The sequence below is a fragment of the Trachinotus anak genome, unplaced genomic scaffold (genome assembly GCF_046630095.1).
Source record: "Trachinotus anak isolate AG129_WGS33_773 ecotype Australia unplaced genomic scaffold, CSIRO_AGI_Tana_v1 ptg000021l, whole genome shotgun sequence".
NCBI lineage: Eukaryota > Metazoa > Chordata > Actinopteri > Carangiformes > Carangidae > Trachinotus > Trachinotus anak.
Genome location: NW_027273872.1, coordinates 1755314 through 1872459, shown reverse-complemented (window position 1 = coordinate 1872459; position 117146 = coordinate 1755314). Strand labels below are relative to the sequence as shown.

Sequence of the window (117146 nt, the reverse complement as noted above, 5' to 3'; positions counted from 1 at the left end):
AATAAAATATTCCTGAACATGTCTGACATTTTCAAATCCGTGCTCAGTGAGTTTGTTGTATCTGAACTGAATTAACAGATGTGACAGTGTATAAACTTTAAAGGTTCTGTCCCACTGTGTCCAAATGTGTTTTTAAAACTCAGATTTTATTTCCCTGAGCTCAGTGACACATGTTTGACATGAGAAATAAGCAGAAAAGAAAAAGAAAAAGAGGTTGAGTGTAAATTGCAGGAGACGGCGGTGACTGATGTGTCGCAGGCCGCTGTTTGTCACAGGGGGGGTTGTTGGAGTTTCCTTGTAACCGGAATTAGCTGTGAAGTGCGACCTTGAGGTGTGAACACGGAATACTAAAGGTCCGGCTTGCTTCCAGTAAAGTCTCTCATACTTTGCACCTCGTTTGCAAGTGAATATCTGAAATAAAACGGGATTCAGTGTGAAGCGTGGTGGGAAACAGCTGAGCTCCACAGCAGGTTTTTAAACATGGTGGATCTTCTGGATTCAGTTGGAAAAGACAAAACTATAGAGCTATACTCTCTTTCTGACGAGAAAGTGAATTTAACAGAACATATCTGCGCGTAATTACGCACGGATATGTTCTGTGCGTAATTACGCGCAGGCCTTTTTTTGGCCTAATGCATTCGTGCACGTGTTGCAGCTGATAGGCCGCCGCGGTAATTTATTCACGGAGAGGGGAGCTCGTGTTGGGGATAGGCCGACTGTCAGGTGATGACGCGCAGCCCGGGACAGGCGCGGGGGGACAGCTGGGCCGGCAGCACCGGTCACTCGCATTTGGATGCAAATCTCCAAGAGTTGAGGAGTCGGCTGACGTCAGACAGGCCTTAGTATACCTTTAGCATCTTGTCAACAGAGCCACATCATGTGAGACTGGAGACAGACTGGAACTACGGCGCATTTCACACTTGGGGAACCTCTCTGGACTATAAAAAGCAGGATTGTTTTTTTTTTAAAAACAGTTTCAGGGCAACAATGTCGCCTTAAAACAGGCCACATCATCCCCTCTGCTGATTTTACTATATCTGATTGTTTTCTTGTCCAAATCATGTATGTGGGATACCTACTGGATAAAGAAAGCGGCATGTATCACCAAGGGCCAGTGAGAAGATCAAGCATCAACCTGCCTCCACAGAACTTTGTTTCTACACCACAGTACCCCGACTTTACCGGATACCATCATGTGCCAAACATGGATACCCACGCGCAGTCCGCGGGGAGTTGGGGACCTTCATACGGCGCCCCACGAGAGGACTGGGGCGCATATAGTCTGGGACCCCCTAACACAATCCCTACACCCATGAATAACTCCTCTCCAGGACAGGTTCCTTACTGCTCCTCTGAGTACAGTCATATGCATCCTCCAGGATCCGCGGTGCTACAGCCGCCGCCGGAGAACGTTACTGTTGCACAACTCTCTCCTGACAGAGAAAGGCGCAATTCTTACCAGTGGATGAGTAAAACTGCGCAATCATCTTCTACAGGTGAGTTCATCCTCCTGAACACTGGGCAGAAATGATCTCATCGGATGGGCTGAAGCACTCGCCTCGGTGTTGCATGAAAAACCTCTCGGGTTTTGCGCGTCTCCGCAGGCCTGCTGCCAGCTTCTCTCCGAGTCCCCCCGAGTTTTACGCGTTTTAATTATTTTCTGGCATTTCCACGTCTCTTAAAATAAATTGCATGATCGAATTTGTTTAATTAAATACAAGAGCTGAGGATCAACAGACCAAACGTCATACGGATGAAATGTAGAAAATGGAAAGTACAGGAGAATGTGTTAGAAACGCTCTGGTGCTGTGACACTTTACCGGGCTGCAGATAAAACAAGGTTAAAATGAGAATGATAGTATTAATATACTATAATTGATCCAGTATATTTAAAACACACAATAATGATAATAATAATAACGAACTGGATCAGAGTAGCAGCAGAGAGAAGTCAAATGTGTGAATCTTTTCCATGTCTCATATTTGGATGGTTGTGCGCTGGAGGCCAGCAGCGCAGTCTGCTGTGCTCTCTCCTGCTGAAGGGAAGAAAGAGGTGTGAGGACCCGGCGCCAGGCCCAGTTGTGATGTTAATGTCATTATTCCTAGAGATGTGAGGTCGACTTCCCTGTCACATTGTTTGGTGTTTTGGGTGTTATCCGTCATATCCAGGCGGTGGCCTCTGCTTTCAACACCTCCTCACTTTGATATGCACCAACCTCTCTTCCTCTCCCAGAGTTATATTGCCGGAAAGAGTGGGCTTTTTCACAGCTAATGTCACAAACGTGGAGTTTTACATACTGTGGGTCTAACAGCGGCGAATCGAACATTATTTAATCATCTGTCCAATAATAAAACCGCCCTTCAGCCTAACACCGGCATTCAGTCATGAAAGCGAATTCAGCCTATAGGTGATATGAGGAATATGAGTGTCCGCCACTATTTCTTTTTATTTTGATCAGATTTTTCTCTGTCGAACATTTCTGTTCTAACATGAATCTCTCACAGGCCTGTAAAGTTGTAAAACGGGTCCAGCAGAGTTGGAGAACCCGCGTGCTGTCAGGAAGTGTTCCTACACGGACCGGAGCGCAGACACTTATCTCCTGTCTTTGTTTTTGACTTGTCAGTGGAGGATCTGAATTGTGGCTGTTTGAAATTCAGTGTTCTACAGTTTCCATCAAAGAAAGATCAAAAAGCTCAATTTGCGTATGTGCAGATGAAGCAGAGAGACGTGGATTTCAGCCGCAGCTGATGGAGACAGGCCGGCGGACGATCCTGAACACGAGCAGCATCTTCACGCTGTCTTCTGCTTTTCTCTCACCTTCACAGGTAAAACGAGAACGAAGGAGAAATACAGGGTAGTTTACACAGACCACCAGAGACTGGAGCTGGAGAAGGAGTTTCATTTCAACAGATACATCACCATCAGGAGGAAATCTGAACTGGCTGTCAACCTCGGTCTGTCGGAAAGACAGGTACGTCTGAGGAAAGACCTCTGCCATGATTTGGACATGTCAGACACGGAAGTATAACTCATAAAATTAGAGCTGAACAAAACTGCATCATCCAAATGTTGCGTTCGGTTCTGTCGGAGATCTTCACATTCATGAGACAGATCCAGCTTAAAGATAGAGCCAAACCCCTGAGAGTTATTATTTTTATCAATAAATTACTCTGTTTGATAATTAAATCCCCAAGAAGAAAATATTATACTGTTAATAATTTCCCTGATCGTTCAATTATATTTTCCTATTTTGTAAACACAGACTTTTATTTTTTATTTTCTATTATTTTGAAATCACCTCAAAAACAAAAACCAAACACAAAAACAAAATTATGCCAGATCTATATTTATTATTGTTCTATAATTCACGAGCTGCTACTAGACATTTCACTTTATTTGAATTATTAATTTTCTATTTCATTTGTATTTAATTTACAAAGGATCGCTTAGTTATTCATTTCAGTCTCTGCTGATCAGTGTGGTTTTATTTTAGTCCGGAACAGCGGATAAAACTCAGTAGCTCACACCAAAATAACAGAGATGTGTCTATTGTTGTTATTTCTTAATGATTTCCTATTTGAGCCTGACTCTATTCAGATGTAGTCTGTTATATGCATGGAGGTTAAACAAGCTAAAATGTTGTTTTATTTCTGAGGTCCAGTCCTGATGTATTTTAGCCTATTTCATTTGACCTTGTTTTAAAGGAGGTGGCGCACTCCTGATTTCTCTGGCTGAATTTTCTTTGTGGCCTTTCAGGTGAAGATCTGGTTTCAGAACCGCAGAGCCAAGGAGAGGAAACTGATCAAGAAGAAGTTGGGTCAGTCTGACGGCAGCGGGGGGTCAGTGCACAGCGACCCGGGTTCAGTCAGCCCTCTGCCGGTGCCCGGGTCCCTCAGTCCCACAGACATCCACGGCTCCCTGTACCCCCCCCAGGGAATGAACACCTTGCCATCTATCAGGAATATACAGCAAGTGACTGTGACCCAGTGAAACAGTGGCCCTCGGGACCACGGAACCTAACGGAGCACTCCCACAGGCTGACGGGACACTTGATGCAGCCCGAGCATCTGAACTCGTCCTGAGGCACAAAGCTCAGGACACACGTTTGATCCGGAGCCACGAAATGCTGGAGGCTCTTCAAATATTGCTTTTTATAGAATAGTTCTAATAACGTGGGGATTAAAAAAAAAACAAAAAATCGACGTGTTTCAAACTTAAAAGCTTTAAATTGTTTGTGAGTTAATAAGATATAAATATCATTTTGAAGTGTATGTGTTTGTGAATAAAATAAGAACTCAGGGACCTTTCAAAGGAGGTTTCAGCTGGATTGTATGGAGCTCATGTCACACTGTACAAAGTGCTCTGACCTGACTAATCGATCGTTTTTCAGCACAACTGTACCCGCTGTGGTGAAGCAGGGGGCGGCTGGTGCTGCGGCGGTGCAGCGGCCGTGGGGGGGGGGGGGGGGGGGGGGCAACTTTCATCCTGTAAATAAAATGCTTTTTTTGCAGAATATGCCTGTCATTTTTCCTCCTCTGTGATTTTTGGGTTCTCATGCAGGTTTGGGTTTGAAATGCTGCTGTGGCACAGGAGGTGCAGCTCCTCCAGACCTCCACCTCCCGCCTCTGTGTCAAACACCAACACATTCACTCAGCTGCATGTTCCTGATAATACAGGCCCTGAAAAATCTAAACACACCGAGCACACAGGTCTGTCGGCAGGGAGGATGAATAAAGACCGTTTCCAAAGATCATATAACAGGCCTGCTGATCAACTTCATTTAATCAGTTCTTTTAATAATAAGGAATAATTCAAAGGGAACTCTTTAATTAAATTGTTCGGAATCACATAGGTGAAAATAAGGAAAACAAACCGTTTATGCAGGTTTGTTAAAAACGAACAAAGAGCCAGAAAACTCAAACACATGGCCGGTGTGTCCCGTCCTGTTGGACGCAGCCAACAAACAGCCAGTGTGCAGTAGTTTGTATGGACGCTAAACACTGGGCGCATTAACATGTTCCACAGTGTCTGCAGACCTCTTGACTGCAGCAGGAGTCCTGACCTGCTGATCCCAGCCGCTGAGCTGGATCTGTCATCTGAAACGCTGTGTAAAAGGCGACTCCGTCTCTGTCCTGCTGGATCCAGCGGGTTGTAAACACACACACGCCCGCTCCGCGCTCCCGCGCCGTGCGCGGCCCCGTGGGAAACGTCATGAGCGTCTTACTACCCAACATGGCGGACTTTGATACCATTTATGAGTTAGAAGACGAAGAGGATGAGCACGTAGTGAGCGAAGAACACTTGCCCAGATACTGTCCGGAGCCCGTGGTCATGCGAGGGGCCGGGCACATTACCGTGTAAGCAGAGCCGTGTTTGTCCGACTGTCGCGGTGTTATCCTTAGCCTGTGTAGCTGGTGCTAGCCTGCGAGCTAACACAACAGCCGACGGTTAGCCGTGCGCTGTGACTCGGGGACAAACGGTTTGCCTCGGAAAGGGCCATCGCTACGATATAGACTAACAGTCCCATATCCCCATGGCAACCACAAACGTCGTAGTCTAGCAACCGATAAGCATTGGCGGGAGAGTTTATGTGTGATTGTACCGTAAGATACGAGTCTGTGGCTGTGTCGCTGTCACCGAACAGACCAGTGTCAGGCTGCCAGACATAATCAATCCGTGGTCACCAAGTACATTTACCCATGTGACGTACTCAAGTACACGTTTAAGGTACTTGTACTTCAGTTGTGTGCTGCCTTATACTTCTGTTCCTTATTATATTCGGGAAACGTCCTCCTCTCACATCTGTCTGACAGCTGTGTAGAGCTGAGGGGATTAGTCAGTCAGTCCATTGGCTGGAAATAATCACCAACTATTTTGATAATCGATCAATTGTTTCAGTCAATTTTCAAGCAGAAATATATAATTATATATTATACATGTAATTTCCCACAGCCCATAGAGATGTGTTCAGATTGCTCGTTTTATTATATAAAGATATCGAGTTTATAATCACATCTGACAAACCAAGGCACCAAACTCAGTGATCGGTGATCACAATAGCTGCCGATTGGTTTGTCCGTGGACTAATCGATTAAACGATTGGAGCATAAAGCTTAAAGCATGGCAGCCCTCCAATCTGACCTAATGTTTTAGTCTCTTCACCATGTCATTGACCTGACTAGATGCTGAGTCACAGCTTTCTTTGGATGCTAATAAGAAAAGGATATCAATTTAAAACACAATCACATTTGTTTCTGGTCACATGGGTATTATTATTATTATTATTATTATTATTGAACTTTGCCTGTCAAGTCATATGAACATGAACAACTTCCTAGTAAAGATAAATACAAGAAAACATATTATCATCAAGGGACATATTGTAAAGCTGCTTCACAAGCAACTAATGGCTAATTCATCGTTGCTAATGTGTCCAATGAGAACTGCAGAAAAAAACAAACTACACGCCTGTCTGTTTGTATCTGATTTCCAATTCTTTTTTTTTATTCTACATGGACATGACAACTTTTCAACTGCAGATGGTTCCTGTAGCTAATATGAAGGAGTAAACACACTAGTATATATACAAACTGTGCAAAACGTCCAGGCTCTAAAAGTGGTGAGGATGCTTTCGTGAATAATACCATGACCATTGCTTTGTGATGGATAAGAATCTAAACATTTAAAGTGCCTAAAACATTTGCACAGTACTGCAGATAAACTGAGGATGCAGCACATGTCAACTGTTTCTACTGTAATTGAATAGTTGATAATATTAATGCGAGGATAATATGGCCACTGATTTAATTTACTGGGTGTGATCACACAATATCCATGTGAATGTCACATGAAGTCTGCAGTGGCCAGTGGTCATCAGCGAAAACTGGCCACTGCAGTTAAATAAACACCAGTTGCTTATTGGAAGTTTAAGCTTATTGTCCTAGTTATAATTTGTTAGAATTTTTTTGTTTTGGATGTTTAACTCAAAGTGATTTTTGTTGATGATAATTAATTATTGTACTGGTTTGGTTGGTGTTGTGATGCGACTCCTGCATCTTTACTCTCTTTACATGAAGAACTACAATAGAAATAAGTCTTTACTGTGCCATTGTTTTGTAGTCGAGTGAGATTTAATGTCCCCCTTCTCATAATGTTAACTAAACTTAAAAAGAACTGTGCTGAATAATGAAATTGTGAATGAGCATGTTATATCTCATCATGTAATCAAACTATATATTCCTGCTCCGGCTGTAGATTGGTTTTGTTCTCATTATATTTATAGTAATGGCAGATTTTGTGCTTATATACGTTTTTATTCACATATCACATTTGATCTTTTTTTTGTTTTGTTTTGGTTGTTTTTCTTCTCAGGTTTGGACTCAGCAACAGATTTGACACAGAATTTCCCTCTGTTCTCACGGGAAAGGTACAGTTGCTTTTAAGTTTTCTTGCATTTCAGTCTTGCAGGCTGCTCTCTGTTCAACTCCAAGTGGGAAGAATTAAGCAATTAAAGCCACAGTGATTCTATTGTTCTTTTGGGTCTTTAACAGCTCCAACTTCCCCAAACCACCCTATTCAAACCTCTCCGGGTTGTTTTGATGTGATGGCGATGCATTTCAAGTAACGCACCACAGTGCATAGAAAAGAGCCTGAATGTGCTGCTGTCCAGCTCTGTAAATGAGTAAGCTGTCTATGGGGCTCAGTTGACGGGGACCCCAGTGTTTTGGAGGGTCCAACTCCAGGTGATAAAATAATGAAATGAAGACTCTGCCGTAGACAAGAAAGGAAAGCTTCCTGGGTCAGACGCAGAAACACAAAAAGGCTGCAGGGGTAAGAGCAGGCCGAGGGAAGTGTGGGGCAATAAAAAGTACCTTCAGTATTGTGACCCAGGGTGACGTGATGGATGAGGTCACAATTATGATGATTGAAGGGTGCAGATCAGGCCCTGCTGGGCTTTATTCTGAGGTCTTTGGCTGTTTGCAAAGAGACCTTTGCATCCTGTCATAAAAGATTACGACCCCTGTTTTATGGCGTACAGACTCAGCCAGGAATGAGCATCCATTCAAGTTGTTTGGCCGGCGCTGCCACAGGCACTGAGCTTATCTCTCCTTTGAGTCTGTCCTTGCCTTGAACAGTCTAGAGCTTGGTTAGCAAGTCAGAGCCATAGTATTTAGAGATGTCATCTCATCTCTGCACAACATCTGCAAATATCTACCTGTTGGTTCTCTAAAGCTCTTTGATCTTTGTGCACAGGTTTCTTTTGAGCAGTTAGAAATCTTTCATGTCAGCACCACCAAGAATTGTCTTACACCCTGTTGGTCTAAGCTATTTACTTAATACTATATATTTTCTGATAAAAAAAGACCCTCTAGGAATTGTTTATTGTGGTGCACAGATGAATCATTTCTCTTTTTTTTCTAGGTAGCACCAGAGGAATTCAAAACCAGCATCAGCAGGGTGAACGCTTGTTTGAAGAAGAACCTGCCTGTGAATGTGAAGTGGCTTCTCTGCGGCTGCCTGTGTTGTTGCTGTACAGTGGGCTGCAGTCTATGGCCTGTTATCTGCCTCAACAAGAGAGTAAGTCCCGGAACGCCTGTGACATAAGTTGGACATTGTAACTCTCCCTTACCTCAGCACTGATTACTCAGGGGCTGTTTTAGTAATTCAGCCAGTTTGGTCTAAGCGTAGAGGGTAATAACAACTCATGTTCAATTAGTGGCTCTGTGTAGAAATGACACATTGCACTGCACAGCTCCTCTCCTGCCCAGCTCAAGGGTGTGTCATTTAAAGGTGGTGTTACCACTCAGAATTACTGACAACAAAGTGGAAATTACTAGCTGGTAAATTGGGAGTTCAGTCCATAAATCCTAACACTGTGGCTGTTTACTGTTATGTGTTAAAGTGTAAAATTGAGTAATAAGTTTTCTTCTGCTTCCATTTATGTTCATGCATTTGTTTTCTGTTCCAACAGACAAGAAGGTCTATTCAGAAGTTGTTAGAGTGGGAAAATAACCGATTATACCACAAGGTAAGGAAGACAACAAATTGCACATTAGCACCTGTGTGAAAGTGCTTAATTGTCTGTGTCAGTGTAAGTTGAGTATTATCATGATGGATAATGACCATTAATCTGCTTTGAAAACTCTTAAGCTGCAGCACAAGTCCCTCAGAGCTGTTTGGCTCACATTTGGTACACGGGGTCTGAGAGGACTCTGAGGTCAGCACTAAAATGCCGTGTTAATTTTGTTTTGTCTCGCAGCAACAAATTACAGGTAGTAGCTGTGCAAAGGCATAAAGGAAGCTCTTCAGGGTGTCTGGCCACCGTTTGACCCCAGTGAGACCAGACAGTCATACTCCCAAATTCCCCTGACACTGAAGGGGAGATTTCAGACAGATTTTCCTTTGTGTGTGTCTGTGTGTGTGCGTGTGTGTGTGTGTCTGTGTGTGTGTGTGTGTGTGTGTGTGTGTGTGTGTGTGTGTGAGATGTTCATTCATTGTGTCTATGTCTTTTCTTCTCTCACCAGCTGGGTCTGCACTGGAAACTCAGTAAAAGAAAATGTGAAAGCAGTAATATGATGGAATATGTGAGTAACCTGTCACAACAGTTATAAATTACTGTTATTATTGCATAACTTCAGTGAAGAGCTGCAACTGGTGATTATTGTCATTACTGATTAATCTGCACATTATTGTTTTGTCTATAAAAAAAAATAATATGCACAAAGTGTCAAAGTGATGTTATTATATTCAATTTTCTATCATCAAATTCAACCAAATCAAATTCATTATATTTGCACAATTAAGTTATTAGGTCCAATAATGAATGAATGAATGAATGAATGAGTGGATCTCCAGAGGAAATGTCGCTGTAAATCAACACCTGCTTGTTTCCTGCTTGAATTCCTGTCGCTGCCTGATAAACAGAATGAAAGTTTATTAATTTTGTGTTCAGCTCTAGTTAACACAGCTCTGTTTAAACATCTGGCAGCGGCCCTGAAGATAATTAGTTTTGTCTTTTTGTCTCTCTGTAGGTGATTCTTATAGAATTCTTACCCAAATATCCTATACTGCGACCGGACTGAGGAGGCTGTTAACAGACTGGACGTGTGGCCCTTGAATCTTATCCTTAGTGCCTTGTATATACAGTATGTTGAAACAAGGGTCTGCACCGGCGTCTATCGTGGCGACCTGTACATCTCCCAGTACCTTGTACATTAGAATTTGCAACACTGTCACTTTGCTTTAGAGCAGATTTTGCACATTTTCCCGACAGAACTAGACATGTCCCCTCTGTTGCACTCTGATGTGTTTTTGTTACATGTGACAAACAAGTGAAACTCTCAAAAAGTGCATTTACTCCAAAGAACCATCAGCCTGTATCCCATCTATTATATCAGTAATCCCTTGCAAAGAATGTGATGCCTCCTCCCTCCTTAACTGTCCTTGCCTTATGTATGACTTTTTAAATAACTCTACATGTAACAGGAGGAGGAAGGCATTTGGGTAATTCAACAAGTCTGTAGATTCAGATGCTGTTTGTTGGGTTTCCTCTCTTTGGATCCAGTTCTTTGCAAGTAGATGGGATGGTTGAAATTGCCTAACGTACAGTGTACGTCATCACCCTGTGTTTCTTCTTTACATGTAACCCTCTGTACATGGGAACTAGCTAGTAAAAGAACTTGACCTGTAAATACCATGTTAGTATAAGCTGTACAGTGGTATACCATTGTTTACATAACGTTACTTAGCTCTTTAGTTTTTTTGCCAATATATTGCTGTACCATAGTTTTGATTAATGAAAGATGTCTATGTACCTTTCTAGTTTAAATGGACCTGTTTACCTTGTAAGCCATATAGTTATGAACATGATGCCAGAGTTAGATCTGATTATTGCACTTGGGCGCAAAAGAAAGTCAGGATTTCAGATTATAACACATCCTGAGTATTCATCGGAGAACAGCTGCTGTGCTTGTTGCCGTGTGGGTTTTGCCAATGAAGATGACATTCAATGACACGTCATCTGTTAAAGCTGGAGATGGTCGCGGCTCCGGCTTTAATCTCGGACGTGCGGTTGGAAGATAATGCTTTGAATTCTGCACTTCCATTCATTTTTATTTTTTTTTCAATTTGTCCCAACAATGCATTGATTTTTCTAGTTTTGTACTCGTCTGTGTGCTGTGTTTGGTCCTCCTAATGTGTCAGGGAGCACATGCATCAACAGTACATGGTGTATTGAGCAGATGGTTCCTTTGTTTCAGTCATTCTGTCCAGTGTTAATATTATTTTCCTGAATCTTAGAGAATTGCTGTATTGCGTTGTATTAGAGTGCCTCTGCAGTAGTTGGTGAAACAGAGAAGTGCAGGTTGAAATTTGTTCTCTTGTACAAAGGAGATTTTCAATCCTCCTCCCAGTATTGTCCCTGTTACAATTCTTGTAAATGTTTGTCATGATGACTTGATCCCTATGGAGAGAGAAAATAAATTGTCAATTTTGATTTTTCTTTGCAGCTGCCTCCTTTTTCATTTGAAATGTTTCTGTTATTTACTGTCACTCAATGAGTGATGTGTCATCTTAGTTAAAACACATCATTATGACCCTCTGCTAATGCACTTTGCCCACAGCCTGCTGCTCTACTGCCAGAAATGTGACTATTTGTCATGTTTAACAAGGTGTTGAATCGTTAAATTTAACAAGACAGCCTGCAATTAGTCGACACATTTGTAAAACTCCTGTGACCAAAACCTGCTGTTTTCTAACGTTGTGGATCAGTGGTCAGAGAGTAGAAAATACGGGATCATGTTTCTACTGTATCAACCCCCGAACACTGAGGTGGTGAGCTGCACCGGGGCTGGTTTTATGGTCCTTTGTGTTTTTTGTTTTCACATCCACAGTCTGTCCCTGTTTTTACTGCCGTAATCTTCACTCCACCACTGTTCCAACAGTTTCAACTCAAGTTACTGCCGCTCTAGTTTTAGTTTATTTATTAAAAGTAGTGTAGTTTAAAAAAGTAGTGTAGTGTAGTGTAAAACTGTTTAATCACAAGGTTTCATCAAGTCATTTATTCTTTTAACATTTCTACTCTGAGAGTTGACTTGAAATGTTTGGTTAATTGACCTTTGACATCCCAAAGCATTAACTGTAATTTCACTTTTGAAAAGTGTGAGTTGTGACATGCAGATTGATTTAAATTAACTTACATAAAACATATAAAGTGCATTTATCAGCTTCACTTTGTGGATGGTTGCTAATCACAGTGGTGGAAAGCTCGTTTACCCTGTATTGTAAGAACTGAACTTAAGTAACAATTTAAGAACAATTCTTGTGCTTTATTCTTCCTCTCCACTAACTTCCACAGGGGAAAATGGCCCTTTTTACTCCAGTACAATTATCTAACAACTATAGTGAGTAGTCACTTTGGTTTTTAGCAGCACAGGTGTTTTCCCTCATGTGGCTGATTAGACCTGCTCAGGTTGGAGCTGTGTGACGCTCTGCTGGGATTCACAACCAAAGTCACCGACAACAAAGTTGTAACTTGTCCTTTGTGGCTTCAAAGCTGAACACCATTCTGCACAATGTGGACTTGTACTTTTTTTGCAGGTGAAACTTTTACTCAAGTAGAATTTTGAATGCAGGACTTTAACTTACACCAGAGTATTTGTGTATTGTAGTGTTACTGCTTTTGCTTAAGTAAACCAGTGACCCTCGTGCTGCATATCACTGACACCATGGTGAGTGTCTGTGTGTGACTTTCATATGTACTTTTTGTGTTTATAGCGAGTTGTACTGGTCTTACTGTCTGCTGTGTTTGCATACACAAACACGTGAGTGAGTGAGAGAGAGAGAGAGAGAGAGAGAGAGAGAGAGAGAGAGACCAGGAGAGGCTGTAAATTAGTGAGAAAGTCAAGAACTCCTGTGCATGTGTGTTGAAACATGCAGATATTCACAAACTTGAACTGTACACACACACACACAGACACACACACTGCAGTATAATCATTAGTCAGTCTGAACCATCAAAGTCTTATTTAATGCTTTACAGTTTCTTTGTACCCAGTTGGGCCAAAGATATTTTAGGAACATATGTTTGATCACCTTTAATTTTGCATGAAGACTCCTGAACAAACATCATACAGGAAAAAATATTTTGAAAGTGTTCAAAGTCTAAAATTAGTCAGTTTGCGTCCACCAGGGGTCACTGCACAGTTTATTGGACATTTCTGACTCTGGTAAAGAAGCATTAGCTCATATTGTAGTTAAAAGTTTAATGTTATGTTCTGAGGGAATTTGGCACAACTATAAATTCCCTCTGATCCATTTGATGATTGTGAAATAAGAACCACTAGCAGCAGTAACATTTATATTAGATTAAACTTTTAAGTTGTAATGATTTCATTTCTCCACCACGTCAGCTGTACAAGACGAAATAATTGAGATTCACTTTAGTAAAACCCCTGAAGTGCTGTACTGAGGAACTTCCTCCCCCAGTTTTTTTTATTCCTGTGGTGTTCGCAGAGCTGCTTTACCGTTCATGTCACTGTGGACAGCGACACCCCCCACGCCGCAGTTAAGAGACTGGATAAACAACATGATTAATTATGATTTTATTGAACATAATGAAACCGTGGACAGGCCAAGGCAAACATAACTAATATTTCACAGCCACTCCGACTCAAAAACTAATTCTGTGACAATATTTAATAAGTCTTGCATCAGTTAAGATACAAAGAAGGCCACTGGGAATATGCTGACACAAGAAGAATGAGGTAAAACAATTTTATCTGGACTAGGCCATTCACCTCTGAACTCATACAGACAGAATACAATGAGGAAATAATGAAAAGAAATAATAACATTTTGGTACAGTGGCAATTTAAGGCAAGTGTACATTCAGGTTTGTCCTTCAATGTCTACAAGGCACCTGCTTATCAGAGTCATTCAACATGAGGCATTGAATCATTTGAAATAAATACAGATCACTGGTACATTACTCAATAAATCAAAGGTTGAATGAGAAGTTGTCTTGTTTATCGATTAACAGCCAAACATTTGTCACAGATTTATTTGCTTCAATAGACCCACTCACAGTAGATTAATGCGTCCACCGAGCTCACAGGAGGCTAACATGGATCCAATCTGTTTCCTACCAATCAAGTTCTGATTAAATGGACCTCAGATTTTTCAGCCTCTTTTAGCCCCTTAAAATACGTCTCTTTTGGTGACACAGTGTGGCCGTAGATGTTGAATTCATTCTTTCAATTAATTCAATTTACTTCAGTTTCTATCATGGCTTCATCGGTCGTTGCACGTTTTGAAAGTGTGATGTAATTAAAGTTGATAAAATTGCACTAGTGATACAACAGGTGCAAGAGAAGGTGATTTTTTTTCTGTCTTTGGCTTTGGTCTGTACAATCGGCAGCCGTCTTTGTTACATGTAGTCATCTACAATTCATCATTACAACTGTCTACATCTCATCTTTGGAGGCTGTTAATGTGAATCACTTGAATCAAGTCATGACTAAATGATAACATCATCCAGCAACAGATACAGCTTCAGAGGAGCATCAAAAAGACAATCCTTCCAGTTTGTCCTTTGCATATAATTCATTGACTGTTGTCAGTTTAGCCCTGATGAAACTGCCCTGTGAGTCCAACACACACTGAGACAAACAGGGTGGCTCTTACACACACACACACACGTTCTGTTACATAGCTGCTCAAAGATCAACAAGAACCTAACCAAACAATAAGTTACATATGGAAGCGACAGTGAGTGGCCCAGTCAAGAATGCAGCTGAACAGGGCGAAGCGTGTGTGTGCATGTGTGTGTGCATGTGTGTGTGCATGTGTGTTCTCTACACCAGGCTGCCAGGCCAGGACACCACAGTCAGGGTGACTTTATTCTTCTGCAGCTTGAGCATGGGGATGAGAGACGAGTTGTTCATCCCCACCGTTGTGGCTCCGTTCACCGCCACGATCTCGTCACCGCACCTGGAGGGAAGCACAGGTGATCAACGTGGAAGCGTGAGCAGGAAGAGCGATGACAGGATGCGGGAGCTGATTACATCACAGTGGGGTCGACTTACTTGAGGCGTCCATCAAAGTGAGCGGGGGTACCAGGCACGATGGTTTTGATGAAGAAGGGCTGCTGGCCGTGGCTCTCCTCGTAGCCCCCGACGATGCTGAAGCCCCAGCTCTCGTTGTTGGTCTTGTGCAGGACAATGTCCCGGCACCAGTGCATGTGACTGAAACAACGAAGGCAGAGTCAGAGCAGAGTTAAAGCGGGCAAACAGAATTCTGGTCGTTGGTGGTACTGAAAGCTGCTCTACCTCGGCAATCCCAACCAGCGAGTCCACAGCGGCGTCCAGTAGAGGATGTCATCTCGTGAATCATCCACAGCGTCCAGCTCGTCCTTGTTGGCAGCCTCAGTCTCCTCCTCTGAGTCCTCGGAGAGGGTCTGGATGACACGGAGAACCACCTGGGACTGAGCTGTCTGAGCCTTCAGAGCAGAAACCGCCTCATTGTAGGTCAGCTGGGTCAGATCCACGCCGTTGATGCTCAGCAGAACGTCACCTGAGGAAACACACGTGTGATGAAGAAATCTTTGTGTCCAACATTAGACGTGTATCATATTTTATCAGGGGTGGATACAACTCACTGTCAATTCAACCACATTGATAAAATTGGCTAAAACTAAGGTTTTCGCAACATTGTCCCTGTTGAAGTGTCCTTGAGCAACACACAGTGTCCCTGAACAGAAGGAAGTGGAGACACAATCACCCTTTTCCTGTTCAGCCAACTGTCACGTTGTAATAGATTTAAGAACAGAACTGAAATCGTTTCCCATCAACATTTTCTTGCAGTGCAGTGGTGTCATGAACTGACCAGAGCTGCAATGATCAGTCGAATTATCCAGTTGTTGATTGATAGAAAATTCATCAGTAACTATCTTGGTAATTGAAAAATAATTATTTTATAAGCAAAAAATTTGCAGGTTCCAGCTTTAAAATGAGAGAATTTCAGCATTTCCTTTGTCATATGACAGTAAACTGAATATCTTTGCATTGTGGACTATTGGTCAGACAAAAAAGAAATTGGATGACATGATTTAATCAAGATGACAAATTAACTGGTAATGAAAATAATCTTTAGTTGTAGCCAAAACAAATAATGTCTATAACATCATCATCATCTTCAAATAAAAGTCCTTATTAGAAGAGAAAAGTCACAGATCACCAGATGCTGCTTGTACCTCTCTTGATGGTGCCGTCTCGGTGCAGACAGCCGACAGGCTGCACACTGGTGATGTAAACAGGCAGGCGGCTGCGACAGTCCCTCCCTCCGGCGATGGTGATGCCGAGGGAAAGTCGAGGCTCCTTCTTCAGGCTCACAGTCTTCTCCTGGCTGGAAAACCCACCTGGAGGATCCTGTATCAACAATCAGATAAATGAATATGAAGTAATGACAAACCTGATCAACATCACTGTGTGGATTTAAAATGACGGTGGTCTTGTTCAGGACGCCACGTTTAACAGATTCTCTACAAGAGTGATTGTTTTATCTCGTCCTGTCTGACAGAACCTGCATGAAGTCTGTGCTGTCAAATGAAATCTCTCTCCAGGATCCTTTGACTCCACTGATTCTTCTTACAAAACACTCGTAGAAACAAATGTGAAACATGTGAGAAGGAGCTGCGAGGTGAGGGTGGAGGTAACGTGTGAGGATCCACACCAAGCTCTCGTAGTGGAGAAGATGTGTGGAAAATGACAGTTTCAACCAGCCTCCTTGTTTCTCTCTGGAGTCTGTAAACCATCAGAGGGGAAGCTTGGGGGAGGTGGGGGCTCTTCCTCCCCCCAGCAGGGAACCCATCCCCCCCTCAGCAAGACGAAAAGGCTCGACTCTGCAGGCGAAAGCTAACTGTTACCAGCTTTGATCCTCTGCCACCCAAAGAAACAGCCAAAAAACAACAGGACAGTGGCGGTGTAGCGGCAGAGTGAGCAGCACCCCGGGCCTTTTGATCAGGACAGAGAACGGCTTTCATCTCTGCTCACCGACGCAGGTGTCTGCTCTCAAAGCGTCTCACCCCCAGCTGGGGGAGGGTTGCTATTCTTTTTACTGACAGTGTATGGTACAACCAAGTGTGACTGACAAATGAGCGACCATCACAGCTACACCGTGTGAACAGAAGCATGTAAAGTTTGTACGATACTACAACCAGCATTGTGCTTAGTGGAGTAAAAACAAGTTCAGTTCCAGCAGACAACAGCTGGAAAGGGCAAGAATAAAGGTGGATTTAAAATGTTTAATATAAAGAGGAGGCCAGGAACTGTTGTGTATTACCTTCATGTAGGTGGACTGGCGTCTGAAGTACTGCGGCTCCGGGGCCCTCCTGGCTGCTCTGCCGTGTTGTCCCTCTCTGCTGCTTCCTCCTTCCTCCTGACACTCTGCAGGTCTCATCACCACAAAGTTCACACGCACCTCACTGGCCTTAATGCACACAGTAGAAAAGCAGTGAATTCCACATTAGACACAAATCCAACATCATTTTTCACACCGTAGTTATTGAGTTTTTAGACTGATTTTCTACCTTACTGGCAGCACCTTGGCTCATAATCTTTTCTGGGTGGAGTTCAACTTGCAGAGACTCAGAATTTGCTTGACACACATAATCCATCACATTTAATGCACTAAGACGACTTTATTTTTACTCTGCTAGAACTGGGGTCTATGGCAATATTTGCCCATCTATCACTTTTCCTTTAGAGCAAGAAATCTGGACAAGATCCATCAACAAAGCTGTGACATTTTGTATGAATATCCAAGCCGCTGTCAGACCTAAAGATCTCATGATTGGCATATTACCATGTAACTACCTGTAAGACTCTGTGGTGTTTGCGTTCATTAATCACTCAAGACCTGAACTAAAAACAAAGGCAGCCTAAAGGGAGGAAATCAATCTTTAAACTTATGGCATGTTTTACAGAATAGTCACTGATGCAGAGTTAATAATAAAATATATTTAATATACCTGTATGATCTGGGCGGCGCTCTCAGGCGTACCATGCCTCAGGTCATGTCCATTAATGGCCAACACTTTGTCATTGTTCCTCAGTTTTCCGTCTTTTGCTGCCAAACCCCCAGACAGCAGGTCCAGGATGAAAACTCCACTCTCTTCCGACTTCCGGATGAGTTTGATGCCGAGCGGTTCGCTGCGCTGGCTCTTCATCAGCGTCACCTGCAGGACTGTGCCAGGGTTGTGATTGGAGGTAGCGTTGCCGTGGGGACTGTGAGATGTGATGGAAGAGGAATGGTGATGGTCAGACCGTGGATCCCTTGTTTTGAAACCTTTCTCCTGCATAACGGTGAGTCTGAGGAGGGAGGGCTGCTGCAGCACAGCGACGGCCCGGGTGTGGGGGACTGAAGCCAAGCTGACATCATTCACCTGGACACACAACACCACAGAGACACAACAACGACAACGACAACAATACAGTCAGTGATGGAGCAGCCTGACATAAACATTACAGCACATTCTGTGTGTGGAAAGTTCTGACGAGTTTTTTTGTTGAGCAGAAAAGAGAAATTGACTAATTATGTTATTAAAGAATTCTGTTTACATTTGTGATGCCTGACTTTAACATTATAACTTTCTTTGTCTTGTTGTTGTGTTTCAATAATCAGAACCATAACAAATACTCATCAGCTTGTGTCCTCTGTTTAAATGAAGAGTCTGTCAAAGTGATGTTTGCCTCATCAATCTGTGACAGTCACAAAAATCAATGCACCGAGTGAAGGGGAAGAAAAAGGTAAAGTTTCAAGATCTTAACGATCTTCACTCGTCTTCACCATCTCTCTTTACAGCTTCACACAAAGCCACAACAAAAACCAGGTAATGTTCCACATGCTGAAGGCAGGATTTTGTTTTCATTTTCATGTTTGGGAGTTTAGAGGAAACTACCCCACACTCAAAATGATCTCACATATAATATTTACAAGGGTAATAAAATGTCTATAACATTGATGTTACACCAGTGGGACCAGATCTGAAATGATTAGTCAATGAAAAGAAAATTAATCTGTAACTATTTTTGATCATTGATTAATTTAAGTCATTTTTCAAGCAAACATTTCATGACTCCAGGTTCTCTAACGTGAGAATTTGCTGCTTTTCTATGTCTGACTGACAAAACAGTTTCACAGTAACTGAGGTTAAATAATAATTTTAAAACTGAATTAAATTTTTAGTCCCCTTCATGTTTGAACATTGAGCCTCTCAAACAGAAAGGCGGGAAGTCAATCAGTGACAGCAACCAGGTGAAGCTGTTTACACTGACATGACGCGTTTGTTCCCGGCAGCACAAACCACGCCTCGTTACCATGGAGCCAAAACTTGTTTATCTTGAATATCTACTTTCCCTTCCCAGCTGAAAACCACCGTGTTTACAACACCATGAGAACGTACTGACGAGGTGCAGAAATATGCTGATTTGAACTGTGTCACGCTACGGCACCAGGACACGTTTGAGTTCCCCTGCCCCTGCTTATTATCTCTGCACCACACACCTCTAAGATGTGGTCCCCGGGGGCCAGTCTGCCATCACGAGCTGCGAGCGAGTCCCGGACAATCTCCTGGATGACTATGTTCCCCAGAGGTGTGTCTTTCCCCCCCACGATGCGAAAGCCCAGCTCCTCCTCCGGCTCTCTGAACAGCTCCACCACGTTGGCCTCGGCCACCAGACTAGAACGCAGAGGTGTGTTGTCTGGAGGGAAGAGAAACAGGGAACCAAGTGGAAAAAATGTGGTTGCATTTCCATTTCCTCAAATTCTCATCATTTCACAGCTGAGTATCACTTGATAAACACATGAGAATAAAACCTGAATATCAGCATGTAAGCTGACATTTCTGTTCCACTACAGCTTGAGTCTTATTTTCTTAATTTTTGTCATTATTCTGATCAGCAGTTGTTCCTCTGTACTCTCTAAACTGATGAGGTGAAATCTGGGAATGTGGCACCATCGCTGAAAAAACGTCTGACAGTGGCAAGAAACACAAGTAGCTGTTTAAACTCAGTAGCTACAAGTCTCACTTCACATTTTCTCAGTTCAACAAAATACAAAAGCTGCCAGGAACACACAACCAGAATATTATTATAGAGAAATTAAAAGTTTTAAAAATATTCCTTCACTATTTATACAAAACAGTGTGAAACATACAGTTTGATTTCAGTGAAAATCAGTGAAAATATTAATAATACTGTTTTAAATCTTTTTTAAAAAAAGTTTTATGGTCTAGAGACATAAATGAAAGGCCCACATCAGCACTTTCACCTGGTTTTCTCTGCTTCTCCCTACATGACATATGAATAAAGTTATGTTATCATTAATGTAACATGTCCAGTTTAGTCCCTGATGAAAATACTCCAGACGCCCCCAGGTTAGATAAACTTGTGTGGAAGAGGAAAACACAGGAAAAGGGGAAAAGTTTTGCCCAAATTGTCCTTTGTAAACATCCTGATTCAGACGTGTCCTCCCATACTGTCTGCTCTGCACAACATTTTTCCTGTGCAGTCAGAGATTATTACTGACATTTCAGCTGCCCTAATGTTTGCTTTCAACAACCAAATACAGTGGTTTGGATCATTTGACTACAACTTGTCTGATTATCTGACTGCTTATCTGGCCACATCAGTGATGTTATGTTCCCAGATCTCACCAGTTACTGAGAATAGAGTTGTAATTAAGTGGAATTATCCTTTAAACCGCAGAACAACATTTGGTATTTATTATGAAATAATATATCCATCATAGTTAAGGCAAATAATGAGCTGAAAACCTCATAGAAAACAATAAAGGAAGTTAAACTCTTCACTCCTCTCATCTAACTCCCAGCAAAACAGCAAGAAACTTTACTGAACAACAGTCTGGAGTATATCTTCACAAGTGGAGACTTGCATGAAATTACACAATGGTTTGTTAACCAATAAGCTCCTTTTGAGCTTTAGGTGGCGTTTGTTTTCACAGCACACAGAGCGGTAACATCGACAGGAAACAGTGAAGCAGACTGGACCTCAGCTTGTTATCATTGCAGCGAGAGAGCGAGCGTTTCAGCGGTCTGCTACACTACAGAGAGCGGCTCAGCATCTCGGCGTGCGCAGCAAGTATTTACATGCTGCAGCTAACTCCTCATCAGCGCTGCCTGTCTTTTTAGTCCCAGCAGCGTCACAGAGGAATGAACTCAGCTAGAGATAATACACAACCTGGCTGAGTCAACATGATGTCATTTTGGAAAAACCTAAAAAAATCAACAATCAATACAGACTTTAATTTGACTAACACAGATATGATAATGACAACAATGCAAACTTCTCTGGGGGCTCTGGTTATGAGTTGCCTGGAAACTATGTTTCAGTGGACTTTGGTCCATGGATCTGGCTTCAAAGGTTTTTCTTTGTGATGAGACTGGTTGAGGTTAAAAAAAAAAACCTTGGAGCTGGTACATGTTCCTACAGCCAGGCTGATGATTCACCTGTGACAGACTCAGAATCAAAACCTCGAGGCTAAAAACATCAGCAAGCTCCTGTGTGTGTGTCCACCCGCCCCCACTGACGGGGACGGGCAGAAGGATTTAGGTTTTCTCCAGTCATCCCGGTGAGGAAACTATTTCCGTTACATCTGAGAGCTTCTATAAACACTGTCCACTGTCACTGTCACAGAGTATGACGGCCTCCGACTGAAAATCATTTCCTAAGCAGCGTCACTCTAAACAAGGGGAAGTGGTGGCTGTTGTATTTGTGGCTGTTATAAAAGAAACAAATGACTTCATACCGTCCTCACTTTCCTCATAGGCAGGATTAATCAGCCCAGGCTCAGGCTGATCCCGGCTGGGATTTCGAGACTGCGTTGCTGAATGTTTAGCATCTCCAGACGACTCCCCGTCACCCTTACGTCCCTTTAGCTCATTCCATGAGGGCCTCTTCCTCTTCTCCGCTTCCTCCCTCAGTCTTCTAAAAGCAGGACATCTGTGGAAAGACAGGAACATGTCGGAAAATAGTGAGAAGAAGGACATGGATGATGACTGATGTTTTCTTTCCTTTTAGAAACAACACGTGGAAATCAGTCTCTATAATGTAAAAAGGGATTATCTTCAATGTTTCTGGGGTGTCAGGGATGGAAAAAGGGAGAAAGAAAATGAATGTTAATTTTTTTTTTAAGGGCAGACAAGAAAAGAGAAAGAGTGTGTTTTTGCACAGGATTTCAAAGAGGAGCACAATGCAGATGAATAGACAATTTCACTGCATTGCAGGGAGTCTGGGTGAGACAGGTTGAGTCTGATTAAGTCAGTCACAGTGCTGCTCGCTCCTCATGCCTGAACTTTGCCTCCTCGCTGTTTGCACAAAGAGGCTGCAGCACGACAATCTGCCACCCACAGCAGACTGCGTCATGGCTGGGATGATAAGCGCCACGCCGGCCCTGTGAAAAACAAGAGGACTGACCTGCAGCTCATCTCGGGCTCCATGATTACAGGTCTGCGTGCTCACAGAGCGGCTGTGGCACCGGGAATAACAAACGCTGATGATGGTTATTTTACATTCCTGAGAGGGAGTCAGAATCTTTTGTTATGACTTGATAAACTTCAGATATAACGTTCAAGTGGAGACATGTAATGGATACCAGATATTTGATATAATTCACAACATACTGTAATAAATCCACTTTATTAAGAAATAAATCAAATAAATTTTTTGCAGTGTGATCTTGTTAGCTTAGCACAAAGGCTGGAAACAGGGAAACAGTTAACAGGGCAGCGCTGCTAAAGCTAATTAGCTTAGTTACATCCTCTTTATTTAATTCATACAAAAAAAAGAAGTGTAAAAAACAAACAAACCACAGTTTCACATTGACGACAAGACTCATTTTCACACTTCAGTTTTGTACGGATTCAACGAACTTTAGAGGCACTGGAGGGAGGAACTGTTATCTCAGTCTGTATGCTAAGCTAAGCTAAGCTAAGCTACCTGGCTGCTAGCTGTAGATCTATAATAAACAGACAGACGGACGTGAGAGTGCTATCAATCCTCCCATCTAACACGACAAGACAGAGAATATGCTGATTTCGCAAAATTTCCAACTATTGTTTTAATGAGGGTTAAAGAGAGCGACAGAGACAAACATCAGTATGACATCATCAGTAACGTAATTCACCTGTGAAAGTAATATGTCATTGTCAGGTTTTGTTTACACAGCATTATCTACCATAGCTACTCATTATTATCCTGCACCCGCTGCTCTGTTGAAGTTCCCACCACCAGCTACTCACTGTAAAACACAACTTGAAGATGTTTTCACAGCTTCTCCCTGATAAGATCTATAAGTCCTGATCTTCCCCTGAACTTGTGCCTCTAATTCCTTGACTCCTTGCTGAAATCCTCCCTGTGCCTGTTGTCATACTGATGAAATCCAGGACTCTAACCACATGGATGTATTGTTATTGTTATTGTCTCCCGGTCTCTTACATCATCCATGCATTGTCTATTCATTCTGGGTGAAACAGTATGTTGTTAGTGAAAACCTCTGCGTTTTGCTGGGTGTGGTTTTACCACTTGTGTCCAATCATTTAGTCCAAGTAAAGGTCAAACAACATCCACTGACACCGCTGTCGCGACCTGTTAACCCCTCCCTCCAGAGTCTTACCTGTTGTGCAGGTGAGGGTGCAGTTCACAGCGCTGCATCTGCTGCTGGCACTCGTCGTTGTGAGGGCACATCACAGTCAGCTTGTCTAGCAGGTTCCTGACCAGCAGGCTGGAGGGACGGCACTGATGCAGCTGCAGCCGCTGGCGGTCCACGGGGCAGAAGTCCTGCTCTTTCAAGAAGTTGCTCAGACAATGAAAGCAGTAAGTGTGTCCACAGGGGGTGTCCATAGGTCTGAGCAAGGGCTGCAGACAGATGTGGCAGACCAGCTCATCGTCCACCTCGTCCTGGTACTCGTACAGGTGGCTGTCCTGGCCCTCGTGCTGCTGGCCACACTCCTTACATACCCGCGCCCACGAGAGACCTGCAGCGCTGCTGCCGCTGCTGCTGCTGCCGCTGCTGCTGCTGCCGCTGCTGCTGCTGCCGCTGCTGCTGCTGCCGCTGCTGCTGCTGCCGCTGCTGCTGCTGCCGCTGCTGGAAACTTTGGTTTCTGTTGTAGCCATCGGCTCAGTCCAAACCTCAGATCTTTGTCCTCTTATCTCCTCAGAAACTGTGTCTGGAACAGTTGGTGAGTCTATGTCTGCATGTCCAAAGCCGAATCCATTCAAAAAGTGAAAGTAAAGAGATAAACAATGATCCGGAGTCAACAATAGTGTCTCCACTTCTTCATTTTGCTTCTCTGTTGAGGAAGAAAAACACAGTAAGGTTTACTGCAGAAGTTGAATTTTTCCTACTCATACTGGCCGGCTCCACAGGAAATGACAAATCCACAGAGCAGCGGCAATATGGCAGCAAGACGCAGCTGCTTCCTCTCAGCGAGTTTCCTGAGGGACAAAAGGAATTCTCATCTCAGCTAAAAGTCACCGTGCTCACACAGAAAGGGCTAAACTCTGTGAAATGAGGCAGGAGAACCGGACTAAAGTCAAACCCCTGCTAATGGGCAGGAACAAAGGCATGGCTCTACACCAGAGTAAGAGTTTTGAATGAACTGGGCAGAAATGCAGCCCCCATCGCTAATGACCCCTTACACCCAATCAGCAGTGGTCTCCATCCCTTTGTGCCGCACTTAATCTCCTTTAATTCCCTCTCATAAGGAGAGTACTGATTAGCAACACATTCTTTGGTGAAACTTCTGGCTACTGACTCCACATGTGAACAAATAAAGTGACGTCTCATGAATCACGCCAAATACACCGAGTGAGATCTCATGAAATCCACCTTGTAAGACAGATTTCATCCACTGTTAGTGGGGTTGCAGGGCTGTCAAGGCGATGCAGAGGGTGAACCGTCGTTCATTGTCCAAAAGGGTTAAAAGAAACCAGATGCTATAAAAGGCTTTTTTACAACATGTGTGAGCAGCTCTGATCTAAAGCACAAAGCACCACAAAAATACCACCCTGAGATCTATCACTTTGTCCTAAATATAAAAAAGGGGTATGGAAAACTCCTGTACACATGAACAATACAAAATAAGCCACCACAACGAACTCAATACCTTCAGTTTCCTTCCCTCTGTGACCCCAGTCCAGATTTCAGGCTGCTTTATCTTCAGTGTGATTACCTTGGAGCGACTCAGCCGAGATGATATCTTTGTTGTCAAGCGCCCAGTAGCCACCACACGCAAACACAAGACTCCAGCCAAGCAGCTGCCTGAAGCCCGAATGAAACCAGAGCCCTCCCTCTCCAGCAGCACACCGTCAGAGTAATGTGTGTGTGTGAGCGTGTGTGTGTGTGGGGACACATATTTGTGTGCATGAGTGTGGATGTGTATGAGCTCCGACTGCACCGGTGTGAGGAATGCAGAGGGGAACTGGTGTAACTAAGCAGAGTGAGAGGAAAGGCCTCTGTCTATGGCAGTGAAGATGTGTATATATGTGTGTGTGTGTGTGTGTGTGTGTGTGTGTGTGTGTGTGTGTGTGTGTGTGTGTACGCTTGGGGGCGGGGACTCAGACTGCTGATGTTGCACTACCACAGGTGAAGTACCCTCAGCACCTGGATGACTGATTGCAAACACACAAGCCTGATTACAAATATGTGTGCACACAAGTCTTTCCACATACATGCAGGGCGGCTGAGGTCCCACAGTCCTCTCTCGCTCTCTCGCTCTCTCTCTCTCTCTCTCTCTGTCTCTCTGTCTTTACTTTGTGCAACTGATACCTCCTCCTGTAATGGATAGGGGTCACGGATCCTGTAGCACAGAGAGAGAAGCACAGTAGAAACCAGGCTGTGCTCCATTTATTTAGAACCCACATGACCTGCTGCACAGCTGAGAAACAGGAGATAAACACGTGCATTAAATGCACTGTGCTGCTTTCCTGCTGCAGCTGCTTCTCCTGACGACAAAACATTCACACTTTCACCCCCATCACATTCCTTCTCTATTGCTCTGTTGTTTAAGGTGCACTGTTTGCTTTCTGGAATTCACAGCTGACCCCAGAGAGTCTCCAGCGGTGGCTGCACCTGAAGCTGTTAACGTCCACCATAACCACACTAACACAGCTGTACGTCACTTTGTTTCTCAAGGATACGGCACAAAATCAATGGAGGTGCTCGTCTTTCTTGGAATCCTCCATGTGTAGTGTAAAAAGGGTAAGAGCAGAAACGATTAGTCGATTAACTGATTCGTCACTGAATCAATTAGCCCACTCACCACTGACAGCTTTTTAAATCACTGTGAACTGAATATGTTTGGGTTTTTGACTGAAAACAGGCATTTTGATTTTAAGAGACCTAATACAGATATGAAACAATATTAAGATTAAGAGAAAATGAATCTGCTAATGTTTTAGTGATTGATTAAGAGATTAAACATCTCTTAGTTGCAGCCGGACACAAGTTGAGATCTTCAGAGTTTAACAGTTGCTTGATCATTTTTCTGGGTTTTGGTCTATTAGTCAGACAAAAATGGCGATTTCAGAACATCACCCTGTGACTTTTCACTATTGTCTGAGATTTTATTATTATTATCTATTAATAAAGAAATTGACTGGCAGGTAGTTTGATAATGAAAATAATTGTTTGCTGCAGCCAGAACAGACAACCTAATGATATAACCTTTTTTATTATCTTGTGACCACATAACAAGCACAGATATAAATCAATCCTGATCCTACACTAGAGCAAGAAAGTTATTTCCCTTCTACTCTTAAAAAAGGTTAAAGTCCATGGTTATGAAACTAGCACAATGAGACAGTTTTATAATAGATGGGGTGAAATTTAGAGCTGTTCAAATCAACCAGGCCCCGATGAGGGAAGGCCTCGTCCAAACGAAATGCCTCGTAGTCATGTGACAGACTATGCTTTTGAGAGAAATGTCTGTGGCCCTACAGTGTCCTCCAGTCTCCTCGGGGATTACCCACGGTGGCGTTCCATCAAAGCTGAGCCGAGTGACTCGCTCTGATGGTTGATATGAGTGAGTCACATGTGCGGCCGCTCCCTCAGTGAACACAGGTGAGGCCGCGTTAGACAAATAATCTCCCCACTGCATGAGACCGGAGGTGTGTCATGTCTACCCTCTTCCTCACAGCGATGTCTGGCATCACTAATACAGATCACACATAAACACTGCACATGAAATGGAAAATGAATTAAATTACTAGCCACAGGTGAGTAACTATACTTATCGGTGTCTGAGTGTGAGTTAATCAGGTGAGAAGCCCTGACACGTCCAAGATTACGCTTTTATCAAGTTACTTATCCCTCGAGCTGCAGGACATTTTCTTCTTACGTGTAATATAATATTTCATTTGTAACTAAAGTAAAACGCCATCTAATTATCTGTTTTGAACATTACGTAACAATCAATAGCTGTTGCTATAGCAACATCATGCAAAGTCCACTGCTTTAAATATAATGACCAATATTTGCATTGCACTTATATATGCAGGGGAAAAAACAACAAAAAAACATCTTGGTGACATTAAAACCATCATTCACCAAAGAGTTTAACACATCAACACAACCAGACCAGCTTCATTCTCAGCCTCACAACAGGATCACATGTTGTGGTACCAGTGTCCCCAGAATAAATCACACATGGAGGTTAAACCTATGATCACAGGGCTCCTGTGCCTCGCACTGTACAAAACCACCCATGGCTTTAATCTAGGATATCACCATTGTGTTCAGCATAAAGGGTAGAAGGCAACAAATCAACAAAAATACAATACAAAAGTACAAAAGTACAGATACAAATACTGAAAAAATATAGATTTTTCCCAAAAGAATAAAATAAAGATCAAATATGGTTGTTTCGGATCCAGATTTCATTCAACTTTCTCTGTGTTCATTTATTTCCCAAGAATCCAACAATAAAAATGTTTCCTCTGTTGTCTGGGAAAGTGAAACAACTACTGCAACATAAATACAACAATATCAATAATACTGTTATTTGACCGAAGTATTACTCAAGGTTCAGTGAGATTTCAGTATTTGTGCCACTTTTGCATCTTGACCATTGGTGAAAGAAAAACTCCAATCCTTTGCTTAAGTAAACATAAAAGTACTACTTACACAGAACAAGGAGTACTTTCTCTGAGTGTTGTGTACTTAAGTATCATAATATTAACATCTTGAAGCGTTTACATGTAAGCAGCATTTTAATGTTGTAGCTGGTTAAAACGGTAATGATCCTTCTGCAGGTTCACCTATGCAAACCTTGTTACGACTTTTACTTCCTCTAGATAGTCAAGTTTGATCGTCTCCTCGGTTAAGGTGAAGATAATCAGCCAGACTGAAATAAAATTAATCACCCAGCGTTCTGATAATGGACTCATCTTTAATGGATGGATGCATCATATTTCATATACTTCAAACATCATACATTTTCTATGTAAAATCTTTATCAGAAAAATTACCAGTAACTGCAACAGTCAAATAACTAGAGTAAAAAGTATAATATTTAAAAGTATAATTTAGCCTCTCAGTGGCGAAGTACAAGTATAAAGAAGTATTAAATAGAACTAATGTAGTGGAAATGTAACTTAGTACATTTACTCAACAACAGAAGTTAAATTTTGAGGTGCTTGTACTTTAAGTATTTTTAAATGTAATTTTATACTTCTACTCCATTTCATAAAGAAATGTTAAAATTATCTGACAGCTATTATTAGATTATGTGATCTGGTTTTATAATATGCATTGTTATAATTTAACTACCCAACAGCTTATCAAGTTGTTGAAGTTATCTCTGAAGTTAACACTGAAATACTGCTCACATGTGCACATCAATGAATCATTAACAGTATTTTTGATTGTTATTGTTTCTTTTTGTTGCATAATTTGTTCTTTCAGTCCTTTTTGCTGCCAGTACTTCAGTAATGTATTGAATACAGGACTTTTACTTGTAATGTAATATTTTCTATCACAGCTTCCTCTTCAGTAAGGTCACTACCTCTTCCACTGCTGTGTTGTCACCGGGACCATAAATAACTCACTGCCCGCTCCCCCCACCCACCCCCCCACCACGCCAACCCATCGCTGTTGGTTTTGTCCTAATCACTTCACCGATGTGACAGATCCCTGTGACAGAGGAGCTCATAAAAGTTGGCTCCGTGGCCTCAGACCTGCGGCTGGTGGCGCAGGTGAAGCCGGAGCAGACATGGCTTCACCTTCAGCGCGTACAGAACCTGCGGGGGGGGGCTACATGCTGCACACCTCCAGCTCGGAAACTCACCTTTCTCCCCCACCACACAAACATCTCACCATTAAACATGAGCTCTGACACAAGCTGAGAGTCCTGCCATGTTTGCTTCCATGAATCCGCACAATTTGCTGAAGTCGAGACCGACACTCTTACCTGCGTGAAGGCTGTTCTCCGGAAGCGGCTAACCTTCAGCTGAAACAAAGAGATCACTGAGAAAGTCTGTGAGAGACGATCTGAAAACTGCACCTACCCCGCCGAGGGCTCCTCACGTTTCTACCCCGTCGGTGTTACCGAAGAACCGCAGCCCGGTGATCCAGGTGGAGCTCAGCCCACAGGCGGAGACTGGGCGGCGGTCCCAGTTTCGAGCAGACGTGCCTGAGAGCCAGAGGACGTCCAGCAGCTCAGGAAGAATGCACTCAGGTGTCCCCCCCGCACAGCCTGCACAACAGAGCTGCGACCCAACCTCAGCTGAGACCGTTCTGCTCTCAGAGTCACCGAGTGAATTATACCTGAGATGTTTTCTGTTTAGTCCATATTCAGCTTCTACTGCGGTGAGGGTAATATTCAGGTCATTTACTTCACCTGTTACATAAGTACTGTGCTTGAGTGCAGTTCTGCAGTATTTCTACTTTACTTGAGTGAATATTTCCATTTTCATGGCCAGATTCATCTCCTACAGGGCCCAGGGGCAAAAATGTGTTGCTCCCTGTAAATGGCAGTTTTATCATTTCCCTCAGACAAACAGAAACCAACCAGAACTCCAGAGCAATAATAATGAACTGATTAATCAATAGTAGACTAACAGGAAATTAACTGGCAAGTAATAATTCATTTTAGTGTTTTAGTCATTTTTCAAATCAAATTTCCAATAATTCACAGGTACCAGCTTCTCAGATTTGAATATTTGCGAGTTTCACAGTTTTCCAGAACAGTGAACTCAACATCTTATCTGTGTGTTTGGCAGCTGGTCAGACAACAAAAGAAGTTTGAATAAATTAACTTTGCTTTTAGGAAATTTGCACTATTTTCTGACATTTTACAAACTAAACAATCCATCAATTATTACAGAAAATAACTGATAATTAAATTTATTGTTGACAGTAGCCGTATCGTACTTTAAGAAAAAGTTAAAGCAGTTTGATAAAACACAACTTTACACCAAATGAGCTCAACATAAGCTAAAACAGTGTCTGAAAACTATATTTCAGTCCCTCTACAATACAGATCTACACAATATCACAGTTGATATTTGACTTATGTGCTAAAAAACAAATTTACGATGAATCAAATTATGGAGACTGAAATGATATAGAGTAAACCTCAGTTGGTAATGCAGCCTTGTCCATTTTCTGCTTCTTTATTCCATTAAATTTCAGAGGCAAACTTTTACTGCACAACTTTTATTTGATAACTTTAGCTGCTAGCAGCAAATTCAGAATAATAAAATGAAATGTTGCTAATCAACCAATAAATTATGATGTATGATTATTGATTTTTGACATGTAACGTATAGATCAGCATGGATGGATCTGAAATCTGAAGAGAAGTAAACACAAACATGGAAGACGATATTCTACATTCACAACATACACATCTGTGGCTGTGTTGTCTGTTGTGTTGTCTTTGTGTAATTGAACTCTGTTCTTCACTGTCAGCACTAAAGGCTCTTGTTATGCATGAATTTGTTTTTTAGTGCTTCAAGCAACAATTATTTTCATTATCAATTTATCACTTATTTATTTTTGCAATTAATGATGAAGCTTAAAAAACTAATTTCTAAAAAAATATTAGGAAGGTGTAAAAACTGGTTATCACAATTTCCCAGAGCCAAATTATGTTATAAAATAACTTGTTTTGCCCAAAACCTGAACAAATTCATTTCACAATGAGTTTAAAATGCAGCAAATGCTCATATTTGAGATGCTGGAACCAGCGAGTGCACTTATTTTTTAGTTGATGGGTTTTTCACTCTGTAATTTCGCCCATAGCACCTACAGACTCCAGATGTGATTATTTACACAGATACAGGGTCTGCCTTTACTAAAATGTTTGTCCCATCAGAACATCTGTTATGTGGATGCTGGGTAGAACAATCCCTCTAGTTTTGGGGCAGCGCCAGTTAAAAGGGCTGTGACACATGAACACACGGCGTAAAGCACCATACCCCCTGCAGAAGGGAAGGGAAGTCTGTGCCATAAAACCTCTCTGTGAAAGCCTGTTTCCCCCAGGATTTATATCTGTGGTAGGAAACATCAATTCAAAGTGACATTTGCTGATACAAGCTCACAGAGTGAGACACTCCATGGTGACAATACAAACATCAATTGGTCTGTATTTCATAAGACAGCCAGGAAGTGAAGCTACTTATCATCTTAGCATTACATAAATTATGGGGTTAATTGAGAAGAGTCAGAATTTTTATGAAAAAGTGGCTTCACCCACATTTATGCTTTTTCTTAATCTTAAAGAAAAGGACATTGGACATAGTCATTTGCTATCATAAACCAAACTTTATAAAAATAAAAACAAATAAGTAAAAATTTATTTTTACAACAAGATAAGAAAAGATTTAAAGATTTAAAGCAAGACAAGTCAATTTATTTCTATAGACCAAAATCACAAATATCTAAGGACATATGTACAACATACAACAGATGTAATTAGAAAAAAAAAATTTGATATGTTTTATCTATTTTATATGAATAAATTTAACCACAGACATAAGGAGTCTGGAGAACTGTACTCCAAACAAATCACATGATGTGCTTGTATTTCATGGCGACACGTTTGGCTGTCGGAGTTATGCCAGAAACACTGTTTACAGCCAGTTGCCAGGATGAGGGTATGTGAGCCATGTAGTAAGGAGCAGCTGGGGGGAGGTGTGAGGGTTTTCAGCAGAGATGAGAAAGAGTGAAGAGTGACACCAAGTGTTCAGGTGACGTATTAAAACTTCTTTTGGAGAAACATGTCGGACTCATAAATAGAGCTATCTACAGTTTAATGGTTGTTTTTTGTTGATTACATACAACACAGTTATGAATATGTTGATTAATATTATTACTAGCATTAGGTATATAAAGCATAATAAGTTATTAATCTATGCAAATTTCAGATCTTTTATATTTGGTGCTTGTAACTGCCTTTGGCATGTTTTAATTTGTCATTACTCATATTTATGAGTTTGTTTTTTTTTGTTTTTTTGTTTTTTTTGGCCGATTGTATTTCACAGCATTGAATTTGGTCAGGGTCTGATGGGAAACTTGGAAGTGGAGTGAAAAGACAGAGACAAGATAAACACTGACCTAACAATACAATACATCCTGAAGCTCTGCCTCACTCGCTCTCTCTCTCTCTCTTTCTCACACACACACACACACACGCACTGTGTTTGAGTTGCGGTACCTACAAACAAGAAAGAGGCTGTTTGTCTTTCCTGGGATCAGTAAACATCCTCAACACAAACAAGTTCCTCTGGAGTGAGAGAGAAGAAACTCACACCGTCAGGGCAGCTGCACTCTCACTACACCACGGCCTTTGAAGTCCTTCAGAGAGAGCTGATAATGAAGGCCTCTTACATCTTAATTCTTTTAATTGGAGCGTGGATGTAACAGGTTGCTGATACTTTGTTGTCATTGTCTTGGCTTGATGTGAACTAAAGACAGATTTAAAAGAGATTAATTCTTCTTTTCCAGACGTGAGGTGAAAGTTTGTCTAAATTTGCCTAAAATAAGACGAACACTCGCACTAAAAATACAAACCTGTCATAAATGGAGCTGTGTGGCTTTGTTGTGGTGTCATCTGAGCATCTAAAAATAACCTCATTAAAGGACGAGGCTGGCAGGGAAAGACTATCAGTCCATCTCTTAAAGTTTTCTGTGGCTCTCAGCTCCAAGTCCATTTGTTTCTACTGAACAATGTGAATCTTGGACGGATCACAAATATGTTCCTTCCTACAGCTAAACCATTCCCCAACACAACTATCTGTTATATTTTTTCAGCCGCATTTATTTAAAGAGGTGTAGAAATAGTTCATTTGTTTGGGACTATTTTCATCTGTGGATTAATACACAATTGGTGCTGTAGTGAGTATTTACAGGAGCAAAATAATGTGGGTGGGATCCCTTCAAAATAAACTAGGGAACATTTTGTTTTTGTTTTGAAAAAAGACAAAGGCCTTAACTGTCAGTGCATATGTATCTGTTCTTTTGTTTTTAACTGTTGCTACGGCACAGTTTAACTTTGAAGCAGCTTGCAAACCCCCCCTCTGGCCACCCCAGGCAGAAAAATCCCTCCTCCATCTTTGCCCCGGGTGAGACAGCGAGGCATTTGGTTCAGGCCACAGCTTGCACTACAGCCCCAGGTCCTGTCTGGCGGCCACATGACGGCTTTTAATCAGTGACTTATGAGTCAAAACCCACCAGACCACAGTGTGACATTCAAGCTTCTCTGCAGTGGACTCAAAGTCACTTGTGGATTTTGAGTTTGTTGCCTGATTTTGGCTTCATTTGTCAAAGATACATTACATCATACATCATTTTTGTGTCTTTTGATGATATTATTACTCAGGATTTGGATTGTCACAGAAATGGAACCATTATTCGTGTTTTCTGAATAAAAATAACAGCTCAGCTTGTTAAAAATGCTACTATAGTGTGAAATCTTGAGGGCAGCAGGCTTTTATGCTTATGTGTGAGAGTCAGAAGAGTCTTTCCAGTCTTCCCTGTGTAAATATGCTTTAGCTCCAGATGCTCTTCAAGGGCTCGCTTGTTTGTACCTGCCGTGTCGTTCTGCTCGTCCGCCCAGCATGACACCCTGTAGCCCAGGATCAGCCCTTTGCAGATCAAAAGACCTTGGTGATTCTTATCAGATAATATTCTTGTCCGCCTTCCCTCCCCTTTGAGTCCAGCCTCCTCACACTGTTGACCTGAACCATGCACACTGTTCCTTACGGCCCTTTGGCCTTTCCTCTTCTTATCACGGCGATGGCCAGGCCATGATAAGGCAGGTCCGGCCTCGGGACAGAAGAAGGGTGCTGTCCACTCTTCTGAAACCTCCACAGTTGCATAACTCGGACACTTCAGGGCAGTAAAGAGGTTATCTCAGCTCTGTGCATGTGGTAGTGTGTTTTACACACTCGCAAAAGGCACAAGTGACGTATCTCTCACCATGCAAATTATATTGATCATAAATGTGCTCTGACTTGTGCGCTGCAGATCAATCCAAGGGCTCAGCCTGCAGCAGAACCATGGCAGTCTCACTTTATTATTTTATTCTATTTATTGTTAGGTATGTTAGTGTAGATATTGTTTTGGTTTCATGCTGCTTTGATTCAGGATCACACTCGATCATTCTCTTACCTCGAAAAAGGTTCTTCAACACAACTACATCTTCAGTACTGACGAGACGAGAGTGCGTCTGTCTCTGTGTTACATACTTTTATGAGAATGCCGGCCAGGCAGTCAGACAGGGAGGACTGGTGTCCAAAGTCACGACCCTGCCCTGACCTGGATGAAGGAAATAGTCACGCTGCTCGAGACAAAGCAGGGCAAAGGAGAGTCTGAGGGGCTGGCTGGTCAGCCTCTAACAATGGGTCCGTGCTCTAAGACCGTGGGCCACACAAAGGCCAGAGAAACCCCCTCCTTCCCACTCCCACATTGCAATAGAGCTGGCATTTCACACTGGCCTGTGAACAGCCATTCAATCAAACTACTGTTTAACCCGACCCCTGACCTACACAGAAATCAAGATGAGTCTGGCGGGATGTATTTAGGTAACTGACCTCTCTGACCTTACTCCGAGCCATCAGTTACTACACAACCTTGTCTCCCTGCTATCTTCAGCTCAGTTAATGTTCTACTCATTTTAATCTCTAAATCTGATATGTATCCTATTTTGTAACTACTACTCCAAATACCTGCAAATATTCCTTAAAAGCATGTAATCAACCCCCACCCCCCCACCCCCCCACCCCAATAAATAATGTCTCTAGTGATGGGTGTAAGGAGCAATAGCTCCCTGGGGAACAAGAGACACCACCAGACCCTTCGTCTGGGTCAACTACCCTCCAGCCAGGGCTGAGAGAAGCTACCACATGACCCTCTTCCTTCTCAATGGACTGCTCCTCCCCTCTACCTGTACATGGCTCGGATCAAGGTGTGGGGGCTGCATATCAAACAGACCGGGGCCTTTGATGTGGATGGAAACACAAACACTGATTTGAGCAGAGTCGTAACAGCTTATTTGTTCCCTTTAGTCATTCATTGAGCTGCTTGTTGAATGTGTATGTCTTCAAAGGGCTGCTGCATGCACCGGTGGTACAGTAGCCGAGGAGGCCCTGAGCACCGTGGCCTGGTGGGTTGTGGGAAGGCCATCTGGCTTCCTGTTCCTTAGATTTGATATTGATTTATTGGCTGTACAGGGGAAGATAAGGGGACACCAGCTGCCAGAAGTTCTCCTCTGCATCCTCACAGACAATGGGCCTCCTGGTCATCTACATCCTCACTAAATTGGTAATGCATCACCCCTTGTTAAGTTTTTACAAGGAAAATTATTATAACCCATATAATATTTTCACACAAATTCCAAATTAAACAGATTTGTGTGTTTTTCTTAGTAATCCTCACATCTGGTTTTAAAAAGCGACAACAGATGCAGGACTTAATCCCACATCACCCAATAATTCATGGATCAGTACTTTTACAATTATCACACAAATGAATTCCTTAAGGCTACACATTTATTGCTGCTTACTTTACACTGTAAATGTATTTTAACACATTTACTGGTCTGCAGGGCTGAGATAACATTAGCTTCAGTGTCTGTTATGAAGACCGTTCCCAGTAATGAGGTGCAAAACTGCATTTATTATTCCTAACAAACCCTGACAGCCTTTCACAGTTTAACACATCATCGAAACCATTAATCCAAAATTAGGCTTCTATGCATAACAAGTCTCCCATTCCTGTGAAGTGAGCCGGGGAGTGCAGCAGTTTGGCCTCAGCCTTGTTGGGAGAGGTGTCAAAATGGTGTCACAGTGAATTGTAGGCCTACATATGCCTGATTTTTCTCACCAATACACGTCCGACCCTTGAAAAAAACAAAAAAAAAGACACTCACTTACAGACAGAGTCTGGTGTCACCCACCCAGGGCTGTTCCCCTTCCCCCATCCCGTCCCTTTCTTCCCTTTCCCCCCTCCCCTGCCAACACAAGCCTGTGATGTGACTGTCTCAAGATAATGAGGTGAGAATTTTATTGCAGCAGTGTGTACGCCTGGCACCAGCCTGCGAGGCAGCAGCTCAGGCCTCTCTGGTATCGGGCGCCCTCTGTTGACCACAGCGAGCTCGGACACACAGGCTGCCCTCCCCGGTCCTGCAGCAGTGCACTTCAAAGTGGGAGATCAAGGGCTGACTTGCGCATGACATCCAGAGAATGACAATGCCTCAGCCAGCCTACACCTACTGCTACGTGCCAGGCCCTGAGACACAAAGGCACGCAGGCTGCTCCCGCACTACTTCATGGAGGAAGCGCTCACTCAGGAGGGGGGGGGGTATACATACAGGAAGAGGGCAGTGCTCTATCTGTATTCTATAGCAGCAGTGTGAGGGGCAGAGGAAGGACAACAAGGAGACAGAGTGGCAACAGATTCTCGGTGGTGTCCTGCTTGATTGCTGAAGCATTAATTGATAAGATGCAGCATGAGTCCATGTCACACCACTTATCTTGAAAGAAACTCATCCCATTATCTTGTGTATTACAAACTACACACATATGACAGTGAGATCAAAGAGTTTTCAAAGTGGATCTTTTATCATTCAGGGGAGAAAAAATAATTATTCCTACTGAGACATTCTTCTGTTAAATTACTGTAGCTCCTCTTTACAGCCTCATCAGCTTGGCTGCCAAAATTGTCTTCATTGGTCTATAACACCCCTGACCCTGAAACTAGGAGCTTTATAGCTTGAATAGCGAATATAAAGTACAACTTCAGTGTCCACACGTCTCACAGAGCAGCAATTAGCTCTGCACTTCACCATCACTGCAGTTACCTCCACTGCATCAAAATTAGACCTCGACTTTTCAGAGGTGAAAGCCAGAATCCCATTCACACACAGACACACACACACAGACACACACAGACACACACACACACACACACACACACACACACACACACACACACACACACACACACAGACACACCCTTTTCCACCCCCGGTAGGCAGCCAGAGGGGGAGTGAGGGGAACTTCTTGTGATCAGGCTGTCATTTCCTCTGCTTGGCTCTGTTATTCCACAAAGCCTTTGTGAAGGAGCCAAGTGGTCCAGCCGCAGACAGAAGGTGGCTCGTCGCATGGATCTGAGGTTGTCAGCCCGGCAGGGGAGGGAGGCACTCCTGGCGGGTCAAGACAAGGAGAAAACAAACATGGTGCATGAAACAAGACAGCGACAGCAGATCCCTGCTGATAGATACAGTAATACAGTAAATAAGACCTGATTCATCCTCTCAGGAGGATGAAGGAAAATAATTTAGCTGACTGGCACAGGAATGTGTCACAATTTCACTGCACAAGGACTCTGCATAGAAAATAGATGAAAAATAACTAAAATAACTGTCAGTCAGCCTTGAATAAGACTCGTAGAACACATGCACACTGAAGTGACTATGATACACATGAAACATTGTTGTGTAACATGAATATGTTTTCATTTTATCCAGGAGTCTCGTGAAAACAAACTTCACTTTTAAGAGACCGTACAGTTTAAATAAAAGTCAGCTTTTAAAAACTGAACAGACAAAAACATTAAACCTTTAATTGTGCATGAAATTAAGAACTAAGTAGGTGCAGCCTCCAGATCGTCCACTTTTATATTTTTGTTTAAACAATAGCAATCTTACGTTTATCTGAGTGGAACTTATTAATACTTACTTTTTATTTCACCACTGTGCCATCAAATAAAGACAAAAGTGGGACTATGGCGCCACCTATGGAAACCATGACACCCCACTCATCAGCTCAGTTTAATTCAGCTTCAACCACTTCACTGTTTATTATTGACTGAAGAAAACACACGTGACTGACTGCACTGACCACAAGTTTCACTTTCTTCATTTCCTCCTGCAGTTGTGACCAGATTGTGTTTTTATGATGTTGCTGGTCTCACTCCTCCTTGACCACCAGATTTCCTGAAGATACGCTGGAATAGAAAGTACAATATTTCCTTTAAACACGAAGTATAGTCCCACAAAGTAGAAACCATGAAGTACAAGTGCTACAAATTTTACTTAATATTGAAAGAATACATAAAAAAATAAATAACCAAAACACAATACTATATTTAAAGACAAAAATGAATGCAATCCTTTCTTTTTAGGATTTGATTTGTGCAAGGAAACTCTATATTCTTTAACATTGTCTATTTAAAAGTTGTATGTCTGTAAGCACAAGGAAAAGTTAATAACCACTAACCAATTGAGGTAATGGTGCTTTTCTTGCCTATTTTATGCCACATATACTTTTATTCCAACACATTTCAAATGAAATGTGGTATTTGGTCACATATGTTTTATTGATAAGTAAAAACAAAAAAAGTGTTAATGCAACCTTTCTTTTTGTTTCATCAATTAAAATAATAGCAATTGCATTGAGCACCTACTAAACCAGTACTTAGTAACTCCCCCTTTGACAGAAATCACAGTTTGCAGATGCTTTTTGTAGCAGCTAAGAGTCTTTGCCTCTTGATGTATCTCAGCGACTTCCTGCAGATCACTTCATATTCTGAGCTGTGCCAACACTGCAGCACGTTTAACATCAGAGTTTCAGTGATATTCAGGTCTGGAGACTGTGAGGGTCATTTCAGAAGTTTCAGATTGTGTTTCTTCAAGTAGTTCATGGTGGATTTGAAGTCTGTCTCTTATCATTGTCTTGTTGGTTTTCAGTGTCTCTCTCCTGACTGACTGCAGGACATTTACATCCAGGATTTGCTGAGTTTTGGTGGAATCCATTCAGTCCCTCTGTCTGTGCAGAGTTTCCTGTGCCACTGGCTGCAACACAACCTGAAATAACCTTTGCAGGGGTCAAAGACGGGGATGGAGAACTGAATTAGTCAGGTGCCTATTTACATGTGCTGCAATTACTGTTTATTTCCTTCATGTTTTTTAAGTCGATTAAATAAAAAGTAACAGTGCATTAACATTTGAAGACAGGCTCTACTATGATATGTGCTTTCAATGTAGGATTTTACTTGTAAGGAAGAATTCTTGGATAGAGATACAAGTTTCCACATTTCCACTCCCACCACTGTTTATAAATATGAAGACACATCTGGGCAGAGGACAGCCCCCAGGACTGGGCGTGCTGGTTGACTGGAAGGCTTCTCAAAGAGCGCCCCCTGGTGTTAGCGGGACGTCCCTCCAGCTCTGCCCCATGTGACTGGGCTGTCCCATCACAGCGCCGGTCGGGTGGGGGAAGGAGACCTCCTCCGGCTCTATAATTAGATGTCTAACCTGTGTAAACAAACAAACCCTCTCCTGTCCCTCGGAGAAGACTGAAGTGATCGCGGGAAGCGGAGGGTTCGGGTGGAGGCCGAGCAGCGATGGCCTCGGTGAAGAAGGACAACAGGCTGACCGGGTCTCAGAGCTTCGTGTGCGTCGGTTTCTCCGGGTTTTTCAGTAAAACCGCCACGTCGCCTCTGGAGGTGGTGAAGATTAAAAGTCAGGTGGGCACCTTCCACTGTAAGAGGGGCTTCTGCCAAAGTTTCCTCCTCATCTACCAGAATGAGGGACTTCGGGGATTTTGGAAAGGAAATCTGGCCTCATGTCTGCGGCTGTTCCCCTACACCGCAGTTCACCTCACAACCTACAAGAAGTGAGTCGAGCTGAATCTGAGTTCGGGGGAAATGTTTGGTCTCTTGTTGTGTCTGCTTCACATCAGGTCATGTGCTTCTTCTTATTCATGTTAAATTAGCTTGTTAGCTAGCTTGGTCAGCTGACGTTGACTTAGCAAGTTTGTGTGGAGGGAAGGAGCCAATAACACACGTCACACGAAGAAGAACCAAAAAAAACATCTGCACGATAACTTTTCTTAGTTTGACACGATAAAATGACAGAAATACGTTTGTTTGAATCGTTTGTTTGTTCTCATCCGTGATGCTAAATGCGTACTTCCTGTTTCACCGTACGAGGCGCATCTCATAATTTCAGCCAATCACAGGGCTGGATTTGCTCAGTCGACTTTTTAAAGTGAAAGTGTCTCAACCTGCCCTGAGTTCTGTCTCACAGGCAGCCTGCGTTTGTTCCACTGACAACACTTTCAGGTTTATGCTACAGCTGAAACGATTAATTAATCAATTAATTAATTAATTAATCAATAGATAATAACGTTATTTAAAAAAAATGTCAACTGGCTAATTATCTAATTATCTTATTTTGATAATAAACTAACCATTCATGTTTTTAGATAAAAAATACCAGAAATGTCCCAGTTCCAGCTCCTTAAATGTGAATATTTTCTGGGTTTCTTTGTCTGCTATGATAAAAATATTGAATAACTTTTGCTTCTTATCTGTTGCTTGGAAAAAAATAGCTGACCATAACAACTTTTTTAAAATTATTTTTTGATATTAAATCATACAAAAAAATCACCAATTAAGTAGCCTATCAAAAATAAGACATAAGAAATTTAGCATTAGTTATAGGTCGTACACGTGTTGACCTAAGATTAGTTATGGTTGATTAATGATCATGCATATGGTGACATTTCCTGGGTAAACGAACCTCATCAGGAAAGCAAGTGCTACCTGCGAGGCTGAACTCAGGGCGCACAGCTCCTGGTGTCTTCTGTTGGGTTATTACAGGGCAAAACAAACCGCAGGGCCGGCAGCATGGCTGATGAATAAACAGTGGGAGTCATAAATACAGTATCTCCTGTCTGCAGACTGTAGAGCCCTCTCACGCTTTAGGACATGTGTGTAAACACCACGCTACCTGACAAATCACCGTCCTGTACAGCGTGTTCCAGGAAGGGAAGCCTTTTCCCCTGAGCATTAGTCATTAGTCCTGTGTCATGGCCCTAAAACTTCATCATAGTGATAGTAAAGGTGAAACAATTGGGCCTGTTTCAGTCTATGATGTTTATTTACTTTCACATAAAAGCAACCAAACCCAGTAGAGAAAACATGGACATGATTCAAGAACAAGGTTCTTATTAAAACCACTCAACTAGAACTGCAACTAACTTTGTTTTAGGTTTTACTAAACATTAAATTTTAAACTTCTGAACAATATTTTAATTATTTTTTCTCAAATAATTGATTATTGAAGTATGTAATCTATAGCCTGTCTAAAAATAGTTAAGTGAGTTTGCAGGAGCTCAAAGTGATATTTTCCAATTCAACGTTCTGGGCTGTAACTAACATTATTATTTTTTCAATTAATAATTTTATCTATAAAGTGTCAAAAATATTTTGGGAAATGTCATTATAATTCACCACTGCCCAAGGAGATGTATTCAGATGTCTTGTTTTATTCAACCTACAGTCCAAAAATCAAAAGATAAGCCGTATGCAATCATCTATGGCAAAGAAAAGCATTAAATCTTCACATTTGAGAAGCAAAACACAGCGAATATTTGGCATTTTTGCTTAAAAAATGACAAGGCCTATATGATTCATCAATTATAAAATCAATGCTGATCGATTAATCAACTAATCGTTGCAGCTGTAGTCTGACCAACAATCCAAAATCGAAGATATTAAGTTTCATATTAAAAATATGCTCACAGTTTAGAAGCTGAAACCAGGAGATGTTTGGCATTTTTTCTTGGGAAAAAAAAAAAAAAAGTCATCGGACTTACTGGTGATAGATTTTCTGTCGATCATCTAATTGGTAAATTGACAAATTGATTCTTACATGAAACCAAAAGATAAATCTGGAGAGAATACACACTGATAAATTAAACAAAACATAAAATTCATGTTTACACTCACACAAATGACTGAGACAAATGAGAAAAGCACCTATTGTCTATTATCTGAGCAATACATGCCCTTCTTCTAAGTGTCTTCTCTGTGCAGGATAATCCACCTTCACATGGATGAGCTGGGCTTCATCTCTCAGTGGAGGGCCATATTTGCTGGTGGACTGGCTGGCATCGCTGCTGCTCTGGCCACGTACCCACTGGAGGTGGTGGAGACCAGGCTCATCGCTCAGAACTGCAGACAGCCCACATACATCGGTGTAGCTCACACTCTCTCAAAGATCTACCGGAGTGAAGGGCTTCTAGCTCTCTACAGGGGCTTCTCCCTCACTGTGTTAGGTGTGCACGCATGTTCATACAAATATGATTATCCAACACTTATCAAAATCATTTCTTTTCGTCCCTAGAATTCACCTCATTTGCTGAACGAATTTCATTCATGATACATTTCACTGTAATTGACACTGCATTTGGTTTGTGTGCAGGTGCTTTTCCCTTCTCTGTCGGATGCTGTGCAGTCTACATGAACTTGGACAAGCTCTGGCAGGAGCCTCCGTTTCGCTTCACTCCCCTGCAGAACTTCATCAGCGGCTGTCTCGCAGCAGGAGTGTCTCAAACCCTCTCGTACCCTTTTGAAACAGTCAAAAGGAAGATGCAGGTGAATTACCAGAACGCTTCTTCTGCATGTGACCTTTGATTTTTAGGGGAACTGAAACAGACCCTTAACAGGAAACAGCACAAACAAAGAAATATGAGAATGTCAGTAATTAAAATAGAACAACATCAAGACTTACATCCTGAAGTAGTCGACTATTAATCATTAGACTCTTAGACTCATTGTTTGGTTATTAGTTGTTATTTCCATGGTATTTGAAAGGAAAATATTCATTGGCAGGATTTGCAGAGATCTCATCTTGACTGCAGTCAACTTCACAGGGATGGTGCTGGAAATAATAAATATGGAATTAATAAAATCAATTAATTCTCCTCAAACTAGAATTCACTATAAATTCTTTTGAATTATTCTTACCAGCAATAATCAAAAGTAAAATAACTAAACACAACAAGCAGCGTAGTGGGTCTTGTATGTTTGTTGTATTACCACCGTTAGTCCATAGGGGGGCAGTGGGGGTTTCTAAATGCAGGCTGGCTTCACTGGGTCACTCTCTCTTTGAACATGGAAAGTTGTAATTCTTCAGTCAGAATAGTATTAGTAGTAGGTTTTTCAACTTTCCCTTTAAATTCATTCACTTTGCAGAACATTTTCTGAATATGTTTTAAAACACTGTGGTTGTTGCACCATGTTCCTTCTAAACCAAGGCTGAGATGCCTTCTGCATGTTAGAAAGGACACATGGGGAACAATGGCGCTGCAAAGGACAGAATACTACATCCGGTCCTATCAGCCTATTATTAGCCACCACAAGGTTCAACAGCAGCTGGGAATGTGAATGTGTCCTGGGTCTGCAGAAGCTATAGATAAGTTCTCTAAAGATAGCCAGTAACTATCAGACGGTGGGCAAGCTGAGAGCTGTGTGTGTCCAGTTCATCAAACCATCACAAACATGTCGCGTTACAATAAAGAATAATGTTACAGAATCATTTAATTTAGGGATTCAGCTCTTGTCTGCCTCTTTACAAGCCCAGAGTTAAACATTAAACGTCAGTCAGAGAATAGATGATAAGAAAACAGCTGAAGATGTTTGCTGAAGTTTAGGGTAATGATTTAAGCTGAGCGTTGTTTAACTCATCGGCTTCGCTGATGTTTCCTCTACAAATGAAGCTGTTTGAACAGTCTAATACCGCTATGGCTGCACCGTCCCTCTGGGAACCTTGAAACCTTTAAAGATGCATTCCTCTGTCACATGACAGTCAGCCTGCAGAGCTGTCGGTGTGGTTAACAACAGAGCACAGGACACAGTGTGACTGTGGCAGACAGGAGGAGTCTAATGAACTTTCATATACTTTTATATACCAACATTAAACATGTCAGTTTTTCACTGAAATGTGAACATCCTTATCATTTTCTTGTTGTTGCACACTGCTGGGTTCATTACTGTGAGGGCTTATTTTAACATCTTAAGATATTTTATAATTAGCCAGGTTAATTAAATCAGCAGACGCAGAGAGACAGAGAGGCAGGCACACACCAGGTGACAGGTACCTGATCACACAGGCTCTACAGTGAGCAGGGACAGGAGAGTCGCTTTTCATTTACTGCACTACTTTAAAGTCATGCTTCAGCTGACCTTTCTGGTTATTACTTTACAGACACATCGTGACACTTTGCTGATTTATTGCTTTTCATTTTCACTTTCATTCCTCTCTCAGGCGCAGAGTGCCCGTCTTCCTCATTTTGGTGGAGTTGACGTCCATTTCAGTGGGATGATTGACTGTTTCATACAGGTTGTCAGAAACAAAGGTGTCCTCTCGTTGTGGAATGGCCTCACCGCCAACACAATAAAGGTATGGCTTCACTCTGTCAGTTATCTAGCAGGAGTATCTGGTGGTGCACGCAGCTAATAGGAGCTGAAATAACTGAACGTGCTCATGAACATGAGAGTCGTTATGACGGGGGAAGGATAGTAGCCTTTACAAAAGGGTAAGTGAGGACGGGGGTGGGGCATGGAAAGCAATGTTCAGTGTGTAAGTCACAGCAGAAATGTCACGAGCAAGGTGAGCAAAGTCTGTCTCTCGAACGGCATGCCCCACTCTCCTGTTTCAGCAGCAATGTCATGATAGCCGTACGATGTTTTACAAATGTAAGGAGCCTCGTCAGGAGCAGTTTCCTTTATTTATTTAAACCGAAATGTCAGTCAGAATGAAAACAAAGCTTGTATGAACACTAAGAGTTTTATTAATGCCTTAACCAGACCACAACCTTCTCTATGGTCAGAGCTGTTAATCACATGATCGAGGTCATTGATCTCTATCAACCTCTGGTCGTGTCTTCTCAGATTGTGCCCTGCTTCGGCCTTCTTTATACCTGCTTTGAGATGTGTAAGCAGGTTTGTCTTTACCGCAACGGGTACATCGTCTCACCTCTGAGCTACAAGCTTGCACCGGGGGTCGACCAGAGCCTCGGGCCCTACGAGCTGGAGGAGGTGAAGCGCTACTTGAAAAACAGGAACTTTGGCTCGGGGGGGTCGTCTTTTGGAAACCGCTGGTGAAACGTCACATGAGGAGATGTCCTGTGAAGACTACTGACTGCTGACCACACTTGACCATCACAGCTTTTGTCTATAATAACTACACAACATTGTGTTTCAGGTTTCATGACTTCATGAAAGCAAATAACATGCATTTATATTTCAGTATGTCCTGTCAGCAACGGTCTACCTCTTTCAGAACATTGTCACCTTTCATTTTATCTGACAGTATTATTTCTGTATGAATTCTTCACTCACCCACTCTGTATTTCCTAATATTATGTGCCTTGTGAGTTAATTATTTATTTTGGGGCTCATTTCACTTATTGTCCCATCATCATCATCAAATAGTGCCAGAGTTTATTCACATAGGTTACAGATGCTCTTTTACTCTGTAAATTAACATTTGAGCGTTATGACCTTATGCTATGTTGTATAATAGGGCTTCTTGTGTGATAGATTATATTTTTACTGTACAATGAATTTAAAATGTGTGTTATAGGTTATAGACAATCATGTACAAGTGCTGACATGGATTGTGATGGAAGAAATGTGCTTAGAACATTAAAATTTCCTTTTTTACTGACACATTTTTCAGTCTTTTGTATATTTATAAAAGGCATGGTTATCTAGATTATATGTTGATAACGTCAGCTGAAGTTATACCAAAGCTCCAGGCAGATAAAACTACCTCCTCCCAGCTAAAGCTCACGTTCCTCTGTCAAGCTTCAGCATGATGAGTGCTATCGCTCTATTTTTGTCTTTTACCTCAGTGAACTTTGCCCTGTAGTAAAAATGCAACTTAATGCATGTTCTCTGCTGATAGTGGTAGATAGTAACTAAGCACATTCACTGAAGTACTGTACTTAAGTACAGTTTTGAAGTACAGTATTTCCACTGTGCTACTTTATTCTTCTACTTTGTTGCATTTCAGGGTCAAATTTTGTCCTTTTTCTTGCACTGCATTTAATTTGATAACTTTAGTTACTTTGCAGATTCAAATTAATAAAACAAAATATATTCAACAAAGAAAAATCGCGATGCATTATTATATAATGAGATAAGACTTTGATGTTCCCCAGAGGAAACTCACAAGCTAATATTAACATTAATTCATATTGTTATGCTTATTTGCAATGAATGATATCAGGCAACAGCCTTCTGGTAAGATTTCCATCAGGTTGATGTTGTATATTGTTCATGAGGCTGGACCAGTCTTCTTATCATTATTATTATTGTTTAAAAGTCATAAAGAAAATGTTAGTGTCACAGCATCAAATTAAAATGAAATAAGAAATGGATAAGAACAACAAACAGTTAAAACAGTGAAAATCTGGACATATATAGGATGTGAAATTCAAATAAAGCATAATAATAAATAATAATAAATTAAAAAAAGCTTCATGAGTCCTGCAGTTTAATGGATTTGATCTCTTTAAGCAGTTGAACTGAAGGGAGCGAGGAGTGTGTTTGAGATCATCCCTAAATTTCAAAGCTTGGTCCAGTCAGCTGATTGAATCACGTCCTGCTGCTCCACACTGTGGGAAACTGAGTGACAGCTCCGGGACATTAACAGATGGGATGACCTTTACCCGCCATAGCCTGCAGGCCTCAACTCCTTCCAACTGACCTCTGACACGACCTTCACCACATAAATCTGACCTGAAACTTCATTTAATAACGACTTTATCTCTTGATAAAGTTTTGCAGGATCAGAGTCTTATTCTTTCTGAAACTTAGAATAAGTTCAACTTTCCTCCTTGTTGGACAGATTTGAGGGGCTTTGACTAACTTGAGCCCTGAGGGGCACAGAGCACCAAATCTGAATTAAAGGACACCCACTGGCCCCGCCCACTACCCCCTACATTTGACCAATGAGAATCGAGAGTCGAAGTTCACGTTTTTTCTCGCGTTCAGCCTTCTTAAATCCCCTCACTTCTACTTTGGATTCGGCCATTTCAACCCTACCGGCGAACCCAGCGACCGAGCAGCGGGACGGCGGCTGAAAACACCTGAAGATGAGTGAACAAGCTATTTCCTTCGCCAAGGACTTCCTGGCTGGTGGTATTGCCGCTGCCATCTCCAAAACAGCTGTAGCCCCCATCGAGAGAGTCAAGCTTCTCCTCCAGGTGAGCGTTTCTTCCCGGGGGTGCCCCTGGAGTCTGATGACCCTTGAACTGCTCACAGTTGTTGATTAGAGGTTTGCCTGCAGCACAAATCTGCTGCCGTCAGTTTGCAGCTCTTTCTTGCAGATGTTCTAGTAACTTCTCTTGCATGTTCAGGGTGAGTTTAAACCAGATGCAGTGGCGGAGGAACTAATGCAAAGATGCCGCACTGATAAAAGCAGAATCTGGGGTCTAAAGATAGAAAGTCAGAGCGGCTGTTTGAGTTTGGTGCAGACTCACATGAGGAGGGAGGCGCATCAGACCTGTTACGCAATACGCCGGCCAGCAGGCTGCAGGGCTCCCAGGGGAAAACACAGAGACTTCTGAGAGGCAGGCACGGCCCTCTGCGGTGTGTGTGGCGTTCAGAGGGGCTGCTCTTCTATGGCTGATAAAAAGTTTGGCTTGACAACAAACAGCCAAGGTCAGAGCAAGGTTTGCGCCATGGCTGTGTGCTGCTGCTGCTGCAGTGGGCCTGGGCTCAGCAGCAGCAGCAGCAGCAGGAGGAGCAGGAGGTGGAGGAGGTGGAGGAGGAGAGGGTGGGGCTGTGAATAGTTGAATGGATGCCGAATGAAGAGTTGTACTCTGGCACATGGGTGGAAATGTGTCAGTCAGACAGACACATGAGAACCATGGGAGTTTGCGTGCTCACCGGTGATACTAGTTGTGAGGTTAACAGGTGAAAGTCAGGTGCTTGTTCACGTTGATGTTTGTCTCTAATGCACCGTCTCTGGGTTGATTACAGGTGCAACATGCCAGCAAACAGATTTCAGCTGACAAGCAGTACAAGGGCATCGTGGACTGCGTCGTCCGTATCCCCAAAGAGCAGGGCTTCCTCTCGTTTTGGAGAGGGAATCTGGCCAACGTCATCCGATACTTCCCCACTCAGGCCCTCAACTTTGCTTTCAAGGACAAGTACAAGAAGATTTTCCTTGATGGCGTGGACAAGCGCACGCAGTTCTGGAGATACTTCGCAGGTAACCTGGCGTCAGGTGGTGCTGCCGGAGCCACCTCTCTCTGTTTTGTCTACCCCCTCGACTTCGCCAGAACACGTCTGGCCGCTGATGTCGGCAAAGGTGGGCAAGAGCGTGAGTTCAAAGGCCTGGGTGACTGCCTGGTGAAGATCTTCAAGTCCGATGGCCTCAAGGGTCTGTACCAGGGCTTCAGCGTGTCAGTACAAGGCATCATCATCTACAGAGCTGCTTACTTTGGCGTCTACGACACTGCCAAGGGTAAGTTTTCATCTTCAGGCATCGCCGAGCTCGATGTCTCTGCTCTCAGATCACGTCCATGCCTTTATAACTCTTTAGTTAATCTCCCTGGTTGACCTCTCTCTTGCAGGCATGCTTCCAGACCCCAAGAACACACACATTATTGTCAGCTGGATGATTGCTCAGTCTGTGACTGCAGTCGCTGGTCTTGTGTCCTACCCCTTCGACACTGTCCGTCGTCGTATGATGATGCAGTCTGGACGCAAAGGAGGTAAAAGACACGACATATAAAAGTATAACTTTCTGATTTTGCAGCTGTGTTACTAGAATAAAAAGGGGCGTGTTTGTAATTCTGTTTTTTCTTTTCCCCTCAGCTGACATCATGTACACCGGCACCCTGGACTGCTGGAGGAAGATCGCCCGTGACGAGGGCAGCAAGGCCTTCTTTAAGGGAGCGTGGTCTAATGTGCTCAGAGGCATGGGCGGCGCCTTCGTGCTTGTCTTATATGATGAGCTTAAGAAAGTCATCTAAGTTGTTTTGTATGTCCACTGTTCATGTTGTGAAGTTTAACTGTAACATATCTTGTACATTTGGAAGGACTTAAATGCAGCGCTATATTTATAGGGACCAGCTAGTATTTTCTACTAGTTGTACCGGGGGAATCATTTATGCACTCTGCTCTTGGCCCATGCTTTTTCTTTTGTTCTGCCCTCACCAGAATGTCATTCCCTGAACACAGGAACCTTGCAGAAAAAGAGAAATAAAGGCAACCTACTGACTGAATCTCCTGCCTGGTTTTGAAATGCAGCGCCACGTGTCAGGCTACCATTACAGACAGAGTGTGACTGAGAGTCCTGGCAGCTCATGTCCTCGGTCGTGTTGCTTCAGGAAACCGTTTGGCAGCCTCTTGTGTGAAATGTAAGCTTAGAGCTGCAGGTTGTGTTTGGGTACACGCCAAAATCAGCTGAGAAAGTAAACCTGCTGACAATTTTCCAACCAAGACACGCTTTCAGAAAAGTGATATGCAGGAGGTCAGGAGCTGTGCTAGTCTATTTTACATAGTGATATTTCAGCAGAATATTTATTTAATACAACTTTCCTGTGAAGAACCAACCAGGATTACCTGTAGTGAGGTGGATTATTCCAACCTTCTAAATATACTTTTATCTCCTGCCAAACCTCATCTGACTGAGAACTTTAACCTTGAGCTGTTTAACCATTCACCAGTATGATGCACCTGTTCCACTTATTTACTATCATGGTCAAGTGACCTGTCGATTTGTCAGTTAAAGTGTGTAAAAACACACAGTTTCATATTCTAACAATTCGTGACAGCAAATAAGCAAAAGGAAGGAGTGAGTTGACTCGACAGGTTTGGGCTTTAGGCTCTTGTTGGTGTGTATTTTAAGGGCTGTCGTATATTGAATTCCTCCAGACATTTGATCTCTCCAGCTGTAAAGAAGGACATGGTTGTAGGACAGGGTGTACTTCTTTAACCAGGGTGTGTACGAGCCGCTCTGAAATATTCAGTTGTAGCAGCCACGCTACGAAGTTTCTGTGTTCGACATGGTAAGTGTCCATTTAAACTATATGGACTCCTAACACTGGTACCTCAGCACTATACTGTCACCTTGTATTATAATCTGCATGCTGGTCACTGCGCCACTTGGCAGCTCTAATCAGTTTTCAGCCGTTTTCATTGACCAATTAAAGAGCCGCTGCCCCCCTGGGGACCTTATCTCTCCATTCACGATAAGAAAAAAATAAGACAAGTGTTTCAATTAAGAGGCTGCTGCACATATGTGGTCTGAAATTCTCATTAGCAATGACGTGGAACATTTTCAGTGTAACCCAGGTTACACACTAATGATTGTACAGAGAAGTTGTCTGTTGTAAGCTGCAGGCTCTTCAACATCACAGAAATCCTCCACGATTACTGAGTCTCTGCAGCTGTAATTACTCTCATTGAAAGTGAGATCACACATTTGGAGTGTGTGAGAATAAGTTATATTGGAGTTTAATATATGGGTCCAGCTTTGAACCATTATGATGCTCTCAAAGTTCATCAGAAGTTTAATTCTGTGACTGGAGATGTTTCTCTTTAGATTCTTTTTTCCCACTTGTGGATCATGTGAAATGTCCTCAAACCAAAGGCGTTAATGTGCAAGTGATGGTATGTGCTCCTCAGTGTATTTAGGATTTCAGCAACATCTCTACCGTTTAGTTTGATAAGAAAAAAATGCAGGTAACTACAGATGAAGTGCAAATCTGAAGCTGCTATAGAGTGAGATTAATGTGGTCATCATGTGAACTTAAAAACTGCTTGATCAATAGTATGTAGACTTAATCACTGTGCCCTGGGCACTTAACCCAGACTGATCTTTGATGGAGGACGCCGCCTCCTTTTAGCAACACTATCAGATTACATGATTTACTCAGCTGGACACAGTCTAATCTTCCTCTCTGTGATTCACTGTATCTTGGACGTAACCTCTGACCCAGAGAAATCGGTTTTAATACTGTTTTGACCGCTCCATCCCCAAAAGCCCCTCTCAGCAGGTAGCACATAGCTAATCCTTCATTCAGCGGGCGTCTCCACAGCTGCCCTATTACAACGCCAACAGGGATTAGTAACTCAGAAGCAACAGGGATCACAGCCATCTACACACTGTCTGTCTGCGTGGCTGTAGATAGGCTGGGCCTTCGTGAGGTCACAAGTGCAAGAGACACATTTTCAGTGTCAGACTACATTTACTTTGCCTGTAGGCTGCTATGGTTCTAAATGCGAGCTTGACTTCAATGATATTTCTCTATTTAAAGATAACGGCTTCTTAAAACCTGAATTTTATGCAGTTTTACGTGTCTGTATGTTTTTTTTAATGTTTAAAATGTATAAATACATATACATTTCCACAAGGAAAATTATGAATAACTACAGACCAAAAGAAAACAGGTCAGGTAGAGTTGATTTTTAAAATCAACCATGCTGTAAAACATTCAAATTATTTGAAGTGAATGTTTCAGTGCTTCTGATGTGCAAGTGTTTCCCCAACATTAAATTTCACAGTAGCACAGACAGAACCACCTGCTGTCGCTGTGTCGTGTTGGAGGTTGAGCTGCTGTGGCCCAGTGGTGGAGGAAGGCACCACCACGTTGTAAAAATACTCTGTTACAAGTAAAAGCTCTGTATTGAAAATGTCGCTTTATTAGTTTTATTGGTGAAATGTACTTAAAGTCAGTGAATTATGAACAGAAAAATGTGCCCTGAATACATCACTGCTACTATTGATGCATTAATATGGAAGTAGCTGTAGTAGCTGGTTGTAGTTGGGTTAGTTTCAATTCAATTTTATATCCTGCTGTTGTTATAACAATGCATCATATTTTATAGGCTCATATGTTTTATATGTAAAATCTCATTTGGTTGAGTAACTGTCAAAATAATGTGGTCACATAAAAAGTACAATATTTCCCTCTGAATTGTCATGAAGTAGAAGTACCTCAAATATTGTACTTTAGTACAGGAGGATACTTGAATACATGTGCTTAGCTACATCCTGTGGCCACGCTCTGAAGGCACTTGACAGTCAGTGTGAGTCTCCACATGCAGGTCCAGGATCACTGAAGCTCCCCTTCACGCTGGGTCACTAAAAGCCTCCTGTCAGACAGGCTGTTGCGTAACTTCAGCTGTTGGACTGAATCACGTCATGGCTCCAGCGGGTCATGACCCCAGTGCTTTGGGAAAAAACACATGGTGAGGTTCTCTATTATCTATTAATCTATATACTTTAATAAATACTTAAAATGTTCTTATCTATCTATCTATCTATCTATCTATCTATCTATCTATCTATCTATCTATCTATCTATCTATCATATGTTATAAACCATAATATACAGCTTTATATACAGCTAAATGTTAAATAGGGAATGTGAAGTAAAATGTTACCAATAAATAGATTATTCAGTTTAAAGGCGATAGAATTTTTTCAGGCAATAACATCAAGTCTTCTAGGAAAGGTTTGTAAAACACTGCTCTGAGAATCAGCTGATTGTATCATTGCTGTAATATAGAGTTAGGATCTTTTGATATCTGCATAAGGAGAATTTTCCCACTGAAGCTTGTCTCTAGTTTAAAGTCTGTCTCCTCAGGCATGAATATCATATCCAATAATTCTTGACCTTTTTTTAAATTTATTTTGCAGCTTGTTTACTGAATTCTTAATGTGGGAATTCATCATTTTCTCTTTTCCAGATGCACATTTTTTGACAAATGTCTGCGATGGCCTTTTCTTATGTTGAATTCACACCCACCTGTAAATAATCATATCTTCCTCCTGTGATTTGATTGATAGTGTAAGATCCATTTTATTCTGATCACACCCTATCACCACATCACTTGCAAAAATTCAAAGCTGTTCAGTCTCCAGTTGTTTTGTGTTTAGCTGAAGAGCAGTGTCAGCGCCACCCTGTGGCAACTGCCTTCCTTCACTTATTTCAAAACTTGACAGTGGCTGATAAGATTTAGAGCCAATGCACTTTTTCCAGAATGGCTTCAGCAACTGGTCACATACTGCTGCATTTTCATCACTATTACATCATCATCAGAGCTGTATAATGTAGACAGTAGAAAACAGTCTGGTACCAAAATGATTCTCATTAACACTGATTCATTATAATAGACTGGGGTACATTTATTTGATTGTTTATTTGTTATTTGATTTTAATTATATGTCTATTGGGTAAATGTGATGATGGTTATAGTGACTGACAATAAAATATAAGCAAACCAGGAGAGAAATAATAATAATAATAATAATAATAATGAGCAACTGTGGAGGGAAATGTACTTTCTATTTCACTCTGTTTATTTAATACCTACAGCAAACAGATTTTACACAAGAAAAGGTTATAAAATATAACACACTGTGATAAGGTGATAAACCATAACACACTGCTAAAGATTAACCCAGTGATCCTCCCTTTTTGCCTCTTGACCACATATAAAAGTGCAGGTACCAGGTGAAGGCCACTCGCTTCCAGATGTGTAAGCATTATTTACCAAACTGAGATATTTCCCCAATATACTTTATTTCAATAGAACTGTAAAGTCATGACAGACAGACAGACAGACAGACAGACAGACAGACTCCTTGCTGTCAGGTAAACCTGTGACCTACAGGTGGCGTCCTGTTATAATCAGCAGCAGACACGCAGCACCGCCCGCAGCCAATCACAGCTGCGCTTTCACCAGTTTAATGAACTTGGCTGTTTCTCTGGGAGCAGCTTCTCCTTCCTCCCCCCGGCAAAGATGTGGCTGAACAAACTAACTCAGGTCCTGTGCAACACAAGCCGCCTGCGAGTACGAGACAGAAGCGAAGGGAGGGAGCAGTGAGGAAGGAAGATGTCTCCATGGCGCCTGTCCATCGCCATAACGCTCGGCCTGCTGTGGTATTTCTCCGACTCCGGCCGCACACTCACTCAGTACTTCCTCTGCTTCCTTTTCTGCTTTTCAACTCAACTGTCGTTCGGGAGCAGTGGCCGAGAGAGCAGCACTCAGACCGAGGAAGAGCCCAAAGAACATCCTCTCCAGGTAAAGAGTAGCGATGAGCTGCATTGTTGCTTTGCACATTGTGTTTTATTCCAGGAAAGAGTTGATTTATGAGCAGAAAAACTGAGTCATGCTTTCAATCAAATATGTCAATAGTTAAAGGTTTGAGCTTAAGATGCATTTGTACATCATATACCACTTTAAACACTCTTTCTCCTTTACATATGTAAATTGGTGAGATAAGTCTGGAGTATAAGGTCTTAAATCATTATCAGAGTGCAGTAATTAACTTTCCCGTGTTTACAGGCCCAGCCACACTTACACTTGAGTTAAAACCAGACAAATATTGAAGCATTATCACTCATAGCCTGAGGGGCATTTTTTTTCCTTCTGCGCAGACCTGGAAAAACTTGTTTTCACTCATCACATGGTCCAGTGTGACCTGAAGATCCGCGCTAATCTGTGTTACATATTTCACTGTAACAGCCCCTGTGGTTGTTTTCTAGGAAGCTGGTGAGGAGGACCTGCTGGGTGGCTTGGATGGAGGAGGCGGCGAGCATGCTGAGCCAGTGGAGTCTCAGTATCCACAGGTGAAGAGGTCTCTGCAGCAAGGTGAGGCATGTTCCTGCATGGAAAACACTGTGTTTTTAAGTGGCGTCAACAAGTTTGTCATTGCAGGTTAGAAACACTTTGCACAAGAGTGAAGTGACCGTTAAACACCGCAGCTCTGCTCTTGACTTCAGGCTTTCCTGTCTGCACGTTTTAGCTCTGTTTGGACTCAACACAGTTGAAAAGGGCAGTTTTGCAGAGACACAGCAGCTGGAGATCATGTTACAGGAGGCGAGGAGGGGCTTAGACGAAAGAAAGAAAAGATGAAAAGCACGGCATCAGTAGACAGCTGGTTTGAGGCTGCGATGTGTTAACAGGAAATAAGATATCTGGTTTTCACGCAGCATTATCAGTTGTGTTTACTTTGTGCCTTTTTCTGTGTAGTGATAATTAACTGGGTTTGATGTCACGCCTCTGAAGGAGCTCAGTGTCTTTGAGAATAACAGTGAGTGTGAACATGTATTTCATGCTGTCTCCAGAAAAAACAGGTGAACTGAGAAAGGTCGAACAAGGGTTTTGTAATTATTTGGTGGTTAATTTATTCAGTCTTAAATACAGGAGTCTGATTTAAATGTATGAGCTATTAACCTTCTGGAGTCCAGGTTGATTCTGGTTCGTTTTTGTCTTTGTTTAACACCTTTAAACTGCCCCTTCTTTATCTGTACAGTGTCATTTTCAGCATAAACTCAGCTATAAAGTGATTTTATTACAGCTTGTGTTTTGCTTTTTCATTGAAAGTCAATGCACGACTGAAATATATCTTTCAAAAAATGTTTTATCTACGCATCAGTGCTTTCAGCTGGTTTTCTCAGCTTGTCTGTGCGTGGTATATAAACACACTTATGCTGCTGTAAATAAAAGATGCTCTGTGTGTTCACTGAGACTCCCCAGAGGGATTTATGTGCATCTCACCAAGAGCTTCTCATGTTCAGAGGAAAATCCTGTCATGGATATTTAAACGAATAATTTTCTTTTTTTAGGCATTTGTGCCTTTATTTTGACGGTTATAGTAGCTAGCCACAGGAAAGGCAGTGAGGCCTCAGTCTTGATAAATGGTGCATGTTTAACCAGGTGAGCGTCCTGTGCACACCTCCACAGGATCTCATGACCTGATGACATCTGTAAAAGTAGAAAAGGAGCTTGAAGTCCCTCAGTTTGGTTTTCAGGAGGGGATCAAGGTGACTTGGTGTTAATGTGAACTTCCTTTGTGACTGCTCCCCTCAGTGTTTGAGTGCGCCTATGCTCAGCTGGTCCTGTCTTGGTACGACGTTCCTGAGCCACGCGAGCACCAGCCTCTGCACCGGGCGCTCAGCAGGGAATTTGACTTTGTAATCGACCGCATCATCGAGAGAGCCAGAGACTTTGATGTTTGCCAGGCAGTCGTGGGCTCCATTCGGATCTTGACTCAGCACTTGCACCACGCGAAGCAGTCGGACAGGTGAGACTTGACACCTGCTTTGTTTGAAAACCACTGCCAGTGCTGCTTCAGTTACTCTTTGCACTCAGTAATGTGTCTGAACTCTATAAAAGCCTCAATGTTTTTTATCACCTATGAATAATTTACCACACTTTGACTGGATCACACCTGCGGGGACATCCTAATGGGTTTTCTTATGACAAATCGTGTTTCTGGGATACTTTAGATTTCAGATTTACATCTAGTGATTATCAGTTGTGTGGTGATAAACATCTATGACCTCTTTTAGTGCTTATTAATGGTTGGATTCACTTCTCTTCTTTTACCTCTGCTGTGTTTTCTGTCTCAGAGAGCTCCTGTTCCGCTCCAGAGCAGAGGAGATTGCAGTTCTCAGAGAGTTTTCCGACACTCTTGTACGTAACCTTTTTCCCGAATCTCTCTGGGGCCAAGAAGTCAACCGCTGTGCCTTAAATGAGATTGTCGCCTTAAAGGGTAAGGAAGCATTAAATTATCTCTCTGTAGGAATGCAGTCTTACATAAGGGCTAAGCCTCCCATGATGACTTTTACAAGTGTGAATTGTATGTAATCCCTTATTGTCTGTGGTATTGTAGAGCTTAGGACGTGAATGTTAGGTTGCATAAAAGGAAGGCTGCTTCACCAGTGACTTGCCAGTTCCCTCATAGGGTTTAGTCATTTTTCTTAGTAACAGATAAAATGTTTTATCTTGTGGGAGTCATGCTGTGCAGGAAGTTTAAGCAGTTGTACATGTAGCTCAGTTACCATAACTGATTTCTACAGCTATAGTTAATAACTGCTTTTCAGTTTGGTGTCTGGAAACAGCTCATTACTGTGTTTTGTTCAGAGATACATGGCTGTGAGTGTTGGCAGTAATTTGGAATAGTTGTCAATGTTACGCAGGCTTCATGATTATAGTAAAAACTTAGCCTAACATTATGATTTCTCACACCAGTTACAGTCATGAATCTTAATGATTTTAGGCAAACGTTATGACATCAGTTAAGATTCGTACCTCCCCTTTATAATTACACAGTTTGATAACAAAAGAAGGACTAATACACCAAATTTAAAGTACTATTTTGAAAGCTTTGGGAATACTTACTCACCTTCATCATCATCATGTAAATTCCTGGAGTCTTGTTGTCACTGTGAGGTTGACTCACAGGCACAAGTCACTTCTCTCAGCCAAAAATAATTCACCACATTAACCCATAAAACGTGTTAATCAGTGAGCTCCTGAGGTGGATCTTGCTTCCTTTGCACAAGGCTACTTGGTTCTAGCCTTTATGCTAAGCTAAGCTAAACTAGCTGCTGCTAATTCATGGAAATAAAGCAAATAAGCATATGTTGGAAGATGTTGAACTACTCCTTTTAAAACCTGTAGTCGTAGAAGCTGTTATTTCAGACTGCGCAGATGAATGAAGAGGATTCAAAAACACGACTCATTCCAATTGGTGCGTTTATGTCATGACAAACAGAGTTTATGGGATTGGTGTGTTGGCTGTTTTCCTCAGGGTTGGGCCTGTTAGTGACATGGCTGTCGGACCCCGACAACCTGAACCAGCTGGTGCTGAGCCAGCTCGACAGCACGACCCCCAAAGGCTCCGTGGAGGAGCTGTGTGGGTCAGACCCGGACCGAACCTCTCTGGCTTCACAGGAGGGCAAATACGAGGGCAAAGGCAGTGAAGTGTGAGTGGCTGTCACCTTCCACACACAGCTGGAATGACTGAGTCATATTGCGCCTCAAAGCACCGAGCGTATCAGCTGCCTTCTGTGTCAGAGATTGCAACTAACAGTTTTTTTTTTTTTGTGGCTGGTTTTTGGATTTCTAGGAGCTTGGAGGGAGCGGGGATTTCAACCAGCTCCAGAACCAAGGACAAAAGGAAAGGTGTGTTTTTGTGACTGAGCTTATTTATTTCAAAGCTCTGTGATACCTGTAGGTACCGTACGTATAATTGTTCACCTGGTTTTTAGTTATTTCTGAGTGAGAAAACCTTTCAGATGAGGATAATGTGGACTTGAAAAAGGCAGATGGAGAAGTTAGTGGGTGTTTGCAGAACAGATGACTGTGCTTGCACGACGTCATGTTCAACAGTTTGATGAATAGCCCTGTGTTGTCAGCTACGTGACATTATAATTTTCTTTACAGCCTGCCTTCCAATGCATAATTAGTCCCCTGTTTCTTTTGTTTGTTGGTGCGAACTGTTCATTACACAAACGGCAAAGATGAATGCTAAATAATTTCTGCGCCGTCTTCACAAAACTCCTGTCTCTTTGTATTGAAAACAATCCAAAACAGTGATGATGACCGAATAAGAATGATTACGCCGTGATAATGAACAGTCTGATATGATAAATATGCATATTTTCTGCAAAGGTCTCCTCATAAATTCTGAAAAAGAGCCAGTGTTTGTCCTAATCTGTGAGAATCATTTAACTCTGATGGGAAGTTTATTGATTGTTTGGCCATCACATTCGATCACTAATCATGTTTACAGTGCTTACATGCCTAATGAAGTGTGAATTATATCCTGTGAATAGTTTTATTGCATATTTTCCCACCACAGTGATGCTCCTCAGTTGTTACACTTCCCACAGTAGGAAGGTCTGTGCAAATTTCCAGTGTTGATTAGATCAAGATCAGTGTCAAGGTAAAATGAATTATTATTCTCTCCATGTACAGTCCTCAGTACACAGGGGAAAGAAGTTCAGTACAATAAAGAAATTGATGAGATAACAAGCTGTCAAACTGTCTGTGACTTTCCCAATTTTGCATTTTTAATATTCAGGCAACAAGTTAAAGGAAGGATGGTCAAAACTTGTGGACAAGATGAAGTCCAAGAAAGCCAAGAAGAAGAAGATGAAAATGATGGAGCAGGAGCTGATGGTGAGGGCCATGGCGATCCATGACAGCGCGTCCAACGAGGACGATGTCAGCAGCAGGGAGGGCTCCATTCACAGCCAGCAGGACTCTGACAGGGTGAGGCCTCTGCACACAACAATATATTAAACTGAAGATGACAATTTGTGAAACATGACAGATTCATTGTTGCTTTTTTGGCCATTAGGAGGACAGTGATCTCAGTGATCTGGAGAGCTACTTGACAAGCGTACAAGAGGACATGATGGAATTCAAGCTGTCTTATGAGATGTGGCGCGTTGGCCGCTGGGCTGTCAGCATCCCTCATGTGAGTTATAAATATCAGTGACAGTGTGGAATGTCCTGGAGGCTTGTTATCTGTCTTCTGAGGCTCTGTAAAAGCTTGTCCTTGGATGGTATGTTAATGTCTGAGCTGGAGCTTGAGCAGGAGTTAACTGTGTCGCAGGCCGACTGGGAGGATGAGGAGCTAATCTTCACCGTCCATCTGGAGGAGAATGACAGTCCAGAGAACCTGCAGTGGGACATCAAGAAGACCTACATGGAGGTGATATATTTTCGCAACAGATGGCAGGTAACAGGCAGATGGAAAATCTGTTTTTTTTTTCTGCTTTTATGAGATCTAATTACCTGCGATATGCACTCACCTGCCAGTTTATTAGGTACACCTACCTCAAACTAATGCAGTCTGTTGCAGCAGCCCTGTAATAATAAACATTTCTGTCTCTGGGGGTAAGCTAAACGACAAGCCACCTCTGTGTATAATGGAAAACAGCACAAACTGCAGCCTGCAAAATTATCATAGAGTTGAATCAACACTTCTCCAAAACACTCTCAACCGAACATTATGAAAGGAGGATTTATTGCAGGACTGTTGGACGACATTAGCTTTAGATAGTTGTACTTAATGATAAACTGGCTACTGGATGTAATGTCTGCAAACTCGAAATAAATCACACCGAGTTGAAAACCAGATCATGTGCTCTGGACAAACTTTATATTTATTTAAGTGTTTTCTCAGAGTGGAAAAGCAATCCCATGCTTAATTAGGCTCGCTTGTCTTTGGCTTCGCATTGGCTGCTTTTTACCAAACTGAGCTGTGCAGGTGAGACGAGGGCTGCTGCTCATGTTGGAAGCTAGAAAACCAAATCATCACGACACACACGGGAGATGATGCTTGATATCATTCTAACTGTTATCATAGTTCCTAACCTGTGAAGGGAGTAATCAGCCTCCCTGCACTGTTTGAGCTTCTGTCTGCCTGGAAAACAGTTATTTTTGTCAGGATTTCAATGTGGGAGGGTGGGAAGAGTGTCAGAGTGTGGGAGGGTGGGAGTGGGTGATGAGAAGTCAGGGTGTGTCCTCACATTTTTAAAGCCGATCTTAAACCGATGCTCAGATGTTCATATGAACATTGAAGCAGTCACTTTAATCATGTTTCCCCTCCACACTGGCCGGAGAGGGATTCTCTCCTAATTCAATTCCAGAAAAGATACCAATTGATTTTTGGAAGTTAGAGGTCTGAAGCCTCATTATCTCCAGCTCAACTTGAAAAAGTATTTTTACACGGAACATGAAATGAACAATTTCGACTTAAAATGCAAAATTTATCCTTGAATGTCTGAGGAGTTGAGGTGGGGCCGGTGTGATATCAGGACAATGAGGTGGGACTTCCACACTTCTACCTTCCACACTCTTCCCACTCATGTTTGCTACAAAGCTGTTCAGCAGGTTTTCTACTGAATGAGGTTATTGTATAACTGTCAACATATATGGATGTGTACGCTCTACTGTATGGAGGACATCTAGTCATATTTCCTGGAAAGAAATGATCTCCAGAGCTAAAGATCTGACTCTAGAATCCACTAGAATATTGAGCATCATGATACATGATTTATTTTGTCTAAACTGCAAATTTCACCCAGAATTAAAGTGTTGAGTGAAAAACTCGAGCAGCTGCTGAAAATGACAAGTTCACTTTGATTTGCCATCATCACAGAGTCCAGTGATGTGAATTGCTATTGGATAATTTAACAGATGATTTTCTGCAGACAGATGGGTTTCTTCTTCAGAGGAGCAAGTTGTGTTTACTCCTGTTCAGCCTGAGCCGGAGGGAAACACTGTTGTGAAAATGAAATGTGAGTCTGGAATATTTTTCAGGACTCAACCAGTCTGCCCACAATCCTGGTGCTGGAGGAGTCAGAGGTCAACGATGAGGTTAAAGAAGAACTAAGAGTATCTGTGGAGCACTTTCTGCAGGTGAAAGAACAAGGGGAAAAAAAACATGGATTTGTTGATAGATAACCACTTGTATTCTTAATGGCTCAACATTCTGTCATTTTCTTTCCCAGGAATTAGTGTCTGATAATCTGATCGGCCACACTCAGCCGGTTTTTCAGTTCCTCTGCCCGCTCGACAAACTGCTGAGTGAGGAGGAACATTATGGAGGCGTGTGGGGCCTCCTCAGCGGCTTGGCCTACTTCCTGACTCCCAGAGAGGAAGAGGAGGTAAAGTTTCGTGTTTCTGCTTTTCTTCATGTTGACATTTTAAAAGGATCACTCTGGTTTATTTAGACCTTGGACTTTCTGGACGTCGGCTATTGTTCCAACCATTAATAATAAGAACGTATTTACTTGCTGAAATCTGTGAATGTAGGAACATAGCTGCAGAAACAGAAGCAGTCAGAGGATCAGGAAGCTTCTAAACAAACCTGTGGGTTTGACTTATTTGGAAGTGAAAACAAAAGAGACTGTTATTAAAGACAAGTGTCCTGGTTCAGCTTCAGCCTGCCAGATTTTGCTGGCTAAACTATTTCCTTGTTTGCAACCTGTCTGATATTTCTCTGCGTTTCTCGCCTCATTGAACGTCAGTTGTTGCAGAATCACCATGTTCCTAGATCTCAGCAATTACTCTGTGAATACAGTGTTGTTAGAAATAAAGGCCAAAGCTTTAGAAAAGTCTCTTTGTACTAAACTGGGATTATCTGTTACAGTCAGGAGACTCCTGTCAAGGTTTTAACCATTTATTCCTAAAATATACTTTTCAGTTTGGAGTGTTCCTCTGCTGATGTGACGTCTGGAACAAATCTGAGCAAGTTTGACACAGGTTAAACAACTTTCAATAAACATTTGAATTCACGTGTTGCTAGATGCTCATGCAGGAGGAAGCCGGGGGGTGGAGGGAGTCAGATTTCTAAAAAAAAAAAAAAAAAAAAAAAGGCAGGTAACGGTGTGGCAGCGAGGACGCAGAGCTCGGCGCTGTTGTATTGAAACCGACTGAGCACCATGGACCAGCTGCTGTGAATGACGGGTGGGGGACATGTGTGATTAGAGATTATATTAAACGTGACTAGAGCTGCAACGATTAGTTGATCGACAGAAAGTTCATCCACATCTACTGGGATAATTGATTATTTGTTTAGGTCAACTTACATTTGACAGTTGTAGCTTCTCCAATTGAAGAGTTGACACCTTTATTGGTATTATGTCATGTTGAACTGAATGCGTTTGAGTTTTATCAAAAATATTGATATTGTCTGTTTTAAAGAGGATATAAGAAATTAACATATTCATTATATTGAATATGTCTCTCCAATTGGTCGACAGTGACAGCGACCACGTTATTTCACTTTAGCACATTTCAAATTTCATGAAGCAAAGCTCCCAAAGCTCAGCCATTTGGCAAAAATAACCCTCTGTGTCTCAGAACTTAAGTTTCCTAAGTTAAGTTAGCACCAGAGGCGGTCTCGACACCTGACACCTGACAGGCTCATGTTCCTGTCACAAGCCCTGCAGAGACCGGAGCGACACACACGTCTTCACTTACACTGCACACTGTTTCTGTTGAACTTATTCTTATTCATGTACAGAAAGTACTTTTTATTTAAGTACAGAGTTTTTATGTTGGAAGCAACTGACTTTTTATACTTTACAGCAAGTTGTATGCTGTGTGTGCAGTTGTCTTATGATTAATTGTAGAGGTAATATTTTAAAAAAGATCATAGATATTTACAAGTTGGATACACAACATTCTGGCGACCTGTCCAGTGTCTGCTGGGATTGGCTGTTTAGGTCGTTACAAATAAATACTGATACTTAAACATTAAACTAATAAAGTTTTAATTATAAGATAATAATAATAAGATAATAGTCATGAGGCCCAGCCCTGAGACCTAAATGTGGCTATAACACGGCCTCCATGTCTGCCTGAGTCACTGCATTCAGCTATTAGAGGTGGAAACGGAGACAGTTTATCATGATTCTGAATTAAAGGGACTCTGCAGTGATTTATGACACTTCCAATGAATTGGGGAGCTTGGTTCAAACTGATGCAAGTCGACATTGAGATGTCATTACTTTTAACCCCTAATATGAGTCAAGCTCCTAAATCACTGGATCATTTACCACTTTGCTATGATATTATTTTTTATTAGACTCTCACTCCATGATAAATGTCCACATCTTCTAAACTCCACACCCCCTGGTTACAGCAGGCTTTCTCTTATAAATGTGAAGTTTTATACTGAAACTGAAATAATTCTGACAGCTGTAAGATTAATAAAAAACCCACAGAGCCACAGGAGACAATATAAAAGTATAAACTTTATAATACAACCCATAGTGAGTCAGCTGAACTGTGGACTGCTTCTTTTTAAAAATGTGATCATAAACTGATGTATGGATTTGTTTGGTTGCTGGTGTCTGCACCATAAAGGCCAGAGCCACAGGGTCAGCTGTCACCTCCTTCATTATTTGTTTTTCTCTGCAGAGCTCGAGCCCTCAGACAGAAGCCTCCAAAGAAATCATAACACCATCTCCACAGCCAGAATCCACAGCTCAGCAGTCAGAAAACTCTGGCGCCTCCACTCAGAACAGCTCTGGTGTTCCTTGGTGCTCCACTCTCCCAACTATTGTTATCTCCCAGTGTGATCCCCCTTCAGAAACGCCGGAGGAAGCAGGAACAGGAAAGGAAACACAGTCTGCTGATATCTCAGACTGTTCAAGTGCTGGAAGCTGTTCCCAAGACAAAACAGAGGACTCTGATAATCCTTTAACCTCTCACTTTAAAACCATCATCAGAGGACTGACCCGCTCCAAGTCACAAGAGTCTCTGGCCTCAACAAAATCCAACAGTGACGGAGACCCGCCTGATTCAGACTCCACGCCACACTGCAGACAGAACGGGAGCTCACAGGGGGAGAGCGCAGAAAGCCCGTCATGGCTTAATTTCAGTGCAAGGTCGAATAAAAAGGAGAAAATATGTTTCAAGATGTCAGGTGGAGCGAACAAGACTAAAGGGAAGGATCAGGGCACTTTGCCAAGAGGGGAGGACTCCCAGGGCCAGAAGAGCCAAGTCAACTGGGAGCAGCTGGAGGCGACCAAAGCCATATTTGATCTGCTCAAAGAGATTTCTGGTTGGTTCAATTTTCTTTAAATCAAATGTTCACAGCAAAGAGCTTCAGGATTTTTTAAATTCTGTTGTCAATTTATTAGAAATCATGTGTACTTCACTGTGCTTGGATTGATTAATGCATTTAGACAGCTGGTTATTTCAGTTCTTCACAGCACCATAAGCAAATTAACATGAAGAGACTTGATATTAGCCTGAGAAAGCTAATCCTTTACAATGAACATTGATTCGTCTTTATTAATCATGTGGTATTTTAAGTATTAACGTATGGCTTGTCTTGATAAGTCCCTTTGGTGATGCATTCATGTGCTTGTGAGGAACTCAGATAATCCAGGACTGACAGCTGGCAGCCAGACAACATTATATTCACAACTGTTGTCAACAAAGAAAATGAGATGATAGACAACGAGCAAACTTTGATTTGATGAAAAAGGAAAATGTTTATTTGATCAATTGATGCACTGAAAGTTTTGTCTGTGTAGATTCAAAATCCTGGGTTGTCAAAGAAACTTCATGAGAAACATTAATCAAAAAATCTTTGAATTTCATTATCATGTAACGATAACACAGCCCTGACGAGGAAAGATAAGTCATCACTGTGATAAATGATCAACCTCGGGCAGGCTTCATGAAAATTAATTTATACCTGAAAACAGTCATTTGCTCAAAGGTAGGAAAACACTAAACAGCTGCAGTAGGATTCAGTTCATTGGACGTCATGCTAAACTTGCATCAATCAGTATTTTTGATACAGAATTTAAATGAAAGGACACTATAATTTTAAAGGATCTCTTATTGTGCAAAATTACAAAGAATTAACAAGTAAAGTTAATTTTATTTATGTAACTCAAACTTACAAATCATTTGTCCCTGAGGGCCTCACAGTCTGTACAACACCCTCTGTCCATTTGGAAAAAGGAAAACTCTGTAACACAGCTCAGCAGCTACAGTGTTAAAGCCTCTGTTGGCCTCAGTGTTGGTCCTTAGCTCTCACATTTAAATGTCAGCTGCTATCATGAACCTCAATAAGCTGCAAACTGCAGACAGATACATTAGGAAAGTGGCTGGTGAACATACAACAAATGTGAAAGAATACATGCACCGTTTGTGACAAATAAGCTAAGCTAAGCTAATACTTGTGTCTCTACAGGAAACTCCATCCTCATAAACATATTTGATGCCATTCTGAAACCTGTTATGCCAATCTTGAAAAAGTAAGTTCACAGCTGACGCCTCTTCACAGTTCATATGTTTGTTTCTATCTTTGAGAACGACTTGTGATCGTGAGTTCACTTCCTCCTCAGGAAAGTGAACTCCTTCTTAAACAAGATGAACCCAACGGAGGTGCAGATGGCTGCGTACATCGACACGCTGCGAGACAAACAGTGGCCGGAGTTTCAGCCGACAGCACCTCGTCCTCCTCGCACAGACGAGGAGAAAAACGAGACCAGGGAGCGAGCACATAACCTCATCAACGCCAGATGTAGGGCGACGCCTTTCTGCAGGAAATGTCCGGTCGTTTCAGACGCTGATTATTCATCTAAAACGTGTTTTTATTTCCTCTCCGTAGATTCAAACTATCTTGTCTTGAAGAAGACGGATGTGGAGTCTGTCTTTAATCTTTTTCAGGACAGTGAAGAAAACAAAACGCTGGTCTATGTGAGTGTCCCGACATTTGCACCAGTTTCATTTTATTTAATATAGTAAACTCATCTTGTTCTGACTTTGTTCCCATTTTTTTTTTTTCAACAGATGCTTCTGTCGTTCCTATTAAAGGAATTCTTTCCCAGTGAGAATTCCCTAAATGTGAGTGCTGCCTTTCTAAAAGTGACCAATTCTACCAACTGACCTGTGAATCTTTGATAGCTTTTTTTTAATGGTACTTTTTTGACATTTTAAAATATGAAATTATTTATTAAACATTTTAAAATGCCTTAAAATTTTTGAGACCACTTTGGTGTCAGTGTCAAACACCCTTTGTCTGCATTTTTACCTCAAACATATCAAACATAATGTGAATTTTTCCTTTGGTTTTTTATTTTGTGAAGTTTATTTGTTTTGTACATGTTCACTTGTAAATGTGATGAATCCCAGCTTTGCATATTGAACTTTTTATTGTTCAGCTCAGAGGAGAAAGTAAAGTATGTTTCATATTTGCAGTTTGAATTTCACCCCTCACGTTTTAATGTAACAGAATTAGAACATTTCTGAAATATTTTGTCACTTTGAGCACTTTTCTATGGTGATAGTGTTTGTATTCTGGTTGTTTGACCAAAGTTTTATTAAACTACAATATCTCTCAATTACCAATCACATGAATCTGTCAAAACATGGATTGTGCCACTATCAAAGGAAAGCTGAAATAATGTTCATGTAAATAACTTGAATTAATTCCAAATTAAAATATTTTAATAAATGGCTTTTTTCAGTTATGTGTTTGGCTTTGTGAATTTTTAATTGAGTTTAGATTCTCAACAAGACTCAGTGCAAATATAAGATGTAAATTAGTTGCTGATGCCAGCATCTTATCTGCTCCTCAGCAGTATTTGTTTCAGATGAGTTAAACAAGTTAATCCACCTGGGGAAATCGTGTAAGAGAAGTGTGAGGTGTATTAAAAGTAATGAAAATACAGACTAAAATGTCTCAGTAATATTCACCTTCATGAAATGATGTTTCAGATTCAAGACAGAGCAACGTGACGTGCTGTTCAGCCAAAGTCAACAGCTCTGTTCACGTTTCTATAACCCCTAATGGAAATGCTTTCATGCTTGTGCTATTTCATTATGGAAGTGTAACAGAATTAATCACTGGGTTATTTTGGTCCAGGTCACAGGAGGGAGATTATCTGGCAGTGCAACAACATGAATTAATTTTTTTTTATTCACTGAAGTTTCTATTGCCAGGTAACAGCATCACACTGAACCAAACAGAGTAAGTTACAGAACAAAACTGGTCGATCTTATTTGATCCTGTTATCAGTGATAATAGGATAGTGATTACAAATCAGAGAAAAAGATTAGATATCAAAAGCAGCAGTTAGACCAAAGGTAATGTAAAACATGTCTGAGTATGTTAAGGAGAAAACTGGATTGGAAAAATAAAGCTACCAAATGAGTCCTTAAGGCAGGAAGCAGCACCAGTGGGAAAATAAACATTAGGCCCCTACAGGAAAAAACACTAATCCAGAAAAATAAAAATACATGCACTCCACAGAAGAATGTAGAGAAAAGGAAAAAACAATCTGCTCAACACTCAATCAGCTAATAGTTACTTACAATGTCCTATGTGCAACACATTAGGCTCAGACAGTGGCTAACGGCTAATTAGCAGTAGACTGATCATAGAAAAACTCATCAACAATTAAAAACAAAGGAAAAACACAGGGCAGCTGTAATAAAAGGGCACCTACAGATAAAGCTCCGACAAGAGCTTTTGGAGAGTCAATAAAAGCTTGTCCACATTTACTTGGTCACAGATGTGAGTGCGGTGGATGTAACAGTGTCAGTACAACAGTAAATGCTGTGGAGCCCTCACAGTGGTCGCTATAGCAACAGGTTTTTCAACTAAAACCAACTGCTGCAGTGCAATAATTTCCCCAACCAAAGATCTATGTTTTAAATTCTAGTGGAGATCCCACAGTCTGTAAAGATATCAAATATGTAAGGCTGAAAATGTCTGTAAAGTGATGAACAAGACATGTAGAATATAAACATCTGATGGAGAAGTTCTGCCATGAAAAAAACATGAAGTCTGGGGTTTGAATATGTCACTCAGTTTAAGAATCATATAAAGGTAATGACGAGCTGGAACCAGCTGATAAAAAATGTTAAAAATGTCATAGTGTCCTTAAAGTGTTGAGAGGACAGGAAAATGGAAATAATGGGAAAAGAAACTATAGGCAACTCCATCTGCTGATAAGGGTGGTGTAAGATCACTGGTATGTGTCTGAGTTAAAATAAACTATCAAAAGAAAAGAAATGTAAATGCATTTTAAAGAGTAGAAAATAAACAATACAACAAATGAACATGAACTGGTCTTCAGTCTCAATTAAAATTTAGTACATCCAGGCTCAATTGATTTACACAGTTTTTACACATTCCAGGAATCGTTTGCAGAGATTCAATTAATACATTTAGAGACAACATTCATTATGAAAGGTATTAAATGTGTTTGTGGTAAAATGATGTGATACCAATAAAAATTGCAGAACAGCTACTGGGTGGGGTTTCGTCAGCGGAGGAAGTACTCAGATCTTTAAAAATCAGCGGAAATACTCTGTTACAAGTAAAAATCCTGCATTCAACATTTTCAGTTAAGTGAAAGTACAAGCATCACAATTTATTTAAAGTACCAAAAGTAAAAATGCTCATCATTCATAATGGCCCATTTCAGAATAATGTATTATATTACTAGATTATAATGAATGATGCCTCACTTTTTGGTTGAACCTGGAAACAGCGAGGCTAATTTTAATTACATCATATACTGCTGGATATCTGTGAATCTATAAAGTCTTTATCTGTCATAAAACTAAATAAATTAATTAGTTGATTTTATTTATTTTTCAATAATCTGGATCTACAAAGTCATTGAAATGTTAAATAAATGTAAGAGAGTAAAAAGTAGGCTATGATATCTCAGGAGTGGAGTTGGAGTATAAAGTAGCATAAAATATACAGAATATTATATAAATATTATATAATATGAATAAATGTACTTTCCAGCAGTGGGAAGTTAAATAAAGACTGGATGAAACCAGCGGAGTCCCTGAGGGTTGCCCCCTGCAGCCGCTCCTCCGGGCCGGCAGGGGGCGCGTCAGTGACCCTCGGCCGCGAACAGGCGGCTGCGCTCGGCTGTCCAACATGGCTGCGCCCTGAAGGAAGCTGCGAACGGCGTGAGGCTACGGGACGAGCGACAGGTACGGTAACGGAGTGGGTTTCTCTGTGGGTTTACACGGTTTCTGGGGCCTGTTGTGAGGTGTGTTTGTGAAGGGACGTGTCCGTGGGTCGCTCCCGCTCCGTGGGTCGTGTTTCTGCCGTGGACCTCAGAGTCTGTTCGGACTCAACCTGGGACAAAGTCAAAGCTCCACTGATGCTCCACCTTATCGCAGGAGACCGAGTCTGTTCCTCAGCCTCTCTGTGCGGGGGTTCAGGGGGGTTCAGGGAGGGTGGGGGCTGTAATAACATCGCAGCTTTGGAGAAATGTTATTTACAATCAAACAGAACTGTGTTCACTTCCTCACATCTTCTCTTTCTTTCTCTCCACTTTCCCACTTCATTCTCAAACTCTCGTCCCGCCCCTCAGTGCGTCCTCAGACACTTTATTCCCACCTGTCTCAGGTGGAACTCACCTTTTAGCTGAGTCGCCATGATTGGCTCAGGAGCATCATGTGACCGGTGCTGCGCCTCAACATTTATTCATCCTTAATAATTCATAGGCTCTGTGTCCGGGTCCGGGCCGCGCTCCGCCTATTGGTGACCTCTGCACCACTTGAACATAATGAGAATAATTTTATACCATTATCAAGAACATGAAGGTCATGTTTCTATTATTTAGTTTGAAAATATAAGTTAAAGACCCTGAAAAACAAGTGATCAGCTGCATGAGCACAAGTTTTAGTTACAGACACTGTTGTGTTTTTTCACTAATGAGAGATTTCTGTGTTTGTGTTGTCTGAGCTTTGTTGTGTTTGTGTTGTCTGAACACGCATTGAGTGAAAATCTGGTGACACTTGTGGAGGGTTGCAACTAAACATCATTTTATCATCCCATTGATTATTTGTCTGGAAAAATGCTGATCACTAAAGCACAAGTAGACGTAGTAAAATGTCTTAATTTGTCTGATATTTAGTTTAATATCAGATGAAGAAAACCAGTAAATATTCACCTGTAAGAAGGTACCAGCAGTGACTTGGCATTTTTGATTTAAAAATGACTTCATCAGTTATCAAAACGATTTGCTGATTCACCTTATGAAGATCGACTCATTTTTCATATAATCTTTATTAAATTTGGGCATTAATATTTAATATCATGAAGAAGTCTGTTCTTCTTATACTGTGCTTGTGTTTTTCCTCCTCACCTGAGGCTTGATGGTCCCTCAGAGCTTTTCCTAATCGCTTCTTGATCGTTGCCAAATAAGTCGGACTCTCAGACGTTTTTCTCAGCAGACATTTTAACTTGTCATAGCAGGAAACGCGCAGCTGGAACTAATTACATTAACTATGGCTTTGTTCAAGCAGTTGTTACGGTTAAATGCAGCAGTGAATGATGTTATTAGTTACACCAGCGTAGAGCTGAAACTAATACTTCCTTGATTAATTGTCTTGACTCTAAAATTACCAAATATTGTAAAAAATGCCTGTTATGATTTCCCACAGTCCAAGTGACACCTTTAAATGTCAAACCCAAAAATATTCAGTTTACAACGTGAAACAGAGAAAAACAGAAAATCTCCACATTGGAGAAGCTGGAACCAGCAGATTCTGGGCAGAAATGTCTGAACAAATACTGACATGATGATTTGATTTCAGTGGCTGGATAATTTTCTGGGGGTCGATTAATTGATTAATCAACTAATAATGTCAATTATGTCCTAACTGGACAATTTACACCTAATTAAAGAATGAGGAGATGCTCATCAGAGGAACTACAGTATGTTAGCATGAAACATGGCCACTGAAATGTCTCGATTCTCGTTGGCTGGTTGATAAAGACAGCAACAGTGAGGCTTCACAGAAGAGCTCGGGTCGGGGCCGTAGGGCGTCACGCGAGTCTGGACATCCACATCAACTGGAGGAGGACAGAGAACTTTTAAAAAATGCTGCTTGGTGTTGGTTGGTTCGTTGACCCATGAAAAGCTCATTAAGACCTTTAAAAATCACCCATTTAAAAAGGCCTTCAGCGTAGTTTTTTGCTGTCACATGGTGTTGCACGTCTCTCGTTGTGATAGCGTTTTTTTTCACAGTTTCATTTGAATAATTATATTCTTAATAATAATCAAGAGGAAAAGATTGACTAAATGTCAGAAAAATAAACAGAATTTTGTGAAGCCAAGTTCTGTTGGGTTTTTTTGTCTTTTCCGTCTGGGGTAATCGCTCCGAGGCCGGGAGCCACAGGTCTCGGCTCAGGGTGTCTGATGATACCAATCACTGATCCAAACTCATCCGGATCATTTTTTATGAGGCTATAGGGAAAGCTGGATGGTGAAAACTGCATCGATGGCCATCTTTGATTGATGATCACGGGATCCAAGTTTCATGGAGAAACTGTATTTCATGTTAGGTCATGTGGACTGGTCAGGTGTGGACGAGATCTGTGCCTCCTCGGTCTGTGACCACAGATTTCCAGCTCACAGTGTAATAAAAGAGCTGAGTCATTTCCTAACTGCACATCCTTTTCTGCAGGATGGAGATGTGATTTGTGGATTTCTTGCAGCTGGAGTGACTCAGTTTCCATCCCTGTTAATTCTGGTGTCCATCTCCAAGTTCACTCACCCTCATCCACGCTGCTATAAATTAATGATACTTTTCCAATACTCTGAATATGGGGGCTGGCTGCAGCAGGAGGGGAGCAGATGGCTCCAAAGTTCAGTGTTTACTGTCACGTTTGGCTGCCGTCACACTTGGCTTGCTGTTTCTGAGCTGTAATTCTGAGACTGAATTTTGTAATGTCAGAGCCTTGTGCATCCACATGTCTCCTCGAGATGACTGTGATGCTTCTTCTGTGTGTGTAATCTTCATCTGTGACTGCACTGCTCTTTCACCCCCTCCTCTCACTGCCTGTTCATGCATTGTGGCTGAATATCAGCTACAACATTAAGATGTTTGATGATGTTACGACCTATAAAAATGTTTTTTTTTCACCGTTTTGTTCATCCAGGTCGCAGAAATCACAAATCTAGGTTTAAAACTTAACATCCTGTTGTGAATCAGAGGATAAAAGTCACAGTCGAGCTTCTAATGAAACTGTATCCTGCTCCGTGACACACCAGTCGGGGGGTTTTTGATGTGCTTTGTGCTCTGATGCTAGAAATAAAAATGACAGCTACGTAGCCACATCATATAAAACACACTGCCTTCCTGCAAAATACATCAGAAAATGATCTGAACTTACTGCTGTTTCCCCTTTTTCTATATTTCTCATTTACCTTCTCTGCTGGCGATGCCTCATTGTTGCTGTTTGTTGCTTTCTTAGATTTATTCAAAGCATTGTAACACATTCTGTCCTGCCGTTCAGACGTGATGGGCAGAGGGAAATGTAATTCAGGCGAGCCAGTAAAGAAAACGGCCTCCCTGGGATTTGATCACAGGCGAGCAGAGATAATACATGCAGGGGGTTTAGAGTGGGAGTCATCACTATTCAAGTACAAGGTCCTGCTTTGAACACAAGCTGCAGTGATGGGCATGTGCTGCTTCAGTAGTCAACTTTTTGCATGCAGTAAAACAGTGCAGAGGACGGCCGCTGCTCTTATTAACTGTCTTAGTTTCTGTGAGATTTCAGAACCTGGCTGCAGAGATTTTCTTCCATTCGGCCGCAGCAGAGTTAGTGAGGTCGGGCAGCGATGTTTGGTAATAAGTCCTGACTCTCAGTTTGCACTTGAGTTCATAACAAAAGTGGTGGGAGGGGGCTGAGGTCAGGACTCTGTGCAGGAGAACCAAACAGTGGGAAGCACACTACATGAAAATATCATTGAATGCTGTTGCATTTATATTTCCCTTAACTGGAAATAAGACGCTTAAACAAACCTTGAAAAACACCCACACACTAAAACTCACAAGTATATGGACAGAAGTGTATGAAGTGTTTTAGACACCAAGTGTTTGGTCTGTGAAGACTGAAAACATGTGATGGTCTGGTTTATGGATGTAAAACATGCTGAGAATAGATGTTTACTTTAGTATTCAATCGTTAATTATTTTGATAATTGATTATTTGTTCAAACATTCGATGGTTCCAGCTCAGTCAGTGTGTGGATTTGCTGCTGCTTCTCATCTCACATTGTATTCATTTAAATATCTTTGGGTTTTGGACTGGTGACATCACTGTGGGCTGTGGGAAATGGTCACAGACATGTTTCAATGAAGTTATTAATCCAAAAAAGTAATTGAGAGATGAATCATTGGAAGGTGTCATGAAAAATGGGCCTCAGAGATGGGGAGACGCGATGTAGTTAAAGTATGAGAATAGTGGTGCAGATTTTCAGATGGTCGCCGCTGGAAACTATTGTTGGTTGGACACAGACCAGCTGTCAGAAAGGTTTGTGTGTTTCGACCAAACATTTCTGATAAAGCACACTGAGAGTTTAAGGATTTTCTGTGAAAGTTACAAATCCAAAGCAGGCGGAGCAGCCGCAGACCAAAAGTACACAAGCAGCGGGACGGAGGTGTGTCTACCTGTTTTTGGTCATTTAGTCTGTTTTATAGTGAAGACTAAAGTTCGACCAGTATATCACTTATTTAACCAGAGGATCATTGTCTTTTTTAGCAACAGTAGTTTTAATGAGGCTCTCTCACTTTACAAACTGAAGATCCAGAAATCGCACCAGAGATGCTCCAGTGACGAGCCCACTCCTCAGTCCTACATGATAAATATCAGACGTGTGTTTTGCTGTATTTGTCGGCCATTAAATAACCAGAACTGCAGCACAGAAATTCCACAGATACGTTTGATGGATGTTTTCTTTATGAACAGTTGTATTGTTTCTCCACCACAGAGCAGTGACAACTTTATATTTTACTGTAAAATGTCCAAATCATCAGATCCTTCATTAGAATATTTCTTCATGATACATGTAAAGTGTGAGCTTGGCTACTTCAGGCAGCAGTATCAGGCAGGTAGAGGTTAATTGAGTGTTCAGTACGTGAAGGTGTTGTGTGATCGTTTTTTTAAACTGCAAAACATGTTGAACACCAGAAACATCCACCCTCCGGTTTCGATGAATATTTTGGCCCAGATCGAACGTCTGTCTGCACAGTGAGAATATCTGCTAAATGTAAGATGAATTTAAATTGGTAACAGCTTCATGTGAAAACCTCTCACTGCTCTCTGCTCGTTTTGTAGCTTTAAACAGATGAGATCTGGTTTTGCATCAAACCATTTGGTGTAAAATGAATTTGTCCCTGAAAGCGATGATGAGCTGTTTATTTCTGAAATGCAAAGATTAGCTGGGAGCTCGGAGAGATGGAGCCTGGAGGTTCACATCTGGGTTGAGCCTGGATCAACCAGGTCATGCTGGTTCTCTCTCTCCGTCTTGTGGGATCATTCAGACTCTTCTTGAGTTCTACGTTTTATTTGACTGGCCTTTAGCACTTGGCATCCAGCAATCAATAGCTCCAGGGCCAGAGTTTGACGGGATGAATACTAATGCAGTGGAACAGCATCGGTGTATAACTGACTCTCTGTAACTTTATATCTGACGTTATCTCTTAATCTTATCGAGAGCGACTCTCGTGTGGCTCGGTGAATGATCACAGCCCGGTGCAGTTGTTCGGTGTGGTCACTGCATTAGGCTCATCGATTACAGTTAATCTGCGGCTCCTAATTCATAACATGGTGCCATGTAAACAAATACTTCATCCCAGAGTTCCCTGCTGCGAGCGAAGGTCCTTCCTGTCCAGTTCATTGTGCTGCTAACAGAGATTTAGTCCTATTATGTATTCAAGGACACCAGTCGTTTATTGTGGCTCTAATGGTTTTCAAGCTTTTCTGTAAAGATGGGCAGAAACATGAAATTGCAATTACAGTTTTAATATTCATGTTCTCTTTTTCTGAGTACCCAGGGGCTTCAGGCGTCTCCAGGGCCTTTCCCTCCTGTTAATCTTAAATTTGTTTGGCAGCAGGGTTGTGCAGTGGTCACACCACTGACTTATTGTGTATTAGTCTCTCATCTTAATGACTTATGTCAAATGTAAAAGTGAATGCTACCAGTAGATGGACTGTCAAACAAAGACCTGAATAAAAACCAATTGTCAGAACAGTTCTAAGTGTTAAGGCAAGATAAGAATAATTCAGTCCCTTTCCTTGCAATTTCAAAGAATATTAATCATGGTTTCAGTTTGGAAATGGATTCTGACAGGTTTTTATCTCTATAAAGAGATGGAAAGAGAGTGGTTTTTACTGTTAGGACTGAGTGATGAGACTGGAATAAGAATATGTTAGTTCTTATCAGATTATCACACAATTAAACCTTCAGGAGAAGAAATGCGTATCAAGTAATGGATCACACATTTCAAACAGAACCTATGATAGAAGCCTGCACGAGTAAATGTGTTATCGCGGCTGAAATCGTCCTAATTAAGGCGGGAAATTATCAGCTAAGATGTAAATACCGTGTCATCACAACACATGGAGAACAGGAGGACGGTGAGAAGAAGCAGAAATGAGAGAGGAGCACGGCTGCACCTACAAAATCCTTGTTGTGTTGGCGTAGTGGTTAAGACACATACGATATACTGTGATGTTGGAGAGGGACCTTTGTTGTATGTTAATCCCACACACTCCCGCCTCGTCCCCCGTCCCCTCTCTACCGTCAGAAGAAAAAAATCCCGTCTATGCATGTGTTTGGTTTGAGTTGTACCGTTGCCCACTTTGACCCAATACCCAGGAAATAAAGGGATTAACAACCTCGCCATAAATGCTTTGAGAGCATCTCAGGTGGCCGACGGATTTCTATTGTCTCATGGTTTATTTTGTCACATCGAACCGCCTCTGTCAAAATGTTAAAACAGCACTGAGTCTGCAGCCATGAGAGCAGCAGCACACAGAGCTGCATACTGACACCAGTGTGTTCACCACACTCACAGTGACGAGGCTGAAATGCAGATGTCATGTTTCCATTAACATTTGCTAATTGACACTAAACACAAGTGCAGCTGAGGATGATGGGAATGACATTAGTTTTGCGTGTTTGATCATAAACCAAAGTATTAAAGGATCACTCACGTTATTACAGTTCATTGTGGATATTAATGTCTGTGACGACTGTCAGTGGTCGTCAGGACATTTCATTCAAAACTGTAAATGTCCACCTCATGATGGCTCAACATGTACAGTCAGGGGAGGATCTGTCATCTGGGAACATTGAACGTCAGTATAAAGTATTTTTTCCGTCTTATCTGAGAGATGTAAAGGTTTCTCTCACGGTAAATGCAGCTCTGACCTGTTTGTGGCTCCAGGTGAAAAGTCGGAGGATCACCGACGTGATGAGGATTCGTCCTGTGGGCGTTATTGACGTGTGTGTTGAGTTTTACTGCAGTTCATCCGACAGTCGTGGAGACGATTCACTCACTGGACCTCAGGAGCAGTCGGGGGGGGTCATCAGAGTCATTAGGATTCATCATGTGGGCGCTGTTAATATTCACCTCAACCCAGCCAGTGGTTGTTGAAATATTTCAGCCTGGAGCACAGTGGTGGATCAACATGGCCACACCGTCAGTGGAGTTTAAGATTATACATACAAGAGTCCTGTCAGCCGTAACCTGACACTGGTGATTTGTTTTTTTAATGTTGTAAAAAAAAGGCAACTTTCTCCAATTCCTGACGTCTGAAATCTGAAACAGGCAAACAGGTATTTGTGTTTGTTAACACCTGGCAAACACAAGTGTGAGCTCCCTGAAGCCAACGCAGCTGGTTTCAGAAGGAGAAGCATAAACCAACCTCATAAAGCTGCCCTAGAAATAAAATGTGGGAGGCGGGAGCTTTTACTGAAGCACAGTTAACATGTTTCCACCCAGATGAATCTTTGTTAGTGTTTCATTGATAAGATAATAATGTTTGAGTCTTTATTTCATGCAACACAGAATCTGTGTTATAGAAAATATTTGACATCGTTTCTTCACTTATTCAGTTTTAATTTAGCTGCGATGTGAAGACGAGAGGGAAGATAACGTGCAACAGAGGTTATTTAATCAGACCTGACTGTGTGTTGTTGCAGGTACAAAGACTGATCCCACTGAGAAATCAATTAGTATTCAGCTTTTATTTCAGCACACTGCAGTAAAAAAAAAAAAAAAAAAAAAGATATGAAAGACATAAAGAGAAGAAGACCTGATTTCCTGTGGGCTGATGCAATGTCAGTATCATTTATACTGAGGAAGGTCTGGCACTTTCAAACCAAAGCCACCTCTTTAAGACCATTTCTCCATTTTTTTTATTTATTTATTTTTTTTACCAATGTCATTTTACAGGCGATCGATATCTGTAACCTTGATGTATAAGTAAATAAGAGATTTAGAAGCGTCATTGATGTTGGCTACTGTTCGGCTCCGTAATGAAGACTAAAGAGAAAATAACAGCCCGAACAACAAACAGCAGTAGGCTTCACCAGTGCAATTAAGCCCACAGTTCTAATAGTAAAACTGATTAATTTCTTTAATCAAAGCCGGCTTTATCCTTGAAGTGCAGTCAGTTTTAATTACGCTGAAACACAACCACAAAAGCTGTCGTTCCTGTTCTGTGGAAACCCTCACAAATTTCACATTAAAATGAAAAGGTGATAAAAATATAATGAGTTTTTTTCAGTCGAATTTCAGACGATCTTTTGCACAGCAGCTTATGCAGACCTGCACATTATCACGACAGGTGAGATTCTCCTCCTGCTTTTCTCCTGTGCGCTCAGCTTTATTGACATGTTTACCTCTGTCAAAGGTGATGTGTTTCCACCCCTGCTGGTTTGTTTGACAGGGAGCAGAAGAGCCTGAAAACTTCCAGACTTTCTATACAGGTTTAGAAACAGTTGCTTGGTTTCAGAGGTTTGGATTTTGGCGACTTTTAAAACAAAACTGCACGAGTTGATGAGCTGAAAACTAGGAGCTAAATCCTCAGGGGATAATTGTAAGAACACGAATCAGGTTTAACTTAAGGATAAAATAGTTTGACAGCAATTTGGAGAATTTGGAGAGTTGTGCAACATTTTGTGGTGATTTTCACCCCGTTGTCGTTTACTTCACCTTCTTTTATTAAACAGTAATTTACATGCTGGCTGTGCAGCACGTCATTTATCAAGCATGTTTTAACAAAGTGCTTTTACGCTGTGACTCTGAACAGCCCAAACAAATTGCTCTTTCTGTGTGCTCCTTGTTATCGACAGCACCGTTGCCAGTAATTGCCGCAGGAATGTAATATTCAGCCTAAAGAGCAGCTCAAAATTGTCTCTGTTCCTTCCAAATTACTGCAGCTTTGATTTGATTATTCACAGGGAAACATTAACCCAGCTCTGATTGAGCCTTATTGTGCAGCCTTGAACCATGTTTCCGCCACTGCACAGTCGATGCTGCTTTATTCCTTCAACCTAATGTAAATTCAGCTGCATGAAACATACTGTCAGCGCAGTTATGATGCCTTATGTAGGTCAATTCTTCTTCAGCATTCACTGCTTGGCCTTGCGATGAGTGATTTCATTTTGCGGGGGAACTGCGGTTTTATTATTCATACTCCAACAGAGATTGGAGTTGGGGCGCATTAAAGCATGACGCTCTCAGAACTGTTATTCCCTTTGCCCCAAATTAGAATTACACCCAACATTTGATGTCTGCCCTAATTGTTTTCCGCTCACTGTCACAAAACTCTCTCTGGACGTACAGTGTGTCATCTTAATAGTTGGTATAGCGACCCCCCCCCCCACCTCCACCTCCACCTCCACCCCCACCTCATCAAACAACAAAATAAAACCCAGCTCCTGTAGTTGTTATTCTGCAGCTTGCCTGTTAAAGATTCATGAGTGTTTCTGTCACTGTTTGATAACAGGAGTGGATTTTTGCGAACTGGTCTCTTTGCATTTTCTAACTGGCTCCAAAATTGATCTGAACTGCAACAGGATTTTTCTACAGTGAAGTAGCTGAACACATTAGCTGAGCAGCGTGAAATTGACCTGTGAGAAGCAGCAGTGTGTGTGAGTCACATTGTAAAGATGGCTACTGAGGTAACTCAGACCAAACAGATTCTGTTTGGGACGCTTTGCAGTTTGCATATCACCTTAATGCCCCTACAAATATTGCCTCATGGTGGTTGCACTTTAACGGCTGCTGGATAATCAGCGGCGCAGATAGAATCACAACTTTTCTTGGGAGCTGTTTCTCCCTGTTTGTTGCTCCGGAGCAGCATGAGGTCCCATATATCTTTTTGGTACTGTCTCTTCTGTTGATCTAATTGGATACCCTCTGTTGCCTACAATGAATCATTGCTGGACCTCTTCTCTCCCCTCAAGTACTTATTTTTATTGAATGCAGGGTTCCCCTGTATCACAAGGCTCAACCTTAAAACTTGTATTTGTCCCTTGGCTCCAGTCATTGATCTTTTTTTCTCCTTCTGTTTTTTGGGGCTGTGTCAGTATCACTTTTAATCCAGCAGAGGATTATAGTCCTGCTTTTATGTGTTGTGCCTCCCTAGAGAAAGGCCAGAAGTTCAGGCCGTTCCTCCCACTCCACTAATTGACTCTTAATTTGGTAAATGCATTTTAAGGTGGAATGAAAAAGCTGACCCCTCTTTGCGTTCACATGTGGGGATGACACTTCCACCCCTCCTCTGTGGATTAGTATCGTCACTTATCCTTGTTCTGCCCTTGACTCTCGGCCTCTGATGCAGAGGAGGCTCAGCTGCAGCTCAGGGAGTTTAGAGGTGACACGATGGGGGTGTTTTGTTGTGCACCCCACGCTTTTTCAGAGTGAAGTTTAAATCCTGTCAGTTTCTAGGCTCCTCAACGCGGTGAGCATCTCACCAGGCTGCTGATCCACGGTTCGAGCACCTCCGGGAAAGTGGCTCTCACTGAGCCAATCGAAGGCAAAGATTTTTTTAATTACTCGCCCACTGCAGAATGGAAAGCCACGGATTTAGCCTGTGGGTATCAGTATCGACTTGAGTGTATGATGTTTTAATGAGGCCGGTGTGTAAATGATTTGCTGCAGCAGTGTATGCTTGAAAAGGCTAATTTGTTTGTTTTTCTGCTGGGTTTCAGTGAATGGATTCTCAGTTGACTCGAGGGCAGATTTAAGACTTTCCAGACAGACCAGGATGTCAAAGATCTCCAAGGCAGCCAAGGCTGTGAAGAAGCTGGATGCAGGCGGCGTAATCCGGGCTATAGTGAGGTCAGGACAGGCAGCCCCTGGACCCCCACTGGGCCCCATTCTGGGACAGGTAAAATTACTTTTGGTTTCACTTCATGTTCCTTCTGTTCGCTCTGAGTAATCAGGAGTATTAAGTAAATTGCAGGAGCAGGGCTTCATTTTAACAAGTCACCTTCTGCACACAGATCTCATTAACTGTGAGACAACCTGATCCTTCCCCACTTTCACTTTGCATAGTTGCCTCTCTCTCCTCAGTCACCTCATCGTACAGCTGCACCACCACCTTCATCTCCTCCCAAGGCCCCACTCATATTCCCCATTCTTATTCTAGTCGCACAGCTCCGTTGTGCAGGTGGGTGCCACACTCAGCCTCAGTCTGCAACTGTGTTCTCAGTTTCCAGGCCAGAGACACCAGCACCTCCATCTGCAGCAGCTGTCCATGTACATTAGCCTCACACTTTACAAGCCAGCTGATGAAATGGGATTGAACCTGTGAAGGTTTTGTCTTAAATTCTCGTATACTTCTCTCTGCTTCAGTTGCTCCAGAGGGACAGCTGAGGTTGTCTTGTTTTTTTTTTTTTTTATTGCACCACCACAAGCTTCTCACCACCGGTGCCAATTCGAACCAGGGGAATTTATGTATTGGCTGGTACAATAATAAAATAAGCGAGCAGTTCTCCAGCTCGGAGCAGTGAACGAAGACGGCTGAATTATTTTTTGCAGTAAATAAAATCATCTATTTGTGTTTTAAAACAGTTAAATGCCAACTTAACTATCTGATCATTAACCTCACCTTTGTTTCTAATCACACAAGTGCATTCTTTTACATTTATATTTTATTTTACACCATAAAGGCACAATCTTCTCCTGCTTTAATGGTCATTCAGCTATTTAAATTTGATTGTCCTTTGCAAGATAAAATGAAAGCACTCCCGTGGCTCGTTCTGTACATACTAATGATCCAGTTAGCCTCTTTAATGGACAGTACTCATCAGCCTTGGATGCCATTGCTCGCTTGGAATCCATATCAATTCTCACAGTTAATCCATCTCTGTGTCTTAATGACGACAATGAAAAGAGGAACACAACTGACAGGAAAGGGAGCCACACATGATGAATAATATCAGGACAAAAGAAAAGTTTAGATGCCAGAAAACTGAAAATATCATATTTCTCTTATCTGACATGAACGGTAACGGTGCCAGAGCCATGACTTTATGTTCCTGTCCAAAATGAATCACTCTGTTGTCACCGACCGCGCTGCATTACAGCACAACTACAACACAACATCAGCCTCTAACTGGAAACCTTGTCTCTCTGCCACACTGGGACTCGCTGCTTGGAATTACTGATTTTAGGTTCAAGTCATTTTAAACACATTCGTCTGTTTTTCTAATTTATTTACTTGAAACATTTGCATATTTGTTCTGCAGCCAACAAATGTTTTCTTGTTATTGATTAATTTGCTGAAGTTTTCCTACATTCATCAGTTAATGTTTTTGTCTAGAAACTGAAAAAAAATGTCCCCATTTCCCAGAGTCCAAAAAGACGTCTTTCAAATTGTTTTTTTTTTTTTTGTCTGACAAATTCTCCCAAAGCCCAAAAGAGTCAGTTCAGAACAATAGAACAGAAAATCTGCCAATTCTCTCAACTGGAGCCATTACATTTGCCATTTTGCTGTAAAAATGACAAACCATTAATCAATCAGCCATTATTTTTTGTCGATTGGCTATTTGATTATTCGACTGATCATTTCAGCTCTGTCACTTTGATTTATTCAGTCCTGCTGTTTACTCTCTGACAGTTTCAGTCATTCACCATCTCACAGCCCCACAGTTCTGCTCTGTTCTCCTCCTCAGCTCTTCTGAGTGTTTCACTGTCTTTTAACTGACCGTTTTGGTTTTATGGGCGACAACTTTACTGTGTCTGTTCACTCTGAGCACTCAGAGTTGTTTTCGGTCACAGCAGGCAGCAACAAAAAAAAGCTCAGATTCCCTCTTTACACTGTCTGCCCAGCACCAAACTGCTGCTGAAAATGGCGACTAGCTGCTGAACATAGAGGAACATTCAGCCGCTGAAAATCCGGATGTTTTTTCTCCTGAGTTGAGAGCAAAATGAAGTTAAAGAGAGTGAAGGCTGTAGATGAATTCTGTGCAGGACGTTTGGAAGGTGTTCAGACTTCTTCATTCTTTTTCACACTTAGTTATGTTGCAGCCTTGTGCCAAAATAAAAAATAAAATCATTTCTTCCCTCATCAATCTATACTTATTACTCCATAATGACAAAGTGAAAACAGAGCTTTAAAAAATCTGCTGCATTCAGGTTCCCAGAGGACGGTTCTTAAATAATTCTTAATGTCAGAAGTTTGGAACAACCAGGACTCAGAGCTGGCGGCTCGGCCACACTGAGTAATCAGGGGAGAAGGGCCCTGGTACAAGAGGTGACCAAGAACCCGATGGTCGCTGTGGCTGAGCTCCAAAGATCCCGTGTGGAAGAATGATGGAGGCCACTGTGCTTTTGGGAACCTTCAATGCAGCAGAATTTTTTTTTGTGTTTCCTTCCTGAGGTCTGTGCCTGGACACAGTCCTGTCTCTGAGCTCTGCAGCCTGTTCATCTGACCTCGTGCTTGGTCTTTGCTCTGATCTGCAGTGTCACCTGTGAGACCTTGTACAGACAGGTCTGTGCCTTTCAAAATCATGTCCAGTCAGTTGAATTTAGCACCGGTGGACTCCGGTTGTGTTGTAGGAGAAGGTTCAGTGTCAGTATCTTGGGCAATAGAACCATGAAACTCTACTCTCAGGAAGGTTTATTCTTAAATATCAATGAAAGCCAATCAAAATATGAAGGGGGGAAGAACACATGGGCTGCAGAATCTGAAATAAGACAAATGGAGATTAAAGACTAAACTATACAATAAATCAAAGTAGTCTCATTTCTTTCTTAGAGAAGAGTAGAAAATGAAAAATTAAAGTTCTCAGAGACTGTCAAGGACCAAGTATAAGAAAAAAACAAAACTTCTTACCAGAGCTGCCGCCCCGTGCAATGGTGAATAAATGGATGAATGTGAGAGCTCTAAATAACCTTGTGGTGACTAGGTGAACTCGATCAGATAGTGAGAGGTGGTGAGGGTGAAATCAAGGGCCAATCAGTGATGAGAAAAGGAAAGGAAGTGAGGTAGGTGAAGGAGTGGAAACATAAAGAAAACAGGAAACTTTACTACAGCCGCCCCCGGATTTCTAGTGAGAAATACGATTAAAGACCAAACCATAATTGAAGGTATCTCTTGGTGGTTGGGGGTCAACAATCATCACAATGGAGTTCAGCTTCAAGGTTTAAACCTTCTCAGAGATGATCAAGAGAAATGGGAGAAACCTAATTCTGTTTTCACATTGTCTGTACTGAGTAAAGATTAATGAGGGAGAAATCTTTTTTTTAATTCTAGCATAAGGCCACAAAATGTGAAAAAGTGGAAGTGGTTTGAACTTCTTCAGATTGATGCGTGACAGTGACTTCACTCTTGAGGAGAAGATACAGTGAGGACTACAGTTCCAGCTCAAACACAGCCAGACATTTTTTATCCAATAATAAAGAGGAGGATCTCTGCTTTAATCTCATCCCATTTCAGCATCTTTTATTCCTGCTCAGAAATACAGTAGCCAGGATTTAACTGCTGCCAAGTAAAGAGAGCGTGATAACCCAATTTTACCGTCTCTGCGCTGTTTACCCGTTAGATATAATTGATTTTAAGATTTTTACTGATCACATTTAAGGCTCAGCTAAAGCTTCCTTCCCCTGAGCTACACTGGAGGCCTCTGGGCCGAAGAAGAAAGAAGCTTCCTCTGACTGTCACTCAAGGTCATTGAGTTTTTCTTCTTGGCCTTAGGATCTTTAAAATATGACTGACAATTCACTTTTACCTAATTTGAACATTTTGTGCCAAAATATCTTTCTTCTATATAAAAGCAGTGATGTTGACTGACAGAGGGCATATTTTTAATGGCAGCTACCAACAGGCATAAATAAAAACCCCAACAATCCTTTGTGTCTCTCACATCAAATCAACCATGTCAGAGTGACATGAGCGCTGGTGTGTCAGCGTCAGTGGGTGTGTGGGGTATTTTTGGGTGTTCTTCCTGCAAAAAAAAAAACCACACAACACTCTTCCCTTCCCCAAAGAAGCTGCGGCTGGAGTGTGACAGCTCAAGATAACACACAAACACAAACAAAGAAGTGTTTTCTTTAGCAACTTCAACAAGTGTGGTCGTCACTGTCCGTCTGCAGAGAACCTCAAAGGATATTCTCATATTCTCATATGTAAGACTGGAGACAAACACACACCGACGCTGGTCTCAGATGTTCAGGTTACACCTGCTGCAGAAAAAAAATAAAATTAAAAAACAGGGTTGAATCAGTTAAGTGAATTTTTATTAATTATAATATTATTTGTTGATTCCAGCTCATGAAATCTAAGGATTTGCTGATTTTCTGAACAGAGGCAAGAGAAAATTCTGATATTTTACTGAATTAAAAGTAGAAATACTACTGTGTAGAAACACTAGAAATACTCTCTGCTGTTACAAGTAAGTGTCATGCATTAAAAATAAAAGTTGCATCAAAATATATCAAATGTAAATAATGCAGAATTTTCAGAATAACGTATTTTGGATTAAATTTACTGATGCATCAGTGTGCATTGATTATTATTTAATGTTGCTTAAAAGTACCATATATACTTCTGACATGTTGTGAAATAGAAATACAAAGTAAACTTAAAAGTAAGTTTTATGTATTAAAAATAAAAGTATTGGCATCAAAATATATGAAATGTAAGATTGTTTGGAGTTTTAATGATAAACCCTCTGTCCAGATCACTGATTTTACTGTTTGGTCCATTTCATCTGTCCTGGCTCTGTCCCGCCCAGATATTCTGTGTCAGGCTTAAGTGTTAAATTATGGATGAAAGACGTAGTTGAAATTACTTTAAACTAATTGTTTTAGATTTTTCTCACTTTTCTAAAACGTCCAGCTCAGTTTTATGTCTCTGTTCTTTTATCTTCTTTACTGTTCTCGTTTCTGATTTCATCACCTTCTATGTTGGCACGATATAAAGGCAAATATAAGAGCTGCAGCTAACAACTTTCAACCCACTCACACTGATAAGTACTTTACTCTAAATCTAGTTTTGTTCTGTATTGAGCAGTTTCATTTGATGCTACTTTGTATTTCTATTTTACAGCATGTCAGAGGTTTATATGGCACTTTTTAGCAACATTAAATAATAATCAATAAAAACTGATGCATCAGTAAATTGAATCCAAATTATGTTATTCTGAAATGTCGCATTCTGCATCACTTACATTTGATATATTTTGATGCAAATACTGTTATTTTTAATGCATGACACTTATTTGTAACAGAGTATTTCTACACTGTGGGATCACTACTTTTACTTCAGTAAAGTACCTGAATACTTCTTTCACCTCTGTTCAGAAAAGCAGCAAATCCTCAGATTAGATGAGCTGGAATCAGCAAACGTGTGGGACGTGTTTTTGCTAATTAACTTAAACGATTCCACCCCGGTTCTTCTTCTTTTGGCTTAATTTCAGCAGCAGGTGAGACCTGGACATCTGAGACCGGTGTCAGTGAACGTTCGTCTCCAGCCTTGAATATCATACGATATGAGGCTCAGATTCTTTTGCATCATTTCTGTCTCATAGAATATACTTTGAAGTTCTCTCTGAACGCTGTGGTGCTCATGGTGTGTGCTGTGATGAATCATTTAGACATCTGTCTGTTAAATGTGGCTCCTGCTGCCAGACTGGGTGGGTGTGAGCTCGTAGGCAGACTGTAGCTGTCGCTGTGTCAGGGGCAATGAGGTGAGATGGGTTGCAACCAAGTGCTCAACCGAGCAGAACAAAGCCATATGTTTGTCTAGAGGTGCCTCCTTTCTGGACTCTCTGGGACGTCATTGTTGTCGGGGCGGCGTGTCGTGTGCGCTTGTCTCTCTCGCCATCAAGCACACGCTGTGTAGCAAACAGTAAATAAATGGCAGCCAGCAGCCGCTCTGCTCTAGGCAATGGCCCCGGCCCTTTAATCTAAGCCAACCTCTCCTCCTCAGTTTTTTCTCCCCGTCTCTGACTAACCACCCTTGACAGAGGAAGTGCAGAGAGGTAGGCTGCCTGTCGGCTGCGGGGCAAATTTAAACAAACGAGAGAAATAAAAGAAGGAACGAAAGACAAAAAAGAGAAAGTGACAGCTTTGGTACAGGAGAATAATTACAAGGCTAGAGTGAAATTAGCACAACCGAACAGAGGGGAAGAATAGAGGGAGAGAGGGAGAGAGGGAGCGGCAAAAGAAGAAAGAAAATAGGAGAGTGGCTCAGGCACTTTTCTTCAGGAGCAGGTTATGAGAGTCGGTGGGAGCTGAGGGAAAACGCTGAGCATTGTATCCAGAACTTAACAGGTGTAACAAATTCTAGGAGGTAGTCGTTTACCCAGGCTGCTGCCTGTGCAGTCACTGCTTTAGTATAATAGAAATATGAGAAGTTGCCCAACAGTCAGAGCAACCAGAATGTGTGTGTTTGAAATGTAGAGTGAGCGAGGGAGGAGGAGATGAAAGAGTGAGGGTGGATGAGAGGTGGATGCTGTCTACTACACTGGTTATCCCTCTGTGGTTTTTCCTGAAAAGTCTCTCTGAACCGGAGAGAAATTCCCCACTGAAACTTTAAATGAATTTCTTTTTGTGGCTGAGTGTGTACATTAGTCTTAATACATCCTGTAAATACAGCCTGTAAATCAAGCATAAAGCAGTGAGAATGAGCGCTTGCATTTTGACAAATAGCCTCAATTTCAATTAATAGGACCATTAAAGCTCAGAGGAGAGGCCGACGGGTGCATTCACAGCCGCTGAGAGCAAAGAGCCAGTTCGCTCTGAAAAACATCACACGCTTACGACAACTCTTGACATGCACAACCCATCACATCAAGACGTCTCTCTCTCTCAGTAGTAAAGGCAGACGACACGACAGCACACTCAAGGATTACAAGGAGGATCCGGGCCGATGTGGCCGCCGGGGTAATTGTGATAAATGACGGCCTCTCGCTATCGTGGCGCTCTCCGGAGCAAAGAGCATGTTTATTCAGCCTTGAATATGTGGGGAGCTTCCATTCACTTCCCCAGTTCAGTATGAGGAAAACATAAAAACATGCAATTTCCTTTGAGTGCAGAATGGGAGCAGATCGAATGTACAGTGGAGGTTATTTGTCTTGAAGGCCTCTTGGCTTTGAATAATTTGAATGGACTCCTCCTGTTTTCTCCCTGTGTGGACGACAGGCTGCCAATAAGGCTCCTACATAATAGCCAATGAACTGTCAACACAAGGCAAGTATGAAACACTTTATTAGTTTGCACTCTTTCCTGGAGGTGTAGCTGACAACAGCTGTGGAGTAACTTCACAGTAAACACATGGCATATGTCCAAGTTCCACATGGTACACGTAATGTGTTCGCCTCTCCGGGCTCGGAGCTCCATGAGGAAACAAGGCACTTGACTGTACTGTACATCCTCTACACCTGCCGCCCCGACCCACAATCCCACGACACCCCGATACTACAACACCCACATCATAACAAGCTTGTGAATGAAAAGGCTCCATAATCCATATGGGATTAAAAAGTTAACTCTTTCATCTAAAGTGAAAAAAGGGATCTGATGGCGGGACAGGCGGCTGTCCCGCAGAGACTTTGAGACAAGTACAGATGACAAAAGACAGTAAAACATGAATTTTAAATGTGTTTCCAAACTGTAAAGGGATTATACTTACATTGGTATTCTGTCTTTGTAAACAGTGCAGTAAAATAGACCTGTAGTGTTTGTTACAGTAGGATTCACTTAATGCAAATGCTTATTGCCCATTTTCAGCCCGAACATTAACACACTTAACACTGTTTTCTTTCAGAAACAGTTGGTATCTTGAATTATGCACATTTTGTTGTGTTAGAATCTGTATTGGATGATTTTAACAGCCGTAGTTGCTCTGAAACTCATGTGAGGATACAGTTAAGTGATGTTCACAGCTTGGCAGGGACGGTCGAGCACGAGGCCCATGAGTCTGCAGCTTTCACCCCAACCCAACACCACAGTGACTGCTTCCTCTGATTAACATTCTCTGGCTGACGAGACGAACTAGTGAGTGAAATCTGCCAGAGACACCTTTGGTTGGAATGAACATCCGGCACCATTGCACTTCTGGTGCGCAACCTTGGTGCACGGGCCCTCACAGAGGTCGCAAGAAAAATCTGGGAGGTCGTGAGATTATGAAAAGAGAAATGCTGTGCTACACAAATTGGTTATTTTTCTGACCTCTCCATTTTTACATCGTGAAAAACAGGTTCACATCTTCAGGCCTCTAAGGAAGGGACATAACTCAGGGTCACGAGACGACTTTGATTTAAAGGGTCACAAGCCAAACAGGTTGGGAACCACTGGGTTAGACTCTACATTGAAATATTGGAGCACAGTGTAGAGAGTGTTTTACTGCTACATGGCTTTTAAATCATGCCTCTGTGGTACTGAAGGAAAAAATAAATCATCTCCCCTCTGTATTAAAATTTCCTCTGTGAAAGTTCCCTGTGAAGTATCAGAGAAAATACACACTGAAAGGTCACACTTCATTTTTTTGACATCTGATGGCAGAAGAGTGTCGATCCAATTTCTTGAACTAACCTCAATATCAAATAATTGTTACACAAAATCTTTGCAGATTCATTATATTCAGATTTTTTAAAAGGTAATTAAAACTTAATTTATAAGAACAACATCAAGATGGTTTGTGAAGGACAGAATTCAGTGAATCGTGGCAGTTGAGGCAGTTGTGCCCAGATTAAACAAGAATAAACACCACTAGACTTCATCTTACATTTCTGCAATATTCTTAACACACTGATAGATGTGTTCACAGTGTTCAATTTAAAATACACTCCCACAAATCACAGCAATGCATTTTCAGTTATTCTTAGCACAACAAAATGTGCAGAAAGCCGAGCTTGCCAAATCCATTTCCACAGCTCTGCGTCAAACCCATCACTGTTGTACTGAGATTCAATACAAGTTATCTGTTTGGATGTGATACTGGCTCGGCTGGTTTTCACTGGGGGGGGGGGTGTACATGCGTCTGTGCATGCGTGCATGTTCACACTGTGTGAAACTCTCTAGAGTTCATGGGAGATGAAAGAGGGTCCTAAGGGCGTCTCTGCAGGCTCCAGGCTGACATGGGAGAGAGTGTGGCTTTGGGAGCGAGACAGTGTGTGATAATGAGAGGGAGGGGCTTTCCCCTGGGCCTGGCCCTCTCCCTGCTCGCAGCTCTGGCTTGGCAGGGTCGACTCTCCTGGTTCTGCTCCAGCCACGGTCCCTGCTCCTGCAGCGGCGCGCTCCTGCTTGTGTCTCTCCCAGGCGGAGCTCAGCTTCACAGCCAGAGCCAGCAGGTTCTTCCCCAGGAACACCGTGGACACACGGGGGTCCCTGTACCACAGCATGCCTGTGCCCCTCAGGCCCAGGGTGAAGATGTTGATAGTGACCAAGCTGAGCCAAGGGTACAAAGCCTCCTTACGGGGCCCCCTCTGTCCTGGCAGGCCGGTGGCCCCCAGCTCTGTGAGGGCCACACACGGCAGCAGCAGCAGGAGGGCGTAGCAGTAGAAGAAGACCAGGCCCTCGGCCCAAATGGGCAGCTTCTGCTCAACCGCCCCCCCGCTCCCTGCTGTGACCCCTCCCTGGACTTCCCACAGTCCTGCCTGCAGGTCCAGCACATCCAGCAGGTCCACGACCACCCACAGCAGCCGGCCCCGCACTTCCTGCTTCCTGCGCTGAGGTGTCATGTGGTCAGCTCCGGTCAGGATCAGGAACAGTGAGGGCAGGCAGATGGACAGCAGCAGCGTCAGGGTCTTCCTGGCCAGCGGGTCGGGCGGCCGGTGCTCCTGCCTGTAGTTGTGGCAGACGAAGAAGAGCTTGAGCTGCAGCAGAGACAGGAACAGGAACCAGAGGGCGTTGGCAAAACCACGACGTGGCGACCGCACCTCTGACACCACGCCGGCTGACACGAAGCGTAACGCGAGCAGGAAGCCCACATCGCCTAGCAACACCACCGCACACTGCCAGACACTAGGTCCTGGGAGACCATGAGCCCCCAGCATGCTCTGCTCCAGCAGGTAGAGGTCCACCACTGCCATCGTGCTCACCGTGACCAGGGTTGATACGCACACCTGGGGCGTGGGCACCATGCCTGAAAGAGACGCACACACAGTTGCACTGTGGGAAATCTGTTCAATTCAAACTCTGCTCACATCAGTCCACTTGTTTCCATCTGTTCCCAGTAACACGGACAAATTTGCAGAACAAGAATACGTTTTTTTTTTCCTGCACTAATTCAGAACCTAAAAACCTAATGTAAAATAGTTTGGTGCTTGTTGCTATGGTTGGATCCGGTGGCTGCAGAGTTAGCAGTGAGCGCCCTTCATCTTTAGCCAGCGCTACATCTACCCTGGCTGCTCCTGCTGAGAAGCCTGTTAAACTGTTTTTTGTTCAGTTTTTTTTTTTTTTTTTTTTTTTAAATCTTTGGCTCTTGAATTAAATAGTCTTCATTTTCCATAAAGGTCCTAATGTTGCTCCTTTCCGGTTCTGAGATTGCCCCCAAATTCTCCACTGTTACTTTTCTCTGTTCGTGGTTGTTGTTTCTGCTGTTTTTTTGTACTCAGCTTATTCATTATTAATTAATTGTGTTCAGGCACAGCTAGGTGCCCTGTCAAAGGCTTTTCTTTGCCTCTATAGTCTGCCATGTTTATTCTCACACTGTGCTGCAGACTTTAATCACTGCAAATTCCCCCTCTCTTTTCAGATGAATATTGATAACTTGCTATTTGTTTAGAGACGTGTTTGACTCGTGTCTTTGTGTACACACTGTGTGTGAATGGGTGAGTACATGCAGGCAATGCTAATTTGGCTCCCTTTATGTTTTTTAGTTGCAGCTCATATCTCAGCCACAGACAGTATAAACCTCAGTATTGATCTTCAGCATGAGAAATGATCATTGATTGTACAGAGTAATCGAACCGACGTCTCTTTGTCGTATTTAGCTGAAAAGCACAGCACAGACCCGCCGGACTGTCTGTTGTCTGCTCAGCACCACTCAGGGGGTGTCAACCCTTCAGCTGGATCGATGACATTATAATATAAAATCATTACCAGCTCAGATGTGTCGTAACGGCAACAGTTGGAGCGTGATCGAGCGAAAGATTGTCAGGATGATTGCAGCCTCTGAGAAAAGTCTCCCAGTGAAAAATGTACATTGATATCTTGGCGATGGAAGACACATCACTTCCCTCACTGTAAGACTAACAGGAGCTCTGCCATCTCCTCGGTGCTGTCTGAATCAGTGAAGAGGGCTGAGCAACTCCACTGGGTGAAAAAGGGGTTTTGAGATTGTGTGTGTGTGTGTGTGTGTATGTGGAGAAGGAGAATGGAGAATGAGCATAAGACTGCAACTGAAAGATTAATAGGCCTTTTGGCTGCCTACATGCCTAATAAAGTGTTACTGTATGATGGTAATAGTTCATAAATAAGCTCAGGGGGAGAGAGGGTGAAAGTGATGAAGAGAAAAAGACTCGTATGCAGATAGAAAGTGACTTCCACCCACTTATAGAAAGACATGCATTGCATGAGCCGGCCTGGCCTGGATGGATCGAAATGTATTCATCACCGTGGGTATTGAAATATCACAGACATTAGGGTTTGTTCTGAAACAGATGAATCAAAGAGATGAGGAAAGAAGCGATCTCAACTGATTAATCCGCTCGGAGGCATGGTGGGAGGACAGGCGTGGATCATGCCAGCATTCGTAATATCTGGTTGTCTATGAAGCCTTTTGTCTCACCGCAACTTGATTATCATTCCCTGAAAAATTGAGCGAATTTCACCAAGCTGCAGATTGAGAGGATATTGGAATTTAGATTTGGTTTTTCTTTCTCGGGGAACAAACCCACTCTGCGGGGGAGGGAGGAGATGGAGAAGTTTGCAGCCACAGTTGCAGCCGGCGTTTTTCCCCAAGGAGGTCGTGCCTCTTAAGTTATTCCACCTGCGCCTTAAATTTCACCCTGGAAATCTCCCTTGTCAGCCTGTGTTTGTGTTTTGACTCCCTGTCAGCACAGAGTAATTTATTCTGTTGTGAGCGAGGGACGGGGATGACAGCCCGCGTGTCCACTCAGCTCATCAATAATGACTAAATTCATCATTCCCCTGTCTGCCAAGTGACACTGCTGTTGACAAGGTGAGGCAACCTGTTTCTCTGTAAAGCATGAGTAATGACATGTAATAGTGAGCAGGTGAAAGATTTGTTCATTTATCTTTACTGCCTTGAGCCTGTGCCCCCCCCCCCCCCCCCCCCTCCATGTGCACTAGTGTCCAAGTAATAATCCAAAAAAGCTTCTGTGCAACACACACTCACACTGACAGAGACAAAGCAAAGGGTGGGGTTTGCCACTTGGATTTGCTTTCTATGAATGTTGGGTGATTTCCAGGTGGACAGAAATCCATGTGGAGCTGAGATTAATTTGTCTGCACCCAGTTCATCCCCACAGAGGTCACAGGTGGCGGTGGAGCACCAAGGGCACCGGGACGAGGTCTGTGCCATTATGTGCAAACTAATTAATTAATGGAGAAGGAGGCAGTGTGCAATCCGTGATAATGCGCTGCTGAATAAATCCCCTCTCCAGACTTAAAGCCACATGACTGAAACATCTGTTGATTTATCAGGTCGCAGCCTAAGTGTTGCCTGAGGATCTTGTCGATGCAGTTTGCAGGAGTTATTACATTAGTTATTACATTTCTTTACTCTTGTTTTTCCCTGAGATGTGGTTCATCATTAGCTGCCCCAGCATGCAGTGCTGTGGTGCGGCGTCTTTCATCCTCTGATCATTTCACAGTCTCTGCAACACCTGTTTCATAACTGCCCTGTCAGCCTCGCAGCAGGCACCGGGACTTTCATCCGTAGCATAGTAAAGTGAAGCTTTAGTTACCCAAACCATTCGTCTTGCACTTGGGCTGGATCCTCCGGGTTTGATTTGCAGCAGGTGATGTGTGTATTTTCCCAGGCAGAAGCGCTGTCGGTGACAATAAAGTCTGTTATTATCGCTGAAGAGCCGGGCTCGGTGATAAAGTCTTATTCCCACAGTCCGGGGGTTCGGACACAGTCAGGCTCCGGGGGAAGGCTCATCCAGAGGCTGTACGAGGGGAAAGTCATCGCCGCTGCCACACCGAGACCGAGCAGACCCGAGTTTGTAGGAACAAAAAAAAAAACCGGCTCATACTTATCAAGATTTCCTCCTCCGTGCAGATCCTTCATGGCAGATACCTCCGTCCCTCGGCTGCTTGTTGCAGAGGCTCGATCTGGATCTGGATCTGGATCTGGATCTGGATCTGTCACCTCCCGCAGTGTCGGGTCTGTCGTCGGTGTTTATCCTCCAACACAGCAGCGGGGGCAGAGAGCCGTGCAGGGCTGCTGCCGCCGCCGCCGCCGCCGCCGCTCGGTCGGGCTCCGGTTGTGCGGGAAGTCGGTCAGAAGTGGAGCAGAAGCGGCATCAACGCAGCGGGGACGCGGAGCCGTGGAAAGCGGAGACTGCAGACCGATCCAGCCGAGAAGATGGCTCATGAGCCGGGGGGAGGCTGAGCGGTGCGGCGGGGAGAGGAGGACGAGGGGGAACTCACTCTCACTGTCCGAGTTCGGTTGTGGTGTTAATTTGTAAGCAGGCTACGTGCTCCAGTCCAGACCTCCCACCCTCTTCAGTTTCTCCTCCTCTCCTCCAACACCAGCTGTGGAAGTTTAGCTGGAAGAAGATGCTATGAATATTTTAGAGCAGCCAGTTGCAGTATATCCATTGGTTATGGTAATCTTGATGATGCCACTTGCAGAAGATGAGTTGCATTGTTTGGGAGCAGGCAGATACCTTATTTACCCTTCCTCCTTTGAAATAGGAGCGGGGGAAGTGGAGCGAAAGATGCTTGTAGCCTGTAGACACATTTAGAGCTCAGAAGGCAGATGTTACAACTTTAATTAGCCCTCCTTCTGTCTACTTACTGTCTTAGTCACACAAGGAAATCATCCCCCTGTTGTAGATTAACTCATTACAGCTGGCTTACTGCTCACTAAAACAGGAGGATTGGGAATTTCTGAGACGGATCTGGTGGAAAATGAATCTTTTTGGAAACGGTTTCAAGAAGAGCTGGCTGCTTTCCTCATTCGAAAATTCAATTTCTGCTCTTTTGTCAGCCACAGATGCAATTTTGAGGAATTTCACAGCATCACCTTGTCCTCAAGGTCCTGCTCCTTCAAGTGAATCTGTAGGCATTCCACTCTGCACCTTCACCAAAGGCTCCCAGTCCTCAGCTGCCTCGTGTCTGTGGCTCTCTGTGCTGGGTTCATTTTAAAGTGAGAGGTTTAATCAGGCTGGTGAGAAAGGGGATGGAGAGCCATCTTTCTTGTCAGATTCAGCTCTGCGCTCCGCTGGCTTCCAAGAGAAGAGAGATTTTCCATTTTCCTCACTTCAGCATGTTTTTTTTTTTTTGTTCCTCTTCACGCCTCTTCTTCTTTCTGCTGTCACCCCTCTCCACATGTTTACCCCACTCTCTCCTCCATCCTGTTAATATCCCCCAATTTCCTTTTCTCTTTGGCTCCCTGTGGGTGTGGTTGAAGGTCACTCTGCACACTGGCTCCCTTTCAGAGTGGAGAGAGCTGGGGAGCCATGCAGGAAAAAGGACAGAGGGGGAACGGTGACAATAGTAAGGGGCAGCCGGTCGGGCAGGTCGAACACAGTACTGTGCAGTCATCACTTTGTGCTTCAGACATGATTTGGGAAGTTTGGAAGGACACACGGGGTTACAGAGCGTCCGAGGATGCTAACGGCGTCAACACTGAGCCATGCTGCACATCACACCTGAGGCTGACCTCCACAACATGGCAAACATGGAGGACTCCGTCCCTCCTCCTTCCTCCTCTTGGCTCGTGTGTGTGTGTGTGTGTGTGTGTGTGTGTGTGTGTGTGTGTGTGTGTGAGGCATAAATGAAAATAGTGTTCCACTGATTTTAGCGTTGAACTCTGTCGGACTCATGATGGACAAAAAAAGATTTTAAAAAAGATCAAAATAGAAGAAATATTGTCTTTTTTATTCAACACAATCTTCTTTGTTATCAAAACCTGACACCTTCATTACCCACAATGCAACTCGACTGCTAACAGTTGGGTCTTTGCATTCAGGTGTGTTATGCTAGCAGCAGCTAATGTAGCCTCGAGCAGAGCTGATGATCAGGTTATAGAGCTCCGGTAGGTTCACTTAGTTCTAACCAGATTTTTCTTCATTTATAAACTTGTAGTCCTTAAACCAAGGCCTCAAGTGACATCACACAAGGCGATTTTCTTTGCACGGCCACAAAAAGCTCCTCAACACCTGTAAACGCACCTTCATGTGTTGAATTGGTGGAGTTTCCCTTTAAACGGCGCCGTTAGAGTTTAAAATTCACTCTGAACACATGACAAACAGGAGCGTTGTTAAAACATCGCTGTCAGCTGTTGTTGGAGTCTGACTTTATTCCAGCTCCTGATTCTCCTTTTCTCTCCTCCTCCTTCTCTCCTTCACTTGTCAGCGTATCTTGTGATTTTTCAGTCGTCTCCGTGGCGCCGCAGCCGCCTGCTGTTCAGGCTCCTGTGTTTCTGTTGTGGGTTCCACATGTGATTAATCATGTGAAGTGGCAAAAAGCACGACTGTCAGGGCTTTGGGGGGGCTAATGGAGTTGAAAATGGGAAGTTTTGTCACGATGCTATCCATTCTGTTTGCTTTCTTCATGTGCCAGGTACAGAAAGTGAAGCCTGTGTCTGTGTTGAGCACAAACCCAGTCAGCAAAAACACTGCTGAGAAGTTCTGGCTTGTTTTGGTTGTTATAAAGACGCCTCCCTGAATTTGGTTCATGCTGTCAGTTCTGCACTCACGCTCGTTTGAGCAGCGCCGCTCAGTTCTTTTATGCAGGCCTGTATATTGGCCTCGGCACAGCTCGCTGGAGACCGGGGGTGAAAATTGTTTTCATTTTCCACTTTTAAGACTAATCCACTGATTCCAGGGTGGAAAATCAAGTGAAATGCACGTCCAGCGTGAACTCAATTTATTTTGTGGTGTTTGCTGTGTGTGACTGTTAGACCCAAACTGACCCACTGTTCAGCCTCTCGCTCTCAGTTACCCCCCCTGCAGCTGAGGGGTTCAACATGAAACCTAATCAGCTGTATGACACTACAGAGGGGCTGGATGTGATAAAATGCCAACACCGGAGCAGATTAAATGAACAGGGTAATGAAGGTAATGAATGAGAGTGTTTCACACTGAAGAGTTTAATTAACCTCGCCTCCCGCCAGCCTTTCTCCACTGTAACACCTTTGTCACCGTAACGCAGCCCTCCTCCCTGCCCACCACCCAGGGCAATTTGTCCAGTGCCCTTGTGTGCCAGGGGCAATTAATTCTGCCTCCTGCCCCAAGGCCTTCTCCTCTGTCTGTGTCCTTTATCTCCATGTTTGCCACGCTTCCATAAGCACAGCGCCTCTCTGACCTACTCTCCCTCTCTTTCTCATCTCCTTCCATCTCCTCCTCTTCTTCCTCCTCCTCTCCCTTTATTTTTTCTCTCTTGTCTTTCTTTTTTTTTTTTCTTTTTTGTTCTCTCAGATATAGAAACACCTGCGGCCACACACAGTGAACACTTCCCCACCGTCAGCAGTCCCTGGCAGCTTAATATGCACGAATATCCACTCCTCAACTGATGGTCTTGTAGTCTTGTCAGACTGAAATGAGGCTGAAGTATTCATACATAAACACACACACACACACACACACACACACATTCATGAGGACCTCCTGCAGCCTTCTCTGTGCTTCTCTCCTGTTGTTCACCTTGGCCAAATAAACCTTTTGTCATTGTGGCCAAGATCAGTGACAACTTTAAAACACCTCTTTCCCATCTCTGTCTCTCCTCCTCTTCTCACACACACACACACACACACACACACACACACATATGCACGCACACATACATATGCACGCACACACACCCCATCACCATCCTGCCACACCAGAGCTACATCTTGTTAAAAAGAGTTAGTGAAGCTGAAAGGCCAATCACATTAGCACGGAGGGAGTGTCAGAGAAGACTGCAGAGAATATGGTGGAAGGGTCAAAGCAAATGGACATTTCTCAGATTTTAATTGCAAATGCCTAATTGCTCTCATAATTATGAGTAATAAGACTCTGCCACGCTGAACTCGAATGGATCATATAGCAATTACTCACCACTGTCGCTGCTGGATTTGACGGCAGGAAATATCTTCGTAGATTAGCGTTTAATCCTGGCGCCCAGGATCTCAGAAGTCTTTGAAGATGTGCGGCTGAATGTCCTCGTCCACAGCCGACGTGGAAGGCCCCGCCTTGGGTGACGGGCTGCAGCCATTTTATACTGGAGAGCACCCGGCTCTAATCAGTCATGGTGGAAGAGAGAGGATTTATCCAGCAGCTTGGACTCGAGGATGATTAGATGCTCAGATGCAGTGAGCGGGGTTAGCGATTTGGCCAAGGCATGAATGTTACTGTTGTAGTTCTCTCTCTGATAAATGTCATAGGAAGTTGGAGGAGCAAACCTTGAACTTTGCTTTCCTGGCACGCCAGCCCTCTGCCACATTTAAAGACTGCAATTGCAATTATCAACATGGTCCAATCACTGCAATTACTGCAGTTAAACTATTAAATAGCCTGAGGCCAAAATAAAACTTGCTCACGCTGTCATCTTCAGAGGCTGAGATGCCTGGACTTTGCTGGAACGTCTTAATTAAAATATGATTACCTGTCTCCAGTGCATATTTAATTGTTTGCAGAGCTCAGGGCAAATTGTCTGCTGTCCCCAAGTGGGTCATGTCTCAGGTCCTCAGGCCAATCTTCTCTCTTATTTGCTCATCTTTAGCCTTTTTTTAATGTTTGTTTAAGCCCTTTTAGCATCGGAGCACTGTCTGGTTAGGAAATGCCGAGTGAAGTCTTTTCCTCCGTCTATCTTTAGCACAGTCGCTCCTCTGTCTTGCTGTTCGTGCTTAAGCACATTTTAGAAGCATCAGGCATTATCTCTGGCTGGTCAGCGAGCCCCTTTCATGGTATTGTGTGGCATGAAAGGGCCGTCTGAGTCGGTGGGAGAGATCATTATCCGACATTGACTGAACAGAAGGAAAAGAACGGGAGCTGAATGTGTGAGGCAGAGCCCCAGGGTTCGCTTTGACTCATACCCAACATCATTGCCTTTATATTAATCCATATTTAATTAGACTTTCCTCAGTGCTCCCTCCCCGCTTGTTTACCCTCGCTATGTTGTTTTATGGGAGGTGGAATGGGAGGGAGAGGCGTGGATAGAAGGTAGTGAGGTTGACATGGGATTACTATTAAGTAGGGGGGAGGGGAGGGGAGGTAGAGCCTAGCGAGGGCTCTGGAGACGGAACTGCAATTCATTTCATTAGTGGGATATTGTAATTCAAATGGCACCCATCAACTGTGAGACAATAACCCGCCTCAACTCATGTGACATGTTGAAATTTCAATGAGTTTGTTATTGTGTTAGCAGACACACAGAAATACCAGCGAGTAATGAGCAGCGTCTCAGACACTAATGAAGTGATGGGTTGTGTGGATGCAGCCGCTGATCAGCATTCATCAGGTGCTTTTGAGGCCTTCAGAGGAGATGATGTTCAGAGAACTTCCTGCTCCGTTAAGTTCAAATAAATGTCTTTGCTTTTGTGTCGTCGGACAGTGTCTCAGGATGAGTGACTTTCCATCAGATCCATTATTAGAATCTGAGGCCTCGGCTGTCGTGGAGCAATGCAAGCTCAAGAGTCCATTAAACTGCGAATAAAAATCCTTTTTTTCCTTCCCCTCATTTCTGAAATGAACATTTCAATCAGCGTGTTGCCTTTGGGAAGGATGGCGGGTGAAGGTCAGTTTAAATTTCAGCAGTAATAATTAGATTCTTTATTAGTTTTTGCCACAGAATTCATCTCCAAAGAGGAATGGTGCAAAGGAGCAGCGCTGGCCGGGTGTTGACTTAATGTCACCCATCCATTTTGCTCTCGCTCTGGTTGGCCTCGCAGGAGCTGGAAAATGGGAGGCTCATTCATCACTGGGTTTCTCTGGCTCTGGGCACCAACATGCATTCAGTCATAGCTCGAGTGACAGACACACACACACACACAGAAACAAACAGTGTCTGGAACAACAGAGCACTGCACACACACATACACACAGATGCATCTCAGTGTGAATATAACAAGAATAACTAGTATGAATTGTAAAAATGGCTCCACCATAATATTATAGCACATACACACACACACACACACACACACACACACACACATTTAGATGTACCATCACACCTGCTTCCTGATTCACTGGTGTGTGTAAATACAGTTCGACCTCTCTGAAGCTTTGATTGACAGCAGCTCAGGCATCTGTATTCCTGCAGCATCGAGTGACATGAGTGACGTTTGAGTGAATGTTTGTGAGTCCAGACTCCTCATACATTTTAAAGCAACCTCTCCACCATTTTACCACATTTACCATTTTTCCCCCCCTGTTCCCTTCCAGAAAGGAATCCCCATCGGCCAGTTCTGCAAGGACTTCAATGAGAAAACCAAGGAGCTGAAGGAGGGCATCCCTCTCCCAGTCAAGATCCATGTGAAGGTGCGTCTGAGCGGCTGGTTATGGGTCTCTCTAACCCACCCCTGACCCTTTACGTTTAGCAGCCCTCCCTCCCATGATCATGGTTAATTCCACTAGCTGCATAACATTACCAGAGCACTTCCATTATTCATACTCTACCACCGAAGTAAGCTTTTCCATTTGCATTCATTAATGAAGCAATACCCAGAGGAACCTGGAGTCAAGAAGCATTAAGAGCAAGCGAGAGATGTGAATTACTCAGAAAAAAGATGTTGTGAGCTTGTAGTTTTTTTATTTTACACAACCACATATTGTTTGACTTGTCACACCCCCTCCTCCCACCTCTTTGTGTGTTGCTTCAGGTCTGGAGTTGTGTCCTTTCAAATGAATAAATGTTTGTTGTAATGAGGTTTGTGATGTACGGAGGGGAAACCTAATCCCTTTAAAAAAGCGTGAATTTATTTTGACATGCAATATCCCGCAACAGCTCTGCCGTCACATCTGGGGCCTGGCTGCTGCCCATCGGTGCCATCTGCTGGTGGTTTGTAGTGGTGTTCCTGCTCTGCTCACACTGAGCCGTGAATGCTCTGTATGTAATATTTAATGTTTGCATGAAGCGTGTTTCAGCCTCTGAGACGAATGTTTCTCAGCTTGCTCTCACCGCAGGCTTGTTGGTAGCCTTAAGCACATCTCACAATCCGCTTCATCTTACTTTAATGGAACAGTTTGACATTTTGTGAAATCTACTTTTTCACTTTATAGCACAAAGTCAGATGAGAAGATCGATATCACTCTCATGTCTTTGTGTTAAGTAAGGAGCTCGAGCCTGAAGGCAGTTAGATTAGCATAAAGTCTTGAGACATGAAAAAAAAAAAGCTGGAACGGCTCCGTCCAAAGTTTACAAATCAGCCTTTTAGTACCTCAGCTGTTAACATCGTGTTTCTCATCAGACCCGACCTCAGATAAATGCTAACTTTAGATGTTTGACGTATAATTAGCACCATAGATAAGTTACAGCTGAGGATGATGGGAACCTCATTGATTTTGACCTCTCTCCTGTCTTTGGTTTTGTTTTTTGCATCTGTGAGAAAAATCCCAGCGCAGTTTGTTGTTTTTGTTTAATCTTATAAAATGGAGAAGGCAGCAAGAGCAATTCATTGGACGTTTGTAACCGATAGCTTTTCCATAGATAGAGAAAAATCCTGTTCCCTCTGTGGAAAGGTCACTTCTGTTAGATAACACCACTCTGAGTGATGACAAATCACCCGCTCTGTGGTATCTGCTCAGCTCAGCCTGCAGTTTATTGCCCCGTGTTTGTCTGTTTGTTTGTTTTATGTGACAGATAACAGATGATTCAAAGTAAACTTTCCTTAGATGATTTATTGATTGGATCTATATGTCAGGAATCTGGATCTGACTCCAAAGAAAAAGGTCAGACGAACTCAGTCAGGCTGAAGAGATTATTTCTGCCCTGAGGGGACGATGGACACGACGAGCGAATCAGGCTGGAGAGAAAATGTGCAGCAGTGCGCAGCTGAATACACACGGGGGAGGACACATTAATGTAAATACCTCATGCAAAAGTTACTTAAAAGTTGAAGTAATTTTACATGATTGTTCACGTTATTTTGTCGATAATTTTTTAACTGAGCAGTATTACTCATCAATATTTTTACATGTGTAATGTGAATGTAAAAAAAAACAATTGTAAAATAATAAGAGACACAGGAGGATGCAGGTTGTTCGCTCAGCCCCAAACAACACGCAGTCAACGTTAGCAGCTAGCTGTTGGAGGACTGAGCTGCTGCAGAGGAGCTCAGAAACAGAGCTAATGAATGATGATTTAGCTTCGAATGCCAGATGTGTGAATGAGTTCACATATAAATTTAAAAGCTGATGATATGTCAGAGTCGATGCTCTGCACCCAAGTGGCCAAAATATCAAACAGGGTGGTTTTAAATTATTGTCTTTTATTGATAGAAACAACAAAAGCAACAAAAGTATCATAAGAAGTAACAGAGAAAGACAGTTTGCAGCACTAACTAACGTCTAATAACCCTGAATAAAAAAAATTCAGATTGCAATAGTTTGGCTTTGGCTTCTATTATAACTCTGAATGCAATATTTGACAATGTATATAAAACAGTGGAGGAATTTGTAACTAGAATCTGACTCTGATGAAAGAAAACGCAGGTTCTCCTGATGCACAGGGGGGTGGGCTTAATACTATCCCACAAGAAAGGGAGTGAATTCTGCAAAAACCTCAAGGCACACTGCTTCATTAAAGACCCCGAGGAAGACCAGCAGTTGAAATGTGTTCGGCTCAGCTTTAATCATGTAGCCTCAACAATAAAGTCCTTTTAACTTTTCGCAGTAACGAAGCAACGTGTCTTGAATTTCCCGTGGGGGAATTCAGAAGAGTTGGTTCAAATGATGATATGTCAGTCTGGAATTTCAATTAGAATCTGCTGCAAATGTGTGAAGAGTGTCAGGCAAGGCAGCAACACAGGAACACTTAATGACACGACTGTGCCTTTACTCAGACAAAATGTTGACAAGATGTTTTAGTCATGTTTGAAGGTTATAATCACGAGCCAGAAACTGAGGTTCAGAAATGTTGTAGTAAAGCTGAAGCTACTACTGAGGACACCATGGTCACATTACAGGGTTGCGTTTGTGAATAAGTCGGTTTAATCACCTTCATTTTTTAGGTTTTATGGGCAAGAAATGAATTAATCCATTCATTAAATTGAATCCAACATGATTAATCTATTTTTCAATCAGTTATATTCCTGGCAGTGTGGTGACAGCTTCAAAACAGCCTTTAACCCATCACGTTAGACGGTATAATTGTCCAATTATAGCTTAATAACCTAATAACCACACATGACAGGCCTGTCAGTCTCAGGATGTCATCACATGGTGAGTGGCTGTGCACGGGGCTGTAGGAGGGTTGTCTGTTTTTTTTTTTTTTTTTCAAAACCAAAAACACGAGTCCAAAAGTGTGTCAAAGTCATTAAACATGTTTTTTTACCTGCTCTAATATTAGCTCCCATCATTATCATGTCTACTAGCTCCAAACTTAACCTGAGGCAGCTTCACTTCCGAGGCCAACGAGACTTTGATTCCACGAGAACAGAGCCAACTTAGCAGCTGTTCTACTCTTTATTGGTTTTGTAACCTCAGCCAACCTGTGCTGCATGTCAAACGCTGACTGTCCAATGAAAAAGAAAATGCTATAAAGGACTTTGAAGGAAAAACAAGCAAACATTAAATGTCCATTTTCTGCTGCTTACCCGAGGTCGGGTCTGACGTCCCTCTCCCTAGCAATGTTTTCCAGCTCCTCCTGGGGGGTACCAAGGCGCTCTGGGCCAGATGAGATATATAATCTCTCCAGTGTGTTGTGAATCTACCCTGGGGCCTCCTATCAGTTGGAGGTGCCTAGGAAACCTCTGATGGAAGGCACCCAGGAGGCGTCCTAACCACCTGAACCACCTCAACTGGCTCCTTTCAACATGAAAGAGCATCTCTACTCTGAGCCCCCCCTGGATGTCAGAGCTCCTTTTTCAGCTGCTCGTATCCACAATCTCTTTCTTTCAGTCACTACCAAAAGCTCATGACCATTGGTGAAGGTCGGAATGAAGATCAGCTGGTAAATTGGCTCAGGCATCTTCACCACAATGGTCTGGTCCAAGGCCCGACTTCGTGCTGTCGTTCTCCTGCTCCTTCCTACGAGACGCAGTTCCCCGACCCAAAGACTGATCCACTGTTTTCCAGCAGAGAACCACAGCCTCACACTTGGAGGAGCTGACCCTCATCCAGCTGATTCACTCTCGGCTGCAAACCTCCTCAGTGCAGGTTGAAGGTCACGGTCTCCTGAGGCCAACAGAACCACAACATCTGCAAAAAGCAGAGAGGAAACCGGACACACCCCTCCTCCAGGCTGCACCTTGAAATCCTGATCATGAAAATCACAGACCACCCTGGCAGAGGCCAACACCCACCAGAGACATGTTTGACTTACTCCCTGTGGGCCCACCCCCTGCAGAGACCGGGTCAGGGGACTGGGGGTGCTGATTAACTCTACACTGTAATATAAGAACAAACTGTTTATTTATTCAATGTTATGTCTTCTACATGGTGATGATGCTGAATTTTTCCCTGGAAAATTGATCTTTAATCTCTAACCATGATCTCATATAGTCATCAGGTGCATATTTAAGGCTCCTATAACAAGACTCACATTTCAAATCGAGATAGTTGAAAACTTAGAATTTAAAAGTTAGAGATGGCATTTCACACTCACGAAGCTACAGCAACAGCTGATAAAATCTGCTAGTGACAGTTGTCATATCAGCCGCAAAATCAACAGTTGCTGGGTAGAAATTTTGAGATTTTTTTTCCATTTACCTCTGTCTGAAATCAAGGTCCCTTTATTCCAACAATTACTATGAATTTCGACAGCCACTGTTATCACTGTAAGCTGCACACATGCATGCAGTTTGATAGGTGAAGCAACGGTGACTAATAAATGTGGAAGAAAAGATCATCATTCAGACTTCTTCCTCTCCTGGTGCCCGAGGATGAGGATACATTTCCAGTGCTTAAGGATGAGGATGAATATCTGGAGCTTAAGGATAAAGATAGATTTCCTGGTGGCGGTGTTGAGCTGACCTCTGTGTCTTTTTAAAATCCTGCCTACAATGAGATTATTATTCCATGAAAACCTCATATCTCCACATGCCCACTTCTGATCACAGGTTTTCATTTTATTTCAGCCCGACAGAACTTACGACCTGAAGATCGGCCAGCCCACGGTCTCGTACTTCCTCAAGCAGGCAGCGGGCATCGCGAAAGGGGCTTCCAACACAGGTGAGATGAGCTGCAGCTGCTCTCATGTATCTGCAGATTTTCACCTGCTGAAACCCACCCTGAAACGGACGCACAGCTCTCCGTGGGCTCGGTTCGGAGCGTCGCTATGATTGATGTTATATTCATGACAAGCGGCAGAGGAAGGAAGTGGTGCTGGTGGTGTTTTTAAAAAAGAAAAGAGAATTATGGATTTCCACCTTTTATGCTTTGAGCCGTCTCCAGACTTGTTTCAGCTGTTAACTCCTAACACACACACACACACACACACACTCTACACCCTGCTTTGTTCCTCTTTTGTGCTGATCATTTCCTTGTGCGTTTCTTAAATGTTTAATTCTGTCTTTAATCACAGTTCTGTGTGTGTGTGTGTGTGTGTGTGTGTGTGTGTGTGTGTGTGTGTGTGTGTGTGTGTGTGTGTGTGTGTGTGTGTGTGTGTGTGTGTGTGTGAAGGCCACGAGACAGCGGGGATGGTGTCAGTAAGGACAGTGTATGAGATAGCCCGAGTGAAAGGTGAGGATGAATGCTTCAAAATGAGGAACACCTCCCTTGAGACCATCGTCAGAAGCATCGTTGGCTCAGCTCGTTCTCTTGGCATCAAGGTCGTCAACGAGTAAGTTCTGATTCTGTGTCCGGTGAATTATTTCATTACCATAAATTTGAACACAAGCAGCGTTATCCGGTCCTGTCCTGAGCTTGTCCGTTGGTCCTAGAATATTGTTGCTGCCTTTTTGTATAGAGTTCTTTACACTGAAGAGGAAACACAGTGTCCCAAACCTAAAGCTTCACACATGTTCCTGCAGAGCTGGAAGAAGCAGCCAGTTAATGAGCCCTGTCGTATATAAAGGCTGCTACACCTCCTAACAGCCACTAGAGGTCAGATAAGATAACAGTGAGGAGATCACCATGGCTACAGTATCATGAACACTTACAGTATCTTCAGTATATAATCAAAAAAGCCCTGCAGCAAAAACTGTTTGAAGGTGAAAGGGTTCAGAACGGGTCAAAATCTGTTTTAATCCTGATCCTGTTCTGCTTCCTGTTAGAGTAAAGAGTCCGACATATGACCCACAGACCCGAGACCTCTTACAGCACAACAGGGCCCAAGGAACCACTTGAAGGCTTCTAGTCCTTCATTACTGAGTATTGTCCTGTACAGGGTTTGATCTGACACCTGTATTTGTTATTGCTTATGTTCATTTTTTTTCTACATAATTCAGCTGCACAAAACAATTGTTATACTACAATAAGAAACATTACATGAGAAAAGAAGAAGAATTTCTTTATCCATCTTTGCAGCTCATATTCAGTAACCTACCATTTAAATACTTAACGTCATTCTACAGCATCTGAAACAGTACTTTATATCACCAGTATTTGTTCAGAGTATTAATTCAAATTTTAGTTATGGTTCTAGTTTTAGTTTAGTAATGATGTCATTAACACTGGTACTGAATTAATAAGAAGTTCATCTACCTGTGGTTGAGGCTGTAGTTTCTAAAAGGTGACATCATGTTGTAGGATGCGCTTATTGGTTTGCAGTTCGACTCACTTTAAACAAAATAACATGAATAATAACGCGAGTTCAACAGCTCAATACAAAACCCAGAAACTACAGTCTCCTGATAACCAATCATCATCGTAGGTTTGATCCCAGCCTGTTTCCTGTCTGTACTTCTACTGTCATTTATCCAATAAAGAAAAAAAATGCCAAAAATCTTTAGAAAATAAATAAACACTAATCTCTCACAATGCATTGCACAAAGGCATCAGCAGAGCTGATCACAGCTGAAAAAGTTTAAAACAAATTGCGGATGATGGTAAAACCACTTTGGGAACACGGCAGAAAACAGAAAATAAGGACAACATCCTTGGAATTTTTTTTGTCTCTTTTTGAGATTGAACTATCACATATTTCAGAGGTGCAGAATTTTTTTTCTGCCACCTGAAAAAACAATACACAAAGACGCAGTATTAGAGCTGCAACCATTAGTTGATAAACAGAAAATTAATTGTTTTATTCATTATAATTTTTATTTGTTGATTGTATACCTCCTTTGACTGTGATAGACATTTTTTGTAGAGCTCCTATATCAAACCATTAACAGAGAAAATAATCTTCAGATTAATCACTAATATGTAGTACTGTATAGTATTTACTGTTTACAGTCAGTATTTAGTGTGGTGTTAGGTTGCTTTTGATTTTCCAGGTGCGCCACCTCCTCACACACCCCTGCAAACTAACCTGTGCAGAGCTCTGCATCTGAAGATCCACCTGTGTCTCCTCTTACCCCTGATATTTATCATGTGTGCTGTGTTATATTTGTTTCACTGTTCAAGCAGAATCACACTCCCTCGACCTGCTGCATCTGTTTCTTCTTCAGTTAATGACTTTGTACTTTTCCCACAATCCCTTTCTCCCCCTCACTTAAAACTTAACGTGTCTTGCGGCTGCAGTGCGTTATGATTTATTGAGAGTCCTGTCAGTGGAGAAATTGGTATCTCTGCCTCCTTTACAATTTCTCCCTGGATGGTTGTTGAACACTGCTGCACTGTGTTGAGCCCAGAGAGAAGCCATTCCTCTTTGAGGAATGGCTTTGAGCTGTGGAAACATTGTTTGTCACCCACGTTTGTCCAGTGACGTTAATTTTAAATCATGATGTAAAAATGATGCAGGAACATCATCCTTTCAACCTTTTAACAGTGTTCATGTTTGACTGTGAGTTCAGGTCCTGTACTAATAAATGAGACAGTCAGAGTAACTGGGTATCATGTTTGTTTCTCTCTCTCCCTCCTCTTCTTCAGCCTCTCAGCTGATGAATACAGAGTCTTCCTGGAGCAGAGGGAGGAGAAGTTGAAAGCTGATGCAGCAGCAGCTGCAGCTGCTGCAGCTGCTGCAGCTTTGACCAGTAAAAAGAAATGAAGACCTGCAATGTCCAGAACTGACCCTCCATTCCTGTTTGTATACTTTATACATGTACCACATTCAAACAACGACACTGTTAATGTTAATGTTGTTTGCATCAGATCCTAATAAACAGTAAGTTATGTGATTGAGTTTTGTCTGTGTCCTTATTCACACCTGATATTAACATATATTTTAGAATGATTCAGAAGACATCACCTACATTTTGGCAACAAAAAGATCCACTTAAATTTTGAAAATATTTATGACCCCGAGTGTCTTATTTCCTGTGAGCTGAGCTAATGAAACTGTAATTGCTCTGTCGTGGAAGGATTTGTACATTCAGTCTCTTTGATGTTATTATCTATTATTAACTCTTCCGGAAGCGATTTGGCTTTTTGTCAGGTTGTGCAGATGGTTTTCCGGCACATTTCACACACGTCTTATCAGTCAGAGACACAAAGGCTTCATCTCATGTATTATTGCAAAAATCACATGGACATAGTACAACTCAGAATTATTGTTTATTACCTTTTATAATTTATATTTATAATGTCATGATTAGGTTCGTTGAAGAACATCTCCTCACGTTTCCATTCCACAAAGATTTTACACATATAAAGCCTCTGGTCTCCTGTTAATGCATAAAAAGTAAACTAATTCCAAAATAATTAGTTAATCACTAAGTCTGTTGACAGAGAAGTAATCATCACTTATTTGTGGAACCAATTAAGTCATTTACAACAAGATACCAACTATTGACAGCTTCTCAAATGAGGATTTGCTGCATCTCTGTTCTTGGATCTTTTGTTGAGTGATTTTTGTGCTTTTGTGATATTTGTGACTGATTGTTTGTTGCAGTTCATTTCCTAGGAAATCAGTTTGACTATTTTATATGTGAGTTTTCTGTATCATCATAATATACTGTAAATCAGTACAGGAAAATATTGTTTTTAAAGGACAGGTTCGCATTTTTCAAATCCTTTATTTGTTTCTTGTACCATGGTGCAGTTGTATCTCGGCAGCTCGGTTTATTAGTGTGTGTGAAGCACTTTGAATTAAAATGATTTATAAATGTGGCCATTTGTTTTCCACCTTTGTGTTAATGTCCCTCCACCACAGCTCAGCACAGAGACGCTGCCTGAAATACAAAGAGGCAACGACTGTCTTCAACCCACAGTGGACAAGAGGAACAACCTCAGCAACTAATAACTGAACTACAAACGTGAGTATGTGAGTGAGTATTGTTTTAAGTCAGACTTTTAAAATGTGAACCTGTCCTTTAATATCTAATAATGGTTTCAACCATATCACTCAGGTGCACATGGACTCTGTCATTTGGATCTTTACGACACCTGTAATATTAATAGGAATCTCAAATATAAAACTACGTCCTTACCGCTGCCCTCTTCATAACCTTTTCCTTAACATGGCTTCTTACACAACATACAATCTGCTCTTTTCTGGTGCAGTACTTGTCTTTGCCAGAGGATAGCAGCAGTCAGCTGTGTAGCGCTGCCTCCACTGCTCGTCTTCACTCCATCACAGACACTGCAGCAGCCAGTGACGGAACAAAATGTTCGCTTGCAGAGAGAAAAGATAACGTTCAGGGCTTTGCCTCATTACATGTATTCAACTCTGTATCATCAGAGATGATGAGATCTGGCAGAACAGATATTATAGTCCTCAATCCATAAAACCCATCTTCTATCTTTTTTCTGTCATGATTTACAGAAAATTGGTTACTTATGTGTGTGGGGTTTTTTGTGTGTGTGTGATTTTTTGGTTATGTTCACCTTGTCATCCTGTGGCGACAGAGTATCAGTTTGTCCCACATCCCTTTTTACTGTACCTCTAATTTTAGCCTCCCCTCATTCTTTCTTTGTCTCCCCTCTCTCCCCGCCCTCCCCTCTCTGATGCTTCTGAATGGAGCTCAGAATAGATGGGAGGCTGTTTCAGTCAGAGCTCTTGAGCAGGAATGCCTATATATGGAGTCTTACACCACACAGCACTGATAGAGTTGCAGGTACATGGAGTGAATGTGGGCTACTGTGATTTGTAGAAGGGGGGGGGGGTCATATGCCTACTACTATGTGTGTGCGTGTGTGTGCGTGTGTGTGTGTGTGTGTGTGTGCATGCATCATCATAAGTGGGAGGCCATCTGTGTGAGCCTGTGTGCACATCCTCGCACGCAAAAACCTCGATGCCAAGTGTGTGCGTCAGTCTGAGTCAGATAGTGTCTCATTCTGTCTCGTCATGTGTGTGCGTCAGTGCTGTTGCTGAGCGAAACTCGCTCCAGGGGAAGAAATGGAGGAGAGTGTACGGGAGGGAGCAGGGATGGTGGGATGATGATGGTGATGATGATGAGGCTGAGGGAGGAACGGGGGGCTTGACTGTGACGACACAAATGCATCAGCAGCATTAAGTGCACTTTAATATAAATGCATTTGTATGGCAACCAAATACACTTATAAGCATCACATAAGAACACTGGTCCACAATGTCCATTCTGCAGTAAGTAAGATGTTTAGAATATATTCCATCTTAGGCGATAAAAATCTCTTTCTCATATATACAGACCAATAACTGTTTCATACAAATGTACAAATGTGTACAACCTTTCTGAAAAGAACATATGCCTATATCCACAGACATAATGCATATGCATTAACATCTTTTTCAAATATCACACATACAATAATATAATTTTACACATGTATATTAACTTAGCCTTTAATAGCTAGAACGTAGGAATCAATCCTTTACTTGACCGTAGACAACTCTACGTGAGCATGTCGACACCATGGGAATAGTACCATTCTCAACCCGTGTCGCTTGGTAACTGAATAGAAATAGCACCCCATCCCTATTTTCATTTTTTAAAACAAAACTTTTTGTATTCTAACCCCTCTCAAAAAAGAAGAATCACTCATTCACATAGTCAATTGTGCCTCAATACACCGCGCTCCAGTGGAGCAACGATGTAACTGTCCATGTTGAATGGACAAGATAAAAAGTTCAGCAGGTCAGGGCCGTTTCAGGCACACAGGAGCCGCTATAAGCTGCCAGCATTGCAAATATTGATGCTGCAAGAATATCCAGCCGACTGCCCTCAGGCCAGGAGGGACCTGAAGAGCCCACATTCAGAGTCTAATGTACAGTACAACGTAGCAGTGGATTTGTGGCATGATCAGAGCTCCGGCAAACTTCCAGACAATCTCTTGTTTGGTGTTACATCTGGTAAAGCAATGGACACCTTCAACATTCTTGAGATCTTCACATGCCAGGATCTCTTCACATGTTTTCTTTTTTGTTTTGCACATCACATTGATACACAAGATTTTAGATGGAGAGATAAATATGAAATGTTAAAGGTCTGAAGCCGCAAACTCAAAGCTCAAAGTATCTCAGGTTTTAAGTTGAATTCTATTGTGAGTTTTGATGAAGCCTTTGAGGCCGTGAGGACTGAGTGCTATCAAGCCAGAGCCGCACCAGCTCTGGAGGCTGGACAGAAGATTTCCCAGCAGGAAATCTTTCTTCTTTTGATCTACTGATATTGGTCATGCTAAGTATGTAAACAATTTGTAAACATTTGACTTCCGGTACGTTTGAGGTTTGGGTTTGCGTCGCTGCATGTCAAGCAAAGTGCTATAATTCATCTCCTTATTGAAATAGCAAGAAATGTATTATTTTTTGTTCACAACAGAGTTTTCACTACGAGTGAATACAAATGCGCGTCTGGAAGTTAAACAGCGCTTACAAGTTCAGAGATGTTTCTCTGTCTGATCATATCTGAAGCTGATGTTACAGAGAAGCTGAAGGACACCACATGGACTCAAAACCCAGTCAGTTATGAGTCCATGTGGTTGCACCATCATGTAAATGTTGCACCAGGTTTGTAGTAGTATACAGATTAATGACTGAACAAAAATATAAAGCCAATCTTTGTTCTGAAGAGACATGTAGGAGTTAAAGTCCTTAAGTTGTATATACATTATGTATATTTATACACTTAATTATTTTTTACTTTTCAGTAAAAGGTGCTCCACAAAATATGACAATATGCCATACTTAATGAAGTAAGTCACAGACTTATTTTAGAACGGAGGAACACTTCCACTCCCATCTGAAAGACAAAAAAAGGAAAAGAAAGAAAGAAGAAGTTAGTGGCGCGTTTTCGGAACGTTTCCTCATCACATTTAACAAGACTGAGCTAAACATGAGAAAATGAGACAGATTCTTACCTTTGTGGAAGCACTGTGGCGATGGATGACATTGGAGTTGATACAACTCAGGTTGTTGCCCTAAGCCAGGGGCGATCGAGGCACCTGCCCCAAACATGGGTTCCAGGACGGCCAGTTCCTCCAGGAGGGACTGAGTGCAAGACACGGCGGGCGTGGGCGAGCCAATGGGCATGGAGGTGGCGGGGCTCGGAGAGGCAGTGAGAATGAGGGGAGGGGAAGCTGGGATGGAGGAGCAAGAGGACACTGGAGATGACACCACCTCGATCTCCATTGCTTCCTCCGCTAGCCCCTCCCCTTCCGCCATTACCCCGGCCTCAGCAGCCACAGCCGCCCCGCACCCAGCCATGGAGTTACATTGCGCCGATTGGACGCTACAGAAGTGGCCCACTCCCTCAAACTGGGAGGGTTGGCGCCAGCACACTGGGGTTTGAGGAGAGGTTGGGCTGGAGGAAGTGGGCATAGGGGAGGTGCAGGGGGACGGGCAGGAGAGGCCAGGGGACTGGGGAGGAGCAAAGTCGTCTTGGAGGAGGGTTTCTAGGATGCTCTCTTCAAACAGAGAGTCATCATCGTCGAGGAAGATGGGAATGTCCAGACCTCTCCATGCTTTGATGGGATAAAACTCCCTAAGCATATGGACTGAATCAACATCAGCAGTTTCTATAGTGGGAGAAAGGAAGGGCGAGGGAGGGGAGGATGAGGGTGACATGGAGGGAGGAGAGAGTTTGGACAAGAGTGGATCCAGGTAGAATCCCTCTGCCAGTGAGCTGATATGCTGAGCTAAGAGCGAGATTTCTGCCCTCTCCTTCTCCCGCTCTCTCTCCAGGGAGAAGAAGGAGAGGCAGGGCTGTTTGCCGGGCGATGCCTCGGGGGTGAGGAGGCCCTCAGGGGGACATTGAAGGGGCCCCAGTGGTACATCTACATACAGTGGACCCCGTACCTCGGGCAGGGTCATCACTGTGCAGTCGCCGTCTCCGGGGCTGTCAGGTGTAGGGGGCAGTTTCTCATAAAGGGAGCCGCTGCAGGACTCGATGGGGAAGAGGAGATCAGTGGATGGAGTAGGCAGAGCGAGGGGAAGTTTGGTGGAGAGGGTGGTGGGGGGAGGGGGACTGGAGGCGGTAGTTGGTGGGGCAGAGGAGGACGCTGAAGGGGCCAAGGAGGTGGTGGCGGTGGCTGTTGTAGCAGAGGGCGGAGGTGTGGTAGTGCCAGTGGGGTCAAAGCTGAAGAGGGGTTCACCGAATGGGAAGCTAGCCCCACTAACCTGGGGAGTGTAGGGTGGTGTGCACACAAACTCTTTGGTCTGCTGTGCTTGTGAGGTGGGGACAGGTGGGAGAGGCAGGGGGAGAGCTGGCAGCGGGGGGTCGAGCTGGAAGGAGGGCGGCAGGAGGATGTTCTGGGTCAAAAAGTCTAAGTCTGCTACTGTTTCAACAGTGACTGGGGTGGGGGAGGAGGCAGCTGAGGGGCTTTCAGTAGGTTGCTGGTGAAAGAAGCTTTCTTCCTCCAGAGAGGAGATACTGGAGCGGGGGTCACCCTCCAGCTGCATGGCCTCAGCAGCAGAGCTCCCTGGTTCATCAGAGGAGCCCACGCTGCAGCCAGCAGTGCTGAAGTCAAAGGACTGGGCAGACAGGCCACTGCTGCCAGGGGTGAAGACCTGGTCTGGGCTGGAGAGGGTTTCTGGGGACTGGAGGCTCAGACCCTCTTGCTGAGATGTACCAGCAGTCAGGACCAGGGTCAGCTGGGTCTGCTCTGAGCTGAGCTGCTGACGCACAGACCAGGCCTCAGACTCACTGAGAAAGAGAAGAAACAGGGAGTTAGGATGGTGCGTTTGGCCGTGTCCATCAGTCCTCCATCTCCACATTGATGAGAGATGTGTGATTTCAAAAGTCAGAACATACCTGATGATGTAGTTGTTGCTGCTGATGGGGATTTCTCCAGGCTGCAGCTGAAGCACCATGTAAAGCCAAACCCACGACTGGTCCTGAGCTTGCACACGCACCACCATTTCAGCTCTGCCCTCTCCTCCTTCTCTCACTGTGGAACAACAGTCACACAACAAGCTGGCATCAGTATGTAATCCTATTAATCATCATAGTGTTTTTCAGTGTGTGGATATGCCAGTAGGCTCAGCGTGTGTAAATGTGTGGGTATGGATGGTTGTAACTGTTAGGTTTGTGTGAAGAGTACACTTACATAGGCTGCGGTGCTGAGCGGAGGCATGTGACAGATCCTGTGGGTGGAGGAGGCTGTACCAGGAGCGGGAGCGTAAAGCTGTCACATCAAAGCCGAGATAGGCGCTCACACTGCAGGGGAGAGTGGGTGGTGATGTGTTGGGAGGATAATGTTTTACCGCCTTAGTTATCTCATAAACAGATTTATACCACTTCACATTAAAGCAACAGGTGGAGGGAGCGCGTATGATTTGTGGGAACTCACCTGTCCTGTGCTGCCTGTAGCCTCATGTCCCGGCCGTGCTGGGAGTAGAAGCAGGCCAGGAACAAGTTGGTCTCAGCCAGGGGAGAGGTGGAGGTCAACTCCCTCTCTGCCCCGGGGCCGGAGCGGGTCGGGTGGGGCTCCAGAGGGGAGCAGAAACACACCCAGACAGGGTTGGAGGTCCAGTAGGACCCGGCGGCAGAGGAGGTGGAGGGAGGAGAGAGGCAGCGAGCCCGGATCAGAACCAGCTTGTTCCCGGCACTCTGCCTCCGCACGGACTTGGAGGTGTTGAAACGACAGCGGAACAGACGGTCTGCAGAGCAGAAGATGAGAAGAGGTTTATTTATTTATTTGAAAATCATATTTTATGGTCATTAGGTGGAGAACAAAAGTCAAACTTGTGAATTGAATGTGTACGTTTCGCCTTACCGATCTCAAGAGATGTAGAGGTTGACAGGTTGGTCCTCATGATGAAGTGGTCTGAGGCGTCGATGATGTCGTACACACTGTCCCCCTGTGCCACAAGATCCACCTGTGAAACACAAACCCGTCATTCATCAGGACCAAGGTAGAGCTTAGATATCCCTTCACTGAGCAGCGAGCCGAGCAGCTCCGTGGAGACTCACCATGGAGTGTCCGAGGTGCTCGGAGACGCTATCTGACAGGTACAGGAGCTTCCCCTCCCCGGTCAGCAGCATCAGAAATCCCGGCAGCTCCTGCATCAACTCCGACAGTTCGTGGGAAGACAGAAACCGCGCACTCTCCTCAAGACTAGCGGCAGTTCCCGCTTCTAGAGAAAAAATGGTGGAAAGGGAACAGAGAGGAGTCAGATTCGTTCATAAAGCTGAAGCTCGCCAGAATGAACACAGCGTAGTGATCTCCGCAGTGTGCTTCAGCACCATGGACAGCAGTGCGGCTGCCTTCATGGTGCTGGAGCGTTCAGCACCACGGACAGCTACCGAGTCACATTGACACGCTTTTATCAGCTTCTAGCCTGGATCGATTATTATCGATCAGTTCTACAGATGATCCGAAAACCCTGATTTCTATTAAGACACCTGCCTCTGGTGCCACTGGAACACTTGTTGATTCCACTCCTGTGAGAGACTGCACTCTGCCTATGCAGCAGTGCTACAGAGATTCATCAACAGGTCGTTTTCACACAGTAAATTCATTCTTACCTTGAGTGAAGAAGACGGATTTCCTGGTGTACATGCAGGCGAGTGACATGATGTGCAGGTATGAGAGCCGCGCTTTATCTGCATCGGATATGGGCAACAAGTCCTTCAGGTTCCGGATCTCGGCGTTGATCTGGTCCCGTCGAGCCTTGGAAGCTCCTTTGGTTGAGCGGTACATTGTGGCCGGTTGTTGCGGTGAACTATCGAAATTCCTCCAGATGCGAGTTGGAGAGTTGTGCGTGGATTGTTGTTTCACGTCGTGCCTCGGCTGAAGTGCCCTGTCTCCGAGATGTGTTAAGAGACAGGTTGTAAGAGTAGAGAAGCTCTGAGGTGTGTTATTGGACTTTCATCTCAGCTATTTTTTTTCCAGAGCAAGGTTTAAAAACCTCCTCCTGTCCTGTCTCCGTCTGTTCTGGCTCCGCCACAGCGTCCAGCTCGGATGCTGGCCGGCGGCTGGATGTCTGTCCCCCTTTCGGAGTGCAGGTGAATCGGCGGCTGTAGTAGCCGTCTCTGGCACAGAAGTCCGGACCACTAAATCTGGTTGAGGGACTCTGCTCGCCGGTCACTTATATAGCCTGGGACTCCACCGGAGTAGGGGGGCTCCCAACGCACCAACACCGACGTAAAACGGAGGGAGGGGGGTGGAGGAGAAAGGGGGGGCCGAGGGGGATAGATATGTCTCATATCAGTGTTCGCATTGGTGGAGCTCTCCCCCTCCCTCTCCCGTGCCCTCTCCTCTCGGTGACACTGCCTCGACGTCAGCTCTTCCCTCTACTCGGTGATGACGTCGGGCTGAAATCGGGAGCTCCGGCGACGCAAAAAGCCCGATTTGGACAAAACCGAATAAGGGGCGGAGCAAGCGTAAAACGTAAACGGAGTCACCGGACTCCGGTGTATTGGAGGAGGAGGAGGAGGAGGAGGAGGAGGGGGCAGAGGGAGAGGGAAAGTGGGAAGACTGGGTTGCATACGAATGAGGTCTGT

At 42.9% G+C, this 117146-nt stretch overlaps 9 protein-coding genes and 1 long non-coding RNA gene across 14 annotated transcripts; 6 read left to right on the top strand and 4 right to left on the bottom strand.

Annotated features, from left to right (window-relative positions):
- The first annotated feature begins 849 nt into the window (after positions 1–849).
- On the top strand, positions 850–4438 carry cdx4 (caudal type homeobox 4). The gene is made up of 3 exons (XM_071457749.1): positions 850–1496; positions 2827–2972; positions 3758–4438. The coding sequence occupies exons 1-3, from the start codon at positions 1061–1063 to the stop codon at positions 3989–3991; spliced, it is 816 nt and encodes a 271-aa protein (XP_071313850.1). The 5' UTR covers positions 850–1060; the 3' UTR covers positions 3992–4438.
- Positions 4439–4905: 467 nt separating this feature from the next.
- On the top strand, positions 4906–11495 carry chic1 (cysteine-rich hydrophobic domain 1). Its single transcript, XM_071457294.1, has 6 exons — positions 4906–5358; positions 7373–7427; positions 8423–8578; positions 8973–9029; positions 9526–9585; positions 10033–11495. The coding sequence occupies exons 1-6, from the start codon at positions 5213–5215 to the stop codon at positions 10081–10083; spliced, it is 525 nt and encodes a 174-aa protein (XP_071313395.1). The 5' UTR covers positions 4906–5212; the 3' UTR covers positions 10084–11495.
- Positions 11496–13587: 2092 nt separating this feature from the next.
- lnx2b (ligand of numb-protein X 2b) lies at positions 13588–29814 on the bottom strand. Of its 4 annotated transcripts, none has more exons than XM_071457290.1 (11): positions 29484–29814; positions 24164–24365; positions 23690–24079; positions 21824–22017; positions 19562–19758; positions 18027–18440; positions 17339–17485; positions 16251–16425; positions 15328–15571; positions 15085–15243; positions 13588–14989 (listed from the first exon to the last, which is right to left on the bottom strand). In XM_071457290.1, the coding sequence occupies exons 2-11, from the start codon at positions 24187–24189 to the stop codon at positions 14854–14856; spliced, it is 2082 nt and encodes a 693-aa protein (XP_071313391.1). In that variant the 5' UTR covers positions 24190–24365; positions 29484–29814; the 3' UTR covers positions 13588–14853. The 4 variants fall into 4 exon arrangements, with proteins under 4 accessions (XP_071313391.1, XP_071313390.1, XP_071313392.1 ...); XM_071457289.1 differs by having other exon boundaries at positions 29581–29814; XM_071457291.1 differs by lacking the exon at positions 29484–29814 and adding an exon at positions 25182–25547.
- Positions 29815–35327: 5513 nt separating this feature from the next.
- Positions 35328–39780, bottom strand: LOC139605984 (uncharacterized). The gene is made up of 3 exons (XR_011684518.1): positions 38419–39780; positions 38257–38312; positions 35328–37721 (listed from the first exon to the last, which is right to left on the bottom strand). It is a non-coding gene; the product is annotated as an uncharacterized lncRNA (long non-coding RNA).
- Positions 39781–39922: 142 nt separating this feature from the next.
- Positions 39923–46039, top strand: slc25a43 (solute carrier family 25 member 43). The gene is made up of 5 exons (XM_071457898.1): positions 39923–40194; positions 42401–42642; positions 42789–42961; positions 44634–44768; positions 45260–46039. Exons 1-5 carry the CDS (start codon positions 39923–39925, stop codon positions 45470–45472), a joined length of 1035 nt encoding a protein of 344 aa, XP_071313999.1. The 3' UTR covers positions 45473–46039.
- Positions 46040–47388: 1349 nt separating this feature from the next.
- slc25a5 (solute carrier family 25 member 5) lies at positions 47389–49608 on the top strand. The gene is made up of 4 exons (XM_071457957.1): positions 47389–47580; positions 48359–48845; positions 48955–49095; positions 49199–49608. The coding sequence occupies exons 1-4, from the start codon at positions 47470–47472 to the stop codon at positions 49354–49356; spliced, it is 897 nt and encodes a 298-aa protein (XP_071314058.1). The 5' UTR covers positions 47389–47469; the 3' UTR covers positions 49357–49608.
- A 4486-nt stretch (positions 49609–54094) lies between these two features.
- On the top strand, positions 54095–67011 carry LOC139606013 (uncharacterized). 2 transcript variants are annotated; one of them, XM_071457961.1, is made up of 16 exons: positions 54095–54418; positions 54883–54988; positions 56210–56423; positions 56752–56894; positions 57936–58110; positions 58254–58309; positions 59211–59401; positions 59490–59609; positions 59748–59873; positions 61460–61558; positions 61651–61806; positions 64067–64712; positions 65859–65922; positions 66013–66191; positions 66279–66367; positions 66461–67011. In XM_071457961.1, exons 1-16 carry the CDS (start codon positions 54230–54232, stop codon positions 66554–66556), a joined length of 2649 nt encoding a protein of 882 aa, XP_071314062.1. In that variant the 5' UTR covers positions 54095–54229; the 3' UTR covers positions 66557–67011. The 2 variants fall into 2 exon arrangements, with proteins under 2 accessions (XP_071314062.1, XP_071314063.1); XM_071457962.1 differs by having other exon boundaries at positions 59748–59846; positions 66461–66711.
- Positions 67012–69470: 2459 nt separating this feature from the next.
- mrpl11 (mitochondrial ribosomal protein L11) lies at positions 69471–108464 on the top strand. Its single transcript, XM_071457867.1, has 6 exons — positions 69471–69628; positions 80662–80840; positions 100468–100563; positions 105321–105414; positions 105865–106024; positions 108217–108464. Exons 2-6 carry the CDS (start codon positions 80718–80720, stop codon positions 108332–108334), a joined length of 591 nt encoding a protein of 196 aa, XP_071313968.1. The 5' UTR covers positions 69471–69628; positions 80662–80717; the 3' UTR covers positions 108335–108464.
- On the bottom strand, positions 89853–93972 carry tmem265 (transmembrane protein 265). The gene is made up of 2 exons (XM_071457866.1): positions 93835–93972; positions 89853–91046 (listed from the first exon to the last, which is right to left on the bottom strand). The coding sequence occupies exon 2, from the start codon at positions 91042–91044 to the stop codon at positions 89980–89982; it is 1065 nt and encodes a 354-aa protein (XP_071313967.1). The 5' UTR covers positions 91045–91046; positions 93835–93972; the 3' UTR covers positions 89853–89979.
- Positions 108465–110726: 2262 nt separating the features above from the next.
- On the bottom strand, positions 110727–116688 carry npas4a (neuronal PAS domain protein 4a). Its single transcript, XM_071458274.1, has 8 exons — positions 116169–116688; positions 115614–115777; positions 115417–115519; positions 114991–115300; positions 114748–114857; positions 114453–114588; positions 112561–114344; positions 110727–112442 (listed from the first exon to the last, which is right to left on the bottom strand). Exons 1-8 carry the CDS (start codon positions 116341–116343, stop codon positions 112414–112416), a joined length of 2811 nt encoding a protein of 936 aa, XP_071314375.1. The 5' UTR covers positions 116344–116688; the 3' UTR covers positions 110727–112413.
- Between the last annotated feature and the right edge of the window lie 458 nt (positions 116689–117146).

What these genes read in the sequence shown, in the direction of transcription:
- cdx4 (XM_071457749.1), top strand. Translation starts at nt 1,061, where the DNA reads ATGTATGTGGGATACCTACTGGATAAAGAAAGCGGCATGTATCACCAA. An exon ending in TGCGCAATCATCTTCTACAG is followed by an intron (nt 1,497 to 2,826) that starts GTGAGTTCATCC and finishes TCACCTTCACAG; the next exon opens with GTAAAACGAGAACGAAGGAG. An exon ending in TCGGTCTGTCGGAAAGACAG is followed by an intron (nt 2,973 to 3,757) that starts GTACGTCTGAGG and finishes GTGGCCTTTCAG; the next exon opens with GTGAAGATCTGGTTTCAGAA.
- chic1 (XM_071457294.1), top strand. Translation starts at nt 5,213, where the DNA reads ATGAGCGTCTTACTACCCAACATGGCGGACTTTGATACCATTTATGAG. An exon ending in GGGGCCGGGCACATTACCGT is followed by an intron (nt 5,359 to 7,372) that starts GTAAGCAGAGCC and finishes TTTTCTTCTCAG; the next exon opens with GTTTGGACTCAGCAACAGAT. An exon ending in TTATCTGCCTCAACAAGAGA is followed by an intron (nt 8,579 to 8,972) that starts GTAAGTCCCGGA and finishes CTGTTCCAACAG; the next exon opens with ACAAGAAGGTCTATTCAGAA.
- lnx2b (XM_071457290.1), bottom strand. Translation starts at nt 24,189, where the DNA reads ATGGCTACAACAGAAACCAAAGTTTC. An exon ending in CCGGGGACCACATCTTAGAG is followed by an intron (nt 18,441 to 19,561) that starts GTGTGTGGTGCA and finishes TTGTGTGTCCAG; the next exon opens with GTGAATGATGTCAGCTTGGC. An exon ending in AGACGGCACCATCAAGAGAG is followed by an intron (nt 15,572 to 16,250) that starts GTACAAGCAGCA and finishes GTGTTTCCTCAG; the next exon opens with GTGACGTTCTGCTGAGCATC.
- slc25a43 (XM_071457898.1), top strand. Translation starts at nt 39,923, where the DNA reads ATGGCCTCGGTGAAGAAGGACAACAGGCTGACCGGGTCTCAGAGCTTC. An exon ending in CACCTCACAACCTACAAGAA is followed by an intron (nt 40,195 to 42,400) that starts GTGAGTCGAGCT and finishes TTCTCTGTGCAG; the next exon opens with GATAATCCACCTTCACATGG. An exon ending in CAGTCAAAAGGAAGATGCAG is followed by an intron (nt 42,962 to 44,633) that starts GTGAATTACCAG and finishes TTCCTCTCTCAG; the next exon opens with GCGCAGAGTGCCCGTCTTCC.
- slc25a5 (XM_071457957.1), top strand. Translation starts at nt 47,470, where the DNA reads ATGAGTGAACAAGCTATTTCCTTCGCCAAGGACTTCCTGGCTGGTGGT. An exon ending in CGTCTACGACACTGCCAAGG is followed by an intron (nt 48,846 to 48,954) that starts GTAAGTTTTCAT and finishes TCTCTCTTGCAG; the next exon opens with GCATGCTTCCAGACCCCAAG. An exon ending in GCAGTCTGGACGCAAAGGAG is followed by an intron (nt 49,096 to 49,198) that starts GTAAAAGACACG and finishes TTTTCCCCTCAG; the next exon opens with CTGACATCATGTACACCGGC.
- LOC139606013 (XM_071457961.1), top strand. Translation starts at nt 54,230, where the DNA reads ATGTCTCCATGGCGCCTGTCCATCGCCATAACGCTCGGCCTGCTGTGG. An exon ending in CACGCGAAGCAGTCGGACAG is followed by an intron (nt 56,424 to 56,751) that starts GTGAGACTTGAC and finishes TTTCTGTCTCAG; the next exon opens with AGAGCTCCTGTTCCGCTCCA. An exon ending in ATTTTCGCAACAGATGGCAG is followed by an intron (nt 59,874 to 61,459) that starts GTAACAGGCAGA and finishes AATATTTTTCAG; the next exon opens with GACTCAACCAGTCTGCCCAC.
- mrpl11 (XM_071457867.1), top strand. Translation starts at nt 80,718, where the DNA reads ATGTCAAAGATCTCCAAGGCAGCCAAGGCTGTGAAGAAGCTGGATGCA. An exon ending in CAGTCAAGATCCATGTGAAG is followed by an intron (nt 100,564 to 105,320) that starts GTGCGTCTGAGC and finishes ATTTTATTTCAG; the next exon opens with CCCGACAGAACTTACGACCT. An exon ending in GGCATCAAGGTCGTCAACGA is followed by an intron (nt 106,025 to 108,216) that starts GTAAGTTCTGAT and finishes CCTCTTCTTCAG; the next exon opens with CCTCTCAGCTGATGAATACA.
- tmem265 (XM_071457866.1), bottom strand. Translation starts at nt 91,044, where the DNA reads ATGGTGCCCACGCCCCAGGTGTGCGTATCAACCCTGGTCACGGTGAGC.
- npas4a (XM_071458274.1), bottom strand. Translation starts at nt 116,343, where the DNA reads ATGTACCGCTCAACCAAAGGAGCTTCCAAGGCTCGACGGGACCAGATC. An exon ending in ATCCGTCTTCTTCACTCAAG is followed by an intron (nt 115,778 to 116,168) that starts GTAAGAATGAAT and finishes TTTTTTCTCTAG; the next exon opens with AAGCGGGAACTGCCGCTAGT. An exon ending in CTCTACATCTCTTGAGATCG is followed by an intron (nt 115,301 to 115,416) that starts GTAAGGCGAAAC and finishes TCTGCTCTGCAG; the next exon opens with ACCGTCTGTTCCGCTGTCGT.